Raw genomic sequence first — 144179 nt, forward strand, 5'->3', positions numbered from 1 at the left:
AACTGGCTGACAGTGCCTGCAACACTCCATATAACACACCAGTATACACCAGTAGTCGGCACACTGTTTGGGATACAATGCAGAACCTCGCCCCGGGGGTATATATCAATCTAATGCATGAAGAAATATGTCATCCAATGCAATGAATGTCATGTACATTTACAGTATTACCGGTAAACCACCCTAGTCTTTGATGCCATACCCCTACCTAACATATGTGCATGGTTGTTAATATAGCTGGCATACTGCTGTTACAGAGAATACATGTTGCTAGGTACACACACATACCCTGTAACACACATGTCATTGTGGGCATGGTACAGCCATCATTAAACACACATCAGACATACATACAACACACAGATGCATGCCCACACAGATGAGCATTACCTGTGTACCTTATAGTACTGTGTGCCCCTACTTACATATACCTATGCCTGTGGTATGTAATCTGTGCAGACTGCAGGAAACACTCAAGACAGTGTTACCAGGGACTGTGAACATACACCATACTGTACCGTTTAGGCATAAAGCTTCAGGTAGTACAACAGTTCATATGTGAGCTGGAATCACCAGCAGTACCACTTACTGAGCATACATGTATTGCTTCAGCCTACATTGGGACACCACAGTCGTACACAAGGAACTACATCTCAACATATGCCATTCTACTATGTCTGCATCCCAATAACTGACACATCTTTCTCCGGCCTCACACCTAGGACACAAACTACCATGACAGACACAACCTCACACTAAGCTATAATACCTTTACAAACCTTGCACACAGTCATTGTCACACTCATTCCAACTCACATAGCAGGTATTGCACTGAGTACATGTGTGTGCGCATTGTGTCATAGATAGGCAATATGCTATTGGCCCTAGGGCCTAGAGCAGCCTAGCCATATGCTATGCTGGCCTTTGACACACATGTAATGTGATTTCACTTGCTCCTGCCAACCGGATACCCAGAGGTGACTCCCAGGGCATATTACCTATCTCCAAAACAATCATCAGGGGTATGTATGACATCTGCTAATGAGGAGCCTTGTTTGTTCATGCTGGGTGGTTTAGTCCAGAGTATGGCATATTTGTGGATAGGAACCTGTACCTCCAGCATGTGCTGTTTAGTGAGGTGACAAGGATTAGGACCCTAGGTCATGTAGCCCGGAGGGAATGTGAGGTGTTGTCATGGTGGTTGGCCGACAGCTATGGGTGTGACATACCTCTGTATATCTGGCAGTGGTAACCTCTGGGTGGGCGGTATGCAACACACTCTAGCTGTGGTTTGTGAGTCAGTCTGCATAGGGCATGTGTTTGAGGGCAGTATTACTCTTTGTTAGCTTTGTCTGTGGCCTTTCCACTTGCTGTAGTTGTCATGTGAGGTACATACCACATGGGGCATTGTGATGAGTAGAGGGGAGCACCGACCTATATTTCCCTAGGTGACACACCTTTTTTGATGACACGTACCACATAGACAGATTGCATTACTACTGTGGCACTGTGATTATCAAAGGGGAGCATACTGTCCACCTGTGTCCCGTGTACCCTTCTGACACCATCAGTGTTAGGCAGGCTACCATCTATGTGGCAGCTACTGCGTAAGGTGTTTTGGAATGGGGTATGGCACTGCAGTATCAACACTGGTGTTCAGTCCATGCCTTGGACAACAGGCACCTGTTGCAGTACATATGACCCCGTGTCTCCCTCACTCTCTCTTATATATATATATATATATATATATATATATATATATATATATATATATATATATATATATATATATATATATACACATACATACATATATCTATCCATATCTATCCATATCTATACATATCTATACATATCCATACATACCCATACATATCCATACATATCTATATATACCTTTATATATCTATATATAGCTACATATATCCATATATATCCATACATATCTATATATATATCTATATATATATCCATATATATCTATATTTATCCATATATATCTAAATATATTCATATATATATCTATATATCTATACACACACACACACACACACACACACACACACACACACACATATATATATATATATATATATATATATATATATATATATATATATATACACATGTATATATACACATACATGTAAACATTCATTGCTGTACATATAGCTGCACATATAGGCACATAAACTGCCCACCTTTCATGGTGGGGATGTCAATTATACAACAGTTGTGAGACATACAGTTATGTAGTAGTATTGCACAATGTTGTGCAGAATGCATTCTGCTGTCCTCAGGCCATACAGCTGTGGCAGGCCTCACTGCCTGTAGCTCAGCCCCACAGCGTTTAACACCACATGACATATACCAGAACTGCTTGCTTTCTGCAATGCCACACACTACAACCTAAATACATATGTGCACATAGCAGCTTTCAACAACATACTTATGTCCAGCCTTCACTAACAGTTGCAGTATGTCCCTTGCCCTATGCAAATGTGCATGTACATATAGATATGGACTGCTGCCACATATGGATGATTCACAGTATGTAGAGTACCCTTCAGACACATCTTTCAGATGTCAGCAAATACATATCTGTTACATACCTTACCTTTGTATTCCTCACCTCCGTCTGTTGTAGGTGTTTTTTTATTTTTTATTTTTTTTTTTTGGTTTTGTTTCCTCTGTGTGTTGCTGTTTCTTTTCAGTGTCTGTCTCCTTCTGCCTGTTTGTGTCTGTCTGTCTCTGTCTGTCTCTCTTGCTCGTGCTCTCTCTATCTCTCCCAGTTGTTGCAATGATATTATTGCATGTGTGGACAGCAGATACAGGCTGCTTTTCTAGGTATCTGCACATGTGCATGTGATGGCCTCTGCACCAATTGGTGCCCACCATTTAGTAATTGCATGCAGCCTGCTGTGTGGTAATTGCAGTTCTCACTGTGATTTCAGGACACTGCTATAAAATGATAGGCTATGTAGGCGTAGCCCTTTCAGTTTTGCAAGGTGGGGACCATGCTTGTTTGCTGTGGACACTTGTCTCAGTCAGAAGGTTGGTATATGTCTCATATCTGAAGCTGGGTTGTAGACAGTGAAATGGAGGTTGTACTGAAACCTGACTGTTGCTTCTTCCAGTACACTCTTCTCAGTGTGTAGGTTTACTCACACCTCCTAATGCTAACACTGGATACATGGGAGTATGTACTTTCTTTTCAAATTAGAGAATTAACTGGCATACAACAGTAGTTATTGCAATGTATTCCTATGGCTTTCCTATTTTCCCTTTGCATTCACTCATTGTAATGCATGTTATATATTATCTTTCAGCGCCAAGTTATTGTATATCTGCTGTGGTGTAGTGGTACTTCATGCAGACTGGTGAGTCCAAGGTCCCGGGTTCGAGACTGGCAAGGTTTTTTATTTTGCTGCTGAGCAGTACAATGGCCTTGTCATACAGAGTGACTAAGGCACTTTTAAGCAGTTGTAAGCGGGTTTGCACGGGTTTGCGTGACGCTTAGCAATGCTTAGCTAAGCGCACACAAGCTCACACTCGTGCACCCCCGCTAACTGCTAACTACTGCTTAAAAGTGCTTACTCCCGCTAACCCCCACACTAATTTCTTTTAAAGAAAAGAAAATGGGGAGATAGGAAAGTGGTGAAAAAGGGGGCACAAAGAGGGAAAGACAGTAGGGAAACCAGCTCGGGATGTGCAGGATGGGTGTAGGTAAGGTCCATAGCTGCCCATTTCTTTACCAGCAACAGCTGTGCATATGTTTGAAATTTGGTGTGAAATTTGAAACCTTCCACCCCTGACAGAGGGGTGAGGACAACAAAATATGTTGTACTGCCAATTAGAATTATCAGTTTACATGTCCAGGGGACATGTGTGCGAATTGGGCAGCTATGTATGGGCCGTAATTTTTTTGTGGGAACAGATTGCCCTTTTTTTTATTTTTTTTTTTTCAGGTGAGAGTGAAATGTGTGGTAGAGGAAGTAGGTATATTTGGGGAGGTAGGTTGGGGAGGTAAACAGACAAGACAAACAAAATGCATACAGTGGCGGAGTTTGACACATGGGGTGGGTGAACACAATTGACGGGGAAGGATGTTTGGAAATCGCAAGCCCATGAGCCCACAGATGGTAACAGTGGAACTGAGATCCCCACCCATGGGCAGTCACCACTGCACCTTCACAGCCCCGAGGGAGACTGTGCTGAGGGCTGTGTAGGATGGGCAGGCTCACCCGAGAGACGCACCCCTCTTGCCTCGAGCTGGCGTAGGGGATCAGCGACTGAATGCTGGATCTCTCTACGCACCACAGGGTGACAGGTGGCCCTCCTCCGCCCATGCTTGCACGGGGGGGACGATCCCCATCCTCTGCAGCGCTTCCACCCGAAGGTGGTACAGGATCAACGGAGGAGGGGAGCCCGGGCTGGGCGCCAGAGCCGCTGGTGCCAGGTGCACTCGCCAACTGAGGAGGGACAGGTGGGTACGCTGGGACCGGCCTTCCCATATGTTCTGTGATTAGGTGTGTTTAATTACAACATAAACAACAACATTCCAGATTAGTTGTAACAGCATGCAGTAATATTTCCAATAACCCAACACACCAAGGTTCCAAAAGTTCATAGGTTCATAGGTTCGTACTAGGCTATCTGCCCTAAGGCATTTATAAGCCTAGCCAGAGGGTATGTGGCTTACACCACCCCTTAGGATGAGAATACTATGCCCTTTTAGGGTTTAGTTTACTATGCCTTTGTCTAGTAGTGACACAGAGATGACCCCCGGGGTTAACCTACGATCTCCCATCCACTCGTCAAGATTTCTCTTGAATAGAGTCAGTGAGGGGCTCTGCCTAACATGGACTGGGATTGTGTTCCAGAGTATGTAGGGAGACTCTGGGTTATGAATCTGTCCCTCCAGCACGTCCTATTTATTTCTGTGTTGAGGTTTAAGTCACTTGTTCTCGTGGCTCTGATGGATTTGGATTTTCTGAGGTGGAGCATGTCCATTAATTCAGGATTGGACATGGCCTTGTACGCCAGGCACAGATCACCTCTGAGTAGGCAGTATGTGACTGAATAGAGCTGGAGTTTTTTCAGTCGGGCAGCATATGACATATGTTTAAGACCCTTTATCCTCTTGCTGAGGAACTTTTGGGGTCTTTCCAACTGCTGCAGGTGTCGGGTGAGATACATCCCAAATGGGGCATTGTACTCAATCATTGGCCTGATAAGAGAAGAGTACAGGGGCACAATGACCTCTCTTGATCTAGATGTAAAACCCTTCATGATAAGGTGGGCAATATAGAAGGTCTTCCTAACCACTTTGGCAATGTGAGTGTCAAATGAGAGGTTACTGTCAACCTGGGTCCCTAGGTCCCTGATTACCTCTTCCGTACTTAATGGATTACCGCCTATGTGGTAATTTGTCGGTACCTTGTTTTTCCCAAAGGGTATGACTATACATTTTTGGCTCAGCTTAAGGCCATGGCTCTGGCACCAATTAGCCATTTCTATGAGGCCACCCTGAAGGATGTTTGTGCCCGCTGGAGTATCAACTATGCAGCCCAGTTTGCACTCATGTGCGAAGGCTGTCAGCCACAATCCACCTATGTTTGCCTGTACTTCGAAAATAAATGCCGAACAAGAGGGGTCCCAGGACTGAGCCCTGTGGGACACCGCTTGTGACTGGCTTAGAGTCTGACATAGCTCCAGCAACTCTGACCCTGTGGGTTCTGTCCTTGAGCCAGTTTGCAACCCATCTTGTGACATATGGGTTTACATTTAAGCTGGTGAGTTTGTCTATGATGCCCGAGTGGAGTATTGTGTCAAAGGCTTTTGCAAGGTCAAGGTAGGCTGTGTGAACTGCCTTACCCTCATCAATGGCCTTTGTGACTGTTTCAAAAAAGTTGACCAAGTTCAAAAGGCAGGATCTGCCCTTGACAAAGCCAAATTGAGTAGGATCCAATGTCTGTAGGTCCACAATGTCTTTGTTTATGAGTTCCATAATGATCCTCTCCATAGCTTTGCAGACCAGGCTCGTCAAGCTTATGGGGCGGTAATTTCCAGGGTCCGTAGAGGCACCGCCTTTTTGAAGTGGGACCACTGTTGCCATATGCCACTCTTTGGGTACGTATCCTGTAGTAAGGCTAAGATTAAACAGCAGCCTTATGTGTGGGTTTAGTTCCTCTTGGAGTTCATGTAGCACACAGCCCGGGACACCATCCGGTCCCATTGATGCTGTGTTTTTAGCTTTAGAGAGGGCAGCTCTCACCTGGGCATCTGAGATGTTAGGGAGGCTACAGTCTGCTGGGATAGTTATTTCTCCTTTGGGGAGGGGAAGAAAATTTGCACTGAACCTGTCTGCCAGAATGTTGGCAATGTCAGTGGGTTCAGTGTATTTTGTGTCATTTTGGACTAACTCTGAGCATATCTGGGAGTTTCCACCCAGGTTTCTAACATAGCTAAAGAAGGCCTTGTGATTGTCTTTTGTGTCTTTTGCAATTTTTCTCTCAAAGTTGGCCTTGGATGATTTTATGAGTGATCGTAGTTTTTTGCTAGTACTGATCAGAGACACCTTCCCTTTTAGGGATTTTGTTCTATCATGTAGTAGCTTCCTCCTCCTGTTGTAAAGTTTGTTTATGGCTGGGGTCCACCAGACTGGGTGCCTGCCTTTGGGGGAATGGGTCTTGGTTTTATTTGGGATTGCATGATCCATGCATTCTTGAAGGTGCCCATAGAAGGCATTTGCAAAGGATTCAGCAGTGTGGGTTGTGGTTTCCACTGGCCCAGGGGCCTTGAAGGATACCACTTCAGTCTTAAGAAGTGTGAAGTTTGCTTTTGAGAAGTTCTTCACTGTGGTCTTTTGTGCAGGGGTGGGGGATGTGGATTTCCAGTGAGATTAATTTATGGTCTGATCTTACCAAAGAGGGATATACTCGTGTGGAGCATTTTGTCCCCATGTTTGTGATGATCAGGTCTAGTATATTGTCTCCTCTTGTGGGAATGGTGACTAGTTGTTCCATTGCATTTGAGTTTATGAATTCTAGGAACCTTTGGGCTAGGGTGTTGGGGCTTGAGTAATGTTCCCAGTCTATGTTTGGGTAGTTGAAGTCTCCCAAAATGATGGTATTTGGAGAGACATTCATACTCTCCAGTGTCTTCAGGAAGGCTGTGTGGGGTTCCTGAGTTTGAGAGGGTGGTCTGTAGCATGCTACAAACTGTAAGGCAGTTTTGCCTATGGTTAGTTGCACCTGGATAGTTTCCGATGCTTCGTGCATTGCCACTAACCTGGAGATGTGGGTATCTTTGATGAAAATGGATACTCCCCCTCCTTTTGTGGTTCGGTCCAAGTTTTGGGGCCGGAACGCATGATATGAGGTAAAACCTGATAGTGCTGGGGTGTTCTCAGGAGCCTTGAACCAGGTTTCAGTCACTGCACAGACATTGATGTTCTCCATACTGAGGAGGGCTTCGAGGGCGTGCATCTTGAGGTTTAGACTTCTGGTATTGAGCAGCATTACCCTTAGTTTTTTTTCCACTTGTGTTTTCTAGGGAGGTAGGTTTGTCATTTGAGCCTTGCCTAAAAAAGGCACTATGGGGGTGGCAAGAGCCTTGGCCAATATCTGGAAGCCCAGGGGTGACAGTTGCAAGCCATCCCTTGCGAAGCAGCGTGGCTTGTCAAGCATGTCATCCCAAGCAGACAGACATTGGATCCCCTTAGAATGACACCAGTAATTAAGCCAATTGTTAAAACTTTGGTTGAACAGCAAGCATAACATATGCATATATTGAACGACAGTGGATATTCCAACAGCATACAGGGATGTTTGGTAGCAACAGGCCACCATGAACATGGTGTTTGAACAGGGCACATGCATCAACATCAATGCAAATATTTATAAAACAATAGGACATATGTCCCAACAAATATTTAAGATTACACATACCCATTGAGGTGTGGAATTGCATGGTTTATGCACATATGGTAGGGTGTAGAAAAAACCTCGGTTAACATCTTATAATGACCTTTTAGTCTACACTACATTCCCAGTGACTGCAAGTGTATATCCCTACCTGTATTATTACACTTGCCACCATACATTAGGTTGTGTCATGGGTTTGGCTAGTTCAATATATGCCTGACCTATATCTGACATACTAACTGTCCAGGATGCAGATGTTACTGCTACATATTTCTTGTTTGCATTTATATTTCTTTATCTACATATCTGGGATGTTTTCACATGACATTTTCACTTCGATTTTTACAGAACCCTGCATTTCTTGACACACACTCACATTTCTGGTGAATAATTACATGCTACATGTGTGCCAGGTTTACTTATTCATGCCAGCCAGTAACTGACTATTGTGGACTGTATATATGTTTCACAGCTACTAGCACTTCCATCACCCACGTTATATGGGACTGCATAACTCTGGGTTGCCAGCACATTTTCAAACAGTACTGTTTGTATAATGCAAGGGTACAACAACATTTCAGACTCTGTGAAACAGACACACTCTGGGTTTTAGACCTTTATTAATGACATTGCACACTTTTCCACAGGCTCACTCCTTTATTTGTTTTAACGGTGTTTATAGCAGACATGTTCAAGACATATTATACCTTTATTAATAGGTTAGAACAATCTTTTTTCAGGCTCACTCACTTATGTTATATGACAGTGCCTGCAGAGATATTATTCCAGACATACGTTACCTTTCTTAATGGGTTACTACACTCTTTTTCTGCCTCTCTGACATTTTTATCTGACAGTGCATGCAGAGGACTTATTCAGGCAATTCTATGGCTGTTTTATTGGACTACAACACATTCTTTCATGCTCTCTCCCATATTTTATATAACAATACATGCAGAATAATCACTAACCTGCCTGGTGGCGCAGCCTTAGCAGCCTATCAGCATAGGCTTGCTGATTCATAGCAGGGTCACCTGCAACTGTAAAGTAAATGAAGGGATATTGAGACATACCTATCCGTTATACATACTCCATTATCAATTCTTACATACTGCATTCCATGGCTACATACTCAGTTGTGGGGCATTCTGCATCCCACGTGCCTCCTGTATCCACTGGTTCAGGCAGTCCTGCTTTTGTCTCTTTAGGTCTGCATGGTGGTGATGGACCTGCTCACCAGTCCAAGGAATGCCTGTGGCACTGGTGAGGTCACGAGCTAACCAATTCCAAGCCTCTGCCTTGTACTCCGTCCCTTGGAACTGGCCCTGCAGGAGTCTTGTCTCGTGACGGTGGACAAGGAGCCAAACCATGTATTTGGACTCCTCGATGCCCCAACGTTGCACTCAGAAGAGTGAACCCTCTCCTGCACCTGCCATTCTGACTGCAAATGTGAGCTACAATCAGTTATGGTGAGTATTCCCGCCTATGGGGCTTAAATATGCTGCATTTCCAGCACTTTTTTGTGATTGGCCATTTTGTAAAATTCTCGGCTGACTGCACACCTGCTTAGTAATGGTTAAACTACCATTCGTAAGTTTATGAATGTTAATAGTGGCTTAGTAGTTCTGTACTTTGATTATGAGGCAAAGGGTCCTGGGTTCGAACCTTGTCATTCTGTTATTTTAATACTGTCTAGACAGGCTAGAGGGTGTGGCTGCATTTAAGCAACTTAGCTTTACGTTGCTCCCCGGTGCCCTACGGTGCCCTGGTTGGCGTGGCGCTCACGTCCGCGCAAACACATTGTGCTGGGTAAAGCGCTTTTAAACTTTGGGCAACTCTATTGCGCTGGGTAAAGCGCTATTACACTATGGACAACTCTGTTTAGCTGGTTGAAGCGCTATTAAACTATGGGCAACTCTGTTTAGCTGGGTAAAATGCTATTAAACTATGGGCACCTGTGTTTAGCTGTGTAAAGCGTTGCTTAACAGCAGGCTATTATATATCTGGGTCCTTTAAAAATATATATTTTGTTCACTGATACATTGGCCATGTCACTGCTTTTAATAAAATTTTAATCATATATGTCTGGTATTATTTCAAATACTGATTTAAAACATAAATAAGAAGGGGAGTGGTGGGACTCGAACCGTGAATGCTTTCTCTTTGTTCATACGCTGTACCATTACGCAATTGCAATTTGGTGTGATTTGCATAAACATTCTTTCTTATGCTCTTCCATGTCAAAATTGCTAACTCTAGCTAAGCAATGGGTACACCCGCGCACACACACACAAATACGGGCAGCTATATCGTGGATTAAAAAAAATATATATAATTATTTACTTTATATAAGTGTGATGGGGTTTTACAGTGTCAGGGAGTGTGGTGTTGGGTGCAAGTACATTTGAGCGAACTCGCTCTTGTGTGTTGACATTATGCTTTTTAAAACCTTGCAGGGGCGTGCACATTTAGACTGCTCGGCAGTCGGACATGCCCCCTGCTTTCCTACTCAGTCCGTGTAAGAGTTACAGTTGAGTCAGTGTGCCCTCATGAATATTCATGGCATGCTGACGGCAAACCGTTCAACTGCAGCCTCCGAGTAAGACGTATTAAGTCTTACACGGAGGATTAGTGAATCCGGGGGACTGTGTTTACTGTGACTTATAAAATTTGGTTTAATACCTAGATCCTAAAGAATACTACCACTATACAAATAGTTTGTGCTGAAGAGTTTGCCATTTATACTTCTGTCATAACCCCTATGGTTCCAGAGATATGAGCATTTGTTTAAAATGCGAGGACATAATTTTATTCTGTCGAAAGGTTTAAGCTCCGCCCATTGGAAGTTGCAGTGCAAACTTCCTGAGCTCCATTGGAGTGAATGAACATATGATTCAACATATTATGATTATTTACTTTCAGATGGGAAATTAGCTGGACATTTCTTAGAATTTTGGAACTCCTGCAACAGAACAACAGTGCTTATGATTCTAATTTGTTTCAAGCTGGTTTTCATAATAAGGGCTTGAGAATGAATAGTCTATCAATTACATTTCACACAAAACCCTTGCATGTGATTGCAAGCCACATCCACACTACACATCAATCCCTCAAACCCCTCCAAACCACAAACAAAAAACAACAAAAAACATCTCAAAGTATCCCCAACCACTAAAAACCCATTGCATTCAAAGAAATAACATTTAATGATTCAGCAAGCAGTATTTGTATGAGATGTTTAATATAAGGCAGACTATAAAGGAGGCATAGCATGCAGTCAACTCTCAGTTACCGGCACTCTCAAGCAACCACCAAAAAAATTGAAGAAATTCAGTACAATTTTCATGTGTTGCCACCCCCGCAGAAACATACCTTATATTTTTAGCTTTTTAGACTTTTAAAAAGGAAGATAGGAATAAATTCCCTGTCTCCCCAACCTGAGAACAAGTCAAACCAAACAAATAGTATAGGGTACAGTATTAGTCAGGCCTATTTTTAATAGTACCTCTCAAGCAACCAGAAACTACAGTTATCAGGCATCTACCAATCCCCATCTGTGCTGGTTAACTGAGAGTTTACTGTATAAACTTACATTAAAAGAATGACAGTTATGTGTGATCCATGCTTAACTTGTAAACGTGTGAATGTTACTCTAATTATCTGATATCATTCCAATAACTTTTATATATGTAAAAAGCTACATATGCACACTACCGGACCATTTTAAAAACCTGAAATATTTAGCATGCCTCTTTAGTGTCATTTATTGTATCTTGTATTACGTTTAATAGTACTTTACTCAACAATGCCAAGATATCAGTGTGCCACCTGACATAAGTTTCATCATAATAATGATTAACTTTAAATAAATGAATAGTTTAACCTTTTAAACTCTAAAGGTAAATAAGTGGCTTTAATTTCATATATACTAAAAGAATCAAATTCTAACATTTTAAAAAGGGAACTAGTAACCCTTTGAAGAAGGGAAAGAAAGAAAGAAATGATTTGCCTTGTAAAAAGTAATATTCAACACTGTTCATAAGTATTCTAGCACTCCTTTAAATTAATAAGAACTCATTACCATGAAATACATTGATTTTCATTTTTCCTTCAGTTTTTTATTGTTTTGGCCTTTTATTAACCAACCATCTTTTACTGCATTTCTGTTCCAAGAAGTTGGTAGAGTCCTGTCCATTTCTTCTGTTTTTTTTTTTCTAGGATTTTATTTTTCCTCATGAAGTCCATTGCATCTTCCAACATGTTGAAAATATTCTTTCCTTCTGGAAGGTGAATCCTTAGTTTTGCTGGGAACACGATTTGTGCTTTAATATTGTTTGTTCTTTAAGCCTTTAACAAGTGGCACACATGCTTTTCCCTTTTACAATACTAATGTTGAACAGTCATTGTCAAATCTTACAGTTTTTTTTTATTTATTTTAACTGGATAATTAGTCCATGCAGCTTTTGAGACCAAATCCTTATCTTGACTTGAGAAATAACTCGCAATCACTGACCTTGGTGAAGTTTTTTGTTTTGTTTTTTTTTTGTTTGTTTTATTTTTAAGATGTGTTAGAAAATGATGTATGTGCCCTTTTGATGCTAAAGAAAAAATCTTCAGACAGGTTCAAAGTTTTAGGCAGCTGGGTATTAAGGAACTGAATCATACTGTCTCCCTCTTCATTTTTAGGAGTCCCATAAATCCTGATGTTATTCCTTCTAGATCTGTTCTCTAAGTCTTCTATTTTTGCCTGGAATAAGTTGTTTTGTTTCAGAAGAAATTCAGTTTTATTTTCATTTTCAAGTAATCTTCCATCAAAATCAGACATTGTCTCTTTAATACTTGAGGTTTGTGATGATTGTTATTTAAGAGATTCACTGAGCACTTCTTGTTTTTTTACATTCCTCTAAAATTCTCCATTTTGCTTTATAATTTATCTATCTTTATAGATAATTCACTGATGTTACTTAGTATAACCTGTATGTCTTTTTTCATAGTACTCTCTTGTACAATGGGGTTAGAGTGGCTCATTCTAAAACAGTTTTTTATAGTTTTCTTGAAAGGAGAAAGCAATTAAAAGAGTTTTGAACTTGTTATTTTTGTGGTAAATCTTTCAGAAGATGTTCAACTATAAATCCATCAAGTTTTGAAACATTCTATTTGAGTTTTTTAGTAAAAATCCTGTTAGAGATGTTAAAATGAAGCAGAGCTAAAACACAGTGCTGTTAACTGCTCACCGTCTTGGCCACATCCATCTATTTATATTTTTATTGATTTCATCCATCACCCCTTTTCCCATTTTGCACATGGGGTCAGGGTGTCACTTCCACAGTAACAGTCATCTTGAACCAAGGTTTACACCGTCAGGTGGCTAGTCCTGCCACAGTACTTCACTCACACTACTTACTCTCATTTATGGCCAATTTAGAGTGTCCATTTCACCTACTGCATGTCTTTGGAATGTGGAAGGAAACAGCAGCACCCAGAGAAAACTCCCACCCCCAACCAAGAATCAAACCGGAAAACCTTTTGCTGTGAGGTGGCAACGCTAACCGCTGCACCACCGTGGTCACCTTGATTATTTCTACTTATACCCTTCCTCCTCCTCTTTTTTCTGTACCTGCTCTAGTGACTTCCTACCTTATTAATGTCAAAATATATATACTAAACCTATGTATATTTTTATTGTGCTTGCATCTCCAGCTATTATATGTTAATATGTCTTTAACCTATGTAAAACTTCAATAGTATATAATAAAAGTCTTTACTATTTGTCTCTGTACTATCTGCAAATTAAAAAAATGTTTAATTTTTAATGTTTCTCATTGTAAATATGTATTTTATGTGGAGAATTTCTGTCTGGACCTCTGCAGAATATAGGACCTGTGCCTAGTCTGAATTTCCTGGTAAAACAAAAAACAAAAAAATCAAGGAAAAGATCAACTGGAATGTAAAAATAACTTATTTAATTTATTTAATGAGCTCTTTCATCCACTTAAAAAAGTCAGGTGAACTTTATCAAATCAATATTGACTTTCCCAGTAAGCAAAAGACAATAAATAAATAATGAATCAAATGCAAATTTTATTATGAAAGACTGACGTTAGAAAAGTGTACCAACACCTTTGCCCAGATTCCAAGAGTTGCTATTAATGTAAGTTTGTCATGATCCCTAAAGATGGCCTATATATATATATATATATATATATATATATATATATATATATATATATATATATATATATAGATATATATATATATATATGGGGCCATATTCCAAATGACCTGCTGTCAGTGTAAGTGGCCACTTACACTGCAATCAAGTCATTTGGATTCTGGTCCCTTGTGTTACATACCTCTTACAAATATAGTAGCCTTGATGCTCCACAAGGCTGAACAAAAATGAATTGTAACATTGATACATGATTGTCATATTCCTGTTTGTGTCATATACATTATAGTAGCAAAATTTGACATTTTACAGCTTAAGAAGACACATTATATTAAATGTTCCTACATCCATAAAACTCCCATTAATGCAATACAGATGTGCCACAATTGCTACTCTGATTAGAACACATTATCACAGAACTTTGGAGGAGCATTGCTGCAAGGCAGTAAGGAATATAAAAAAGTAAATATTCTTCTGAAATTTATGGAAATTTACAGCAATTAGTAGGGTGTTAGGTGCAGGGTGGTCTAACTGTTACACAAACTGTATTAATTGTGTCCAGAATAGGGAAAGGATGCTAGATGAGTCAGAAGGAACAGAGAACTGAAGTACTGCCGGACAACATCCGGCTGAAGATTACGCTGCACAAGAAAATCATTGGAATCTTTATTTATGCAGAAAGAATGGCTGAATACATTAGGATGGTAAAAAAAAAGTTATTAGATTATATATGTGGGGGTACAATGGCACCACTGCCACAGCTGTGACTGTGAGTTGAAAGTATACTACTTTCATCAACTGTGAAGTCAAGATAGCTGGCACTAATGGAGTTTGAATCCCACAAATGCAAACTAAGGAGGAAGTAATAGCAAGAAAGTGACACAGATCTGTTTCAACAATTAATTCACAAAATGCAACCTGGCCCCAAGAGAATAAAGGCAATATGCGGTACTGTTCTAGGTGTGGGCTTCCAACCTAGATAGCAAGACTGGACTGCATAAAGATGACTTAAACTTACATGCAGGGTGTAAAGGGACAGAGAGAGAGATATATGTCATACACCTATTGAGTAAAGATTACACCCTAGTAGCCTCAATTTTATAACTCCCTCTTCAGTCCTGTTTTAATCTAGCAGAGATAAGATGCAATCTGTTAAAGCTGGACAGAGAAGGAGACAAAATATTTCCTGCACCTGTTAAAAGTCAGAGGGTGCTGCTGCTGGTGGCACATTGAAAATAATTGTCATCTAGATGGAGCTAGGGTCTCACCTATCTTCATAGGTGGGTATCCCTAACTCTGAGGAGCATACAGGCACAGGTATGATGACCTGTAGAGGTGGGGGGACAGCTGGCCTAGTGGGTTGCAGAGGTAAAGCAAAGATGTCAGAGTTTTACACCAAGTACAGGTATGTCCTGCTGAATGTCCTTCCGCTTAATGGCTGACTGCATTTATGTCTGTACTATGTTAAGCAGATGTAAATGCGATCAGCTGTTAGATTGACATTAAGTGAACACCCTATACAAAGTATAGGGTGTTTGCTTAACATCTGTGCTGATTAATGTTCTATTGGATAGCACCTATCTTGGGATGTTAAGCTGTGCATACCTGTATTCCTTTTGTTCTGCATTAAATGAAAAAGTAGAATACACATTTGGCAGGAAAGATTTTTTGTGGGTGCAAAAAAGAGAGAATGCCCAAATGAGTAAATGCTCATTTTGTGTGAATCATATATGGTTGAATTTAGTTTGTATAGTGTAGGTATGTGGGAGTGTGCAGGAAAATTTATGTTTTAATGACAAAGTTGTGGTTGTGAAGATATGCAAGACTGTGTTTCATCACCTGATGTGAATATATAAGGGTTTGCAGGTTAGGGTTAGTGTAAGAGATAGGTAAGGAATTGATTAAGGAAATTGATTCACCCCGGGATTCATGAAGCTTGCGCCAGGCAAAGGTGTAGCATAGGCATTCTAATGCCAAATATGGCCGCCGAGCGATTTGGGTATGAGGCGATTCCACGTGCACTACCAGCATACTCCAGAGCTGAGCAGCTCTCAGTGCATGTATGCTAATCACCCCATGTGCAGTAGTGCAGCATGCAAATGAAGGTACATAGCGATTCATGAAGTGGTGCAGGCGTAGCGTAAGCATACAGAAATGTAAACCAAAAAAAGGTTTACATGTTTTCAAACAGAACATCGGAGCCATGAAAGCGGACCAAACTTACATATTACAAAGTTAACATATGCCAATGGCTAAATATAAAGCCATTGGCATAAAAAAACATGCATAACACATAAAAAATAAAATTTAATGTCATGGCCACACTAACGCAAAGTACAGCCACAGTGCATGGGTGTGCAAATGGGAACACAAGGAGAAAAAAAAAAAATATATATATATATATATGTCATAATACTGCAATGTAACACAAATCATGATGGTATGCATGTTACACCACAACGAAGGCACAAGGGTTGCTAAGGGTTTGTGACAGTATTCGGCGCAGTAACTAGGAATTAGTAGTCGATGCCATGCAAATGAGGCAAGTAATACTGAATCGCAAACGCCTTGCTGGTGTAAGGCTGTACCACACGATGTAGCAGTATAACACTAATGAGTGGCCTGGAGATATACATGACATCAGGAGAGGGGTGTGCCACCGTAGCTGTAAGCACATTGGAGCATTGCTAATCCAGGTTACCCATTGCTAAGCAAAGCTGCAGGATAGGGGTGTGGATGTAGCCATAGCTTTACTTAGCTGGGAGCACACAAGGTGACCAAAAGCACATGTGTACGTGGATGACAACGCACTTGAAACCCGGTAAACAGCTGCATGTGGCATGTACCACAGCTGAAACAGGAAGACTTCGGGAAGACAATAAGGAAATGCCACAGCAGGGTAATTGGAGTACAACTGAGTAAATAACACCTATTAACTCACAGTGGGCCATTGAAGGTAGCTAACAGGGCTGCTAGCAGCAACCTGCAGAACAGGAAAGGGGAGGTGCCGGATTGCAAAGAAAAGAGCAGAACAAAGCAAACCTGCAGTAGATTGGCTACAGAACACATTTCGCAACATAATCCTGGGTTGAGAAAGTACAAAACAAGAAAGCAGGCTGCTGGATGCATGCCTGATAATGGGAGGGGAATCGGTTTGAAAAATGAAGGCAAGGGCAAGAGGTGATCCACGGCAGCCAAATGTAATTCAACACCAAAGGCCCCACAACAGCAGTACCTGTGGTAAAACCCATAAGTATGATACTCTGCAGATCAAATTGTACATACAGACCCTATGACATCATCAGCTTGCAAAGCACAATAGTATAAAGTGTGACGGCACCTCACACACACTTGTGTATTCCCAAACACTGCACCATCGGTGTAAACAGACGGGGAACTTTTAAAATGTACATGTTGGGAGCTGACATAGCTTTGATTCATCAGCATGTGTTGGAGACTGAAGGTGGTGTGGAGGATGATGCTGACAACCACCTCAAGCACCGTAGCAGGAGAAGAGTGTTCAGACCAAGGGTAACTTACCAGAGGCTAGATGATCTGGAGATAGTAGAGTGCTACAGGATGGACAGGAACATCATACAGCAAATCATTGATCTGTGCCAGCCATGCCTCAGAGCCAGAAACAACAGAGGGGAACCCATCCCAGTGGACATGAAGGTATGTGTAAGCTTGAGAATACTAGCCACAGGTACATTTCAAAGGCCAACTGGAGATATCATGGGTATCTCACAGGCATCAGCATCCAGGTACTCCACCAGTTCCTGGATACCATGTTACCACATGCCAATGAGCATATATACTTCCCCTGAACGCAGGAGGAGTTGGCCAGCAATATGCGCCTCTTCCACCGTGTGGCAGACTACCCGGAGGTACTTGGTGCAATAGACTGCACGCATATACACATCGTCACCACCTGGTGAGCATGGTAGGTGCTACATAAACCACAAGGGATACCACTCCATCAACTGCCAGGTCGTGTGCAATGCCCAGGGCATTATCATGGATGTGTGTGCTGGCAGCCTTGGAAGCTACCACAACTCCCACATCTGGCATGCCTCACAGCTGTACCAGGTATTTGTCAGGGGGGACATCCCATATGGCCACCTTGTGGGGGATGCTGGCTATGCACTGGAGCCGTGGATGATGACTCCCGTCAGAAATGCACACACACCCATGCATGAACGCCATAGTGAGGCACACGCACAAACCAGAATCATCATAGAGAGTGTGTTTGGGATGCTGAAATCACAGTTCTGTTGCTTGGACATATCTGGTAGAGCCTTGCAGTACTCTCCAGGCACGTGTGCCCACATCTTCATAGTATGTGCCATGCTACATAATATGATCCTGCGGAAACAGCTGCAGCAGGGACATAATGGTGAAGGCCCTCACAGCCCACTGCAATTGCCAAGGGCACCACAGGCACAGAGGGATTCAGACCACAAACACACTGTGCCAGCCCCAGTAGGCAGATGGAGGCATGCCCAGTATGCCCATGCCTTGGCAAAGAGGGAACATATAGCACATGCACTGACAGTGTAGACTCCTATGGACAGACACACTTCTCCAACTGCACACACAGTAAACATGGATGGCACACACATGCACAACCATCTGTAAATTGTCATGTATAGGTGGTCTGTTGTGTGCATCCTACATAGACAGCCCTCAACTATTGCACACACAACTGCTATTGGCACAAGGTAAGTCAATACCTGAACAGTAAATTAAGCTAACAGCATGCATTTATACTGTATGTATAGGGTCCTAGGTACATCGGTAGGTACATGCCTAGCTGTCAGAGGCCATTCATAAGCCTAGCCAAAATGTGTCTGCTGTCGCCACCCCATTCATTAACTAACTGTCCCTCTGTGGAGCAGAGCCAATCGCGGGATCCCTGGGGTGTAACCACTGTTCCCCACCACTCTGCAAAGATTCTCTGGTGTGTTAATGAGGGTCTCCATATAATGTAATCAGGGATGTAATTCCAAAGTATGGGGAGTACCCATGATAGGTATCTGTCACCCCAGCATTCTCCAGTTATGGCTGTGGCAAGGTGTAGCTCATTACAGTGTGTGGCTCACTGTGACATGGATTCCCATAGCTGGAGCATATCCATTAAGCCTCACTTGGACATACCATTAACAGGTATCATCCATATGTACACCAACTGAGTTATACATTTGTTTGCAGTATGGAGTAACAGCTGTAGTACACTCTACATACTAAACACCATAACACTTGAACATATCCCAGATGCCTCAGTGGTAAAGCCACTGCCTGTGTCATTCATGGTCCCAGTTCCATGACCTGCAAGGGCTGTTACGTAATTCTGATGTCCCAAATAATGGATGTTGGATGCAGGTCATTAAAGCACATTTAAGCACATGTTAGTGGGTTTTTGCGCCGATAAGTGCCGGTAAGTGGCGTTTAAACATGACTACATGGATATGCGCAACACAGGTCTAACCTTTGCTGAATATCGGGCAGATCACAGGCAAAGCTGCCCAGAACCACTGAAATGTGCATTATTTACCCTTGTACTAATAGTGCCTGCTCTGAGAGGTAAAACGACCACTGCCAGGAGTAGAACACGTAACCGTGTACACAATCTTCACAATAACCTACCACTAAGCTACCTGAGATGTACCAACGGCTTAAAACACAAAAGGGCGGACTTCGGGAAATAGTATACACCGCCATTTACCCAATGAAAGGTGTATTCTCTCTCTCTCTCTCTATATATATATATATATATATATATATATATATATATATATATATATAATACAGAGAGAGAAAGGGTGATTGAGAGATATATGTCATTATATATGGATATACATATATATGCAAATATATAGATAGGTTAACAACATCTACACAACCATGGAGGTACATATAAATAGGATACTACCAAATACCGAATGCTTTACATACCGACGCACGTAATCATGAGGCTTAAAGACCGAAAGACCACAGTACCGAAACACCAGAACTGCGAGTACTATTATCACAATGTTAAGGGACATTTAGGTGATGCTTCAGGTGCTGCAGTTCAGGTAGGTACTGTGTGTAAGTGTGTTTCTGATTGCTGTAGTGTGTTTAAGTGTGTGTTGTGAGTGTGGTGTGTGTTTCCGAGGGACTGTAATGTGTGTGTGTGTGTGTGTGTGTGTGTGTGTGTGTGTGTGTGTGTGTGTGTGTGTGTGTGTGTGTGTGTGTGTGTGTGAGTTTGCTTCATGTGTCTGTTTGTGCTATCTCGGAGGTAGATTATTAAAGAAGGTGTGGTGTGGGGTGCACAGCTACCCACATGGGGGGTGTATGGGGGCATGGCCACCTGGCCATACATAGTGTAGGATGGTTTATTTGGATGTGATGGGTAGCAGTGTGTCCGTGTGTGCATGTGTGTGCTCTGTGTTTGTGTTAGTTCCGGGAGTTTGACTGTTGCGAGTTTGAGTGTTTGGTATTGTGGGGTTTGGGAGTCTGGGAATGGTAATGTGGTCGTTGGAAGTGTGTGCGTTCCTGAATCCATGGGTATGCCATATACAGCGGTTGAAGTCTTCATGGACCATAGCAATCACACATTCTGCCATGACCGAACATTATGAACAAAGGATATAGAGAGTATATATGTCTATACACTATTACAAATATGTGCTATGAGCATGAGCCGAAGACAGGGTTACAACCTGTCCTACCTTGCGAGTGGCAGTCCCTCTATGTGTGGTAGTGTCCTGACCAAAATGAGTACAAATACTAATATCCTACAATCTCGAGACATTTGGCATGTTCCATATTTAATGTAATTGTTGCATAAAATAGTCATCTGTATCTAAAATACCTACATGTAACAAGAAGCAGGATAAGCAAGTAAACTGCTACAAGAATAAGCTTTTATATAGGCATATATGTAAAGTTCTATACTTTGTACTGACCCTGGGTATGTGTCGGCCTCTAAAATCCAATGTGTGTCCTGCCAATGTCCCACTATGGCCATTTAAAAGGTGGCAACCCAAACCAAAGAGGTTCAGTCACCAACACAACTCCAATGAGTGCAAATATCTGTGACAGAAATACACAAGACAGCTTTCATGTAGCAACATTTCATTACATACCGATGTATTTCCAAAGGGATTGAAGGACCAACATCACCTGCATGCTATACAGGAACCAATTAACATTGGCTTAATGAAACAGCTTGCAATTACCATAGTATTAGTCCACTAAAGGATAGGTCTTCAAATAGGGAAGGAGCTCTCACACACATATCGAATATGTATAAATGCAGTTCCTACACACCTGCATCTGCTATGTACACCCACCTACATCTCCCCCACACCCAAAACAATTGCAATATATACTGTAATAACATCACAAACATCCACTCACTCTGACATCTGCAGAAGCCTTAACATACCTTGTCAGAGACACACTATAATGGTCCTATGTGAAATCGTTGCTGTTGTACAAGGGAACAGACACCGATGTTACAGGGTTTGGTTGCAAGAATCCCATATCAGATGGCTGTGTGTATACCAGGAAGTGTTACCAATTACTGATTAACAGCACAGTATGATACACATGTACAGTATACCAAAGATGTCAGGTGAGCACAGTTTAAAACACCTAACATTCTATGCATAGCCACACAGCCTTGAGCTGCCCAAACATCCTTGCCAGACCTAAACATTTGCAGATGTATCAGGTACAAACCCTGCAAAAGTAGCAATGTTCAGAAATATAACAGCTAGACTCACATGTAGAACTACATCCTCTAGCTGTTACACACAATCCACGGGGGCCATGAAGTTAATATATCTCTGTGTGTCTCCATATAGCTGTTGCAATTCATCACAAACAACACATCCAGGCTGTCTTCCTCGAAGACTAATTGGAAGACTTCCTCCTTGGCTAATGGAGTAGCTGCACAGCTGATGTGCATGTAATCATCTACTCCGGAACACCAATTGGTGGCAGGCTACCACATGTTACTGATATCTAAGTATAAAAGGATGGCTTGTCATACATTCAAACTGTCTGTACATACCAGAAAAACATTACAACAAGGATTGCAACACAAAACGATTAGGATTTATATTACCGTCAACGACAACTTGGGTTGCTAATAAGGTATGTAGAACACTCAGTATGTCATGTATGTAGTACCTGTTCTGTAATAATTAAAGTGTACGCAATGCATATAGTGAGCAAAGGTATTATGTAGTGGTGTATTGTTGAGTATAGTAACGCTCGTAGAGATTGTCTGTACTGCTGTAGGCCACAAGGTAAACACCTCATACACCACAAGGGATACTATATAAGGACTTTGAACACAACACTTCCACTCCAGCTGCTGTCAGCGGCAGGGTTGGTCCAACAAGTACGTGCCATAACAGGGAATAGTATATGTTGATATACTGTAACAGTAGGCATATGTATGGGCGTATAACTGAGAATAACATGTCTAAGGTGGTCCTGCTGTGCAATTATGATTTGCATTGTGGGATGTTGGGGCAAAAATGTGTAATGTACAGTATTGTAGGTAGATATGTCTAACATTTTACATAGCATTACTGTTATGTTATGCAAACATCAGGTATTTCTGTTGGCATGTACAATACACAATAACAGGATACATATGACTTGTAGTCACCAGACAGTGTATCAGCATGATAGCTAATTGAAATGGAAGAGCTAGTCATTTATCCATGCGCAAAGGACATGTAATAGCTTCATAGGTTCATAGTTAGGTACTATGCTGTCTGGCCAAGGCTATTCATAAGCCTAGCTACAGTGTTTTGACTTGCGGCATCTCCCTAGGTTAGTTTCTTGTGCTTGTGAACAGCAGAGTCATTAGTTTCCTGTGCCTCTGTATAGCAGAGCCACTGCAGTGATCCCTGGTATACATGTCTGTCTCCCATCCACCCATCGAGGTATCTCTTGAAGAGTGCTAGTGAGGGTCCCTGTCTGATGTACATAGGAATCATGTTCCAAAGCATGGGGAGTGTCTGGGTCAGGAATGTATCCCTCCAGCACGTCCTAGTCATCATTGAATTTAGGTACATATCCCAGAGCATGTGGCTCTCAGGGGCTTTTGCTTATGTGGAGCATATCCATCAATACTGTTTTAGACATTGGCCTTGTATGTTCAGCAGAGATCACCTCTGAGTATGCGGTATGCAGACGAGTACAGTTGGGGTTTCTGTAGTTGGGCTGCATACGTCATCCTTTGGAGGTCAGTATTCCTCTTGGTGTGGTAATGTTGTGGTATTTCAAGCCATTGCTGTTGTCTCATAAGGTACATCCCAAATGGGGTGTTGTACCCTTTAATGTGCTTCATAAGTCATGAGTAGAGAGGTACAATGGCTGCCTTTGTTCTGGCTACAAACCCATTAGAGCCTGGGGGGGGGGGCACGTAGAAGGATATCCACACCACCTTGCCAATATGGTTATCAAAGGAGTGAATGCTATCTACATGGGTTCTAAGATCCCTTATTATGTCTTATGTATGTAGAGGACTACCACCTATGTGATAGCCCACGGGTGATTGGTGTAATCCAAAGGGGATGTCTATGCACCTTGTGGCATGCAGCTTGACGCCATGTTATTGACACCAGGTATCCATCCCAGTGACACCTTTATGGAGGGTGTCTGTATCAGCTGGGGAATCAATCATGGCCCCTAGTTTGCAGTCATCTGCAAACCTTTTCAGGGTAAGTCCTCCTGTGCTAGCCTGTACCTCAGAGAAGCATATACCGAACATGAGGGGCCCAATGACCAAGCCCTGGGGAACGCCAATTGTAACTGATTTACAGTAGGACCTAGGGTATGCTACCCTCACTGTGTGGGTTCTGTCCATGAGCCACTTTGCATAACATCTCATGACGTAGGGGTTAATATGCAGGTGAATGTGTATGTTCATAATACCAGAATGGGGAACGGTGTTGAAAGCCTTTGAGAGGTCAAGGTAGGCTGTGTGGACCTCCATACCCTCATCTACTGCCTTGGTAACTGTCTCAATGGTCTCCACCAGGTTTAGGAGGCATGGTCTGGCCCTAACAAATCCAAACTGGATGGGATTAAAGGTTTGGAGGCCACCAATGTCTCTGTGAATGAGATCCATGATGATGTGCTCCATAGCCTTGCAGAACAGCCTTACTGCTGTATGTAAGAGCAGATGTGGGTATCACCATCGAGAGTAGTGACATACCTCTAGAATGCTTTGTGGTAGTCCTTGGAATTAGTTGCAGTTATGTTTATGTAGCTAGCTTTGGAGGATGTGATAAAGGATCTCAGATTCTTACTGAGGCTGACCAGGGAGCTCCCCCACTCATGGGATTGCACTCTACTTTGCAACAGTCTCCTCCTTCTGTTGTACATTATGTCCATGGCAGTGGACCACCAGAGTGTTCTGGTGGGTACCGTCATGGTTCTGTTTGGGATAGCATGATCCATGCAGTCGTGTAAGTGCTAATTAAGTGCAGTTGTGCATGATTCAGTGGTTGTAACTGCATTGTCCACCTGCACGGTTGTCATGACATTTACTACTGCTGTCTTAAGAAGCCTGAAGTTGGCTTTGTAGAAATATTGTACTGTGTTTTCCGTAAAGGTGCTGGGATGTGGATAACAAGGGTGATAAGCGTACGTTCGGATCTGTCCAACAAGGAGATAACCCCAGGTGTGGAACACCAGTCACACATGTTGGTAATGACCAGGTCTAGGATATTGTTGCCCCTGGTGGTGGTGTGGATAGGTTGATCCAGGCAATTGGAGGTTATGAATCCCAGAAAGCGTTGGCCTAATGTGTCGGTACATGAGTAGGTATCCCAGTTAATGGTGGGGTAGTGTCAGTTGCACATCAGTAGTGTGTCTGTTTGAATCCTACTTTCCAGTACACCAAGAAGAGAGGACCGTTAACCGTGGGGTATGGTGGGGGATCTGTAGCAAGCTACAATTTGTATAGCAGTTATGGCCAGAGTTAGTTGCACTTGGATAACCTCTGATGCATTGTGCTAAGCAGCTAGCCTGGAGATGTGGATATCCTTAGGAAATATGGACACACCTCCGCTGTGGGTGTTCCGGTCCTGGTTACATGACTGAAAGGTGTGGTATGAGTAATAGCCTGGTAGTGCAGGGGTGCCCTCAGGAGCCTAGAAGCAGGTCCCAGTCACTGCACATCGAAGTGGTCCATTACAAGGAGTGACTCGGGTGAGTGCATTTGAGATGAAGACGTCAAGCATTGAGTAGCATTACCCTCAGGTTTTGCTTGCCTGTTCCTGTTATGGTGGTGAATATGTTATTTGAACTGTGCCTAAAACAGGCACTATAGGAGCAGCAAGAGCCTTAACCATTATCCGGAATCCCAGGGCCGACAGGTGCAGGCCATCTGTGCCAAAGCATCGTGTTCTGCCGACCATGTCATTCAAAGCAGACAGATACTGGATACCCTTGGAATGACACCAGAAGTATAGCCAATTGTTGAAGTAAATAATTTTGTCCTTGTACTGCATTATCAGTCTGGATGATGGCAGAATGCTACTCAGGTCTAGGGCGATACCTGCCTGGACTACAAGATCGGAGAGCTATTCCATGTCTCTTTACATGTAGTCCAGGAAGGTACATCTCAGGGCATTCACACTAACATGGACAATGACACAGTCATATTGTACCTGTTGAGGAGTGAACTGAGTGCATAGGTTATGTTGCGGATCCTGTTACCTGACAGGCAGCTGATAGTAACTATCTCCTTGTGTAGCCTGGTGAGTGGGACATCAGTGTGACCGCCTATAGAGTCACCTATGACTAGTGTGTTGGGTACATTATTTCGCCCTATTGGCTGTGGTTGATGGGCACACTGTGTCTGTGGGCTATAAGTAATTGGTGTTGTATTGGGGGATGGGGGCTGCCTGCATTTCTGCTTTGGAGTTCTCTGTTGCCTAGACAGAGTAGTATTGAGAGGCTCCTCAAATGTTGTTGTCTTACTATGTGTGGCCTGTGGTGGGTGGAGATCTAATGAGACTATGTGATGAGTGTGGTGTGGTGTAAATGTTTAACTTCCCCACATTATTGTCAGGTTCAGTCTGGGTTGAAGAGAGCTTTACCTCCAGCATGGCTAGATATGTGCATCTCCCACAGGTTGTAGTGTTGTATGTTAGGAGGAGAGTATTGACTCTGTACATGAGACAATTTCTATATTGCCTCATGATGCCCATATTCATCATATAGACAGGCGAGAACACTGGGAATTGACACTTGGACATGCCTGAATATATAACTATTTCCCACTAGATAAGTGAGGAAAGTGTGTACAAGAGCTGTTTTACTCTAAGCAAGTGGGAAATGTAAGTACAAACAGTATTTACCTGTAGGTAATGAGGAGGATTGAGTGCTATAGTAATTAGTAGCTCATGTAGTGCTTACATGTTCTGAACAAGTGCTGAGCATGAATAAGCAATACAGATAGGGTGTTGGATAACATAAACACACTGCCCCCCCAACAGGTACACAATCATATATCCATGTACACTACAGAGCCCCTGCAACCATAACTATGATGGTTCAAGGTGCACTCAGGCTGCATGGGACCTGCCCACATCCCTGGTTGTATCATACACATATGGCAAAACAGTTTGCTCTACACATACACATCATGTAAAACATAGCTTCATGTCAGTTTGTGAAAACACTGAATGGTGCACACCAACAGTTATCACAACCCACAAAGTGGAGACACCACTCATAACGGGAGGCACTGCACTACTACCCTGCTGAGTCTGGTCTGAAAGGCCATGAACCTTAATCAACGTATATGTTGTTAGCAGTAAATATGTAGATGACAGTGGGGATGATTTCACACTGTGTATCATACCTGTGACAGGTCATAGGACATCATCACCCGTACTGTGTTCCACCTACACACAGTATACTAGATGTACATTCATATGTCACAGGAGTGTTCTGCCAGTGAACTGTTGACAGAACCAACACTACAGAAGGTGTCTGATTTATATGTGCATATCACACCAGTGCCAGCTACAGTAAAACAGGGTTAATTCATTGTACTCCTCCTCATTGAAGCACATACCACACAGACAAATGGAAGGCATCTGCCTATGTAAGTATGTGAATGGCTATGACCTAGGAGCAATAGCTGACTCAGTGTTGTGGACAACATACAGAAGGGGTTTTGTAGGTGAGGTGTGTAACATATGTGCACAATCTGATAGCTGCCTATTGCATTGTCACCACTAGGTTAATAACCCTGTACCCATGAACTACCACCTAGGCCATGGTCAACATAATGGACACTGTGTGTAAGGGATGCTGCTGTGCAGTTTACCTCCCTGAGCTAGTGACATCACCAAGCCTATTAGGTAGTCATAAGTGGCAACCCTAGTCATGACAGGGTGCCATCCATGAATATAGAGATCATTGTTCACCCATACTCATCACTCATGTGACCTATATCGGATCACATATCACCTTGAAGGGGTATTGCCCATGTTTGGATGGCTGACACCAGCCTTCACAATCCTCATCTTCACTATGTAGCATGATGCCTACCCTGCATAAAGCTATGTCCAACACTGTGATGTTGGACATGCTACACGTACATATCCTGATCTCAAATACATACGTCATGGACATCCACCTTCCTAGTACAAGGATCGCCACATGCTGGACAGATCCTTGTGCCATACACGTTACATACTCCTGCCATACTATGCAACCCTGTCCAACAAAGCTGCACATTTCACCTCTGTCAGACATGGTGTGATGACCGCATGGTAGATGTATCATTAATCATGTGGATCAGTTATGTGGCACTGCTTCACCTGGCACCGGAAACACAGTTGTCGGCTACAGCTAGGTAACATTACATCCTAGGCTCATACATGGCCCAGGGCATACAGTCTACTAGATGATCTTGGCCGTACATACTATAGTTGATAACCATCCCAGCAAATACCATCAGGTTAGCCAGTGTCCCATGTGTATCACATGTGCAACACAGGCGATACGTGGCAGGATGTCGAACTGCTGTACAGTGCCATGTAGATGTATATGGCAAAACACATGCATGTAAAGCCTTCCATGTGCATGTCTGCAATGTCACAGGTCATGTCCGTTAATTCAGTGTATGTGTTTATATGTGACATATACACAGCATCAAGGTCAACAGCATTAATGTGGACACATCCAGGCATGTGCTGATAGGTAAGAACACCAGTACAGGCAAACAGACATGCCCACATCAAGACAGCATCCACATGGAGTATGAGCAATGTAATCAGGTGACACACATATATGGTGATAATATCCAATCCCCATTGGGTGTCACATGTGTGTGACACAAACATGTCAATCATGTCAGTATCATGAAGATTTGCAAAGACAACTATTTATATGTAATAAATGTGATACACGTGTATGTGCAGCTGTATCTCTGTGCATCTCTGAGATACTGTGACCTGTCTCCATCATTATGTCTTCCAGGTATGCCGCGAGCAAGGCTACCATCCTATACACACTTGGAGGATGAGGCCCTTATACCTTACCTCCAAGACAACTATGGTGTCCTGTTTAGCCATGTGCTACAGGATGCACAGCAGTGGGATGACCTGTGGCAGGAACTTTGCAAGAGGGTTAATGATGTGGGTGGCCATATCCGCACATACCAGCAGGTGTGCAGACACTGCATGGACCTAATCAGATGGGCAAAACAGCGTGTGAATGCAATCACCAGGGAACAAGGTGCAACAGGTAGTGGGCCACCAACCCAGCCCCCACTCACACGTACCGAGGAGCTACTGGCCAACCTGGGGACACTGGCAGAACAGCATCCACAAGCCTTAGCTGACATAGTGGAGGTGGATGTCTCTCAACCACCAAGCCTGGAGTTGCCTGGTAAGTCACTACTGCACATATAACTATTATATCCCATATAGTTGCATGTGTCACTGTACAATATGTAATGTAACATAATATGCAAGGCATGTATACACACATGCCACATACTATAATATGCTACTCTGTGTATGCACACATGTGCATACTCCATAGTATATCCTATTGTACTGGCGAATGTGTTAACATGCACATTGCACCCTGTAGCTGTCATACAGGCATGGATAATGATCATACTGCTGTGTCACCCCTATATAGGTACCTCTGGCATTCCACTAAGACAGCAGGCAGTTGCAGGTGAGACAGTTATAAGTATCAGGCATGTCAATACACAGATCTCTTTGCCACATGGCCATTTAACACATGTACACATAATGTATGGTCCAGTCACAATATACAGGTCGCATCTGCAGTCCATCACAATGGCTACCCATGTGCAATACTTACAAACTATGTAAAACACCGACATGAAACCTCAGAAACTGTCATTGCTAGGTGTGTGGACAGCTGTGTATACAACGATGGAGGTGTTGTTCAATGTAGGAACATGTGCTACACATCAGAACTACATATGTGGGGTACATAAACAGTACTACACAGTGAGCTGGAGTATGGGCAGCCCACAGGATTCACCATTGTGGATTATGCCCCTGCTATGAGTGCACACATTGTGATGTGCCATCTGACATGTCCATGACATGTAGTGGGCCGGCTGCAACATTGTCTCACTATCCCATAAAACATACCCCACATACCAAACATACAACCCTTTATCTGCATAACCCTGTGGACAGTGGAGTATATGACATCTATGGATGTATGTCATATGGGACAACACAGACATGTGAGATAGACAGCCATCACAACCATTTGGCCAACATATGTTCACACATGGCCATGGAGGATGGCCAGAGACATGTAGCAACACACAGTAGATGTGATGTGTTTGTGTGTTTGTGTGTATATCCTGTTGTACATTGGCTACACATGGTCCAACTATAGCCTTTGTTGAATGGTTATATTGCAGATGTGGAACACTGGACATCCTACAGGCCTGTGCACAGCTTGTGGAGGCGTAACATCATTCAACCACATAAGATGTGTTGAATATCATGACTGTGTCACAGCATGACAGTAGTCACCTGTACAGCATCCACATACATACACAGACAACCAAATCAGGCCACAGATACAGTACATTTCCCTTGCTGCTGTTGGACATCATTGTCAGCCGTGCACCTCGTGTGTGTGGTACACAAATGTCATGTGGGACATGGTGTATTGACAAGTCTGTCTTGTGTGGTCATGGTTACCAGGCAGCTAAAATATGTTTGCAGATGTGCAGGGGTGTCATCCATATGGCCTTCAGTAACCTGTGTCACACATTCCACACCATGGTTTAGTGTGTATACACCTCAGCAACGTGGGTCACAATCCACAGTATATATGTATTGTGTATGCACACAGTCATGGCTATGCACTTTGTCGGTAATTCACACTGTATAGCAATAGAGACGCCTCATGATTCAATGCAATGGCACTGTGTCTGTACTTCACACTGTATAGCAATATAGATGCCTCATAATACCCTGCAATGGTCATGCACATCTGCTAAATGTGCATTGTATCTGTAGGGTGGACAGACAACACTGCAATTTGATACCATTACCCCACTTTACATGTGACAGGACACCATTGTGTTAAACATGTATGCATGTCAATGCACACGTCAGCAGATTACATATCATACTACATGTTAATGTCAAGGTCATATGCCACACATCAGCCATGTGTACTGTTAACCTGTGCTGGTCCACATGGTGTAACACAGGGATGCATGTTTACTACCATGATTGTGTGAAATGCATGGCTTCTGCTATGACACATGCATGCTGTTGTGTGCAACCCAGGGATGTATGATAACTACCACTATTATTGTCTGAGCTGCATGCCATCTGCTGTATCACATGCATGTTGCATGCCTTCTGTCAAATCACATGCATGGTGTGTGTTTGTGTGTGTCTGTGTGTGTCTGTGTTTGTCTGTATTGTAATGTAGAGTCTTTGTCTGCCCTCACAGGTGATGTAGGTGCTTTACCCTCCTGCGGTCCATCTGATGTTAGTGTCCCCACAGACTCTAGCAGTGATGATGAACATATGCTTGAGGCACAGGCAGAGTTGTCAGGGGCTGAATCTGTGCCATTGGTTGCCATTCCACCTATATCCTCCTCATCCCCGCACACAGATCTCATGCCAACACATACCCCATCACCAGTGGCCATAAAGGAAGGACAGTTGGCATGTGGTAGCTTGAAACAGGAAAGTGTGGTGGCTATGAAAGGTGTGTATTCACACCATGGTGTCAGGCAAATGACTGGAGATGGACCACACAGGCATGTGGCCAGTGCTGCTCTTAGGAGCTGACATGCCCCTGCAGGACAGAGCACAGCAGCTGGTGTCACCAGATGCATGTTTCAGGCTGTAATGGTGGCACAGGCACGTGCTGAATGGCAGAACAGAGAAGGGCAGAGGCTTCAGAGGCCTGCTATCCATTCTTTAAACAACAACATCCAGGCAATGGCAAATGCTCAACAGCAGATTGCTGAGGTTTTGGACAGACGATTGGGTAACATGGTTGGAATCCTTGACCATGGAATGACAATCCGCGAGCATGAACTGTCTGTGCTGGAACATCTGGTAGGAGTGAGGCGTAGGGCACGTGGACATAAGCCAGCTATGTCACCTGGTGCAGGTCTACGTGAACAAGCTACCTCACATGCCCGCTCCCATAGTGGTGGTAGCAGCAGCAGTGCAGCTGGTGCTGCACTGTCCATACCAAGACACAGCTGGCAATGTGCACATGGCCCTGGATGGTCCCAACGGGGACACAGTTCCAGTGGACATGTGTCATCAGACAGTACCCAATCTGCACCTCTGTCTAGTAGTGCCTGTGCAACCCCTGGCAGGCACAGGTCACATGGCCGGACACTGTGAGCTGTAAAACCTGGACTGTACAGTCTGGAGCTGTCAATAATACCCCTGTGTAGGCCAGACACATGGCAGAACTGTGTGCACACATACACGCACACACCAGAAACATCTGTAGGGCACCGCAACACACACATGCATAACAACCACACATGGCCAATTAGATCACAGGCCCTGACCCACACACATGATGTCATCCACTGGTGCAGCCTAGGCCCTGGCAAACATTATCACCCTGTGCATATGATGATGCCTGTTCCACATCCCTGTCATCCACACCATTGGTGCAGGAACATACTCATATGCTCTGATGCACAGGGTGAACAGAATAGGGAGATAAGTATAGATTACAATTGTTGTGTACTGTTGACACGCAGCAGACATACCATGTAGTACAGGTTTAGAATGCATTGTTTTCTGTTCACAGTATGTGTCTTGGTAACAACAGTAACAGCATGTTGATCATGATATCCTGCTTCCCTCCTTCAGGTCTAATTGCATGTGCCGTTGAGTGTCACTGTTTGCAGTTAGTTTCCCATGTGTAAATGTGGACTACTCACAGGTATGTATGGCAATACCAGCATGTTATTCGTAGCTTCAACCTCACTGTTAGAAAGGCTGAAATTCCAAAGATGTCTACACATCTACTGATCCAGGAGCATGGGAGCTGTGTACTAAGCTACAGTGGCTAGAGACGTGACATCCATACCGGATGACTTCACAGGTACAGTTACATGGGGCTGGGAGTTTACATAGCAGTCTAGCTGATGACAAGGGTAGAGGCCAGTTGATAGCTTGAGGCCTCACTGTGTAGCAGTAATACACATTCACATTACAGGATGAGAACACACAACTACACACACACACACACACACACACACACACACACACACACACACACACACACACACAGGTATTCGCACACATATATTCAGACACACTGTAACACGCCCACACTCATGGGTTCAACGACACTGTAACACACACACACCTGATAGTGTTGAGGTGAGGACCCCTGCCTATGTGGTAATCACCATTACAGTACTGTGCACCCACATGATGCGACACAGAGAATACACATGTGCAGGTAGTCATTAATGCCTAAGATCAACGGCATCAACAGGGTAGTAGATTGCATCACCTGGAGGAACTAGGGGTCCTATCTGTTCACTATGGTAACATACATCCTCACTCCATGGAACAGACAGCCATACATACATACACACACACACTGTGGAGTCCACAATTGAATGCACCTATGTCATGCACATACAGATAGCTCACATGTGTGTGATACACACCCCACTCTTCCTATGTCTTGCTTTCTACAATGCAGTATGTACAGATCTCTACAACAGTGTACATGAGAGTGAGTAACAACTGGGATGTATTCCCTACCATACGTGGCATATATGGACACACAAGCAACAACACATGGCAGTACTGTGAATCAAACACCTGCTATCTTATGATACGTATGACAGACATGCAGCAGTATTGCCCACATTACAATGTGTACCAACACTACCTTTGACAATTGTGCTGATATATGCACACAGGAGGTCTTAGGTGTTACAGGTGTCAAGTAATTTACAGTCAGTGACACCCTGACCGCTGTGTAGGTTGTATGTGTTCCCCTTCAATTAACAGAAACATAGCTTAGTGTTTGCACATGTTATTGTAGGACTGCTTGTGACACACCTGTGAGCTGTCCTCAGCAAACATGTCCACACATCCGTCCATACCTGATGTACATCTTACCGTACTGTCAGTATACCACCATATACAGTTGGCAATCATGGGGCTGCATTGCAACTGCATGTTGTAGTAAGACACACATCACCTGCAAACATCAGCTACTGCACATGCATGGTAGCTGAATGCACACCACTACATGTACATGTGTGTAGGTCCTACATTCCTGTCATTTAGCCATGTTTGTAGGCATTGCAATTGGTGGACATGTGTGATGACATACATGACACATGGACTGTTGTATGATATGATAGTTGTCATGAGTAACCAGTACAGAGGGAATGTTAACTCAGTCAACATTGATATCACACCTTTATGTACTGTTAGCATTCAACAGCCATGGACCTACCTTCCATGTGCATGTGTGTAATTGCTGTAGCCACTTGTCTGCATGAAGGACAGCAACAGTTATTCTATATACTTATGTGTTTTGTGTGTGTGTGTGTGTGTGTGTGTGTGTGTGTGTGTGTGTGTGTGTGTGGCATGTACATATCCATGGCAGGTACATGTATGTCATATCCAAACATGAGGGTGTTTACTGGTGTAAAGCAAGAGTCATCTGTTACTGCTGTATATGACCCAGGGCCCCTGTTATGTGTACAGCCGACCTAGTTATGAACAGTGGTATCATTGCATTGCATAACACATGATGCAACTGTGTCAGTACATGGGTAGTCTGCACAGTTGATGTAGAGCTAGGTACAGTTCACTGGTCATGGGGTCACATGGTGTTGTACTATTATATGTTCTACCACATATATGGATGTGTGTTGCTGGTCCAAGGACATGGTGATGTCTGAGGGCTACATCCTAGAATATGGCTTTTGACACTGTGATCTGCACCTGACACATCTGTGATGCCTTTTGAGGGTGTACTGGTCAGTACATGTGAGTGGCCTTCATGTACGTGGGGACACCACCACCTGGAGGGGTCTGTACCTGTGTTATGGCCCACATGTCTGTATCCGAGGTATACAGTGGTAGTGCTATTGTGCACAACTGAGCCTTCAGCCAGGTGTTCCTCACTGCACAGATGTCAGTATTCCCCATTGCTGGATCTACATTGGGCAGCTGTGATTACAAACAGTACACATCTAGCACTGTTTAGCATACATATACAATGTAGTTGTCCTCTAGGTGTCAGGGTGTTAACCTGGTCTCAGGACATTTGACTATGAATGGCACTATATGGGCGAAGTAGCCACTCCTGGCAGGACATCACCACGGGTGGTAGTAGTGTGCCAGGTTTAGATTGGTACATCTAAGGTGACGGACAGCAGCAGACATTGTGTAGAAGACCGGTGTCAGATATATGTAGTGCAGCTTTCCTGCTAACAATGACAACTATCAACACCGGAGTCCATTACAATGTGTTTTTCACATCTAACTGTAATAGCATGGCCACTGTGCCCTTCTGTGTTTAGAATCAGTGCATACAAAACAGCCCTGTGCTACTAAGTGTGTGAGCATGCCCAGTATAACGTTGTGTAGATGGACACATAGTGCATTCCAAATGGCCGTGTGCTACTAAGTGTGTGAGCATGCCCAGTGACACCTTGTGTCGATTGTGTGCCTCTATGTGTATGGGCATGGCCATTGTAACCCTGTATAGCGATAGTAGTCGTCCATTCAACAGATGGCCATACCCTACATTGAACACACAGGTTCACAGGTATGTACCTCGCAACTGCCAGCATCCATGCCGATGTCCACATTCCTAGAAGGTCATATTAACAGTCTTGAAAGGTGTAGTGTCTGTGGCATGGCTCGTATCTATGTATTATTGTAATAGTGGTCCGTAGATAGGCAGTTGTCCTGATCCCACCACTGGCGCATGTTTGTCTCCATCTGCCTGGGTACAGAAATATGCTTTTAGACTGCTCACACTCCATACAATCCCTATCACCATCTTTGCCAATGCTGATGATGTCACCCACCTAGAAGTACACCTCTGGGAGTCCTGTGTCCCAGTAATCTCGGTAGCGCATTCTGTAACTGCGTAATGCTGTAGTGTGATAAGGTAGTTAGGTTGGTGTTCTAATCCCAGCCATGCCAACTGTGTGTGTGTCTCCGTCTGTCTGGGGACAGAATAATGCTTTTAGACTGCTCACACTCCATACAATCCCTATCACCGACTTTGCCATTGCTGATGATGTCACCCACCTAGAAGTACACCTCTGGAAGTGTCGTGTCCCAGTAATCTCAGTAGCACGTTCTGTAACTGCATAATGCTGTAGTGCAATAGAATAGACAAGTAGGTGTTCTATTCCAAGGCATGACAGGTGTGTGTGTTTGGCAGTCATATCCTATATGTTGGTGTCTGTGAGTGGCTAGCTAATGGATGTGTTGAGGAGCGGGTTTTGTTGTTTTCTTATATAATGGCCATAAATGTCACAATCAGCCAAGAGACTGGGTTGGCAAGACATACACATACATTCGGCAACAGGTCTGGTGAGTAATGTCAGCAGCCCTAATCTTACTCTTAATACAGTCTGAACCCGTGCGATGCACAGAAACACACTTGCCTTGATATTAACACCAGTACATAATGCAGGAGGTGCATGTGCTTTCCTTTTCATTCTTGTCTAATGCTTTGGTGTCACGTGGTCCACTGTTGAGATATATATTCTATATCTACGTATGTGTGTGTGTATATGTATATGTGTGTGTGTGTGTGTGTGTGTGTGTGTGTGTGTGTGTGTGTGTGTGTGTGTGTGTGTGTGTGTGTGTGTGTATATATATATATATATATATATATATATATTTATATATATATATATATATATATATATATATATATATATATATATATATATATATATATATATATATATGTGTGTGTGTGTGTGGACATTAGCACATATAAATCTCCATGATGGAATGCATGTCCTATACTGTTGACTGCCTGTGCTGGATGATCTCTACGTGATAACCTCAGATGTATGTATATCTGCCATGGCTTAGCGGTAAAGCACATCGTCTGTGGTTTGCAGGGCCCCGGTTTTGCGCCATGCAGGGGCCGGTTGTTTTGTTGCTGGGAAGAACAAGGGACATTGAATATGCTGATAGTAAGGTGCTTTTAACCAGTTGTGTGTGGGTCTGCTCGACAGTAAGCAGTGGTTATTTTTGGAGAGGCTCAATATGGGTCATGTAACTATGCATTAGAAGACAATACTATGCAAACAAGGTGGAAAATAGTAAATCCCATTTATCCCCAGGGTGTGATGCAGGTCCCAAGAGTGTATGTGTATAGATAGCCGGGTGTAGGACTGGAATATAGGTGAAAGCATGGGGGGGGACATTGAATACGGTGATAGTAAGGTGCTTTTAACCAGTTGTGTGTGGGTCTGCGCGACAGTAAGCAGTGGTTATTTTTGGGGAGGCTCAATATGGGTCATGTAACTATGCATTAGAAGACAATACTATGCAAGTAAGGTGGAAAATAGTAAATCCCGTTTATCCCCAGGGTGTGATGCAGGTCCCAAGAGTGTATGTGTATAGATAGCCGGGTGTAGGACTGGAATATAGATGAAAGCATGGGGGGGTGTCAGGCATACTGTACGTAGATTGGAGCCCTGTGTCTCGGGATTGCTCCTGGCTTAACACACCTAAGCTAGGGGTGTGTCTATACCTGCCTAGTGCAATTGGGAGGGACAACAGTAGTAGGAGAGTAGTCAAGGTGAACAAGCTGGGAAAACAGGTGATAGTTATCACAATCAGCAGATTACAGGCCCAGCCCGGCCCAGAACACTACGATAAAGTGAAAAAGCACCATCACCTCAGGTTTTTCCACACTCTACACCACCGGTGTATACATGCGGGGAAATTTTACAAAACAATCCAACAAAATGAGAAGGGCTGCAGCAGGCAACATAGACCAACATGTGCAGGAGGCTGAGGGTGGTGGCATCTGACACAGCTGTACCACAGCTTTGCCAATATGGACATTCCCTACGGTCACCTAGTGGGAGATGCTGGCTACCCACTGGAGCCGTGGCTGATGACACCCATCAGAAATGCACACACACCTGAACAAGAATGCCATAATGAGGCGCACGCACAGACCAGACAGCGTGTGTTTAGGATGCTCAGGTCATGGTTCCAGTGTCTGGACACATCCAGTGGAGCCTTGCAGTACTCAGCAGCTACATGTACCTAAATTGTTATGGTATGTGCCATGCTACACAATATGATCCTGCGGAAACAGCTGCAGCAGGAACAGCATGGGAAAGGGCCACACAGCTCCCCACAATCAACCTACCAATTGGCAGTTGTATTAGAATGTGTTGTTACCTGTAGCTATAGTATGGATGTGAGCATGCAAGGGAATTTGGTGGCCGAATGTTAAGGCAGCAGACAGTAGATGTCCATAATGGCACCATGACATCTGCAGCACATACTGGGGTCACCATAGTAGCCAGTAGTACACAGGGTGTCATAACCCACTGCGGGTAATGGGCTGAGCATCATGTGTGTCCATACAGCCCACACAAGTCTCAACCAGCTGGACAGGTGTAGACCAACACAGACAAATGCTGTACTATGGCCTCTGAATATGCCCAATGGATGATCCCCCCACAGACCCACACAGACAGACTACAGCAGGCCAGGCAGTTGGATGTAGGTTGTGAAGACTAGGACGTCTGAAACTAATATGTTGGTAATTAAAGCTAAGATCTGGAGTACACTGGTATGCCTCTAGCGAGCACAATAAGTAGGTCTACACACTGAAATGGAGTACTTGACATACCAGTACAGTAGTAGCAAAAGTGTACAAGTGTCAGGTGTGCCCCCCTCTAACGTACACATATAACAAATGTCAGGTGCACCCCCCCCCGGTGCTGTGTAGGAATGTGGATACAGTCGGATGTCCCCCCACGCTGTGCAGAAATGTAGCAACATTCAATGCCACATGACCAATGGATACCCTGCAGACACAGCATGCCACCTGTAAGCGTACAACGCAGAGGTCGGCATCACAGTACTGACTACCTGGACATGTAACACATACAGTTGGCCATACTGGGCATGCTCAAACACATGAAGATATGACGGCACTGTCAGTCGACAACTTGCGGAATGGTCATACTGGGCATACTCACACATGTAAACACAAGACGGCCAGGTCTGCAAACACCAGTGGTCCGGACATATCTGCCAATACATTGCTATACTGTTGGATGACTGTGCTGTATGGTATGTGTGTGGTACTGTCTATTGTCTGTATATTTGCCATGGTGTATTGGCAATTCACATTAGCTGTGTGCGCAGGGTGTTGCTACCAACACTTGCAAAGTATGGTTATTTGTTTGTGGCGAGAACAGGCCATTGGATATGGAGTGAGTAAGGCACATTGAAGCAGTTGGGAGCGGTTGTGCGTGGGTTTGCGCAGTGTTAAGCACTGCTGACCTCTAGTTACAGCTTCTTACACTTGGTTAGACTCCACATTTCTTTACCAGTGCAATACTCACATACTGGTAGCCAAACACGCTTACACCCGCTCGGTCCCTCACTTGCACATGCACCGACATTGGTGCTTGCATGTGTCACTCACGCTGGGTGGGCGCGATCCCTTGTGATGCCTATTACATCGGACTACATGACTACTATCTGATATGACTGACCATTAGGCGATGGCATGGCGTTCGACTGTACAGAATTGGCAGCCTGTCCAGTGAGTTAATCATATTATATGCGTGTTCCTCATACAATCTGTTCCCATCTGGCTGATACATGAGAGCTGATACTCTGCAATGCAGACAGATAAATGTGTTTTGAGACCCACATCCATCTGCCGGGTCATGCTACCGCATACCTATTGTAGGTTTGCTGCCTTTTAAATTGGCCAAGGTGAGACTTTAGGATTAACACCTGTCCCATTTTGCATGGGACAGTCCCTCCTTAGGCGTATGTGTCATGCGAAAATAATCAAGACATAGCAAATGTCCTGATTACAGGACAATATTATATTCTACGTTTCTCTAATAGTTGCATGTAACAGTTATTGTATATAGGACACTTCTATATGTTATGTGAAGTAGCATAAGCAACTGGACTGCTACTAGACTAAGTTTTTATTTGTGCTAACACATATAGTTCTGTACTATGCACGGCTGTAGGTATGTTCTGACCTGGTTACTTCTGACATTTCTATGAAGCAGGTCCCACTTTGGCCATTTGGAAAGGTGGCAGCCCTATAGGACCTATATGTAGAGATGCCAGATTTGGCAAGGCAACACATACCCATAGCCAGCAAAAAATAGACTGCTTCACCGGTTTGCATAATTAAAGGTTATTCTTGTAGCATTATAGTTGCTAATACTGTTTCCTATAACATCTAGATGTTTCAGATACAACATAATCATTTTATGCAACCACTACAGACAATATATGGATTCCTTGCCCTAAATCACAGGCCATGTGCCATAATAACATTTATTTTGCAGGACACAACTGCCCAAAGGGGAGTGTCCCTCACAAAGGTGAACAGGTGGTAAGCCCAACCTATTATGCTATCATCTACCTAAGGTAGTCGGCGGAATATGGGCTTTCCATCACTAACAGACCTCACATACGAATGGGGGAGAATGCACACTGAATCAGGGACACTGCATAACACCCTCAGGGACACATTTAGATGATTGGTACCATTAACCTGACACACTGACAGTCCCAGAGCATATGTATTTATACACATTTGTTGAGGTACATGCTGTGTATGACTCATACATGTTGTCATTAGTCATTACATGTATTCTGCCACCTGTCCACCTAATATCACTAGTTCTGGAAGGGTTTAGTTGAGAATGTTAGATTCTAATTCGTAATCACGGATGTCCATGGTAATCGGGTACAGTTCACTGATATAGTCCCTATGTGTTCCCCCAATGGTTTACGGACTATCCAGTAGATGTGCTCTTAAGGTTTGGGAGGTATGGGCATCTGCTATACCCACATAGGAATAATTTCATTTCACTTAATTTTATATTATAATGTTTAGTTTTCCTTTAATATTGCTTAGTAACACAAAAGTAAGTGGGGGGTTTTGCCCCCACAACCCCCATTGTGGGGGGCTGTGCCCCCCACACCCCCCTAACTATATATTCTAACTCCAGGGTCGCACTGCAGTGGGGAAGGGGGCATATCCCATTTTCTTGCCAATAATACTTGTCGGTCAAATGAAGTGTCGGTCAAATGAAATTTCAGTCATTTGGTCTCGGGCAAATGGGTGTCGGGCAAATTTAAGTTAGGGCAAATGAAGTAGACCCATATATATATATATATATAAATATATATATATATATATATATATATATATATATATAAATATACAAAGTAAATTAGGTGGAAGGACTAGGCAAGAATGTACACACAAGTTTTATTGCAATTATACACCTGCGTTAGTATCATAGTACTATCTGCCCAAAACTTTGATACTTTATGTGTGTATAATAGATGAATCCTGGCATTTTCCTATTTTGTATTTATCTAATGATTTCTTTTGGAAAGTGGGCAAACATTTCACACAAAGATAACCCTCTGTTTGCACTTGAGTCATTGGGTCCTTGTACATAGCATGTACAGTCGTGATAGCCCCCTTTATGCTCATTATCCAGTCATCTGGGGCATTGCTATGCTATGTTTTATCATATATGCTGTGACCTTTTCCTTATTGCTGTTCTTGGGCTCCTGTTCTTCTCTCATCATAGACTGTGTCTGGGGCAGTACAGCTTCTGGGGGGCGGTGCTAGCATCCCTATGAAGGGTATCTAGCTATCTTTATCTTTCTGTCTTTGCCTTGCAACTTGATATTGTTTCTTTGGTGATGCCACCTACTGAGTCACTTTCCAGGAGATAGTAGAGTGTCCTGTTGTTTACTATTTAGGCTCTTTGTTAGCCAACCAGTATTCCTTCCTAGCCTGGTCTAGCCTTTATATCTCCCACTTTTTTCTAAACTCCTTTTGATGACTTCCTAAAATTCTGGACTTCTGTAATGCACGGCCAGCTTTCCCTGTTCTGTAGTCCTCGCACATGCTGTTTTGAGACACTGGCATTCTTATAATTCTGGTCTCTGTTGACCATAGAGCCTGAATGGCCTCTCCTTCTTTATTCCTGTTGCCCCCAACCAACCACCCACCCATGTGGATCCTCATATCCTGTTCTGTCTGTCCAATATACAGGTCAGTTGCCTTGCTATGTCCTGGTCCCTGCAACTGCTGTCTAAATGCACCCTTTTCCTTACCAAAACTGAGATGAATTTGGTCAGGCTGGAGTCTGTCACTGGCTTTCTGAAGCCTCTACCTGTCACGAGTGAATCTCAGTCTTGGATTATAGCCTCTCCTGCCTCTGTACTATCTATCCTGTCGGTGAACCTATGGCAAGTTGAGCTGCCTGGCAGGCACACACTCTGGCCCGATAGCCATAAGTCCCTGGTTTTATCACCAGCAAATAGCCATCACAACCAAATCACCTAGAGCCATATTTTGGCTAGCCCTGCCATGGCTATCTTGAGGATACTGCATAGCACAATAGATATCCAAACCAGCTGGTCATCATGTAGGGCACCATGTAGAGTTTGTGCTACTGCCCACAGCTCCATTCATTGGTGAGTTTAAGATGAAAATGCTCACTGTGTTTTACAGAGGTAGGAGGAACCCCACAGAGACAAAGGGAGAACATGCAAACTCCAAACAGGTATTGGACAGAGGTCAAGATCAAACTTTACACCTTGTGCATGGGAGGCAAAACCTTAGCTATTATGCAACTAATCTCTGTAAAAAGTGTTAAAAACTGTCATAGGATAGATAAATAGGGTCCATAACTACGAGCCATATAAAAGGTTTGTGAAGAAGATTCAGACAATGGACTGCTCATTTCTTTCACCCTGTAATCCTTGGTGTTATCCTCTCAGTCTGCATGTGCATACTGTATGATTCTGAGCAAGTCATTCAATCAGACAATTCTACTGGATTACTTCTAAACAGAGGCATGTATGTCTGTTGGTTTGTGTGGTAAAGCTGAACCTGAAGAAATAAAATACAATAAGTAGGTAGACAGTAGTGTTAAAGAAACATATTAAGAAAATACAATCAGAATGACACTATATTTAAATTAGTAAAAGAGTGCAGCATTGTTATTGCTATCCTAGCTGGACACACATCAGTTTGCCTATTTCAGTGCTAGCAGTCCAGGTGTCTGCAGTTCAGGTGGAGAAGTAGCAACAGAAAAGGAAGGACTGAGATGCAGAACAGCTCCCCTCCATTGCAAGGTGTGTGTGTGTGTGTGTGTGTGTGTGTGTGTGTGTGTGTGTGTGTGTGTGTGTGTGTGTGTGTGTGTGTGTGTGTGTGTGTGTGTGTGTGTGTGTATGTGAGCTAAGTTAATCGCTCTCTGCTGGAAATTGAGGGTATTACATCATGCAAGCACTGGGAACAGAGTATCTACAGGTGGGCATGTGCATAAAGTGCAATGTGTGTTTCCCCTCACTCATTTACTTTGTGCATCCAAACAGGAAAATAGAAATCTAAGGTAAGACAGCCATTTGTATTTGCAGTATAAGCTGATTGCCCTATTTGACTCCTGACCCTCTTCAGAGAAATAAGAAGCACTTAAGAGGACTATTCCTTAGCAGTAGATACCTTCTGGTAAGCAGACTGGAATCAGATAGAAGAAAACATGGAACAAAAGTATGTATGAGTGAAGCATTAATAGGGAGCAGAAAGAACAGCTCTGCTTTTAGCCCAACAAAAAATAAAAAGATGAACCTTTCATCTCTTATTAAAACAGCATTATAAATCAGACATATCCTGTCCTGAGGCAAACAAGATACAGGGTTGATTGTGCAGTTTTGAAATGCATTAAGTGTATCCTGGTGATAAGTCGTTAACTAACACTTTAATATTTCTTTCATATGCTAAACAAGTAAATTAACTTTGCTATTGATTGTATCATGCCAGAAACCTGCAGTCTAGTTTATTGTACTGCAGCTGCTAGATAAACCAAAATCAAAAGCAAACAGAGCAATAGAGCATGCAGCTATAACAAAGCACTTACTGCTGCATGCTACTGCTCCAAATATATATAGATATGTATGTATACACACGCATGCACGCATGCACCCACACACACACACACACACACACACACACACACACACACACACACACACACAAACACACACATATATATTGTTAAAATAATAAGTAAAAATAGCTAGCAGAGCTCTCCTTTAATGACATGTGTTCATTCGTTTGGTTCAATTGATGCCACGTATTTCTTTAGGATAGTGTTAGCTTTGCACCTGGTCTGTGAAGCAGTTTGCCCTGAGCTTGGAAGCCCACACTTACTGAATGCTAGAAAAATTGCCAGGAATTCAGTTCTTCAGAGTATCATTACCATCTGTGTTACAAGTCATTTTACTATCCAAACAACATCAATCATTTCATTGGGATTAATTGACATAATTTAGCAAACAGATGACAGTCTTCTCTTAGCAATGTTAAATGAATATTAATGAACATAAATTTTCAAACAGCAGTATATTATTACTATAGCCAGTCACAGAAACTTCAGCATTTGTTCCCAAGACACAACTGTCCTTAAGTAATTTCACTGAATCTTTATGAACCGGATTCATTAATGCCATTTTGAGTGAATATAGAACACAAGCATAACTCCCACCTTCTTCTTCCTAATATTGTTTTTTCTACTGATTTTCTTGCACTCCTTAAATATCGATGAGGATACATAAAAGCTACCACAATGTGTAGACTGCATCTATACCTAGTCTAATCTTTCTGAGTGAAAAGACAGCACAAAAATGTGGTAGGGATGTCCTTGAACATAGATTATGTACTCTTAGGGCAGACTTGGCGTACACTTATTTATTGATTTATTGATTTTATGTTTGTTTACTGGATAGTGCGACTGGGTGGGTATCCCATTTTCAGCGAAGACCCAGGGGAGAAAGCCCACTAGTTACGGAGAATACATAATGTAAGAAACTACAAACATAAGATGAGACAACCAAAAATAACCCCACAGAAAAAAATACATAACATAAGAAAATACAAACTTAAGTTGAGACAATCAAAAACAGTCCCATAAGTTAACAGAAGAATACTTATGTAATATAAGCAAAATACAAACATACAGTGAGATGATCAACTTTAGCTCCTTTGGTTAATAATAATCACAAATTTGTTAAAAAAAAATCATAATATTAGGGAAACAACACCACAGTTGTGTAAAAAGAACATTATACTATTTAGAGAAACACAGTTAGACATATGTTGTAGTGGTTAAAAAATAGGAGTAAGAGATTTAAGTATAACTTAGTAAATTCAAGATCTGTTATTACAATTTCTCGGGAAGGATTAAATAGAGTTAGTGTTCAGTTGGGATTTAGACAAGAGCAGACCCAAGAGTTAGATAGGTGGGACTTAAGAAGTGTTTTAAATTTTGGGGGGTTAGCAGTGGTTAGTATAGGTTGGGGGGATCAGATTCCACTTAGTGTAGCTGTTCTTGAATCTGGCCAATCTTTTTTTTTTTTATCGGCAGTATTTTAATGTGGATATTTCAATAGGAATGGATGTTACTCAGAATATTTAAAGTCAAATTATAAACCACACATACACATGGAACAGTAGTGCACCAGATAGCATTGTTGCCTCACAGGTAGAAGTTCTCTAGTTCTATTCTCATCTGGGGCGCCTTATGTGTGGAGTCTGCATGTCCACCCTGTGGTCTTGTGGGTTTCCTCCCACATTCTAAAGACATGCAGTCGGTGGATCAGACACTCTAAATTGGCTATAGGTGTGTGTGTGTGGTGTGGAAGTACAACAGTGGCATGGTTAGCCACCTGGTGGTGTGATCCTTGGCTCTAGATGATTGTCACTGTTGAAGTGACACTCCAACCCCATGTGCAGAAAGGGGGTATGGATGTACACATTCATATGAGAAAGCCCTCTGCTTTGTCAAAGAAGTGAAAGGAAAATAGCAGGTCTCATTTGGGATTCAGAGTACTCATAGTAATGCTTTTTGATAGAAGTCTTTAAAACTCTTTGCCACCAGTTTAGTACCCTGCTAAAAGTAAAACTAGGAGTGGTGGAAGTTACTTTTTTCTATCTTATCTTCTTGAATGTAACCACTAATCTGCATTACTTAAAAGGACTATTCCTTAGCAGTGCCTATTACTATTCCTTTTGGTAACCAAACTGGAGTCAGATTTCAGGAAAAAATGGGCCAAAAATATGTGTGAAGCACTAGTGTGGACCAGAAATAAGTATTATCATATAGCCCTGCTCAACAAAAATTAAAAGCTGAACAGCTCACCTCTTATTAAAACAACATTGTAAATCTGACATAGACTGTCCTCAAGCAAACAAGACACACCCCCTGGATTTACTAATCTTCCGTGCAGGACTATGCCCTGCACGGAAGCAACCATTTAGGAGCAGGACAGCAACGTGCCATGCATATTAATGAGGCATGCTGCCTGAGCTCCTAATCTTAAATGGAGCGTGTAAGAGTGCAGGGAGCGTGTCTGAGAGCAGAGCTCTCAGAATATATATGCCCCAACAATGCAGAACAGCAGAAAGGGGTAAGAAATGAGCGAGACTGCTCATAGGTGTCCGCATATCCCCACCAACAGTCCCCCTTGTGTACAACAGAAACAGTATATATAAATAAAATGAAGTAACCCTTTTACTTTTATTTAAAAATCAGATTAAAGCTAACCGTAGGTGCACGGATGTGCCCATCACTTAGCTACGGTTAATGCAGCTTAAATGGCTCAAGAGGATAACAAGGAAGATATATACAAATAAAGCAGCATAGAAATAGTGTAGTGGGCAGAGCATTCGCCTTACGAGCAGGCACTCCCGGTTCGAGTTCCACTGCAGCACATTCCATTTTCCACGGCAAAGCACGTTATGAGTAATATTTATGTTGCATAACCCACTAAATAACATATATTTATGAACTGGAGTACTGCAGTAAATGCACATGTGAGGTGTCAGTGTCATAATGAATAAGGCACCAGTAAGCATATTTAAGCACAAATAAGCAGTAGTATATATAGTAAGAATATTTAAGCACTAGTAAGTGGGCTTAAGCCCGTTTGCGTGGCGGTAAACAATGCCTACACTAGCTAAGCAATTCTGAAGCTGTCTGTAAGCAGATGTAATGGGAGGTTAGCAGTGCTTACCGTCACACAAACCCACTTACAACTGCTCAAAAGTGCCTTAATCACTCTGTATCCAACGGCCCTTGTTCTGCCCATCAACAAAATAAACAGCCATGCAGATCTCAAACCCAGGACCCTATACACCATAGTCACAGTAGTTAACCACCAAGCCATTAGAGAAATACCAAAGAATGAGGTAGCAGCAAACAAGTTCTCACCATAGTATAACCAAACTGAACCTGTGAAAGGAATCAGTATACAGTCATATGTTCCAAACAGGAAATACAACTGATTGACACACAGCTATGAGAACAAAGCTGGCACACAAGCAACTCCCCAATACCTTATGTGACTAACAAGTCACATATGTCCCATTTACACCCCAACTTGCCAAGCTGTGGTCGGAGTGTGTACAGTAACAGAGTGAGATGTATGTGCATAATAGTAATATGGGATCTGGTACTGTGTGTGGGAATATTCACGTAGTGCTAATAAACATTCCTCCCACAGGTCTGTCAGATACCAACACTGTGGCCAGAAATACAAGAATGATATGCAGTTGCTCTGAATAATGAGGTATTACCAATCACTGTCACCCACACTGTCCTACAACATATAATAGTCTAGGAAATCTGTATATGAGTGTTGTAAAACAAGATCAGAATGCAAAAGCAACAGGGGATTAATAAGACAGAAAGCAGATTGGAGATATACAGCAATATCTATATAGCAGACACAACTGTGATGGACAGTGTTTAAGTTGTAGCAGACACAGACATGGTCTGAATCCTGGGAGTGGAATTAGACTGCATACAGATTCATACCCCACAACTGTACAGATGAGGCCAGAATGTCCAGTATGTGTGCCCATGTCTGCTGCCTGTCCCCCTGTCACCCTGGTAAGTATGTGAGATGATCCCAGATGTTTAGCCAGCAAACAGGGAATACAAGTGACTGTCAAACATCATGAGAACACACCTGTCATTGTAGCAACCCCCAAACTGTTAATAGAATACTATTTCAAGTATGTTCTATATACACTCCCATGTTGTCAAGTTGTGATCAGAGTGTGTACAGCAACAGAATGAGATGTATGTGCATAATACTAATGTGTAATCTGGAACTTTGTGTGGCAACAGTCAGGTAGTGCTAACAAACTTTGCCCCCACAGGTACAATGGATACTAACACTGTGCTGAGAAACACAGACCATTATAACCTGTACCGGTACTATTCACTCTGGTATTGTAGAGAAATGCAAGTGTTGCAATTTCTCTGAATAATAAAGTATCACTGGTCACTATCACCCACACTGTGCTACATAATATGACTGTGTAGGAAAGCATGTATATGTGTGTGTCAGGTCACTAAAGGTGGAAGAGGGAAATATTCTAGATATGTCCCGGCACACCAGCATGTGGTCAACACTTGGCCAGAGTCTGTGCAGAAAGAGTTGGATAGCTATGTGCAAAACAACAACCCGGAATCCAGCAGTATGTGTAGAAACAGTTAGTGTTAACAAACATTCCCTCCACCCGTATACCACTTAAGAGGTGTATGCTGCAGGTAAATCTGGTTCATGTGTAATGATGATGACAGTCATATCACTGAACAAACTAAGGCTATAGAGTAGTGTAGTAAGACTTGTAAGGTACAGAAACCAGCACTGACTAGGAAAGTAATGTGGACTACAGGAATATACTAGTTGTTAATTGAAATCTTTCTCTCCCCCCCACCATATCTCCAACAATAATCAACTTGCCCACCCCAACTGGTATGTAATGACTCTGATAATGTCCAATTGTTTGATAAACATTTTCATGGTTCACATGCATGTGCTATATTGAATTATTCCAACATTGGTGGCATGGTGCCATCAATGTACCTGCATGCTGTTCTTATTACCACTGCAGTCCCATATATGCATGTGTTCTGTTTGCTATGCAACTGTTCCGTATCTGGTGTCTGGATTAATGGGAATATCTATGCATGCTGTTATACCTAACCCTGGAATGTGTTGATGATTACTAACCCACAAATGATGAAATCTAAACATTATAGTACGCTTGGAAAGGCTGGTCCTAGCGGATCCACCTGTCCCACCTCAGCTGGCAGTAGCACCGGGCACCAGCATGTCTGGGGCCCAACCCGGGACCTCCCTGTCCATTGGTCCTGCACCACCTTCAGGTGGAACCGCCTCAGAGGATGGGGCTTGTCTCCCCTCAGGAGTGGGTGCAGACAGGCATCTGTTACCCATCGCCAGGTCGGGGCTGTGGTGCATAAAGTGATCAACAAGCACTTTGGTGATGTCCTACACCAGCTCGAGGGCAGCCTGTCATGATTAGAGAGTTAGCCTGGCTCTGCGACTCAGCCCCCAGCACAGCCACCTTCGGGGCTGTGAAGGTGCAATGGTGACTGCCCATGGGTGGGGTCCTCAGTCACACTGTTACCACTAGGGGGCTTGTGGGCTTCCAATATTCCAATACCCCTCCCCATCAAGGTGTTTACCCCCCCACATGTATGCATCTTGTTTGTTTTGTCTGTTAACCTACCCAACCTACCTCTCCAAATGTAGCTACTACCCCTCCCCAACATCCCACTCTCACCTGAAAAAAAAAAGGGCAATCTGTTCCCACAAAAAAATCTCGCCTCATACATAGCTGTCCATTTCGCACGTGTCCACTGGACACATGTAATTCTCTCTAATTGGCATCATAATTTATTACTGTTGTCCTCACACCTCTCCCAAGAGTTTGAGTGTCCAATTCTACTCCAAATTCAGTATATATGCACAGCTGTTGCTGTAGAAGAAAGGGGCAACTATGGACCTTCCCTCCACCCTTCCTGCGCATCCCTGGCTATTTTCCCTACTGTCTTTCCCTCTTTGTGCCCCCTTTTTTCACCACTTTCCTATCAACCTTTTTTCTTTTCTTTTAAAGAAATTAGTGCGGGGTAAGCGGCAGTAAGCACTTTTAAGCAGCAGTAAGCGGGTTTAAGCCTGTTTGCACAGGGGTAAGCAATGCCTACACAGTGTAAGCAGTTTAGAAGCTAACTGAGTATAAGACACTGTAACCAGAAGTTAGCAGTGCATACCTCCGTGTAAACCCACGCAAACACGCTTACAACTGCTTTAAAGTGCCTTAATCACTCTGTATCCAATGGCCCGTGTTCTGCCCAGCAGCAAAATAAACAGCATCTGCAAGGCTCGAACCCAGGACCCTACACACCATAGAGAAAGTGATTTACCACTAAGGCATGCCAGATATAAATAACTCTGATGTTTTAAGAAACATATCATCCAGCCCAGACATGCAACAGTACAGAGAATGTATTCCAACATTTAGATGTATGTGTGTGTGTAAATATATTAACATCTAAACAGATATAACATATCTAAATATATGCAAATATATATATATATATATATATATATTTAGAAATATATACATATATATAAATATATATGAACATGTATACATGCAAATGCCTACATCGACACATATATATCTCTACAACTATAATGTCCACATATACACAGCAAGTTACATATATGTACACAGATATATATCTATGTAGTTATATACGGACATAATTATATATATATGTAAGCAGATATATATATATATATATATATCTATATATATATAGATATATATATATATATATATATATATATATATATATATATATATATATATATATATCTATGTAGGTATAGATGGCCATACATCTGTAGATAGCAATGGTAGATTAACTAAAACATGTATGTCCACATGCACCGTTAATGGGGTTGAGAGGCCCCAAACAATATACATCTTGTACGAATAGGTATTCCCCCACAGCCAAACATGTCTGCCCTGCAATACACTACCAAGTGTTGCAGATCCCATAACCAGGACCTGACACGACATGGGCACAAGTTGTTAACAGTACTACATCCCACCAGCATGATGTCAGGCTGTATTAGTAACATATCATGCAGTACAGTCTGGCTCCCATAGGAAATGTAAAATGTGGGAGCTATCAACATCCCCAGGATACATATACACAGACACGTATATGCAGATACAGATATACACATATATCTATCTATCTATATATATATATATATATATATATATATATATATATATATATATATATATATGCATATATATGTATATAGATATACATATGACTGCACATACACATGCAGAGATATGTACAGTAAGATACATATGTAGAAGGTGCACACAATATGGAACAGCCACTATGCCTACAGTTAACACCGTCACAACTGGACACTGTATGGGCCACCCATACAAATGACAATCGTTGCCTGCAACATATACTCACAGAGAGGTCATAGGAAAAACACCACACACAGGTTTGCAGAAGTTGAAAACCTTTATTTGTGTACTATTACAGTTATGCCATGTCATATAGCTGTTCAGACACTGACATCCATATAAACAGAGTAATGCAACTATGAAACAGTTATACTAATACAGTAGTCTGGAAAGGTTCACAACTGTTGCTTTCCAGGCCAAACCCTTCAAATTGTGTAATAGTAAATACAGACTGGGCCACAGGATAGCAATCAATCAACAGTATGTAATGCAGGTGTATAGTTCAGCAGCCTCTATCTGCACTCTGTACATAATCACTTGGGGTAAATAGGATGTAACTGTTACATAACAAGGTATAACTGACACCATCACTAGCACACTGACAAACATAACAGTCTGTATGGCAGGAGGTAGTAGGCCTGCATTAACCCAATTTATGTAAGTAATATAAATATAGGTGAATTGTATGGTACTGTACATCCAGATACCTTAAGGCATCTCATCCCTGATACCCCCACATTTTGTAACAGCCTAGGTTATTTTTGGTGCATTCCCCCCAGACGCAATAATACAGGGCCATATACCACTGTTACATACACTGGCCTCTGAAGTGCATAAGGGCACACATGTATTGTGTAGGTGAAGCCCACACATATATGCCCCCAGCCCCACCATATGTGTGGGGGATACAACAGCAGTGGACTGATGGCAGCAATGGCAGTGTGATATACTCACAGCACTACAGAACAACCCCTGACAGCATGTCATATGTGCAAAGCTTAGTATGTAGTTGGAGGACAGAGGCTGGAACACAGGCCCATATGTGGAAAACTGTTGCCATACACTAAGCAAGTTGCTGGTGTTACAGGATAGTCTGCAATATACCCTTAGTTAGGGAATTAAGGTTAGAAACATAAATGGATGTAGCCATGTACTGATAGCACTCAACACACACACTGCCAGTGAAATATCTGACACAGGACCTGTGTGGTGGACAGGCAAAACATGATAGGCACACCTCTGGCCACCAAGAGGATAGGCCCACAGTTGAGGGCTATGCAGACAGACTGCATTCCAAGGTAAACTAGTATGTACACACACACACCCTGCAACACCAGTACTATACAAAGCATAACACAACTCTACTCACACTCTGTCTATAGTTCTGGGACTTTCTACAAATATGTAGCTGGCCTGAGTGTGCCGGTTCTCCTGTAAGAGGTATTGCTACCTGCTGTCTGTAACACTGATGCCCACACACAGGAAGGATGTCCATCACACAGGAAAGGTAAAGGGACTTAACCCACATGATGTAGGGATTTGTAGTAGGTGGTTGCCATGACAGTAGTAATTGGAAGTACTACACAGTAAGCTGCGAGAGAGGGAGAGAGAGAGAGAGAGAGAGAGAGAAAAAAAAGAAAAAAAAGACAAAGCTCTTCAAACTGAAAGCTGAAGTCACAGGCATTTAGCCAGCTGCCATTCAACAAGACATAATTCCCACAACAGGTATGTGAAGTATATATACAGGTAATAGAATGTAGTACCTAGTCCATCATAATGGGATAGATGATGTGGAATGAGTTATATGTGCCATCAGGTGTTGTTGTGATGATGTTCAACTGAACATCTGCTATGGACAATAGTGTCTGTCCCTGTGGGTAGTGGGCCATAGCCATTAACTGTGCAGGTCAGCATTGACAGTCAAATGTAAGCCATCATAGTGTGTGTTGTGTAATGGGAAGTATGTATATTATGTGGCCAATAGCTGGTGGTGGAAGTAATGCCATTATGATGGATATGTGGGAGCCACGGCCCACCACTGGCAGGAAACTCAGGTGATGGTGTAGGTGTGTAATAGGGTTACCTGTAATCGGGTCCTACATATACCCCCCTAATGTCAGGCCGTGTCCATACGTGGCACCTGTCTGTGTTGTAGAAAGGCAGAACAGTGTAGCTGTGCAGGAAGGTGTTGTGAGATTGTGGAGCTGATGTCTGAATGTACCCCATATATAGGTATGCATATGTGACATATGTCACATATATAATATATAAAGATATATATGTATATCAGCATATATGTCCAGAAATATACATATACCCATATGTAGACATATATATGTGCACATATATACAACATCACATATATCTACACATATATAAATATATACCTATATGCACGTCTACATATATACAAACACACACACAAACATATATGTATGTAAAGACATGTCCCCTATATTACTACCACAGTGATGTGTGCTATGTGCGAGGCAGCAGCACACATAGCAATACACACAGATATCTAAAGATGGCAGTATGTGCACCATGGACAGGTATGTCACATGTTAGTCCCTTGTTGGCACCACATTGCCCCTGTCTGTGAAGTATGCAATGGGAATATGGGGATGTATGGCAGGTACACATGTGGAGGTGGTCAGGACTGGTAGACATAGAGGACAGTCTACAGGGGTGGTATGTGACACGTGGTAGGTAAACACCATGGATGGTGTGTGTGTGGTCTGTGATGTGGATGCCCCATGGGCCCCAATATGGGCACAATGGGAACAAGCCTCCCACCCATTGCTACTCACAACAGCAGTCCATGTCCTGAAGGTGCCTGGTCTGGAGGCTGAGCAGGAGGAGCATGTTGGCCCTGTGAATGTGTACTGGGTGCCTCAGTCTGATGTAGCACATCCCTCATGTGTCTGTAAAGCCCGGTATGGAACAAACCCTAGATGTGAGCTCAAGGGACTGGAACATGTCTCTGTGTGTGCCCTGAGGGGGAGACAACATCCCCTGGGTGGTTTCTCCTGATGATATTGCTGTAACAGTACATGACGAGGCCCCAGGTTGAGACACATATGTGATATGGCCAGGTATCATGGGCAGATGGGTGTGGAGAGGTGGATCTGCTGGCCAATAGAACATATACATGTTATTGTGTCACTGTTATAGAACATATGTTGGTAGTAATAGTCTACACAATCCCAGTACATGTCCAGCAGCATGCATAGATATCCCCAATAACACAGGCGGTCAGATGTGCAGCAATCTCAGAGCAGCCATACCACTGGCATATATGTAACCATAGTGGCCCTGACAATGGCATGCAGGTGAATAGTCTGTAACAGGCCAGCAATTATAGTGTCCACACAGGGAACATGCCTACAATCACATAGCAGAAGGTGTGGTACAATACAATATCTGTCCAACCAGTAATTAAGCTGTAGCCATACCTAATGAGTTGTGTGTACAGTCTGTTGAAGCTGATATGGTGGGGGCATGACAGAGATGTGCATTACAAACTGTGGTAACCTTGCCATATGAGTTTCTCAGACCTGTTTCCATCTTTATGTCTTTCAGCCAAGATGGCACATGCACAGTTGCCCACCTATTCCAATGCTGAGAATGAAGTGTTGATAGCACACATGATCCAGCACTATCCACTGCTGTTTGCCAGGCATGCACATGAGCAGCAGGTGCGGACTGCCCTGTGGAATGACCTAGTCCACAGAGTCAATGATGTTGGACTGCACAACAACAGTTATGAGCAGGTCCGGCATCATTGTACTGACCTGCTTTGCAATGCCCGTCGACATGCTGCTGCAGTCCAGGGGGATCACCTCACCACGGGGGGGTATGCCATCCATCCCCCCTGACATGTGTGGAGGAGCTCCTGGCCAGCCACGTGGCACTTGCCTGTTTGGACAGCCAACAACCACTGGACTCCTTTGTGGAGGTGGTGTCACCCACACACTGGCCGAGGAGTGTGCAGGTAAGGACACAGGGTACATCATTAGACCACTGTTGTGTAAACATCCACATTGGTACAGATAGATCATGCATATCTGACATGTCGTAGATATATTGTGTTGCTGCATTGTAGTGATAAACAGATGTCCAGATGTGGTAGTATTGTGTGAATGCCCCATTGATGTATGGTAATACTGGACCCAGCCTGTAGCACTGCCACAGGTGTGGCCACTGACATTGTATCTCTCACCCTCTTATGTAGGTCCTCCAGGATAACAACAAGGCAGCAGCCTGTAGCTGGTGAGTATGTTTTATTTAGATGCTTGCCAACACCCTGGGCATGTAAAGGTGATGGTATATTCCATGCACACATCTAACACACCTACCCTGAATGCATGCTGTACATGTGCATGTATTGTTGCTGTGAAATGCACAGTCTCACAAGGGTGACCATGATGGGGTGCTGGAAGGGTATGTCGACACCTGCATGATAACTAACATCCTGTCATTACGGAATGTGACCACAGGGAGTAACATACTGGTGGTAGACATGGCCTACAGTAGTGACATGTTCTGAACAACACCAATATACAGTGCGATACCAGTGAATATACCTTTAGGACAATGGCAACTGCTGCAGGGATACAGTATGGCATAAGGCATTACAGTAATCCACATTATCAGCTGGGTCTAGGCTGCAACATGTGGTGTTCAGTGTATGGGACACTGCAAAGTGACACACATGTAGGGCTTACTTGTCATGCATCTGCATAAAAGCTGAAGGAGGGGGGTCTCAGCATGACACACCAGTGCACGGCAGCAGGGATCCTAAGGATGGTAGGAATGGCTCTATCTGCACATAGTCAGGTTCAGGACCTGTGGCAGCCGTAACCCTACCCACATAGCAATAGTGATGGCAGTGTGTGAACACCATGGGATGTGCACATGAGTAGACCTTGCAATCATTAAGAATAGGGGGACATGTGTAGGGCAGACTGAACATACACTGGCAAATGCAGATGGCCCATGCTGGTATACCTCTGCCAGGAGGAGTGACTGTTGTAGTACACACAACAAGAGGTGTGATAAACCGTCATGATAAGGGTGTGCACACATATGCCCACATGGTGTGTATGCATTGTGGTCAGCAGCCGCACACCTAACACAGTCTGTAGACACTGCATGTGAAAGTACAGGACATATGTCACATACCGGGCTCGTGTACTGCTAAGATATGCGGTGATGTGGTCCCACGGCAGATCAAGGATGTGTGTGTAAAATCAATAAAGGTTTGTACAGCCCTCCATAGCCACGGTATGCTCTGATGGCTGTCAGTGTAAGAGTATTGCAGTGGTCATACATGATGTGTTGATGTTGACAGCTGTAAATTTATTTATTTTTATTTTACATTTGTTGACCGGGATAGTCCGACTGGATACATGTCCATTTTCAGCGGAGGCCCGGGGAGAAAAGCTCCAACAGAGTCTCAATGACAGATAGTTACATAATAGAGTTTAAGATGAACAAGAAAATGAAAAAAAAAAAAAAGCAATTTACATACTATCATAAACTACCATGCTCTAGCAAACACAGAATACTACAGTTCATTGTACAGTACTTTAAAAACATGCTAGCAAAGTCATTAGGACAAATTATAGCTTAGAATTTGGCTAAGATACAATGTTCTTTTTGAGGTTAGATATCCCCTCTCTAGGTTGTTCTTTTTGGGATTGGATTATACTAAGAACTAGTATGGGCTTGGTTTAACGTCAAGGAGCTAGTCTGGGTTTGTGCAAGGACAAAGCCAATGTGACTTATAATGGAGTTTAAGACTCTTTTTGAATTGAACTAGTGAAGTTATAAGCATGAGGTTGTTGGGGAGGGAGTTCCATATTTTTCCAATGGTATTGGCAAACAGAGTGTCACCACCTAGGTTGTAAGATTTAATTGTTTGGACAAGGAGTCTATTTGCTGAATGAAGGCAACTTAGATTGGTGTAAGGAATTATTATATTTTTCAGAGCAGGGGTGTTCTCAGGTTGTTTAAGGATTTTAAATGCTTTTATGAGTTGGTACAGCTGGAAAAGATTTGGAAGTTCTATCCAGCCAAGTTTTTTCAGGTTAATGCAATGGTGTGTTCTGTAGGGCAAGCCAGTTACAAATCTGGCAATATGATTATAACAAGATGAGAGTTTGTTTAGGTCAGATTTGTTAAGGTTAGTAAGCACAGGAGAGGCATATAGTAGGGTAGAGAGAAGGTGTGAGCGGGCAGTAGCCGCTCTGGCAGTTGGGGTTAGGAAGGTTTTTATCCTGTATAAGGACCCAAGTTTCTTGTTTACTGATTTAATGGTTTGGTTGATATGCATATCAAATCTAAGTTTATTGTCAATGTTTACTCCTAGTAGCTTTGTGTAGGAGTCTGGGGAGATGATGGTCCTATTGTTGGATTGTATAGTCAAATGTGTGGTAGGTGGTTTATTCGTTGGGTAGAAGAGAAGTAGTTTGGTTTTATTTGGGTTTAAGATCAGGTGATGGTCAGCAAACCAGTTTTCGACTGTAGTAAAACTGCACTGGGTTGTAGATAGTAGGTTTTCTAGAGAGGCATTGGAACATATTAGAGTTGAGTCATCTGCATACTGAATACAGGTGGCTTCAGGGATAACTGTATGGAGGTCATTTATAAAACCTGAAAAGAGAAGAGGTCCTAATATGGAGCCTTGATGAACTCCTATGGTATTTGGTAACAGGCAAGAGAGCTTGTTCTGCCACAGTACTGCTTGTTGTCTGCCAGTGAGGTAGGCTTGAAACCAGTCAAGAGCTGCATTTTCTAGATGCAGGGTTTTCAGAGTGTGGAGAAGTAGCTGGTGGTTTACCATGTCGAAGGCTTTCGACAGGTCCAGAAAGAGAGCTGAGGATATTTTTTTGTTATTCCGGTTATGGTTAATTTTTTGGTAAAAGAAAGGAGGGCAGTGGTCGTACTGTGATGGGGTCTAAATCCATGTTGAGAGTCGGTTAGTAGTTTGTTCTGGGTGAGATAGGACAATAGTTGGTTGTGCACACACCTTTCCATAATTTTGGCAAGTGGTGATAGTATGGCTATTGGTCTGTAGTTTGACAAGTTCTGTGGAAGAGCCGCCTTTATAGAGTGGTATAACGTAGGATATTTTCCATATTGAGGGAATTGTGGCCTCGGTTATGGTTCTGTTAATTAGGATCGAGATAGGATATGCTATGACATCTGCAGCTATTTGCAGATATTCGGCTGGGAGAAGATCAGCAGAAAGGGTGGTTGGCTTTAGCTTTTTCAATAGGGATCTGATAAAGGATGTGGACACAGGTTGGAGGTTAAAAGAGAGTAGCGAGTTGGGTGTAGCATTTTTTGATGTGGAGGAGGGAGGAGATAGTTGGTTAGCTAAGGACTGAATGGTCTCGGTGAAGAAAGTATTAAAGGTATTTGCTACTTATTCTTGGCCCTTATCGCATAATGTTCCTGGGGTAGGAGTGGAGGATTTGCCTGGTTGGAGAAGTTTGTTTAAGCCTGCCCAGAACTTTTGAGGGTTATTTTGGTGTTTATGTTGCAGATGGTAAAAGTAGTTTTTCTTGTCAAGTGTGATGGCTTGTTTAGTCTTGTTTCTTAGTTGTTGGAATTTAATGCAATCTAGGGGTAACTTGGTAGTATGCCATTTGTCCCATGCTTTATCTCTAATTGTTATTTTAGATTTGGACTCTGTTGTTAGCCAGGGTGCTAGTTGTGTTGTAATTCTGAGTGATCGTTTTGGAGCATGAGAGTCAAGTATGGTAAGGAATGTGTTATTAAAGAATGACACTGCCTCATCTAGGGGAAGGTACTTTAGCTTTGACCAGTTACAGGATTTGAGTTCCATGTGAAATTTTGTTGGCTCAAAGTTTTTCTTGGTTCTGACGGACCTATAGATAGGCAAACTAGCGCTGATGGTAAATCAGGCATCATGCAGTCACCAATGACAACTGTCCACATATCATCCCAGGTAAGTGTTGCTGAAAAACATAGGGGCTGTGAGAAGTAAAGCTGTCATAACTGATACAGTACTACACATTCTACAATGGGTTGTACACCTGTGAGTTGTTGTGCACAGTATATGGCAGGGTGCAGAACAGGTGCACAGCAATGCTGCATACATGGGTGCAGTGGTATCCAGGGGAAGGGGCATCACCTGGTGACACAGCACATGTATCTCACACATGTATACTGTTGCTAGCATGGAGTGACTATAGCTGAACTGCATGCTGTTCTGTACCTTATGTTCTGTATGTTGGCTTTTGGGTAATAGGAGAACAGTGTGTACTATCATTCTGCAACCTCACGTGTGTGTGTGTGTGTGTGTGTGTGTGTGTGTGTGTGTGTGTGTGTGTGTGTGTGCATCCTGGTGGTTAGTTAGTTTGCCTGCAAGGTCCCTCTAGATGCATGTAGGATGTGTGTGTGTGCATGTGTGTGTTTGTGTGTATGGCAATGTATGCACATGTGTGATTGTGGGGTGTTCATACGGCTGTACCTCCCTTTCGGACCATGCAGTACATGGACATGGACTGCCACATTACACACCAAGACTGCCTGTCATGTGTGTAATCACAGGACAGCAAATAGTATAATATGGTCTGTAGCATGGAACAGGCATCCAGAGGGAAGGTAGACTCCAGGTACACACTTAATATCACAGTCAGCAGAGAGGTCACCTACAACCCACATATGCATCTCTACAGATGCATTGGGGAAGTACTAGTGAACACCAGGGAATGTATCCAAATATCACAGCTGTCACATGATGGGCTGACGGAGCAGCATATCTGGCATGTACTGAACATTACATACACATGACACACCAGTAGGAGATATTATGGATACAACATAGTAGCCCACACATATTGGAGCCATGCACATCATTTCCGGGCATACAGAGGTTGCATACAGAATGACAGCAGCGAGGCCATGTAAATCCACTACACACAGGTCAGGCAGGTAAAGTAGCAACAGGCCTTGTGTTGTGGCCACTTGTGTGAGCATTTAGAGGACTGTGATGTTAATGAGTGGTATTAATGTGTGTATGTGAACAAGTGTGATGCAGGATGAGGTAACACATGGACATATACATGGGACTGTCTGTAAAGCCATAGACAGGTAGGTATTACAGAGGTGTATGTGTGTGTGTGTGTGAGTGTGTGTGTGTGTGTGTGTGTGTGTGTGTGTGTGTGTGTGTGTGTGTGTGTGTGTGTGTGTGTGTGTGTGTGTGTGTGTGTGTGTGTGTGTGTGTGTGTGTATACTGTTAGACAATGCTGTACAGGTTTTAAAGTGCATTTATTGTTTTCCTCCACAGGTGGCGAAGTGGGTCATGGTCCCTCCTGCATGCAGTCTGATGTAGGTGTTCATACAGACACCGATGATGAGGATGATAATAATGTTGAGGCACAAGTGGGGTTATCAGGGCCCAACACTGTGCCAGCATTTGACATCCCCCTTTTAGCCACCCCCACACACAGTTTCAGTGCTTATACGCACCCCACCATCAGTGGCCATAGCGGAGGGACAGCTGGCATTCAGTGGCAGTGCACAGGAAAGAGTGGTAACCATGCCTACTATGTCTGGTCACCGCAGACATAGCCAGGTGTCCAGCAGGCCACCACATAGGCAGATGTCCCAGGGTGCTCATGCAAGGGCCACTGGACATCATGCCCCTGGCAGAGGCGACATAGTTGCTACAGGAGAAGCATGTTTCAGGTTGTCATGGTGGTGCAGGCACGTATAGAACGTTACCACAGATAGGATCTGAGGCTTCAGACGGCTGCTCTCACATCTTCAAATGACAACACCCGTGAACTGGCTGGTGTCATCTGTGGATTAACTGAGTTCATGGATAGACGGTCTGGTGAGATGATGGCCCTCATCAATCATGGTCTGTCCATGCTTGAACATGTGGTGGGAGTGCGGCGATGTCTGCGTGGATGTAGGCCAGCAATGCCAACAGCTGGTAGTCAATTAGGGTTGCCAACTTTTCATGTCAAAAATTCTGGACGTGTACTTGAAAGCAAAATGTGCGTAACTGGTAGCCCTGTCCCTTCCCATGCAGCCATTCCAGTGCCCCATTACTTGGCTATTTCTCCATTTCTTCCCAGTTGCCATAAACACTGTTCAAAACTCTCAGTGAACATACTATTTTCAGCTATACTTCGACAATTAATACAGATATTTGGATTTCATTTAAAACTTGTATTATAGCAATAACCCATGCCTGGGTGTGGGTAATGCTGGATTTACCCACAGTTGGTGTGGTTTGGTCACAAGGGCAAAGCTCGAGTGGCCAAACAAAGACAACCGTGGGTAAATCCAGCATTACCCACACCCAGAAGTGGGTTATTGCTATTATACAATGACATTATTTAAGAAAAAAAATAATTACTTTTCTTAAATAATGGCATTGTATAATGCCTCCTTGCTGCCCTTCCGCAGCTGTCTGGTATTCTGTGGCAGTTTTGATGTACTGCGCATGCGTATGCTTATGCAGTACATCAGAGCTATGGGTGGAAGCAACGGAGAAAGCAAGATCTCCGTTGCTTCTTACAAAGTGTCTCACTATGTTAAAGGAGTTTAACATAGCGAGACTGCTTTAAAAAAAGCAACGGAGAAAGCAAGATCTCCATTACTTTTTTTAAAGCTGTCTCACTATGTTAAACTCCTTTAACATAGTGAGACAGTGTGTAAAAAGCAACGGAGATCTTGCGTTCTCCGTTGCTGTAAAAAAAGACTTATACTAATGGAAAAAGTCCAGGTGACCGGACCTTTTTCCATTAGTATAAGTCTGATTTACAACAGGCATGCTGACCAATCAGTGTGCACGTTTTGGAATATTAATGGGGCGTCGTTGTATAATTCAAATTTGATAGCACAAACACTGATAGACATTTGCTAAATAAAGCAATACAGTCTGAAAATGAAAACAGACTTAGCATTAAAACGTTTCTGCCTTTGAAACTCATATTCATTGAAACAGCATTGAAATCCCACATTCAAAGAAAAGGCATCTAGCCAGTAATGGGTGCTAACCCTATAATGCTGCCTTTCCTCAGCCTTAACCCTGCACCTTACCTTCATTAAATCCATCCCATAACACTGCCACTACACAAGACACACTTGGACACACAGACAATACTATATCTTATCCCCTAACCTAACCTTGATATTAACCCTAAAATACATAAACTTACACACAAAGATATAACACCTATCCTTTACTCATCCCCGATCCTAACCCTGCCTCACATACAAATGCAGAAACACTCTCACCCTTCCAGCCTCAGTTACTTATCTCAACATTACACAATATCAACATTTCCACTGTGTGGCTATCCATAACCCTGACATTTAACCTAACCCCATGTGTTTGTTGAAGAAACAGCATTCAACAAAAATGTGGGGGACCTACATATATATATATATATATATATATATATATATATATATATATATATATATATATATATATATATATATATATATGCAATATCATGTGTATGTGGTACTCTAAGGTTTATAAAATGAGATACATGACTGCGTATATTGATCATATGGTCTTCTGACAGTTTGGCAGCCATCATCTTTATAGACAGAGGGGTGTACTTAAATTGTCTGTCAGTATTTGATTAGTACAACAGCATACTCACGCTTGTCACTCTTGTACTTTTGGATACATTATATTTGTACAGCACCAGTTACTAATATTTCTCAGACATCTGTGACTACATCTGTCACCAGAAATGAATTTACCCACAAAAAGAAACATTTAAAATACTTCTTTGATAACATTAAATGATTAAGTTCCTACCGATAATACTGAAATGCATAATCAAGTGCAACAAAAATATTCTACTTAATCATTTTGTGAAAACATGAGTAAAACAGCATCATAAATAAAAAGAATATCATAATTTACTAGCCTTTTGTTTCAAGATGCATTTAATATTCATGTAGTCATTCAGACCTAGTATCTTTATTGCGTACAACTTTAGCTGCCAACATAGCTACTTAATATCCAATAACAGTACTTTGAAATATTACTGTATAGCTATGAATTCCACATTCTGATTCCTCTATATATGCAAACAAATTGTGGAACAAATAGGTAAAACAGCAACATTTCATTAGTACCTGAACTATATTTGAAAAATGTCCATTCGGCATCCATTGCACAGTTCAAATGTCTTCAAGAATTCAAATTCCACACACGAGGAAGACAAAGACAAACAATCAGTCACACAAATGTAGAAGACTGTTTTCGTCTTCAATGTCTGTGTGTGACTGGACGCAAAAGGTGTTCTTAAAGAAAAACACCCTTAAAAAAATATTTTTTTAAATTAAAAGAAAATTAATCTCCTGGTACTTTTTCTGGACAATATGCTATCCTTTCCATTTTCGGGACAGTGTCCCTTAATTCTGGACAGTCCAGAAAAATTCTGGACAGTTGGCAACCCTAAGTCAATGTGGATGTCCCAGGACATCAAAGGGTTTCTGTAGTGTTAGTAGCAGCCCCGGCAGTGCAGGGGTGTGCTGTCCACACCACACCACAGCAGGTCACATGCACATGGTCCTGGCCAGTCCCAGGAGGGACCTGGTACCAGCGGACAAATGTCATCAGTAGGTGAGAGTAGCACATCGAGGCCTGTACCTGGACATGCCCATAGAATCTCTGGCAGACACAGCCCATGTGTCCCTGGCCGGAGGCAATGAACTGCGCATCTTGCCAAGTATGGTCTGCAGCTGTCAATAAAAACCTGTGTAGGGCAGCCACATGGCAGAACTGTGTTCATGCATACCCACACACTATGCAAACACACCTAGGGCAACCCCATACCTACCCACACCACATCACCTCGGCCAGCTCCCCAGAGTACACCCCCCACCCACACACATGGTGTCAAATGTATGGCCCACCCTCGGCGTCTGGCAAACCAACACCACACCCTATGCATATGATGATATCTGTGCCCCATCCCTGTCATCCATAACATTGATGCAGGGACAGACTGATAGGATTCTGACGCACATGGTGACTGTACAACAGTGTACCACAGTACTGCAGTGTAACATGTTGTAGGGAGTAGAGTGTGAGGCATATTTGGCAGGTAGTGTAGCCTTCCAGCAATGATGCATTATAGCTGTTAGCAACACTGGTTGATTGCAGTCCCTATAATGTTATCCATTTGTGTTGTAGGTGTACATGTGTCAGCACGAGGATGGTCTGCAGTCATATTCCACAACAGGGTATATCACTGTGCTGACACCATGGCTGTGACATATCTGGGGTACAGTTGAACACATTTCACAGGTTACTAAAGCGGTTATTGCCTGTGCCACATAGAGAGGTGGCCCGCTGAGACATGTATACCCTGCAACCTGATGTAGACCCATCCACATACACGCACACTGTTACTTGCCAACACTGGGACTAGACCCCTACCTAGCTATGTCATGATAATGATGTGTGTGGCTTACATTGCACACACCACACAGTGTTTAGGGTGAGGTGTGTCCCAAGTTACATGGTACATGCAGAACATCCCCCGACATGTACAGTATGCTAATGGGGGATGTAATGGGTGTATTTGGATGATACGTAGTGTGATATACCATCATATACACATTTACAGACACATAATAGCCAGACACACATCTGAGATACCAGGGCCTGTCGCTGCTTACTAACGTGTCTCCAATGTGTTACAGGTAGGCTGCACGCATCACATGCATAACTAGCTTGGATTGTGGTAACAGTTACCTCTATGATTGATGGTGACAGTGGTAACCATAAAATGTACATGGGACATATACCTGGTGTACCTTGATGTAATAGTGTACACAGCACCCACATCCCCCACTGGATATTGTACTCCCTGAAACTCATGATGACACTCTGCCATACCCACCATCACACATTGGCCGCAACTGCGATACAACCCATAGTATACCCCAACACTGGTACTACAGGGATATGCATCTCATGCACATGCCACATGCATAGTAGGGCATCAATCAAGCATAGGTTGCCTGTACATATCCCAGCTGGATGCCTGCCATCTGCACATCTGTACAGGAACTGACAGTTATCAGCTTGGCAGGTAGCTATGCAGTAGCATGAGTACGTTGACAGACCAGTAAGGGATATATACTGTGACACAGCTCACTCACCAGGGATACAACAGGGTGGCCTTGGTGTCCAGCCATGCTTGCAGGTGTACCTGTTGTCAGTACTACATTAAGCACTCTGCTCTTGCCTGGGTTAGCACTGTCAACAGTAGTACTGCCATGATACACTACATGCCAGTGTGACAGCACATACCCTGAGCTACTACACTTGTGTGTAACACATTCACATGGAAAACAGTGCTGTACAGGCCCCATATATGTCTGTGTCCCACACATGACACTCACACCCTTGCTACTGTAATGACAGCACATATGTGCATGTATTGTACATGGCATTACATACACATTGCAGGTTATCAGACTGGGTTGTGTGTCCTGGTTAGCAAGTATCAACATTGCTGCAATATAACAGCTAAGCTGATTTGCACACTGGTAAGTGCTGCCTACACTGTGTAAGTTCTTGTACATTAACCCATAGCTTAGCACCGCTTAGCTTCACACAAACCCATGCAAACCCACTTAAAGCTGCTAAAAACTGCATTAACCACTCTGTATCCGACAGCCCATGTCCTGCCCAGCAACAAAATGAACAGCCCTTGCAGGTCTTGAACCGAGGACTCTATACACTGAAGTCACAGCACTTAATCACTACACCATGACCATTGTGACGACTGCTGCTGCTTTACCAATATAACTGTCCGTACACATATTGAGTACTATTTAACATTTGCCTGTAGTTCCTAACTTGTGTAGTCTTTGTTATTAATATGACTGTTGCATCATATATGCTGTTTTATCATAATGTGCACATAGCAGATACATACAGTGAGATACATGTGAGAGGGTATACGCAACCATGACGTTTACTCATGACAGGTATATGGTTGTATACATATAATAAGTCTATATATGTCTACATGTACATACACATGTATACTCATACATATGTCTGTATACACATCTGTATAGTGCTACATATATATGGCCATGTGTACCTCTCTTTGTGTATATAAATATAGATATATATATATATATATATATATATATATATATATATATATATATATATAGATATATATATATATATATATATATATATACATACATATATATATATATATATATATATATATATATATACATATGTGTATATATATGTATGCACATCCTATGTGTACAGATATGCCTAGTTATGATGGTATATATATGTAGATATCTATAACTATACGTGCATAAATATCTATTCTGATATACCTACTACTGTCAATATTTCTGTAGATATCCATACGTATATGTGCATATGTATCACTATCTGTATATGTGTAGGCATATATTGCTCTGTATATGTATATATCTGGGTGTGTATATGTATATCTATGTACAGGTACATACCCATCTATATATGTCGATATGTATATGTGTAATTATATATATAGATAGCTAGATAATTATATGTACATATATTTTCCCCATATGTCCTGAACATGGAGTGTATCCCCACCTCAGCCCCTATAGTCCCAACTTTGTAGTGCAAGGGGATGTCAGGTATGTATAGCAGGTATATTAGTAGACTATTGCTACTGTAATAGGGATTGTCTTCACAGACATGGTGCATGTGGGAGGTCACATCTGCTTTTCACATGTGTGCCATTGGCTACTGACAGACATCCTAAGGACATCATAGTACAGTACTGCTGCTAGCAAATAATGCTCATGTGGACTACAGCAGAGATATTGGCCAATATATGTGGACATTCTGACACACTCTGTACAGTCCAGAGGTATTGACAGAACCCCTTAGTGGAAAACATGTGGACCAAGCCTGACAATATGGATGTTGACAGCCATGTAGACGGGTATAACACATAACAACTGGTATACATTTGCTCCCATAGGTTATGCATTCACACACCCCTGTCTGTCCTGACACATAATAACTGCTGGTACAGGGGTGCCATGGCCACATACTACCCACTAGATATTGACATACATCTGTACAGCATCCTACTGCTCTGTCTGACATACATGACTGTTAAGGGAGGCCTGGTAGCAGTACATCTGGCAAGCATCTGGACATGACATAGGTTCATAGGTTCATAGGTTGATACTAGGCTATCTGCCCTAGGGCATTTAAAAGCCTAGCCAGAGTGTGTTTGGCTTTCGCCACCCTTTTAGATTAGTTGACTGTGCCTCTGTATAGTAGGTCACAGAAGGTAGCCCTTTTAAGGTTAGTTTACTGTACCTCTGTCAAGCAGGGATACAGAAGAGATCCCAGGGGTAAACTTACGATCTCCCATCCACTCATCAAGATTTCTCTTGAAGCGGGTTAGTGAGGGGCTCTGCCTAACATGGATTGGGATTTTGTTCCAGTATGAGGGGAGCCTCTGATATATGAATCTGTCCCTCCAGCATGTCCTATTTATTTCTGTGCTGTGGTTCAAGTCCCTGGAGCGTGTAGCTCTAAGGGATTTGGATTTCCTGAGGTGAAGCATGTCCATTAATTCTGGGTTGGACATGGCTTTATACATCAGACACAGATCACCTCTGAGTAGGCGGTATGCAACTGAGTAGAGCTGGAGTTTCTTTAGCCGAACTTCATAGGGCATCTATTTGAGTCCCTTGATCCTCTTGGTGAGAAACTTTTGGAGTCTTTCCAGTTGCTGAAGGTGTCGGGTAAGGTACATCCCAAACGGGGCATTGTACTCAATTATGGGCCTGATAAGTGATGAGTAGAGGGGCACAATGACCTCTCTTGATCTAGATGTGAACCCTTTCATGATAAGGTGGGCTAAATAGAAGGTCTTTCTAACCACTTTGGCAACGGGATTGTCAAAGAAGAGATTGCTATCTACTTGGGTCCCCAAGTCCCTAATTACTTCTTCCGTACTTAATGGATTACCACCTATGTGGTAATTTGTGGGCACTTTGTTTTTCCCAAAGGGGATGACTATGCACTTTTTGGCATTTAGCTTTAGGCCATGGCTCTGGCACCAGTTATCCATCTCTGTGAGACCCTTTTGGAGGATTCTTGTGTCAGCCGGAGAGTCGATTACAGCACCCAGTTTGCAGTCATCTGCGAACATGGTCAGCCATAGTCCACCCATGTTAGCCTGCACCTCGGAGAAATATATACTGAACAAGACAGGTCCCAGGACTGAGCCTTGTGGGAGACCACTTGTAACTGGTTTAGAGTCTGACATGGCACATGCTATTCTGACCATGTGGGTTCTATCCCTGAGCCAGTTTGCAACCCATCTTGTGACATAGGGGTTGATATTTAAGCTGGTGAGCTTATTTATAATGCCCGAGTGGGGTATTGTGTCGAAGGCTTTTGCAAGGTCCAGGTAGGCTGTGTGGACTACCTTCCCTTCATCTATGGCTTTGGTAACTGTTTCAAAGAAGTCGACCAGGTTCAAGAGGCAAGATCTGCCCTTAACGAAGCTGAATTGGGTAGGATCCAGTATCTGGAGGTTCCCAATGTCTTTGTTTGTGATTTCCATGATGATACGCCCCATAGCTTTGCAGATCAGGCTAGTCAGGCTTATAGGGTGATAGTTTCTGGGGTCTTTTGTGGCACCACCTTTGTGGAGTGGGACCACTGTTGCTGTACGCCATTCCTTGGGTACATATCCTGTAGTAAGACTGAGATTGAACAGTGACTTTATATGAGGGTTTAGTTCTTCTTGGAGCTCGTGTAAGATGCAGCCCGGGACACCGTCTGGTCCCATTGATGCTGTGTTTTTTGCTATGGAGAGGGCAGCTCTCACCTGTGCATCTGTGATCTCAGGAAGGCTACACTCTGTTGGGATAGACATTTGCTCTTTTGGGGGGGAAGGAGGAGAGAAGTTTGGAATGAACCTTTCTGCCAGGATGTTGGCATTGTCTGTGGGTTCAGTGTATTTTTTGTCATTTTGCACTAACTCAGAGCATATCTGGGAGTTGCCTCCCAGGTTTCTGACATAACTAAAGAAGGCCTTGTGATTATTTTTAGTGTCTTGTGCAATTTTTCTTTCGAAGCTGGCCTTAGATGATTTTATGAGGGATCGTAGTTTCTTGCTAGTACCGATCAGTGACGCCTTCCCTTTTTGGGATTTTGCTCTGTCATGTAGTAGCTTTCTCCTTCTGTTGTATAGCTTATTTATGGCCGGGGTCCACCAGACAGGTCTCCTGGCTTTGGAGGAATGAGTCTTGGTTTTATTTGGGGTAGCATGCTCCATGCATTTCTGTAGGTGTCCATAGAAAGCTTTTGTGAAGGATTCTGCATTTTGGGCCATATTTTCCACTGACCTGGGGGCTTTGAAGGATTCCACCTCAGTTTTGAGAAGTGTGAAGTTTGCTTTTGAGAAGTTCTTCACCGTGGTTTCCTTGGCTAGGGGTGGGGATGGAATATGGATGTCCAGTGAGATTTGTTTTTGGTCTGATCTTACCAATGAGGGGTATACCTCTGGTGTGGAACATAGAGACCCAAAAAAGGAACTGTGGCAAGCAAACAGCACATGAACAGGAAGTAAGAACAAATCTTTTAATATAATAAAGCACTTTTCATTTGATACAATGTACAAACTTCTTCAGACAAACAAAATCCCTTGCTCTAGTGCTATAAATACTGAATCAATTAATGACTCAATTTAGCAATAAAATCAATGATGCACATTTAAACAGGAAAGACCGCTTTAAAACTCCTTCAGTGCAATATATATATATATATATATATATATATATATATATATATATATATATATATATATATATATGCAGTATCATGTGTATGTGGTACTCTAAGGTTTATAAAATGAGATACATGACTGCGTATATTGATCATATGGTCTTCTGACATGATCCCACTGATTACTGGTTTGGCAGCCATCATCTTTATAGAGAGAGGAGTGTACTTAAATTGTCTGTCAGTATTTGATTAGTACAACAGCATCCTCACGCTTGTCACTCTTGTACGTTTGGATGCATTACATTTGTACAGCACCAGTTACTAATATTTCTCAGAAGTCTGTGACTACATCTGTCACCAGAAATGAATTTACCCACAAAAATAAACATTTAAAATACTTCTTTGATAACATTAAATTATTAAGTTCCTACCAATAATACTGAAATGCATAATCAAGTGCAACAAAAATATTCTACTTAATCATTTTGTGAAAACATGAGTAAAACAGCATCATAACTAAAAACAATATCATAATTTACTAGCCTTTTGTTTCAAGATGCATTTAATATTCATGGAGTCATTCAGACCTAGTATATTTATTGCGTACAACTTTAGCTGCCAACATAGCTACTTAATATCCAATAACAGTACTTTGAAATATTACTGTATAGCTAGGAATTCCACATTCTGATTCCTCTATATATGCAAACAAACTGTGGAACAAATAGGTAAAACTGCAACATTTCATTAGTACCTGAACTATATATGAAAAATGTCCATTCGGCATCCATTGCACAGTTCAAATGTCTTCAAGAATTCAAATTCCACACGCGAGGAAGACAAAGACAAACAATCAGTCACACAAATGTAGAAGACTGTTTTCGTCTTCTATGTCTGTGTGCGACCGGACGCAAAAGGTGTTCTTAAAGAAAAGCACCCTTAAAAAAATATTTTTTTAAATTAAAAGAAAATTAATCTCCTGGTACTTTTTCTGGAAAATATGCTATCCTTTCCATTTTCGGGACACTGTCCCTTAATTCTGGACAGTCCAGAAAAATTCTGGACAGTTGGTAACCCTAAGTCAATGTGGATGTGCCAGGACATCAAAGGGTTTCTGTAGTGTCAGTAGCAGCCCCGGCAGTGCAGGGGTGTGCTATCCACACCACACCACAGCAGGTCACATGCACATGGTCCTGGCCAGTCCCAGGAGGGACCTGGTACCAGCGGACAAATGTCATCAGTAGGTGAGAGTAGCACATCGAGGCCTGCACCTGGACATGCCCGCAAAATCTCTGGAAGACACAGTCCATGTGTCCCTGGCCGGAGGCAATGAACTACACATCTTACCAAGTATGGTCTGCAGCTGTCCATAAAAACCTGTGTAGGGCAGCCACATGGCAGAACTGTGTGCATGCATACCCACACACTATGCAAACACACCTAGGGCAACCCCATACCTACACACACCACATCACCTCGGCCAACTCCCCAGAGTACACCCCCCACCCACACACATGGTGTCAAATGTATGGCCCACCCTTGGCGTCTTGCAAACCAACACCACACCCTGTGCATATGATGATATCTGTGCCCCATCCCTGTCATCCATAACATTGATGCAGGGACAGACTGATAGGATTCTGATGCACATGGTGACTGTACAACAGTGTACCACAGTACTGCAGTGTAACATGTTGTAGGGAGTAGAGTGTGAGGCATATTTGGCAGATAGTGTAGCCTTCCAGCAATGATGCATTATAGCTGTTAGTAACACTGGTTTATTGCAGTCCCTATAATGTTATCCATTTGTGTTGTAGGTGTACATGTGTCAGCACGAGGATGGTCTGCAGTCATATTCCACAACAGGGTATATCACTGTGCTGACACCATGGCTGTGACATATCTGGGGTACAGTTGAACACATTTCACAGGTTACTAAAGCGGTTATTGCCTGTGCCACATAGAGAGGTGGCCCGCTGTGACATGTATACCCTGCAACCTGATGTAGACCCATCCACATACACACACACTGTTACTTGCCAACACTGGGACTAGACCCCTACCTAGCTATGTCATGATAATGATGTGTGTGGCTTACATTGCACACACCACACAGTGTTTAGGGTGAGGTGTGTCCCAAGTTACATGGTACATGCAGAACATCCCCGGACATGTACAGTATGCTAATGGGGGATGTAATGGGTGTATTTGGATGATACGTAGGGTGACATACCATCATATACACATTTACAGACACATAACAGCCAGACACACATCTGAGATACCAGGGCCTGTCACTGCTTACTAACATGTCTCCAATGTGTTACAGGTAGGCTGCACACATCACATGCATAACTAGCTTGGATTGTGGTAACAGTTACCTCTATGATTGATGGTGACAGTGGTAACCATAACATGATACATGGGATATATACCTGGTGTACCTTGGTGTAATAGTGTACACAGCACCCACATCCCCCACTGGATATTGTCCTCCCTGAAACTCATGATGACACTCTGCCATACCCACCATCACACATTGGCCGCAACTGCGATACAACCCATAGCATACCCCAACATTGGTACTACAGGGATATGCATCTCATGCACATGCCACATGCATAGTAGGGCATCAATCAAGCATAGGTTGCCTGTACATATCCCAGCTGGATGCCTGCCATCTGCACATCTGTACAGGAACTGACAGTTATCAGCTTGGCAGGTAGCTATGCAGTAGCATGAGTGCGTTGACAGACCAGTAAAGGGTATATACTGTGACACAGCTCACTCACCAGGGATACAACAGGGTGGCCTTGGTGTCCAGCCATGCTTGTAGGTGTACCTGTTGTCAGTACTACATTAAGCACTCTACTCTTGCCTGGGTTAGCACTGTCAACAGTAGTACTGCCATGATACACTACATGCCAGTGTGACAGCACATACCCTGAGCTACTACACCTGTATGTAACACATTCACATGGATAACAGTGCTGTACAGGCCTCATATATGTCTGTGTCCCATACATGACACTCACACCCTTGCTACTGTAATGACAGCACATATGTGCATGTATTGTACATGGCATTACATACACATTGCAGGTTATCAGACTGGGTTGTGTGTCCTGGTTAGCAAGTATCAACATTGCTGCAATATAACAGCTAAGCTGATTTGCACACTGGTAAGTGCTGCCTACACTGTGTAAGTTCTTGTACATTAACCCATAGCCTAGCACTGCTTAGCTTCACACAAACCCATGCAAACCCACTTAAAGCTGCTAAAAACTGCATTAACCACTCTGTATCCAACAGCCCTTGTCCTGCCCAGCAACAAAATGAACAGCCCTTGCAGATCTTGAACCGAGGACTCTTTACACTGAAGTCACAGCACTTAATCACTACACCATGACCATTGTGACGACTGCTGCTGCTTTACCAATATAACTGTCCGTACACATATTGAGTACTATTTAACATTTGCCTGTAGTTCCTAACTTGTGTAGTCCTTGTTATTAATATGACTGTTGCATCATATATGTTGTTTTATCATAATGTGCACATAGCAGATACATACAGAAAGATACATGTGAGAGGGTATACACAACCATGACGTTTACTCATGACAGGTATATGGTTGTATACATATAATAAGTCTATATATGTCTACATGTACATACACATGTATACTCATACATATGTCTGTATACACATCTGTATAGTGCTACATATATATGGCCATGTGTACCTCTCTTTGTGTATATATATATATATATATATATATATATATATATATATATATATATATATATATATATATATATATATATATATATATATATATATATATATATACATATGTGTATATATAGGTATACGTATATGTATATATAGATATATGTGTATATAGCTATATATGTATGCACATCCTATGTGTACAGATATGCCTAGTTATGATGATATATATGTAGATATCTATAACTATACGTGCATAAATATCTATTCTGATATACCTACTACTGTCAATATTTCTGTAGATATCCATACGTATATGTGCATATGTATCACTATCTGTATATGTGTAGACATATATTGCTCTGTATATGTATATATCTGGGTGTGTATATGTATATCTATGTACAGGTACATACCCATCTATATAATTATATGTACATATATTTTCACCATATGTCCTGAACATGGAGTGTATCCCCATCTCAGCCCCTATAGTCCCAACTTTGTAGTGCAAGGGGATGTCAGGTATGTATAGCAGGTATATTAGTAGACTATTGCTACTGTAATAGGGATTGTCTTCACAGACATGGTGCATGTGGGAGTTCACATCTGCTTTTCACATGTGTGTCATTGGCTACTGACAGACATCCTAAGGACATCATAGTACAGTACTGCTGCTAGCAAATAATGCTCATGTGGACTACAGCAGAGATATTGGCCAATATATGTGGACATTCTGACACACTCTGTACAGTCCAGAGGTATTGACAGAACCCCTTAGTGGAAAACATGTGGACCAAGCCTGACAATATGGATGTTAACAGCCATGTAGATGGGTATAACACATAACAACTGGTATACATTTGCTCCCATAGGTTATGCATTCACACACCCCTGTCTGTCCTGACACATAATAACTGCTGGTACAGGGATGCCGTGGCCACATATTACCCACTAGATATTGACATACATCTGTACAGCATCCTACTGCTCTGTCTGACATACATGACTGTTAAGGGAGGCCTGGCAGCAGTACATCTGGCAAGTATCTGGACATGACATAGGTTCATAGGTTCATAGGTTGATACTAGGCTATCTGCCCTAGGGCATTTAAAAGCCTAGCCAGAGTGTGTTTGGATTTCGCCACCCTTTTAGATTAGTTGACTGTGCCTCTGTATAGTAGGTCACAGAAGGTAGCCCTTTTAAGGTTAGTTTACTGTACCTCTGTCAAGCAGGGATACAGAAGAGATCCCAGGGGTAAACTTACGATCTCCCATCCACTCGTCAAGATTTCTCTTGAAGAGGGTTAGTGAGGGGCTCTTCCTAACATGAATTGGGATTTTGTTCCAGAATGAGGGGAGCCTCTGATATATGAATTGGTCCCTCCAGCATGTCCTATTTATTTCTGTGCTGAGGTTCAAGTCCCTGGAGCATGTAGCTCTAAGGGATTTGGATTTCCTGAGGTGAAGCATGTCCATTAATTCTGGGTTGGACATGGCTTTATACGTCAGACACAGATCGCCTCTGAGTAGGCGGTATGCAACTGAGTAGAGCTGGAGTTTCTTTAGCCGAACTGCATAGGGCATCTATTTGAGCCCCTTGATCCTCTTGGTGGGAAACATTTGGGGTCTTTCCAGTTGCTGAAGGTGTCGGGTAAGGTACATCCAAAATGGGGCATTGTACTCAATTATGGGCCTGATAAGTGATGAGTAGAGGGGCACAATGACCTCTCTTGATCTAGATGTGAACCCTTTCATGATAAGGTGGGCTAAATAGAAGGTCTTTCTAACCACTTTGGCAACGGGATTGTCAAAGGAGAGATTGCTATCTACTTGGGTCCCCAAGTCCCTAATTACTTCTTCCTTACTTAAGGGGATGACTATGCACTTTTTGGGATTTAGCTTTAGGCCATGGCTCTGGCACCAGTTATCCATCTCTGTGAGACCCTTTTGGAGGATGCTTGTGTCAGCCAGATAGTCGATTACAGCACCCAGTTTGCAGTCATCTGCGAACTTGGTCAGCCATAGTCCACCCATGTTAGCCTGTACCTCAGAGAAATATATACTGAACAAGACAGGTCCCAGGACTGAGCCTTGTGGGACACCACTTGTAACTGGTTTAGAGTCTGACATGGCACCTGCTATTCTGACCATGTGGGTTCTATTCCTGAGCCAGTTTGCAACCCATCTTGTGACATAGGGGTTGATATTTAAGCTGGTGAGCTTATTTATAATGCCCGAGTGGGGTATTGTGTCGAAGGCTTTTGCGAGGTCCAGGTAGGCTGTGTGGACTACCTTCCCTTCATCTATGGCTTTGGTAACTGTTTCAAAGAAGTCGACCAGGTTCAAGAGGCAAGATCTGCCCTTAACGAAGCCGAATTGGGTAGGATCCAGTATCTGGAGGTTCCCAATGTCTTTGTTTATGATTTCCATGATGATACGCCCCATAGCTTTGCAGATCAGGCTAGTCAGGCTTATAGGGTGATAGTTTCTGGGGTCTGTTGTGGCACCACCTTTGTGGAGTGGGACCACTGTTGCTGTATGCCATTCCTTGGGTACATATCCTGTAGTAAGGCTGAGATTGAACAGTGACTTTATATGAGGGTTTAGTTCTTCTTGGAGCTCGTGTAAGATGCAGCCCGGGACACCGTCTAGTCCCATTAATGCTGTGTTTTTTGCTTTGGAGAGGGCAGCTCTCACCTGTGCATCTGTGATCTCAGGAAGGCTACACTCTGTTGGGATAGACATTTGCTCTTTTGGGGGGGAAGGAGGAGAGAAGTTTGCAATGAACCTTTCTGCCAGGATGTTGGCAATGTCTGTGGGTTCAGTGTATTTTTTGTCATTTTGCACTAACTCAGAGCATATCTGGGAGTTGCCTCCCAGGTTTCTGACATAACTAAAGAAGGCCTTGTGATTATTTTTAGTGTCTTGTGCAATTTTTCTTTCGAAGCTGGCCTTAGATGATTTTATGAGGGATCGTAGTTTCTTGCTAGTACCGATCAGTGACGCCTTCCCTTTTTGGGATTTTGCTCTGTCATGTAGTAGCTTTCTCCTTCTGTTGTATAGCTTATTTATGGCTGGGGTCCACCAGACAGGTCTCCTGGCTTTGGAGGAGTGAGTCTTGGTTTTATTTGGGGTAGCATGCTCCATGCATTTCTGTAGGTGTCCATAGAATGCTTTTGTGAAGGCTTCTGCATTTTGGGCCATATTTTCCACTGACGCAGGGGCTTTGAAGGATTCCACCTCAGTTTTGAGAAGTGTGAAGTTTGCTTTTGAGAAGTTCTTCACCGTGGTTTCCTTGGCTAGGGGTGGGGATGGAATATGGATGTCCAGTGAGATTTGTTTATGGTCTGATCTTACCAATGAGGGGTATACCTCTGGTGTGGAACATAGAGACCCAAAAAAGGAACTGTGGTAAGCAAACGGCACATGAACAGGAAGTAAGAACAAATCCTTTAATATAATAAAACACTTTTCGTTTGATACAATGTACAAACTTCTTCAGACAAACAAAATCCCTTGCTCTAGTGCTATAAATACTGAATCAATTAATGACTCAATTTAGCAATAAAATCAATGATGCACATTTAAACAGGAAAGACCGTTATTTTACATTAAGAAGGTTTGTGGTCTGCACTCTTGTGGGAGAAGAGGCTGGACTCTGCCCTTCTGAGCTGGGAATTTCTGGTTAAAGGTTTATAGTGCCTGAATATTTGAACTGTATCTTACTGAAATTGGTACACTTTGTTTGCTGTAGCATAGACTAGATCCAGGCCTGCTGAATCTAGCTTTGTTTATATGCTTGTTGTTTGTTTGCTTGTTATTTCCCTGGAATGCTAATTCCACCTAATACGCGGCTTCTCATTGCTTCTGTGGATCACTAGTGATATCTGCATTGCTTACTGTACTTATTTCCTTGTTTCACTTGAAAGAAAGTTACTGTTTGTCGTTTTGCATTTAAGTTACCTGTAACACATTGCACTTAAGTTACCTGGCACTTGCTCACTAAAGCAATTATATAAGTCAGCACTAAAAATTAAAAGCACTACACCCTCACTCCCCACTGGCCCTGGTTTTCAATTATTAAGGAATTCCCAATATTATTCTAGCATGTCCAAAGGTCAGTTGTCAATCTCCTCTCCAGTCCAGCTGGTGAATCTGGGAATCTTGAGGCAATGTTACAACTGCCTCATGTACACAGACAACCCTCTCCTCCTCCCAACAAATTCCAACACATGTGAGAGATGCAACCATATAGCCAAACTGGAGGCTAAGCTCTCTCAACTCAGTACTGGCATAACCAGTCAGGAGGAGAATGAAACCACACTCACTACAATTCAAGTCTCACATAGACCTACCACGACAGCAAACCAAACACATAATCACACAAAAACATACTCGGAGGCTCTAAATAAAGATCTGCCGAAGCAGCAGAGACCTCCAAAGCAGACACCCAAGCAGCCACTACCCCAAAACAAAACACGTGCAACACATATCTCACAAAGCCAGTGTGCCAAACAGTCACAGCCCTTAAGACTAAACAACACACCTGATACACTTGTAATAGGTGACTCTATCATCAGGCACACTGACGTCCCGCTCACCAGGCTGAACAAGGAGAGGGTCATGGTGAGCAGCCTGTCGGGCGCTAGGATCTGCCACATAACACAAGCACTCAGGTCACTCCAAGGCAAGTACAAATATGACTCAGTCATTGTCCATGCTGGTGTGAATGACCTGAGATGTACCTCCCTGGACTACATGAAAAGAGACATAAAGGAGCTCTCTGAGCATGTAGCCCAGGCCGGTATGACCCTGACCTTGAGTAGCATCTTACCCTCACCAAGAATGATGCCACAATATGAAGACAAGATGATCAATTTCAACAATTGGCTTAAGTACTGGTGTCATTCAAAGGGGATCCAATGCCTGTCAGCTTGGGATGATATGCTCGACAAGCCACGATGCTTCATTAGGGACGGCTTGCACCTGTCACCCCTGGGCTTTCGGATATTGGCAAAGGCTCTTGCTACCCCATAGTGCCTTTTTTAGGCAAGGCTCAAAAGACAAACCCACCTCCATAGGTATCACAAGGGATAAGAAACTAAGAGCAATGCTACTCAATGCCAGAAGTCTAAACCTCAAGATGCACTCGAAACTCTCCTTAGCATGGAGAACATCGATATCTGTGCAGTAACAGAAACCTGGTTCAGGGCTCCTGAGAGCACCCCAGCACTACCAGGTTATACCTCATACCATGCTTTTCGCCCCAAAACTTGGACCGAACCACAAAAGGAGGGGGAGTATCGATATTCATCAAAGATACCCACACCTCCAGGTTGGTGGCAAAGCACGAAGCATCAGAGACTATCCATGTGCAACTAACAGTGGGTAAAACAGCCTTCCAGTTTATAGCCTGATACAGACCACCCTCCCAAACCCAGGAACCCCACTCGGCCTTCCTGAGAACACTGGAAAATATGAAGGTCTCTCCAAACACCATTATATTGGGCGACTTCAACTACCCAAACATAGACTGGGAGCATTACTCTAGCTCCAACACCCTAGCCCAAAGGTTCCTAGAATTTATAAACTCAAATGCTATGGAACAACTTGTTACCACTCCCACAAGAGGGGAAAACATACTGGACCTGATCATCACCAACATGGGGACTCTATGCTCCAGACCAGAAGTGTATCCCTCACTGGTAAGATCAGACCATAAACTAATCTCACTGGATATTCACATCCCGACCCCACCCCTGCCCAGAAAACCAAAGTGAAAAACTTCTCTAAAGCAAATTTCACACTCCTCAAAACTGAGGTGGAATCCTTCAAAGCCCCCGGGCCTGTGGAAAATACGGCCCAGACCGCAGAATCCTGTATAAACGCATTCTATGAACACCTTCGGGAATGCATGGGTCATCCGGTCCCAAATAAAACCAAGAACCAATCCTCCAAAGGCAGACGTCCTGTCTGGTGGACCGCAGCCATAAACAAACTATACAATAGAAGGAGGAAGCTACTAAATGATAGAGCAAAATCCCAAAAAGGGAAGGCATCACTGATCAGTATTAGCAAAAAACTACGGGCACACATAAAATTGTCTAAGGCCAGCTTTGAGAGAAAAATTGCACAGGACACTAAGGATAATCACAAGGCTTTCTTTAGTTATGTTAGGAACCTGGGTGGTAATTCCCAGATATGCTCAGATTTAGTGCAAAATGACAAAAAATACACCGAACCCACAGACATTGCCAACATCCTAGCTGACAGGTTCAGCAAACTCCCCTCCCCACCAAAGGGCAAATATCTATCCCAGCAGAGTGCTGCCCCCCTGACATCTCAGATGCTCAGGTAAGAGCCGCCCTCTCCAAAGCAAAAAACACAGCATCAATGGGACCAGATGGTGTCCCGGGCTGCGTCCTACATGAACTCCAAGAAGAGCTAAACCCAAACATAAAACTAGTGTTTAATCTCAGCCTTACTACAGGATATGTGCCCAAAGAGTGGCGTACAGCAACAGTGGTTCCTCTCCATAAAGGTGGTGCCTCAACGGATCCTGGAAACTATCACCCATTAGCCTGACTAGCTTGGTCTGCAAAGCTATGGAAAGGATCATCATGGACCTCATAAATAAAGATATTGGGGACCTACAAACACTGGATCCTACCCAGTTCGGCTTTGTTAAGGGCAGATCCTGCCTCTTAAACCTGGTTGATTTCTTTGAAACAGTCACCAAGGCCATTGACGAGGGAAGGTGGTCCACACAGCCTACCTGGACCTCGCAAAAGCCTTCGATACAATACTCCACTCAGGCATTATAGATAAGCTCACCAGCTTAAATATAAACCCCTATGTCACTAGATGGATTGCAAACTGGCTCAAGGATAGAACCCACATGGTTAGAATTGCTGGAGCCATGTCAGACTCCAAACCAGTTACAAGTGGTGTCCCACAAGGCTCAGTCCTGGGACCTCTCTTGTTTGGTATATATTTCTCAGAGGTACAGGCCAACATGGAAGGACTGTGGCTGACCAAGTTCATAGATGACTGCAAACTGGGCGCCATAATCAACTCTCCAGCCGACACAAGCATCCTCCAAAAGGGCCTCATAGAAACAGACAACTGGTGCCAGAGCCATGGCCTCAAGCTAAATGCCAAAAGTGTATAGTCATCCCCTTTGGAAAAAACAAAGTGCCCACAAATTACCACATAGGTGGTAATCCATTAAGTACAGAAGAAGTAATTAGGGACCTGGGGACCCAAGTTGATAGCAATCTCTCATTTGACAACCACGTGGCCAAAGTGGTTAGAAAAACATTTTATATAGCCCACCTAATCATGAAGGGATTCACATCTAGATCAGGAGGTCATCGTGCCTCTTTACTCATCCCTCATCAGGCCCATAATTGAGTACAATGCCCTTTTGGGATGTACCTTACCAGACACCTGCAGCTACTGGAAAGACCCCAAAAGTACCTCACCAAGAGGATCAAAGGGCTCAAACAGATGCCATATGCTGCCGGTTAAAGAAACTCCAGCTCTACTCAGTGGCATACCGCCTGTTCAGAGGCGATCTGTGCCTGACGTATAAAGCCATGTCCAACCCGGAATTAATGGACATGCTGCACCTCAGAAAATCCAAATCCCATCGAGCTACGTGCTCAAGAGACTTGAATCTCAGCACTGAAATAAATAGGACATGCTGGAGGGACAGATTCATAACCCAGAGGCTCCCTTCACTCTGGAATAAAATCCCAGTCCAGGTTAGGCAGAGTCCCTCATTGACTCTCTTCAAGAGGAATCTTGATGAGTGGATGGGAGATCATAGGTTTACCCCGGGTATCACTTCTGTGTCACTGTTAGACAGAGGCACAGTATACTAACCTCGAAAAAGGGCATAGCAAAATAAATTTAAAATGGGTGGCGAAAGCCAAACACATTCTGGCTTGGCTTATAAATGCCCTAGGGCAGATAGCCTAGTATGAACCTATGAACCTATGAACCTAAAACACCTTCAATGCAAAATAGATCCAGACTCCAAAGCCAGTTATAATAGCAAACATTAAGTCGGCTCACATAGCAAAACCTACTGAATAAAAATGAACAGTAAAAACAGTATTGAAAAACTTATTAAACAAAAAATTAAACTATGAACTAAAAGCAAAGTGGAAGAAAGTAAAAAATGATCATCTTGATAAACTCTTTAGTTTCAGAATGCTGCTGATAGAGCAACATTCATTCAGTCCGGGCAAATTATAGGCATTTAATCTAGTCTGCCAGACTAACTCTAATTCTTCCAACTTTAAGGGTGCTGGACCACCCCTAACATCCTGACAAACTTGATCAATCACCAAGAATTTGAAACTGTGATCGGGATAAGATAAAATATGCTTAGCTAAAGCGTTTTCAAGTTTATTTTTTCTTATAGCATAAATATGTTCATAGAGGCGATCACGGAGTCGTCTCTCCATTTTTCCAATATAGAAAGCCAAACAAGCCTGACACTGTGCTAGATAGACTATCATCTTAGAATTGCAGTTCACTCTACATTTTAAAGTGTACTGTTGATCATGCACCTTAAATCTATTAGATTCTATAATGTATTGACAGTAGTTACAGGATTGACATTTGTACATGCCAACAGTTCTAAAACTTCCAGGTTGACGTTGTTCGAAGAAAGCTTTGAGATTTTTAGCTTTCTTATACACAACTATTGGTTGATTTCCGACCCTATTGAAAACACTGGGATCACTTCTAAACAGTGCCCAGCTTTTACATATAATGCAAAAGCAAGCATTACTATTGATGTTGTAAGTTGTAATAAAAGTGGGTCCTTGTGCCCTAGACTCGGGGGGCTTGTTAGAGTCATTTGCTGACTGAGAAACAATATTCCTTTCATGTTGAAGCTGTATATGTACACTATCTACAATTGGTTTATAAAAACGTCTTAAACGTTTACTCGAAACCTCCTCTATGATGTCATTGACCATTGATTCTGGATAGCCTCGATGTAAGAACATACTCCTTAAAAGAGTGCATTCAGCATGGAAGTCTGTGTCGAGGGTAATAATGCGGGCTGCCCTGTAGAATCCTTAGGTGAAAGTGATGAAGGTGGTAGCGGTCCATTACTAACACATAGATGGTGCTCTAATTTATCCAACCTCTCCAAAAGTGAGTCCATTTGTAACATTAGAGCATCCAAAACGTTATTATTCACTGACTCAGTGTCCTTGGTTAGTAAAGTGTTACAAACGTTAACAGCGTTTTTGAAAACTTCAAGGAGTGTTACCAAATGAAGTGCCGCTGGAGCTAGCCTCTGTTCCAGACGCCATATAAACAAACTCAAACTCGAACCAAGGCAAAAACAAACTACGTAAAACACAAAAAAGGAACTGTGGCAAACAAACGGCACACGGCATCTTTTTGTTTTTAACAACTTTGACCTCAAGGAAAGAATAATCTTTTACACCCGTTACCTTGATGACATTTTTATCTTGGATGGTGACAGAGTGACCAGTGATATGGTGGTTAACCACTTTAATAGTTCTACTCAGTTTTTGAAGTTTGCATCTACATTTAGTACTGAGGCCATTGCATATCTTGATGTTTTGTTAACTAAAGATTATTCTATCCAAAAATTTACTTCTAAAATCCATAGGAAGAATACGTATTCCAACTCCTTTTTGCACTATTCTAGTTGCCATCCATATTACCAGAAGCAGGCTGTAGTAAAGGGTCAGTTGGTTAGGGCAGCCCGCATTATTACCCTCGACAAAGACTTCCATGCTGAATGCACTCTTTTAAGGAGTATGTTCTTACATCGAGGCTATCCAGAATCAATGGTCAATGACATCATAGAGGAGGTTTCGAGTAAACGTTTAAGACGTTTTTATAAACCAATTCTAGACAGTGTACATATACAGCTTCAACACGAAGGGAATATTGTTTCTCAGTCAGCAAATGACTCTAACAAGCCCCCCCCCGAGTCTAGGGCACAAGGACCCACTTTTATTACAACTTACAACATCAATAGTAATGCTTGCTTTCACATTATATGTAAAAACTGGGCACTGTTTAGAAGTGATCCCAGTGTTTTCAATAGGGTCAGAGATCAACCAATAGCTGTGTATAAGAATGCTAAAAATCTCAAAGCTTTCTTCAAACAACATCAACCTGGAAGTTTTAGAACTGTTGGCATGTACAAATGTCAATCCTGTAACTACTGTCAATACATTATAGAATCTAATAGATTTAAGGTGCATGATCAACAGTACACTTTAAAATGCAGAATGAACTGCAATTCTAGGATGATAGTCTATCTAGCACAGTGTCAGGCTTGTTTGGCTTTCTATATTGGAAAAACGGAGAGACGACTCCGTGATCGCCTCTATGAACATATTTATGCTATAAGAAAAAATAAACTTGAAAACGCTTTAGCTAAGCATATTTTATCTTATCCCGATCACAGTTTCAAATTCTTGGTGATTGATCAGGTTTGTCAGGATGTTAGGGGTGGTCCAGCACCCTTAAAGTTGGAAGAATTAGAGTTAGTCTGGCAGATTAGATTAAATGCCTATAATTTGCCCGGACTGAATGAATGCTGCACTATCAGCAGCATTCTGAAACTAAAGAGTTTATCAAGATGATAGTTTTTTTACTTTCTTCCACTTTGTTTTAGTTCATAGTTTAATTTTTTGTTTAATAAGTTTTTCAATACTGTTTTTACTGTTCATTTTTATTCAGTAGGTTTTGTTATGTGAGCCGACTTAATGTTTGCTATTATAACTGGCTTTGGAGTCAGGATCTATTTTGCATTGAAGGTGTTTTAAAGCGGTCATTCCTGTTTAAATGTGCATCATTGATTTTATTGCTTAATTGAGTCATTAATTGATTCAGTATTTATAGCACTAGAGCAAGGGATTTTGTTTGTCTGAAGAAGTTTGTACATTGTATCAAACGAAAAGCGCTTTATTATATTAAAGGATTTGTTCTTACTTCCTGTTCATGTGCTGTTTGCTTGCCACAGTTCCTTTTTTGGGTTTTACGTAGTTTGTTTTTGCCTTGGTTCGAGTTTGGAACATAGAGACCCCATGTTGGTGATGACCAGATCCAATATTTTTCCCCTCTTGTGGGAGTGGTGACCGGTTGTTCCATAGCATTTGAGTTTATAAATTCTAGGAACTGTTGGGCGAGGGTGTTTGGGCTTGAGTAATTTTCCCAATCGATGTTTGGGCAGTTGAAGTCACCCAATATAATAGTGTTTGGAGAGACCTTCCTATTCTCCAGTGTTCTCAGGAAAGCCGAGTGAGGTTCCTGTGTTTGGGAGGGTGGTCTGTAGCAGGCTACAAACTGAAAGGCAGTTTTTCCCACTGTTAGGTGCACATGGATGGTCTCTGATGCTTCGTGCAGTACCACTAACCTGGAGGTGTGGGTATCTTTGACAAATATGGATACCCCCCCTCCTTTTGTGGTTCAGTGTGAGTTTTGGGGCCAGAAAGCATGGTATGAATTAGGACCTGTTAGTGCTGGGGTGCTCTCGGGAGCCTTGAACCAGGTTTCTGTTACTGCACAGATATCAATATTCTCCATATTGAGGAGAGTCTCAAGTGCATGCATCCTGAGGTTTAGACTTCTGGCATTGAGCAGCATTACCCTTAATTTTTTTTTCTTTGTGTTGCCTATGGGGGTGGGTTTGTCTTTTGAGCCTTGCCTAAAAAAAAGGCACTATGGGGGAGGCAAGAGCCTTTGCCAGTATTCGAAAACCCAGGGGTGACAGGTGCAAGCCGTCCCTAGCGAAGCAACGTGGCTTGTCGAGCATGTCATCCCAGACTGACAGACACTGGATCCCCTTTGAATGACACCAATACTTTAGCCAATTGTTAAAATTGATCATTTTGTCTTTATACTGTGGCATCATTCTTGGTGAGGGTAAGATGCTACTCAAGGTCAGGGTCATACCAGCCTGGGCTACATGATCAAAGAGCTCCTGTACATCTTTTTTCATGTAGTCCAGGGAGGTATGTCTCAGGTCATTCACACCAGCATGGACAATGACAGAGTCATATTTGTACTTGCTTTGGAGTGACCTGAGTGCTTGTGTTATGTGGCAGATTTTGGCACCCCGACAGGCAGCTTACAGTAACCTTCTCCTTGTTCAGCCTGGTGAGTGGGACGTCAGTTTGTCTGACAATAGAGTTACCTATTACAAGTGTATTAGGTGTGTTGTTTAGCCTTAAGGGCTGTGACTGTGTGGCACACTGACTTTGTGAGCTATGTGCTATGTGGATATTGTTTTGTGGTAGGTGTTGCTTGGATGTCTGCTTTGGAGGTCTCTGTTGCTTAGGCAGATTTTTATTTACAGCCTCCGAGTATGTTTTTGTGTGTTTATGTGTTTGGTTTGCTGATGCGATAGGTCTTTGTGAGACTGGATTTGTGTTGTGTGTGGTTACCTTCTCCTCCTGTCAGGCTGTGCCAGGACTGGGTTGAGAGTGCTTAGCCTCCAGTTTGGCTATATAGTTGCATCTCTCACATATATTTGAGCTTGTTGGGAGGAGGAGAGGGTGGTCTGTATACATAAGGCAGTTGTAACATTGCCTCAAGATTCCCAGATTTACCAGCTGGACTGGAGAGTAAACTCAAAACTGACCTTTGGACATGCCTGAATAATATAGGGAACTACTTATTGACTGATCAGAAAGAACCAATAGTGAGCAAGTGCTTAGAAGGAGTATAAGAGGATGTAGTGCTGTAGTTTGTGTTTACCTTTGAGATTACTTATACGAGCAAGTGCAGGGCTTTAGAATGAAAATAGAGTGCTTAATTAGAGATTTAGAGCAGTTCTAAGGGAAAAAGTGAAGAGCAGACTTTGTGGAGCCGGGAATAGTTTAAACCTGTTTAAGCGGCGCTGCCCGACGCTGCTCTGTGCGCAAGACAGCGCAAAAAGAGAGTTGCAGGGTTTTAAGAGAGAGAGATCAAGGAGTTTAGAATTGATCAAAAATGGCCAATAAAACTACAGCCTCTAGGCAGTAACCACTCCTAGAGAGCCAGGCAGGCTGCTCAGTGTTAACCACTGCTACTGGTGAACACAGAGACTTCCCTTTAGCCCAGGCAAGCACTGGCCTCCAAGAAACTTACAAACAGTTCAGAACACCAAATCTGTAACTGAACATCTCACTGGGTAAGTACACTAAGCTGCTAGGCATGTAACACAGCACCGTGCAGGCTACAGGAAGACTGGCTCAACACTGGCCTACATCTCCTATGGGGGAATGCACATGTACCTGCATATATAGCAGGCTCTACAGGCATGTCAGCACAGGATAAGATACACCTGTGTGAAAGTGCATAACCACAACCAATGTGAACACAGCCACATATGGTAAGCTAACATAATATTACAGTATATGGATTATCTGTTCAACACCATCCTCATATGTGCCTCTCACACACTAACCCTACATATACTGGGCCACTACACAGTATGGTCTGATGCCTGTCTGTGGTATGGGACGTGTGTATATGGCCCTACAAATATGTAAGCCAATACGGTAACATACAGTGGAGCAGCATGTAACATCAGATAGGACGGGACCTAGAACAATGACATCTACCACAGTCTATACACAGGCCAAAGTACATATTAACAATACACACACTGTCGACATTCACCATAAGTACACAGACCTCAGTACTGTACAAACAACTACAGAATGTCCAGGTTATGTCATCAAATATAAGCCCTACTGTACATAACATGTGTAGCAGTCTGATCTCTCACTGGCTTGTTATCAGATATGATGACACTAATTATGGTGTACAGCACATATGCACCTCTTAATGCATGACATATGTACAAAGGTTGACAGAGTTGTGGCTGGAAGCACATACACAGGGCCAATATTGACATGTTGCTGTGATAACCTCATACATTTACTGTTGTAACAGGGTTTGTTGCAACATATGTCCTAGGAGGGATACGAAGTCAGTAACTGTCATGACTTTCATCCTCTACTGACTGCAATCCTCACACTATCTTCCGCAGTTCACAGATAGATACTCGGTGGGTAACACATGAAACCAAAGGCACCACACACTGCCCAGTCTGCAGATGACCCTACAGATGGGGATTCCTCATAAACATAGAACTGACATGGCAGGTATTAAAACATGTAGGACAGCCATATCCATACACACACTGTTAAACCAACATTACTCCAAATGTAGTATAGTAGCACTTACAGTCTGTAGTCAGGTCAAGCACCTCCCCCTCCTCTGTGTTGCCCTGTTTCCACAGTGTATGTTGTTAGAGGTAAATCCCCAATCCATCTGAGATGCTGTTTGCCAAACAACAGATCGAGTTCCTGCTCACAGTGAATGAAAAGGCCCAACACCAACATGATGTTCGTAGATATTGGAGTGTGTTTCCATGCAAATGGCTATGGGAATGTTACCACAGCTGTTCCACATGCAATCAGCTGGGGAAAGCTGCAATTCATGCAGAGGCCATCAGCTGATCATGAGCATCACTTAAAATACACATGCTGCTGCCTAGGCAAAGCAGGTGTAGGTCTCCACATCCACCAGAGATGGAGAGAGAGAGGCAGACAGAGGCAAGGACAAGTCAGGGAGGGGTGGGAGAGTAAAACTTAAGCATGTTTGTGTCACACACCTACTAGCACAGGGTATCAAACCCCTGACAACTATGTTGTGCTATCACATTTCTATGCAGTTATTGGATGCACCACATAGGTTACATGTTGTGGAGCCCTCAGAAAGTATATGTGATGGTGAGTGACTGCAACAGGGATATGGTAGCTATATGGTAGGTGTAGTACATGTGCCTGTCTGCATGAACAGGTGCCAGCATCAACACAGCCACATTCTCGCAGTGACACACACATATTGGCACACTTGGCAGGGCCAGGAATACAACCCATCACTAGTGAGATTGCCACAACACATTACTGTGCAAGTATCGCATGCACCACAGGGGTCATACAGTGGTTATATGGGCAAAGGGTATGGGGAGGTGTCTGACATCAAACATCATGCTTCAGTATGCCAGTGGGGGTTGTAGTGACTGTAAATGTGAACATATGCATCATACAATGCACACACACACACACACACACACACACACACACACACACACACACACAGTGCCAGTACTGACATGCATGGGTGCATTGATTCACGGGTGTGTAGTGGTCAACTGTGCCAGACAGCTATACAAGGCTAGGTGATGTGTACACCTTGGCATCAGGCCACATAACAATGGTCTGCATTGTGGTTCAGGGGTGTAGTTTCTGGATTTGCCCACACAGGTGGGTATTGTATTCACCATCCAGTCACCTGGGTGACTGTTGTGTGTGGCCAATGCTGTGCATTGCTTGCCATGTATTTGTTCCTTAGTCCATGACATGGATGGTGTCTGTGATGTGCACACCTCCCACATGCATGTAGTGACATGTGGAACTGTACCTGGGGTGTCTGGCTCATGTTGTGTACACAGATTATCATAAGATGTGCCAGTCCTGGCCTCGTGTGGCAGGAACTGGTAATTGACAGCAGGTTTACCCTGCACCTACATTGATAGCATGCTAATGGCATTCCCTGGTGTAAGTGACATCTGTCCATACAGGGCATGTTTTGGCATCTGTCCATACAGGGCATGTTTTCAGGCATGGTATGTCCTTTGTGGGTCACATTTGATGGCACCACAGGTGTTGCAGGTGTCCAGTGGGGGACATGGGGAAGGTGCACTGTCTGCATGTACGTGCCTATTGGACCAATGGACAGGGTGTCATATCCTCTGTAGGCCACTGCAATCACTCCATAGTTACTATCAGTGGGCAATATGCAGTGTACTACCAACAGAGCGGCTGTTTCCCAGGCAAGTGTGCGTGTGTATGAGACATGGGTTGAGAGTGTTCTGTGGCTAATACTAGGGTTGCTAACTTTGTTTGCCTGGCCTTCATGTTACATGTATGGGTATGCATCTGCACCCCAGCCTTTCAGCTATTTCACATCTGTTATCCCTATACGGGCCACCAGCTGGGATTATAACTCCTACCTAACTAGTTTATTGCACTACAGCAGTACACAGTTATAGTACTGGAGTACTCCTTCCCCAAAGATGTATTTCACATTGGATAACATCAGCAGGATTGCCAAAGCAGGGCATTTGAATTGTAGTCTGTGTGGCTAGGCTAAAATGCACTGCTCCCTACACAAACATTGAAACACACACAAAACATCCACAACTGACATGTGTGGGTATAGATCCCCTACCAGAGGTCTATATCACACTACAGCATGAAGCTGTTATAGGATGCACCATGGGGATTACTGGAAAATGCCTTCCCCAAAGGTGTATTTCACATTGGATGACATCAGCAGGATTGCCAAAGTAGGTCATTCAAATTGTGCTGAGTGTGGCTAGGCTAAAATACTTTGCTCCCTACAAAGACATTGAAACACACAAAAAACTTCCACAACTGACATGTGTGTGTGTATAGAACCCCTAACAGAGGTCTATATCACACTACAGCATGAAGCTGTTACAGGATGCACCATGAGGATTACTGGACAGCTCCTTCCCCAAAGGTGTATTTCACATTGGATGACATCAGCAGGATTGCCAAAGTAAGGCAGTTGAATTGTACTGAGTGTGGCTAGGCTAAAATGCATTGCTCCCTACACAGACATTGAAACACACACAACTGACATGTGGGGGTATAGAACCCCTAACAGAGGTCTATGTCACACTACAGCATGAAGCTGTTATATGATGCACCACAGAGATTACTGGAGAACTCCTTCCCCAAAGGTGTATTTCACATTGGATGACATCAGCAGGATTGCCAAAGTAGGACATTCAAATTGTACTGAGTGTGGCTAGGCTAAAATGCACTGCTTCCTACACAGACATTGAAACACACACAAAACATCCACAACTGACATGTGTGGGTATAGAACCCCTAACAGAGGTTTATATCACACTACAGCTTGAAGCTGTTATAGGATGCACCACTGGGATTGGGATTACTTGAGAACTCCTTCCCCAAAGGTGTATTTCACAGTGAATGGCATCAGCATGACTGCCAAAGTAGGGCATTTGAAATGTACTGAGTATGACTAGCCAAAATGCATTGCTCCCTACAAAGACATTAAAACATCCACAACTGACATGTGTGGGTATAGAACCCCTAACAGAGGTCTATATCACACTACAGCACGAAGCTGTTATATGATGCACCACAAGGATTACTGGAGAACTCCTTCCCCAAAGGTGTATTTCACATTGGATGACATCAGCAGGATTGCCAAAGTAGGGCATTTGAAATGTACTGAGTGTGACTAGCCAAAAATGCATTGCTCCCTACACAGACATTGAAACACACACAAAACATCCACAACTGACATGCGTGGGTATAGAACCCCTAACAGAGGTCTATATCACACTACAGCATGAAGCTGTTATAGGATGCACCACTGGGATTGGGGATTACTTGAGAACTCCTTCCCCAAAGGTGTATTTCACAGTGAATGGCATCAGCACGACTGCTAAAGTAGGGCATTTGAAATGTACTGAGTGTGACTAGCCAAAAATGCATTGCTCCCTACAAAGACATTAAAACACAAACAAAACATCCACAACTGACATGGGTGGGTATAGAACCCCTAACAGTGGTCTATATCACACTACAGCATGAAGCTGTTACAGGATGCACCATGAGGATTACTGGGGAACTCTTCCCCAATGGTGTATTTCACACTGGATGACATCATCAGGATTGCCAAAGTAGGGCATTTGAATTGTACTGAGTGTGGCTAGGCTAAAATGCATTGCTCCCTACACATACATTGAAACACACATAACCAACATGTGGGGGTATAGAACCCCTAACAGTGGTCTATATCACACTACAGCATGAAGCTGTTATATGATGCACCACAGGGATTACTGGAGAGCTCCTTCCCCAAAGGTGTATTTCACATTGGATGACGTCAGCAGGATAGCCAAAGTAGGGCATTCAAATTGTACTGAGTGTGGCTAGGCTAAAATGCACTGCTCCCTACACAGACATTGAAACACACACAAAACATCCACAACTGACATGTGTGGGTATAGAACCCCTAAAAGAGGTCTATATCACACTACAGCATGAATCTGTTATAGGATGCACCACGGGGATTGGGGATTACTTGAGAACTCCTTCCCCAAAGGTGTATTTCACAGTGAATGACATCAGCAGGACTGCCAAAGTAGGGCATTTGAAATGTACTGAGTGTGACTAGCCAAAAATGCATTGCTCCCTACACAGACATTGAAACACATACATAACATCCAGAACTGCCATGGGTGGGAATAGAATCCTACCAGTGTCCTATATCACACGACAGCAGTATGCAGTTATGGCATGCGCTATGGAGATTACTGGGCTACATTCTTCCCAGAGGTGTATTTCTAGGTGGATGACATCAGCAGCCTTACCAAAGTAGAGCATTCAAATTGTATGTAGTGTGGCTACACTAAAAATCATTGCTCTCTACACAGAGTCAGTCAGACACATACTCTTGCGATGTCTGGGATTAGAACTCCTACCTAACTAATTTATCATACTATAGCAGTACACAGTTATAGAATGCGCTAAGGAGATTACTAGGCTGCAACCTTCCCAGAGGTGTATTTCTAGGTGGATGACATCAGCAGCCTTGCCAAAGTAGAACATTCGAATTGTATGGAGTCTGACTACCCTAAAAAGCATTGCTCTCTACACAGACAGACACACACACAAACACACTTGCCAAGTCTGGAATTAGAATTCCTACCTAACTAACTTATCACACTACAGCAGTACGCAGTTATGGCACATGCTATGGAGATTACTAGGATATGACCTTCCCAGAGATGTATTTCTAGGTGGATGACAGCAGCAGCCTTACCAAAGTAAAGCATTTCAATTGTAGGGAGTGTGACTACCCTAAAAAGCATAGCTCTTTACACAGACACACTCACACACAGTTGCCATGTCTGGGATTTGAACTCCTACCTAACGAGTTTATCACACTACAGCAATACACACTAATGGGATGCACCACGGATATTACTGGGCTACAACTCTCCCAAAGGTGTATTTCACAGTGGATGACCTCAGCAGGCTTGTCATAGTAGGGCTATGGGGAGGGCAATGTGTGTGCATGGGCCATAACCCATTCATCTAGAGGTTGACATGCCACATTTGGGGACACACAGGGTCATATTTCACAGGTATGTGTATACAGCTGCTAGATGACTACTTCCTTGTACAGTCATTTGGCACAGCTAGCATGTGCACCACATAGTCTGTAATGCTGACAGATACTGGTGGCTAGTATCTACAGTGAGTGACATCTGAACCTCATGTGGTTGGGGCCCTTTGGCTGTGTGCTGGGTGGGACAGGCCTGGATGGTTCCCGGTCACAGTCACCCTCTTCCACACATCTATGTACGTCTACCTTTGGCTTACTATAGTGTGTTGTCCTTACATATATGTCTGTATTCCTATCCACTGTGTGTACAAGGCATAAGTGGTGCATACTGACGAATGTCTGCACTAACAACTGCGACTGCTAGATATGTCTGGTCCACTGGTGTTTGCAGACATGGCCTTCATTTGTTTAAGTGTATGAGCATGTCCAGTATGCCCATCTGTATTTAATGTGTGGATCGAGTCCAAGTAGTTTGTACTGCAGTGCTGACCTTTGTGTTGTACACCTACAGGTAGCATGCTGTTTCTGCAGGGTATTTGTCGAGCATTTGGCATTAACTGTTACTACATTTCTGCATAGGATGGGGGGCTCACCTGACTATTTCTACATTTCTACACAGGACTGGGGCGGGGGGGCAAACCTGACTGTTACATTTCTACATAGGATAGGGGCACACCTGACTATTTCTACATTTCTACACAGGATTGGGGGGGCACACCTTACTGTTATTACATTACTGCGTAGGATGGGGGGCACACCTAACAATTTCTATGTTTCTACACAGGCTTGGGGGCACACCTGACTGTTATTACATTACAACGTAGGATGGGTGGGGGGCACACCTGTCTATTTCTACATTTCTACACAGGATTGGGGGGGGCACACCTGACTGTTATTACATTACTACATAGGACAGGGGGCACACCTGTCTATTTCTACATTTCTACACAGGCTTGGGGGCACACCTGACTCTTATTACAATGTAGGGTGGGGGGCACACCTGTCTATTTGTACATTTCTACACAGGATTGGAGGGGGCACACCTGACTGTTATTACATTACTACATAGGGTGGGGGGCACACCTGTCTATTTCTACATTTCTACACAGGATTGAGGGGGAACACCTGACTGTTATTACATTACTATGTAGGATGGGGGGCACACCTGACTCTTGTACACATTTGCTATGACTGTACTGGTATGTCAGGTACTCCATTTCATTCTGTATTCTTACCTATCATGCTGACTAGAAGCATACCAGTGTACTACAGATCTTAGCTTTGGTTGCCCTACATATTAGTGTCTGACTTCCTACCCTTCAGAACTAACATCCTCCTGCCTGACCTGCTGTAATCTGTCTGTGTAGGCCTGAGGGAGAGGTTAACCATAGCCATCATTCAGGGGTCATAGCACAGGCTCTGTTTGGGTTTGTCTACACCTGTCCTGCTGGCTGAGACTGTTGTTGTGTATGTGAACCACCCTGACTGGCATGCATGAGTCATATGGACACACATGTCACCCAGCACATTTCCTGCAGTGGGTTTTGTCACCCTGTGTAGTACTGGTTACTATGGTGACTTCAGTATGTGTTACAAATGTCATGGTGCCACTATGGGTGTCTACTTTCTGCTGCCATAATATTCATCCACCCAATTCCCTTGCATGCTCACATTCATACAATAGATATAGGTAACGACATGTTCTACTCCATTTGGCAATTTCTAGGTTGATTGACTTACCTTGAGGGTGTGCCAGAATTGCGGAATGGTGCTGGAGGACTGCCTATGTTGGATGCACATAGTACACTCCCTATACATGGTTGAGCACAGGTAGTGTCATGTTTGGCATCCCTTTTACTGTATGTGTGAGTCAGAGAGAGGTGTCATTCCCTGGGTCCCTACTGTGTCAGTGTATATGCTATGCATTTTCTCTTTGCCATAGCCTCAGCATACTTGGCACACCTCCATCTGCCTACTGGTGCAGGCTCAGATTGTTCCTCCTCTGAATCACTCTGTGCCTGTGCAGGCCTTGGCATTGGTGGGGGGGCTGTTATGGCCCTGCCCCATGCTGTTCCTGCTGCAGCTGTTTCCACAGGATCATATTGTGTAGCATGGCACATACCATAACAATTTAGGTACCTGTAGCTGGTGAGTACTGCAAGGCTCCACCGGATGTGTCCAGACACTGGAACTGTGATCTGAGCATCCCAAACACACGCTGTCTGGTCTGTGTGTGTGCCTCATTATGGCATTCTTGTTCAGGTGTGTGTGCATTTCTGATGGGTGTCAGTCATGGCTCCCGTTTGTAACCAGCATCCCCCACTAGGTGACCGTAGGGTATGTCCCCACTGGCAAATCTCTGGTACAGCTGTATCAGATGAAATATGTGGGAATCATGATAGCTTCCAGGGCAGCCAGCACACATTCATTATAATGTCCTGGGCATCTCAATACCCATCTCAATACCGGAAGATTGCCAAATTCCAGTAATAACGGCCACACAGGTACAAAACGCACTCTCTAAAGCCAAGAATACAGCATCCATGGGACCAGATGACATCCTGGGCTGTGTACTACATGAACTACAATATGAACTGGCACCTCACCTAAGTGTCATGTTTAATCATAGCCTCACCTCAGGTTTCGTGCCCACTGAGTGGCGCAGAGCTACAGTTATCCCAATCCACAAGGGGGGATCCACCTTTGATCCCGGAAACTACCGTCCCATCAGTCTGACAAGCCTTATCTGCAAGGCCATGGAGTGTATTATCATGGAACTTATAAACAAAGACATTGGCAACCTTCAAACACTGGACCCCACCCAGTTTGGGTTTGTGAAGGGCCGATCTTGTCTCCTGAACCTGATTGACTTCTTTGAATCAGTCTCCAGAGCCATGGACAAGGGTAAGGTGGTCCACACAGCCTATCTAGACCTTGCCAAGGCCTTTGACACCACCCCCACTCTGGAATCATAGATAAACTTACTAAGTTGGGCATTAATCCCTATGTCACCCAATGGGTTGCTAAATGGCTTACTGATAGAACCCACACTGTAAAAGTAGCCAACTCCAAATCCAGCTCCAGACAAGTGACAAGTGGAGTACCTCAGGGTTCAGTCCTGGAGCCGCTCTTGTTTGGCATCTACTTCTCTGAAGTACAGGTCAACACTAAGGGACTCTGGCTAACAAAGTTTGCAGATGACTGCAAACTGGGAGCCATTATTGAATCCCAAATGATGTGGATACTCTACAAAAGGGCCTTACAGAAACAGATGCTTGGTGCCAGAACCATGGGCTCAAGCTCAATGCCAAGAAAAGTATTGTTATCCCCTTTGGGAAAAAACATGTATCCATGAATTACCATATAGGTGGCAGTACACTAAACACAGAAAGTGTGATAAGAGACTTAGGGACACAGGTGGACAGTGGTCTCACCTTTGATAACCACATCGCCACAACAGTCAGGAAATCCTTCTATGTGGCACACCTCATCACGAAGGGCTTTTCATCCAGAAAAAAGGAGGTCATTGTCCCACTGTACTCATCCCTCATTAGACCCATTATAGAATACAACGCCCCATTTGGTATGTACCTCTCAAGACATCTGCAACAACTGGAAAGGCCTCAGAAATACCTCACTAAAAGAATCATAGGCCTAAAGCAGATGCCCTATGCTGACCACCTTAAAAAACTCCAGCTATACTCTGTCACATATCGTCTACTCAGAGGCGATCTCTGCTTAACATACAATGCCATGTCAAACCCAGAGCTGTTGGACATGCTACACTTAAAGAAATCCCAATCCCTCAGAGCTACACGCTCCAGGGATCTAAACCTTGTCATCACAATAAACAAAACATGCTGGAGGGATAGGTTCCTGACCCAGAGACTCCCCAGACTCTGGAATAGATTGCCCATACATGTCAAGCAGAGTGCCTCTTTGGACCTCTTCAAGAGGAACCTTGACAATTGGATGGGAGAAAGGAAATTCACCCCAGGGATCATGTCAGTCGCCCTGCTAGACAGGGGTCCAGGAAAGTAAATAATGTGGGAAGAAATAGCCAGGGAATTGTTATGGCTAGGCTTGTATAGGCCCTAGGGCTGATAGCCTAGTACCAACCTATGAACCTATGAACCTATGGTGCTTTGATGCATATGTGCATGCAGTCTATAGCAGCCACAACGTCAGGGTATTCTGCTATTTGGTGGAAGAGAAGCATATTGCTGGCTAACACCTCATGGTTGTTGGGGAAATATACGTGCTCACTGGCATGTGCTGACATGGCATCCAGGAACTGGTGGAAAACTCTGGATGCTGATGCCTGTGAGAGCCCCATGATATCCCAGTTGAGCATTGGGAGGTTTCTGTGGCTAGTATACCTAGGCCTACAATACCTTGGTATCCACTAGGATGGGTTCCCCTCGGTCAGTTTGGTGTGTCAGGTGTGGCTGGCACAGCTCAACAATTTGCTTTAGGAGGTCTCTGTCCAACCTATAGCGCTCCTCTATCTCCAGCTCATGTAGCTCCTGATAGATTACCCTGGGTCTGTACACTCTTCTCTGTCTCCTCACTGTGAGTTGATTGGCAGCATTCACATCCTCACCACCCACAGCCTCTTGAACATGCTGTTCTATGTTGCCTGCTGCAGCCCCTCTCATTTTGTAGGTTTGTTTGTTAAAAGTTCCCCACTTGTATACACCGGTGGTGTAGAGTGGGAGAAAAAACAGAGGGGAAGGTTTTTGCATAGTTTATAGTAGTGTTCTGGGCTGGTCTGGTCTGCTGCCTGTGTAATTGGCTGATTCTGATACATTTCACCTGCCAGCTATGCTGGTTCTCCTTGATTACCTTCCTACTGCTGTTTTCCCTTCCCATTGCCTTCCTGTTTAAGCAAGGGGGTGCACCGCACAAACAGAGTACTCAAATGTGCACACTGCTGCTATTTCCTGGTTTAACTTTTTTTTCTTCCTTTAAATGCAGGGGCGCGGCATGCACACCCGCTTAGGCAATGTAAAGAGTGCTAGGCAGATTCAGACACACGCCCTAGCTTAGCTGTGCTAAGCTAGGAGCAAACCCGAGCCACAGGGCTCCAATCTGCATACAGTATGCCTGACACACCCGCCCATGATGTCAGCTAACTCCTAGGCTTGTACCAAGCTATTTCTACTCTTACCCTGTTGGGACCTGACTAGCATGCTGCGGAAAACTGGGATTCACTATCATTCCCCTCATTTGGATAGAATTGCCTGCTAATGCATAGTTACATGCCTCACACTGAGCCTCCCCCTTAGCAACCACTACTCACTGGCCATGTTGTCTTCTGCCTGCTATTGACTTGCATGGCAGAATTGTGATTTTAGTTAGAATGCTTGATTTAGGTTTATTTTGTTATTTTCCCACCTATCCTGTTTGCGTGCCGCTGCCCTACGCTTAAACAGCCAAGATCGGCTAAAAAAAATAAAAGTTGATTTTTTTTATTTTTTAGCATGTTTGCAATGCCAATGGCCTTATACTTGGCCATTGGCATGCTTACTACCTGATATACAGCCTTTATTTGGAGTTGTCACAGCACCGTTTTGGAGTTTGCAGAAATGTACTCAATTACTAACCAAGTACATTTCCTGCAGATTGCACTAGTCCTGCATGGCCGGTTGCAAGCTTCCTGGATGGCAAAATCACCTCATTTGCATGGATTTCTCCTGCAAATGGGGTGATTTGCATACAGGGGATTCGTCCATGCAGGACTAGTGCAGGAGCGTTCGTGCACGCTCCTGCAGGCTGTTCCTGGATTGCACGGCAGACATATTGCCTGCTAGAGCTCCTGCACGGATCTTGCACACCATGCAAGGCATAGAGAATCCACTGGACTGTGTTGAATGTGCAGTTTCAGACTACATTAAGTGTATCCCAGTGATAAATGCATAACTAATACTTTCATATTTCTGCCGTATGCTAAACAAACAAATTAATATTGCTATTGATTGTATCATGCCAGAAATCTTCAGTATCGTTTATTATATTGCAGATGATAAATAAACTAAAATCAGAAGCCAATAGAGCATGCAGCTATAAAAAAGCAGTTACTAAGGATGTCTGCTGTGGTTCCCCATTGTCTTATAACAGCCTTCCAAAACAAATAGCTCCTTTTCAATCCTTACATATATCATTTGCCTTTTAAAGCAACCTCTACACGACAAGGAAATACATACAGCAATGATTTTAGTTTAGCACAAAGGATTTACCCTAGGAAAGACTACTGGTTTGCTAACAAGGAAGCTAAGAAAGAAGTTGCAATAGCAAAGTATAGGGCATCAGAGGCACTGTACCAAATTCTTTATATCAGTTTGCAAGACAAAGACAGAAAGATAAAGATGTTAGTCAGACACCCTTCATAAGGAATGCCAGCAACAACCTGCTCACCAGCCCAGAGGACATCAAAGGCAGATGGAAGGAGTATTTCCAGCAGCTTCTGAATGCAGAAAACCCCACAGAAGCTGTACTGCCCCAGAAGCAGCCTACAATGAGAGAAGAACAGGAGTCCATCCTAGAAGAAGTAAGAACAGCACTAAGGAAGATAAAGTCAGGGAAAGTAGCAGGCTCAGATGAGGTCACAGCAGATATGATAAAGATGATGAGTGATATAGGGGAGAAATGGCTCCTGAGGGTACTAATAGCAGTGTGGAGAGAGAGGCATATCCCAGATGACTGGAGAATAAGCATACTCGTGCCAGTGTACAGGAACAAAGGGGGCATCCACAACTGTGAGCAGTACAGAGGCATCAAATTCCTATCACATTGCATGAAAGTTCTAGAGAGGGTGATTGATAAATGGATATGCAGAGTAGTAGGATGTAAGATGGGAGATGAGCAGTTTGGATTCAAATCAGGATGCAGCACAATTGACCCGATGTTTGCACTGAGACAGATACTTGAGAAGAGGCTAGAGATGAGGAGAGAGTCCAACTAGGCATTCTTAGACTTGGAGAAAGTATATGACTAGGTCCCAAGAAAGCTGATCTGGGCAGTACTGCAGTGGTTTAAAGTCTCAGAAACATTGATAGAATTAGTACAGGCTATGTACAAGGACTCAGTGACTCAAGTGCAAACAGTTTTCGGCCTCAGGGAGGGGGTCCCAGTGGATGTGGATGTACATCAGGGTTCAGCTCTGAGCACACTGCTGTTCATATTGGTGATGGACTACATTAGCAAACTGGTTGGAGGGGACGGATCAACAAAGCTGCTGTATGCAGACAATGTGGCAGTACAGGCAGACTCTGAGTTAGAACTTCTGCAAAGGATAGGCAAATGGAATGCAAATCTGAAGGCACATGGGATGAAAATAAGCACAGATAAGACTGTGGTAATGGCAGCAAATTGGGGAAATCAGAAGAAGCTGAGAATAGAGGTAGAAGGGATGATAGTGGAACTGGGAGGAGTGGTTGAGAAGAGTAGCCTGAATGAAGCTGTCAAAGCTAGAATCAGAGGGGCTGCCGCCAATTGGCATAGAGTCTCAGGTGTAGTCTATGACAGAAGAATGCCAAAAAACCTGAAAAGTAAGTTGTACAAGACAGTGGTGTGACCAGTACTAGTGCATGGTACAGAAACCTAGGCAGTAAAGGCAGAACAGATGAAGATGCTAGAGGTGATAGAAATGAAGTCCCTGATAAAGGTGATAGGATGCACACTGTGGGACAGATGAAGAAACGAAGACATAATAGAAGAAGCCAAAGTAGCTCCAATTTCAGAAAAGATCAAAGAGAACAGATTACAGTGGTTTGGGCACATGTGTAAAAAAGCAGAAGACAATCTGGTGAGGAAGATTTTGGACAGACAGGAAGAAGGTAAGAGGAACCGAGGACGTCCAGCAAAGAGGTGGACGGATTGTGTGAAAGAAGATCTGCGACAGTCAGGCATGAGTGTTGAAGAAGGCAGGAGTGTGGCACTGAATTGAGAGAGTTGGCGACAGTTAACACGATAAACCTACTCTATGTAGAAAAGAAATGGGAAAAAAATGGGGGTGATGATGATGACAGAGGATTTACCCTGAAATCAAAATGTAAATAAAAAAGAAATACTATGAACTAATAATTAATTTTATCTTGTAGTTCACAGTTTAAATCTTTTGGTCTTCATTTGTACATGGTATGACTCTAAACAAGTCATTAACCAGATAAAGTTGTTGGGTCTTCCATAAAAAGAACCATTTGAGCCTAGTGGGCAGGGGCGGCTTGTGCTCTAGGACTGCAGGACTGCAGTCCCCCCAGCTGTGGAAAAGGAAAAACAAAACAAATCAGTGAGTCTCGGAATGTTTCTTAACTTTCATGCATGCACACTTGGCAATCCTGGAACTCAGAGGGGATCCAGACTGCAGTCCAGAGCAGGAAGAAAGCATCTTGGTACTCTGATGCCCAGAATTCTATACAGTGATGACCACATAGAATGGAAGAGATCTGGACTGCAACATCTGCAGGCTGGAGCCTGCTCTCTCATGGGGAAGGAGGACATGCTTATGCAAGACTTGGGAGAAGAATGACCTCTAGCTGTTGCAGCTATTTACTGGATTTGAAGCTGCTGCTACTAATGGGGGATGGACTGTTTACCAGACTTGCTACTGGGGGAAGGATGTGTTATTGAAGCTGCTCCAAATGAACAGCATGGGACACCAGGTACTATTGAAGCAAGCAGACAAAGTGTGTGTGTGTGTGTGTGTGTGTGTGTGTGTGTGTGTGTGTGTGTGTGTGTGTGTGTGTGTGTGTGTGTGTGTAATGCCCCAGTTGATATATACTGATGGCTAGAGAGAACTCAAATGGTGGTGGTGCAGGCTTGAACCCTGTAACTTGGGTGCAGGTAGCAAGAGCCTGAATTCCCTACACACCACCATCTGTGAAAACATTGCAGATTTTTGCCTCATATTTTTGTTCTGTTCTGTTCCTCATAAAATCTGTGGATTTTTAATTCAGTACATAGCTGATGGTGTAGTGGTAGCATTGTTGTCTCACAGCTAGAGGTTCTCTGGTTTGATTTCTGGCTGAGGTGCCTTCTATGTGGAGTCTGCATGTCCTCCCTGTGTTTGTGTGGGTTTTCTCTGATGTCCTCACATATTACAAAGGCATGTGTCTGGAGTGTTTCTCCCTGGGCCTCTGCTGAAAATTGGCTTTTGTTCTGAGTCAGACTTTCTTGGTTAACAAATGTTAAATAAAAGTGAGAGACATTTGAATTTCAGACTTCATATTCTTCAGAAAGTACATGGTAACACAAAACCTTTTATTCTAGCAATTTTCCAAGTTTATAAGATGAATATTTGAAATTTGTCTCTATTTTCGGGACTGTATTCCACCATTATTGGCTTCGTCCAGGTTTTTTGTGCTAAGGTTGAGAGCTATGGTGTGAACTGAATTCACTGACTATGTTTGGGGCTGTATTCCCCCATTACTGGCTTTGTCCAGGTGTTTTGTGATAAGAGGTTGACAGCTATGGTGAGAACGAAATTCACTAAATGGTAGCCATAAGTTTCAGTCTTCCTCTCTTTCATAAAACAGATGATATGGCATGGTGGTATGTTGCTCTGACTGTTTTGCACAGGGTCCTGGGTTCAAGACTTGGCAGTGAAATGTATGGTAGTAATACAGCATTTTATTCTAGCAACTTTTCATGATGATAAAAGCAATGATTAAAAATATGTCCCTGGTTTTGGCCTTTTGTCCCCCCAATAAATGTTGGCTTTTTCCAGATTTCTTGTGCTGCAAAGTTGATAGATACAGCTGAGTGTCTAGTAGAGAGCTGCAGGGGAAGAGAAGTTTAATGCTGCTTACGCTAAGTCTGCTTGCAATGTTAATAGCACAACAGGTGGTATACTTGCTTTTGATGTAGAAGGCTATGGGTTCTACTCCCACAATATACTGATAATGTGTTGTAAAGGGGGTGGATGCTGCAGTCCTTTTTGGTGAAGATACCTAGTAACTATGAAGCTGTTATCAGTTTGCCATCTATTCCCTATTGCAATATTACTAGCTTATCATTTTTTAATGTAACATAGGCAATTTATTCCTCAAGGGCAACAGGCACTTTATTCGTAGATGAAACACTGTAATATAAAGTTGTTTGCTAGCAGCAGCCTCTTCATTAGTTTCACATCTCTTTAATGTGGAATTATTTAGATGACATTTACTTCTTCAGAGATTGTGCATATTTACTGATACTGGTGGATTGTTGAAGTTTGAGTAGACTTTTATGATGGAAATGTTCTAAATTGGGCAGTTTTGTCATTATTAATGCATGTATTTTGTTTCATTGTTTACTGGTAAAATGTTCAAAACAATACATTTAAAACACCCTCTAACAACTGTACTGTATTATACAAGGAATATTATTTAATACAATCAGGAAGATGTATCAAAGAACACATGTATGTTTCTTGTGCAAGGGACCTATGATTTGAAAACAGCCCAAAGTTAATCCTTATCTGCCACTGGCAAAATGTATTTTCTTTGAATGTGGGTTTCAATGCTGTTTCAATGAATGTGAATTTCAAGGGCAGAGAAGTTTTAATGCTAAGTCTATTTTCATTGAGAAACTGCATTGCTTTGTTTAGCAGGTCTATTAGTATTTGTGCTGTAAAATGCAAAATAATACATTCAAATTAAATCCAAATCATCACAGAAGTAAAGCAGTATGCACATTACAGTGTTTATGGTAAATGGGGTGAAATAACCAAGTAATGAGACATTGGAATGGCTGTAGGGGGAGGCTCCATTCGACCATGATCTTGTGGGGGAGGCAGCAAACTCAAAGACAGCCTCGGCTGAACTATACCTCTCAACTGTCTAGATTTTTTGCAGAATTAATAAATTTTTGCTTCTTATTTTTGGTTTGTTCCTCATAAAAGTTGTGCTTTTCTGTCAAATCATTTAGGAATGAAGTCACTAAATAATTAGACTTCATAACATTCAGAAAAATCCATGCTAAAGCAAGACCTGTTATTCTATCAACTAAGTTTATACAAGATAATTTTTTAGTACTGTTTGTATGTTCCCCCACTATATTTGGCCTTGTCCAGATTTTCTGCATTAAGAGGTTGAGAGGTATGTGCAAATAAATCACTTTATAGAATTTGAAATATCCAAACCTCTCATCTGTCCCCAATTTTGACTCAAAATATTGCTCTCCCTCTAATAATCTCTCCGCAAAATAGCAATTTTGGAAGAAAACGTGGAGGATTTACAATTATAAATAACTGTAACTGATCAGAGTTATAGATTACTTTTATTTCATAAATGCATGTAGATTATCTTATTTTGTCAGCTGTTCAGGTTAACAGTACCGATATTAAAAAGTGTCCCTTTGACAGGTTCCCAGCTGTTTTGTGTGTCAATTTAATATTTTTGCATCACATTTTTGGTCCATTTTTCATACAATTGTGGTTTTCTGGCAAATTAGTGGCAAATCATTAAAGATTGAAGTTAGAAAATAATGACAGACATTTGAGTTTCAGATTTCATACCCTTCAGAAAATTCATACTAATGCAAGACCTACTACTATTCTACTATCTTTCTAAGTTTATAAGAGCAATATTTAAAAATTGTCCTTATTTTTTGGACTCTGTCCCACTTCCATGTATGGCTTTGTCTAGATTTCTTGCTCTGAGGTTGAGAGGTATGACACATGTGTCAGAGCCATCACCATCAGCCAGACACATTTCCACATTGTGACATACTTGTTGCACCCCACTTCCCCATGTAGTGACTCTGGATGTGTCCAAGCAAGGCAAGGAGCAGTTATGCAGTGTAAGTGTGCAGAGTATTCCCCCATCCAAGGTAGGCACAAGTACTACAGTGGCTTTTCATTTGTCCTTGATTTTGCAAAATGTTCTGGTTTTCTGTCATATTTTTATACTGTTGATTTATGCTTCTTATTATTCAGAAAATGCATGCTGTCACAGTGCCCTGTTGCTCTGTGTTTAAGTAGCAATGCTTTAATGACCATCAGGTAAGCTTGTCTGAGTTTGTAAGATGCAAGTAAGCTTTAATAAGCATACTGTTAAAGAATTACCAACATTGAGAAAGCCTTTTTCTTGTTGCCATGCAGTCAGTATTTACATAACTAGATAACGTATAAGCCTTAGGTATTAAAATGCATATGACAGTATTTGTAATAAAGGACAGGATTACAGTATTTTCAGAAGCTCATTACATTTGTTGGAGACTTGCAGTCATGTTTGCAGGCTTTACCCGTAAACTAAACAGAATGCCAATCTATCACATGTGGTCCATAACCTGTGCAGTAATCCTTTAAGCAATTTATCTTGAGCTTGTTTCTTGTTTGCTGTTCATTTTTTTTACTTTGATCATGTTTTTCCCATTAAACAAGTAGGTAGTTGTTGTCAGGCAGTAGGTCTTTTTTGGATAAGAAACATTTTTACAAGTGGGGGTATCACAGATATTGTTACTTTCAGCATGTTACTTGGTACTTTTATAAAGCTGAATATAAATTATAATTAGAACTGCAGTGCAAGGAGAAGTGGTTTGAGTTAAGTGCTGCTTGTTTTTTTTTAATACGTGATTTTGACTGACATTCCAGTAATGTATTTAAAAAGTAATTTCTTTTTTCATGCCTCACAACCTTTTTGTTTCCATCTAGATATTAAATAAGCTGTCATGTAGCCAATGCATTGAAATATTTCTATATTTCATTTTGTCTTGATTGGACTCTCATAATGACGGTTTGACACCCAGGGCAGAGTATTTAAAGTTCCAGTTGTGGTTTTGATCATAGCTCTGCCCCTTTCTAGTTGGCCACACCCCTTCCCATTGGTCCCACCCATTCAGTTATTTCCTGCAGCCTCTCTTTGATTTGAAGTCACCAGCTGCCACTGCTAGCGGGCTTACCTGAATAACAAATGAACAAAGCTTAAGGACTTCTAAGAAGAAAGTTCCCTCTCAGAGATCAAAAATACTCACTTAGAAGTAGTCAAGATGATATCACTAAACTTTTCAAACCAAGATTCTAGAATGGACTTGGTGAAAAAGTCTTTTCAAGAATAGGTCCAGTTCTTTGGAACCACCTTCCTAATGAAGTAATACTTCATAATGTTCTAGGAGCTTTTGAAAAATCTCTACAATAATTCCTTTATAATGAATCTGAATGTCCTTGCTTCTGAGATATTGCCTAAAGGAATTCTTTATTAAATATTAACCTTACTGAACAGCACACATTTGAAATCTCCTTATGTAAATGCGTTCATTTATATATGATGTTGTTTGTATATTGTAATTACTATTTTTAACCTTTTATAATTTCTGTGCATTCTCACTGAATAACTGAACTGGCTGCATGTATTTTTGCATTTGATTCCATCAAAGACATGTATGTTTTTGTATAATCTGTTTCTGCTTATGACTACTCCAGTGATCTATATACAAATTGTGAATGAAAAGGGTCAACTGATCAGCTCACTTACCTGACAAACAGACTAAAATAAAATAAAAATGAAATAAAAATAAATCAAAGCCAGATTTCATCGTATATCTAAAAGGTAGACTTGCCTGTCACTGTAGTGTGGTTTAAGGGGATAGATTCTTATTGCTTCCGAGGTGTTTTCTTCCTATACAATCATATCTGATTCTCTTTTAAAATGTTCTGTTACTTTGAATGCTTTTGTTTATTCCGTTAGTTGCTGTCTGTATTATACAGTGTTTGAGGTATTTATTGCCCTATGAAATTTCATATTATCTTTATAAAACCGTTTACCATTTAAGCACCTAAGTATATAAGCTCCTGTCTGGTTTATGCCTTTAAATGGGCCTTGTAGCAAGTTATCAAAAGCATAAATAAATAAATGGAGACAATAAACTATAGTTCATATATTTCTACATATGCTAAATAGGAGTGCTGTTGTTACTAGTGAGATAGGTATGCAAATGTATGCACCAACAGCACTTGCATTTTGGGAGATGTATAGCTTTAATTAGCTGAAACTGCAAGTACTGAGTATTTAGGCACTCTCATTACAGTTACTCTGGCACTGTAGTGGATGCACTAAGGGATCCTCTTTAACGTAATTATTTAATACTGCTAATGTCTAATCTTTCTATTGTCCTTTTTTGTCAAAATATTCACTTGATGTGTAATTAGCATTTAAAGAAACAAAGGTTGTTATAAAGACACCCAGGGATATAGGTAGCTGTTTAACTGTGTACATATCCACAATTCTTTTTAGTACTTCCAAAATATATCCTTTATTATTACAAATATTTTTCCCAGTAATGAAAACTGCAGGTGTTGTTTATTTAGCATCTCTGGTTGCTACAAATCAGCTGTATACATTGTTTGTAACCTTGAAAGAGATTACTTGAGTAATGGGACAGCAGATGGGGCAGACTGATATGTTTTAAATTAGGGTTAGCAGCTGGAGAGAATATGTGTAATGTGAAACGTTCTAGCTCTGGCTACACCCCTTGTCACATCTTCTAAAGATGCATCACGCCTTTTGCAGATGTCTGTAAAACAATTATGATGTAGCTCACTGGTTCTTCCTAATTCCCGTGTAGCATGGATGTCCATTAGCAATAATGCAGTATTTATTCAGCTTGTTTGTGCCCCAGTATGAACAGAAACAAGGGAAAAAATTTCACTGAAAGAAACTGTATCCTTTTTTCAGTATACATAGACATGCAGGCACACACATGCATGTATACACGTAAATGCGAATATGTGCGCACGCGCGCGCACGCACACACACACGCACACACACGCACACACACACACACACACACACGCGTACACACGCATATCTAGGTATTCGTTTAACTATCTTGCTTTAAAATCAAAACCATAAAGTTTTATAAGGAAAGGAGTACAATCATATTAAACATTCTTTCATTCTTTCCCCCCTTTTATATGCAGCTTTCCCAATGATTTTATGACCCAAGAGCATCCATGTGGCACCACATTTCCTCATCCTGCCATAATTACACACTGTTCCTCTGTCTGCATCTTGTAATGGTACATGATGAGATGGAACTTTGTGAAGGCATTTCTTTGTTTTATGTGACAATACACTCTGGCATTTTATTCAGGTTCTTTCCTATAGCTACCTTTGAACCCTTGAAAGACTGATTACTTTGCAGCTGCAGGTAACTAAGCAACTGTGTAGTATATTTCTTCTGACCATTCCTATCACATCATATTAATTTTAATTTGATCTGCATCTCTCAGACTTCCTGCTGCTTACCTCATGGCCTGCTAACATAATGTTTTACAGAAGTTTAATATCACTTGTATGATTGGTATTTCATTTACTTTTAGTTTTTGTGAATTTGTAAAATGAATTGATTGTTAATCAAAGAAAGAAAAAAGGAAATAGTAGGGCCATAAAAATCTGCTGTGCGCCTTCAAGGCCTTTCATTCTCCGTATTCCTTCCCTCTAATGAAACTGGTAAAGCTGCAAAGTTGGCCACATGGGTTGCACACCAGAGGGAAAGTAGGAAAAAATAATTGCTTTTGACATTTTGAAATCTAGCTGCCATGTTGTGACCTTTCACCTTTTCTTCTATCTTTAAAGCACATGTACTATAAGACCTGGAAATAGAATCAATTTCTAAATTTCTAAAGGGAATGCAAATAATGGCATGTATACTTTTTGTAGAAACAGGGCGAGAGATATGTTAAAGGTTAGTTTTAAAAATAAATAAAGGCTCCCATAGCATACCATAGAATGTGGTTAGTCTCATGCATTTGAAATATTTATCGATATTTCTGAAAAAAATAAATAAAATTAAATGCATCATTTATTTTTATGCTTGCACTTTTTAATGAAATGTTTCCCTTCTGTCTTCAGAATCAGACTTCATGATGAAAAGCCATCTGAATTACAACTGTAAGAAGGCTCTTACACGATTGAAATGTATATTAAAAAAACATATATGCTTGCATGGGGTCCAAAGGCAAGAAGTCCACACAGATGTGACAACAGTATGTTACAATGTGCATTTGATTAAATATTGCAAGGTATAGTCATACAATCAAGTACTTGGGAGCAGAGTTGCTTCTTTTTCTGGAAAAAAATATCTTAAGATTTGCCAGAATATGGCCTTTCTAGATGTAAACAGCTGAAATAAAACTAAAGATGGCAAATGGCATTTTTGTCTACTAGCAAGTCATCAGAGCTCCACAAGATAACACTTTTTTCCACACAAGGATAATAAATCACAAAATTGTGGAAATGTTAATTAAGCAATAATCCACAACTATGTATAGGTGAGGATCCCTACCAGATGACTGTGTTTTCAGAAACTTGAAATTCATATGGTCAGGGCCATATGAGCAAGTTTCCGAATACTCGAACATCAAAAAAAAAAAAAAAAAAAAAACCTTTTTTACAGTTTGCAGGGTGGGAGCAACCCTCACCCCTGCAAATTATATTTACCAACTCCAAGATCGTACTACAGTGAGTAAAAGGGTAAATATCCTGATCTGCACTATGCCATAATCTCCATTCAAAATCTTTGGGTTTTCAAAACTTGATTATATGGTCCCAACCTTATGAATTTCGAGTTTCTGAAAACTCGATCAACTGATAGGGATCCAGGGGTTTTGTAATATTCATTCATGTCAGTAAGTCGTAATAATGAGGGCAAAGTCCAAGTGCTCAAACAAAGCTAGATCTGCAGATGGCTGCAAGCCTTGTAGCATTCTCAAATTTAAGTAAACATCTCAGGTTGATAGCATTTTCACATTTATTCAGGAACTATTCTAAGGCTAACCTCCTGCTGTTAAGTGAGAACCTAGTAAAATTTCAAGTCACCATAAATCCTGAGAACACTTCTGCATGTGGAGAACTGTTCACAGAAACCTTGTACAAGCATTTTAATAGCTGGATAGAGGCAGCTGTACCCACCTAAAAGAAGTACAGAACTAACTAAAAAAACAAGCCACCCTGGTGGAATCACAAAATCAATCTGCTGTATAACAGGAGGAAGAAAATCATGGCAAAAATTAGGCGGTGCAGTACCCAGCAGGATAAAAGCACTCTCATCAAACTAAACAAACAACTCAGAGGACAAATAAAGTCTACCAAAGCCAAATTTGGGGCAAGTTTGGCCTCCCAGGCCAAAGACAATCACAAAGCATTATTTAGCTATGTCCGCAACCTCAAATGCAATGCACAATCATGCGCAGCTCTCATTATAATGGAGCCACCTATACTGAGCCAGAAGATATAGCAAATCTCCTGGCTGAGAAATTCAGCTCCAACTTTACCCCTCTCTCCCCCTAAACCTTCCCTCAGGAAATATCATCAAATATAACTCTCCCTACTATCATAGGGAACAGATCCTTAATGCTTTCTCTAAGACAAAGAAACTCCATGAATGGGCCCAGACAATATCCCAGGATGCCTTTTAAATGCCTTCTAAATAGCATGAGACATGACCTATCAGTGCCTCTGGAATTACTATTTAACTGTAGCCTCCAAACAGGCTTCATGCCTCTTGAATTCAGAAAGGCAACAATCATCCCTCTGCACAAAGGTGGGCCATCTACAGACCCTGGTACACTACAGACCCATAAGCCTCACTAGTCTTATATGTAAAGCCATGGAAAGAATTATCATGGAGATGATCAACAGAGATATAGTTAACCTGCAGAGACTGGACCCAACTCAGTTTGGTTTTGTCAAGGAAAGATCATGCCTACTCAACCTGGTGGACTTCTTTGAGAAGGTCACCAAAGCAATGGATGAGGGCAAAGTAATTCACACTGCCTAGCTTGACCTGGCCAAGGCATTTGACACAATACCCCACTCAGGTATTATTGACAAACTCAAGAGGTTAGGTACAAACCAATATGTCACCTGGTGGATAGCCAACTGACTCACAGACAGGACCCAGGAAGTTACAATTGGGGAGTTCACCTCTACAAAGAGGCCAGTCACAAGTGGAGTCCCTCAAGGGTCAGTCCTTGGACCACTCGTTTTTGACATTTACTTCTCAGACATCAAGGCCAATGTCAGTGGTCTCTGGCTAACTAAATTTACAGATGATTGCAAATTAGGAGCTGTCATTGAATCTCACACTGACACAAATGTTCTTCAGGAGATGCTGTCACAGACAAACAACTGGTGTCAGCACCATGGACTAAAACTAAATGCCAAGGAATAATATCGCCTAGGAAGTCATCCATCCGTGGTAGCTATCATATTGACAACACACTCCTTAAAGTTCACCCAGTAGTCATAGAGTTAGGGACACATGTAGATAATAATCTAGCCTTTAATCATCACATGTCTACAGTGGTGAGGAAATCATTCTATGTTGTGCAACTTATAAATAAATGTATAGCATCTAAGTCCAAGGAAGTCAGTGTTCCACTGTATTCAGCATTCATCAGACCTATCATTGAGTACAATGCCCCCTTTGGTATGTACCTAACCTGGCATATCTAACAACTGGAACATCCACAGAACTTCTTCACTAAAAGAATACAGGGCATAAGTAAAATGTCCTATGCAGACCGCCTCAAGGCCCTATCCATGTATTCTGTCTCCTACAGACTTTTGAGGGGAGATCTATGCCTGGCATACAGGGCATTGTCAGACCCCACTCTGATGGACCTCCTGCATATCCATAAAACAAACAGCACCAGAATTACCCGTTTGAAAGAGTTAAACCTTGCCTGTGATATAAATAGGACCTGCTGGAGAGATAGGTATGCAACTCAGAGAAGTTTATGGAACAGATTCCCCATACATGTGAAGCAGAGTTCCTCCCTAATCCAATTCAAGTACAACTTTTACAATTGGTTGGGAAACCAGAAATTCATCCCTGGTTTGGCACCTATGTCTCTAATGGACAGAGGTAACCTATAAATGGTTCATCTCCCAGGCCCATGCTTACACTTATCAAGGGTATCAGAACTTGTCAGAGATTTGGGATGCATGGCTAGGCTTAAAAAGGCCCTTGTGGTCATTAGCCTAGTAAATACCTATGAACCTATGAAACTATACATTTCTAGGACAGTTAGTCATTTGTCCCATAGTTTGGCATCAAATGTCACAGTTCAGGATGTACCTGCTTAAGGCATGAAAAATGTCACTAAACCAAGAAAACGTCACACATATCTGTTATTTATAAAATTCTCAGAAATAATTTTAGCAAAACAGATGTTTCTTTTTGGAATTATTCAAGTGAAGTTAATAGACAAGTATTTTCAGAAAAAGATAAATAAACTTTTGTTTACGGTCGGTGAAGGAATTCACATCTTCCCTGTTCGGGCATATATACACATGGAAATTTTTACATAGATGTTTTCTCACTCCACACAGACTAGCAATAATGTATAAGAAAGATGAAATTAAATTCTGGAGATGTGGACACCCTGATAATGACTGTATATATATGGTTGTTAATTGCAAAATAATTTCCCCATTTTGGTTAGACTTTAAATATGTTTGTAAATTGTCTAATCTGCTAGAGAAATATTAAGTGTTCTCTATGTATATTGCTTTTTAGCTGTTATGGACATTATATATAGTTTGTTTTTCTTGTTACCATACTGTTAAGTTATTGTGTTATAAAACAAATAAAAACATTTTTGGAAAAAAATGCCAGTAAAGATTGAGTAATATTATTCAAGACTCTGTGTCTATTGAACTAAATTCATATTATGTATCTAAGAAGGCAAGAATTAATATTATTTATATTCAAGATTCAAAAAGCTGTTTTCATTTTATATATATATATATATATATATATATATATATATCTATATATATATATATATATATATATATATATATATATATTTTTTTTTTTTTTTTTGCTTATCGTCTTCCCTTTTTCATGGCTGTAGGCAAAGACCTCCAAGGCAGAAACGCACTCAACCACCACAACACAGAACAAACCACAAGACACATATCTCACCTACACAGTGTGCCCCTCAACCTAAGCCCCTAAGGCAAAACAGCTTGCCCAATACACTAATCATAGGTGACTCAATAGTGAGGCACACTGATGTCCCACTCACTAGGTTGAATAAGGAGAAGGTAACAGTCAGCTGTCTATCAGGTGCCAGAATCCGACACATAACACACGCACTCAGGTCATTCCACAAGTATAAGTATGACTCTGTCACTGTCCATGTGGGTATGAATGACCTGAGATGCAACTTCCTGGACTAGATGAAAAAAGACATGGAGGAGCTCTCGGATTACTTGGCCTAGGCAGGTATAACCCTAGCCCTGAGCAGCATCCTATCATTGCCCAGAATGATACCACAGTACAAGCAGAAAATGATTGACTTCAACAACTGGCTAAGTTTCTTAGGTCATTCTAAGGGGATCCAGTATCCGTCTGCTTGGGATGACATGACTGACAGACCTCTATGCTTTGCCAGAGATGGCCTGCATCTGTTAATCCTGGGTTTCCAGATACTGTCTAAGGCTCTTGCCACCCCTATAGGGTCTTTTTTAGGTGATGTTCCAAATACCAAATTACCACCATAACAGCTATAAATAAATGCAATCTGAGGGTCATGCTGCTCAATGCTAGAAGTCTAAATCTCAAGATGCACTTGCTCAAAGCACTCCTCAAAATGGAGAACATCGACATTTGTGCTGTTAAGGAGACCTGCTTTAAAGCAGGAGAAAGCATCCCTGCACTGCCAGGCTATAACTCATTCCACACCTTTCAGCCCCAGAACATGGACCAAAGCTCCAAAGGCAGTAGTGTATCCATATCCATAAAGGATATGCACACCTCCATACTAGTAGCCCAGTATAATGCATCTGAGATACTTCAGGTACAACTAACATTGGATAAGATGGTAATTCAGGTCGTAGCCTGCTATAGGTCCCCAACCATGTCCCAGGACTCTCGCTCCATGTTCTTAAGCACCCTGGAAGCTATTAGGGTCCAACCCAACACACTCATACTAGGTGACTTCAACTACCCCTCCATCAACCTGGAAAACTACTCATGCACCAATACACTGGCCCAACTTTTCCTAGAATTCATCAATTCCAATACCTTGGACCAGCTCATTCTTACCCCCACTAGAGGAAGCAACATCCTTGCTACTAACATGGACAACTGTTGCTCTGCACCAATAGTCAATTCCTCCCTGATTAGATCAGACCACAAACTAATCACAATGAAAATCCACATCTTACCCACACCCCCCGCAAAGGTAACCACCATGAAAAACTTCTCCAAAGCTGACTTTGGGCTCCTAAAAACAGAGGTGGCTAACTTCATGGCACCTATGTCAATGGAAAATAGATGCATGATTGCTGAATCATACACCAGTGCACTGTACAAACACGTACATAAATGCATGGAACTAGCCATACCCAACAGAACCAAGACGCTCTCCTCCAAAAAGAGGAAGCCAATCTGGTGGTCCCCTACCATTAATAAACACTACAATAGAAGGGAGAAACTGTTTCAGAAAAAGGTGAAGTCCCAAGACTGGAAAAACTCTCTTATTAGCCTCAACAAAAAGTTGAGATCTCTGATCAAAATCTCTAAAGCCAGCGATGAAGGCAGAACTGCAGCAGACACTAAAAACAACCACAAAGCCTTCTATAGTTATATCAAGAATCTCCATGGCAATCCCCAGATTTGCTCTGTTACTGCACAATGGTATCTCCTATCCTGAGTCAACAGAAATTGCCAACATACTGGCTAACAGATTTAGTGCCAACTTTACCCCTCTCTCCCCCTTAAAGGATCAATCACAATACCGGAGGAATGCCAGGCACCCAGCATTATTGCAGCACAGGTTAAAGCTGCATTGTCCAAGGCCAAGAATCAGCTTCTATGAGAGCTAACAATATCCCTGGATGTGTTCTACATGAACTACAAAGTGAACTGGCACCACATCTGTGTGCCCTGTTCAATCACAGCCTCACCTCAGGCTTTGTCCTTACTGAATGGTGCACTGCTACAGTCATCCCATTCCATAAAGGGGGAGTGACTACAGACCCTGGGAATTATCACCCCATTAGCCTAATGAGTCTGATATGTAGGGCTATGGAGCACATCATCATGGACCTAATTATCAAGGATATAGGGAATCTCCAAACTCTAGAGCCCACTCAATTTGGTTTTGTGAAAGGTAGATCATGACTGCTCAACCTGGTTGACTTATTTGAGCTAGTAACCAGAGTTGTGGATGAGGGCAAGGCAGTTCATACAGCCTACCTCGATCTGGCCAAGGCCTTTGATAACATTCCCTACTCAGGAATTATTGATAAACTCACCAAACTAGGCAGCAACCCCTAGGTGGGTTGCAAATTGGCTCATAGATTGAACCCACACTGTGAAAGTAGCAGACTCCAAGTCAGACTGCCGACCAGTCACGAATTGAGTCCCACAGGGACAGGTCCTGAGTACTCTCCTGTTTGGCATCTACTTCTCAGAAGTCCAGACCAACATGGAGGGACTCTGGTTGACCAAGTTCACAGATGACTGCAAGCTGGGAGCTATTATTAACTCCCCAAGTGATGTAGACATCCTACAGAAAGGCTTCACTGAGACCAATGACTGGTGTCAAAACCATAGCCTTAAGCTTAATGACAAAAAATGCATCGTCATCCCCTTTGGGAAAAAGTTCCCACTAATTACCACATCAATGGAAGCCCACTGAACACTGAAGGCATTATAAGAGATCTGGGGACACAGGTTGACAGCAACATCTCCTTCGACCACCACATTGGCACTGTGGTCAGAAAGTCCTTCTATGTGGCACATCTCATTACCAAGGGTTTTTTATCCAGGTAGAAAGAGGTCATCATCTCTCTCTACTCTTCCCTCATTAGGCCACTCATCGAGTATAATGCCCCCATTTGGCATGTACCTCACTACTCACATGCAACAGCTGAAAAGGCCACAAAAGTACCCCACTCCCACTGGGAACCAAACTGTGAGACCAAACATTGTTTGTACTTGAGTCTTTGAGTCCTTGAACACAACTTGCACTAATTATACCAGCATTTCTGGGACTTCGAAGCACCATAATTTTCTTGAGAATATGCTTTCTCCAAGTCTAGGAATGCACAGTCGGACTCCTTCCTCATCTCTAACTTCTTTTCAGCTATCTGTCGCAATGCAAACATTGGGTCAATTGTGCTGCATCCTAATCTGAATCCAAACTGCTCATCTCCCATGTTACTTCCTAATAATCTACATATCCATTTATCAATCACCCTCTCCAGAACTTTCATGCAACGTGACAGGAGTCTGATTCTTCTGTACTGCCCAGAGTTGTGGATGTCCCCTTTGTTCTTGTACACTGGCATGAGTATGCTTATTCCTCAATCATCTTGGATATGCCTTTCTCTCCACACTGCTATGAGCACCCTCAGGAGCCTTTTCTCCCCTATCTCACCCAGCATCTTTGTCATATCTGCTGTGACCTCATTTGAGCCAGCTGTTTTCCCTGACTTCATTTTACTTAGTACTGTTCTTACTTCTTCTATGATGGGCTTCATTTCTTCTCCTCTTATCATAGGCTGGGGCTGGGACAGTACAACTTCTGTGAGGTTTTATTCATTCATTTCCATCTGCCTTTGATGCCCTGTGGTCATTCCCTATGAAGGGTGTCTGACTATCTTCTTTATCTTTCTGTCCTATCTTTCTGTCTTTTTTTTTGTGTCTTGCAACCTGATATAGTTTCTTTATGCCATCTACTGAGTCACTTTCCAGAAGCTGTTAGAGTGCCTCCTACACCCTTTTTTTGCTATTGAACTCCCTTCTTAACATCTTTGTTAGCCAACCAGTATTCCTTCCTAGCCTGGTCCATCTTTTTTATCTTCCACTTTTTCCTGTTCTCCTTCCTTCTTTTGATGACTTCCTGGACTTCTGCATTCCACCAGCAGTTACCTTATGTACCTTATTTCCAAACCTGACTCAGACACATATCTGTTCTGTAGTCCTCACACATGCTTTCTTGAGGCACTGCCATTCTTCTTCAACTCCACCTATTTCCTCTTCTTGAGGTGCTAGAGCCCTGGGTAATTCCTTGGACTGTTGTACTTCTCTCCAGTCAACTTTCAGGACTTCAGCCTGGTCTCTGTTGACCTTAAAGTTTTCTCTGGCCATTGATTGCCACTAATTGCAGCCTGGTTTATGCTTTGGACTGACTGTTTCATTGGGAATGACTTTATAATCACTCATTCTATCCCAGTACCCTTGTCTTACTAGGAGGAAGTCTATTTGAGTTGCATGTTGGCCACTGTTGTATGTGATCGTGTGACTGCTGATCTTTCTGAGAACATGTGTTAGCTGCTGTCAAGTGTTTGGCAGGCAGTACAGTCCAGACTTTTGCATCTGAAGAATGTCATTTGTTTGCATTTTTTTGCCAGAGTTGCCTCATTTAGATTACATTTACATTGCTGGTTCTATGCAGTAGAACATGCAGGTGGCCGCCTGGAGGTGTTTCCATCTTTATTTTTCATTTGGTATGATTTCACTATACCTAGGTATGATGGGTTCTACTCTTTAGTCTCTTCCATGAGTACAACTACTTGTGGTTTGGATCTCTAGGCTGGATTTATCCAGTCTAGGCCCATACCTTTACCAGACTGTCATTGCCTCTCTACAGTAAGTTTTTGTCATTAAAGATGATATTGATTACTCATCATCATCATCATCAGACCCTTTTTTCTCATTTTCTACATGGTGTCAGGGTATCATGTTAACAGTCACCATCTCTCTCAGTTCAGTGCCACACTCCTCCCTTCTTCAACACTCATGCCTAACTGTTGCAGATCTTCTTTCACACAATCCATTCACCTCTTTGCTGGATGTCCTCATTTTCTCTTATCTTATTCCTATCTGTTCCAAATCTTCTTCAGCAGATTGTCTTCTGCTTCTCTGCCCATGTGTCTGAACCACCACAATCTGTTCTCTTTGATCATTTCTGCAATTGAAGCTACTTTGACTTCTGCTCTTATCTCCTCATTTCTTCATCTGTCCCACAGTGTGCATCCTATCACCTTTATCAGGGACTTTATTTCCATCACCTCTAGCTTCCTCATCTGCTCTGCCTTTACTTCCCAGGTTTCTGTAACATACAGTAGTACTTGTCACACCACTGCCTTGTACACCTTACTTTTCAGCTTCTTTGGCATTCTTCTGCCACATACTACATCTGAGACTCTATGCCAGTTGGCTGCAGCCCCTCTGATTCTAGCTTTGACCTCTTCATTCAGACTTCCCTTACACTCAACCACCCCTCCCAAATACTGGAAGGTATTTACCTGTTCCACTATCTTCCCTTCTATCTCAGTTCTCAGCTTCCTCTGATTTCCCCAATTTGCTACCATTACAACTGTCTTATCTGTGCTTAGTTTCATCCCATGTACCTTCAGTTTTGAATTCCATTCTCCTATCTTTTGCTGAAGTTCTAGCTCAGAGTCTGCCTGTCATGCCACATCACCTGCATACAGTAACTTTGTTGATCTGTCCCCTCTGACCTGTTTGCTAACGTAGTCCATCACCAATATGAACAACAGTGGGCTCAGAGCCGAACCCTCATGTACATCCACTCCCACTGGGAACCCTTGTGTGAGGCCGAACACTGTTCGTACTTGACTCACTGGATCCTTGTATATAGCCTGCACTAATTCTACCAATGTTTCTGGGACTTTGAACCACCACAGTATTGCCCAGATCAGCTTTTTCGGGACCTTGTCATGTGATTTCTCCAAGTCTAGGAATGTCTAGTTCAACTCTTTCCTCATCTCTATCTTCTTCACAACAATCTGTCTCACTGCCAACATAGGGTCGGTTGTGCTGCATCCTGATTTGAATCTGAATTGCTGATCTCCCATCTTACACTCTACTACTCTGCGTATCGATTTAGCAGTCAACCTCTCCAGAACTTTCATGCACTGTGATAGGAGTTTGATGCCTCTGTACTGTCCACAGTTGCGGATGTCCCCTTTGTTTTTGCACACAAGTATGCTTATTCTCCAGTCATCTGAGATATGCCTGTCTCTCCACACTGCTATGAGTACCCTCAGGAGCCATTTTTCCTCTCTCTTGCCCAGCATCTTTATCATATATGCTGTGACCTCATCTGAGACTGCTGCTTTCTCTGACTTCATTTTCCTTGGTGTTATTCTTACTTCTCTACAGTGGGCTCCTCTTCTTCTCTCACTGTAGGCTGTTTCTGGGGCAGTACAGCTTCTGTGGGGTTTTCTTCTTTCAGAAGCTGCTAGAAATACTCCTTCCGTCTGCCTTTGATGTCCTGTGGACTGGTAAGCAAGTTGTTGCTGCCATTCCTTATGAAGGGTGTCTGACTATCTTCTTCATCATTCTGTCTTTGCCTTGCAACCTGTTATAGTTTCTTTGTGCCACCTACTGAGTCACTTTCCAGAAGCTGGTAGAGTGTTTGTGATGCCCTATTCTTTGCCATTGCAACTCCTTTCTTAGCTTCTTTGTTAGCCAAACAGAATTCCTTCCTAGCCTGGTCAGTATTTTCTATTTCCCATTTTTTCCTGCACTCCTTCTTTCTTTTGATCACTTCCTGGACTTCTGCCTCCCACCACCAGTTTTCCTTATGTACCTTATTTCCACACCTGGCTTGGCCACATATCTGTTCTGTAGTCCTAACACATGCTGTTTTGAGGTGCTGCCATTTTCTTCAACTCCACCTATTTCCTCCTCTTCATGGGGTGCTAGAGCCCTGAGATATTCCTTGAACTGGTGTACTTTCTCTCCAGTCAACTTCCAGGTCTTCAGCCTGGTCTCTGTTGACCTTAGAGCCTTCTCTGACCACTGCTTGCAGCTAACTGTGTCACCCAGTAGTTTATGCTGTGGCCTGACTGTTTCACTGGGGATGACTTTACAATCATGGATTTTACCTCTGTGCCTTTTCCTTACTAGGAGGAAGTCTACCTGAGTTGCATGTTGGCTACCCTTGTATGTGATTTTGTGAATGTCTCTCTTTCTGAACCATGTGTTGGCTACTATCAAGCCATTTGCCAGACAAAAGTCCTGTTGCACCACCCATGTGGACCCAAACAGTCCTTGTATCCTGTTCTGTTTGTCCTGGCATGTGCATTCAAGTCATCCCTTATCAATACCAATTCATGTTGTTCTGCTTTATCTAAAAAGTCCTGAAGCTGCTGTATGAATGCATTCTCTTCCTCACTATCTCAACCCTGCTGTGGGGCATAGGATGAGATTATGAATATTGCCCTATCATTACACTGGAATCTGATTGCCATTAGTCTGTCATTAATTTGATCCTGAATAAAGTGGGTTCACATTCTGACAATCTGGGTAACTATAGAACTATTTCAGTCCTCCACTTTTTGGGTCAAGTATTGGAGAAGATAGTTGGATTGCAGTTGTAGTTGTACTCCTACTTATGAGAAAATAGTTTTGTATGATCCATTTCAGACTGGCTTTCATTTTAGGCATAGTACAGAAACAATTCTTACTAGGGCTGCTAAAGATCCCTTTATGGTGAGAAATCATATTATTCTTTGATCTTGGTCTTTGTAGATCTGTCATCTGCTTTCAATACATGGTAACAAGGGATCCTTTTTAATCAATTGCATGCCTACTGTGGCATTTCAGGTGTGGTCCTAAATTAGTACACCTCCTACATTTTCAGGCATTAATACCGGTTGGTAACTAGAATTAATTCCTCCTCCTCTTCCCTGTTACAAATGGTGTTCCACAAGGATCCATGTTGGGCCCCCAATGTTAACTGTATATATACTTCTTCGTGGATATATTGTAGAAATAAGGAGGTACACTCCATCATTCCTATGTTGATGACATGCAGTGTTATCTCTGTTCCTCCAGGAATTTATTTTTGATGTTAATAAGATAGCCAGTGGCTTGAAATGCATCATCAACTGAGTGAATGTCAACTACTTGAATGGCAATATTTGAATATGGAGAATATACTATTAATATATATAATTAGAGTGTGGGTTGCAGGGGGCTTGCCCCCCTGCAAAAAAAAAAAATAAGCTTTAATTTGTGTTTTTTTTTTTTTATTTTTGAGTTTGAAGTATTGCATCAGCATTAGACTTTTTGACATTTTCCCAGTCAACATTTAGTGTATTCGCTCTTTTCCACTCTGTATATATTTATATATATATATTATTTGCTAACTTTAAAATGCAAATAGTGTTAATGGGACTTCAGCTAGAACACCAGATAGAACATTTCTCAATGAATATGTAATAGAATCTTAATCATTCATTCAGGCATTTGATAACCATAAGTGTCATGTTTATCTGTAGCCAACATTATCTAGCATTATTAACTGTAGGGCCAAATAAGCAGTGCATTAAAGTCTTCTGTTTTTAGACCAACAAATACTGCTGTCTTAGGACTATGAATATTTTAATCCTTTACAATGTTTTCTGCATATCTTATACCTTTATGTTCTCAGTACAGTTTGTTTCCATATGCCCATTATCCAACCATTAATATAGCATGCAGTCACAAACACCACAGCCATCTCAGAGAGGACCACAAGGAAAGGGTCAATCTAATTAATATCAAAAGAAGAAATCACATTTCAAGTCTCCACTTAAGTTCACTAATCACGGTTCAAAATCTTAATCATTGTCTTTTTGCAGAGATATGTTTGTTTATTATTATCCAGTAGTAAAACTGCCTCACTTCCATAGATATTCTAACAGGCCAAACATCTGATGGCAGCACAGAAGTAAGAGCATTTCCATTTGCTTTTAATGTCCTTATTTCTTATTAGCATAATACGTATCAGGTGCCTTGTTTAATGCTTGATGTCATCAATAGTATCCCAAAGCACATCAATAAACCCATTTTCCTCTTTCACTTGAGTTATATATCTGATAGATAAACTTCCCAGGAAAATGGGGTGTAACATAATTGAAGTCATATCTCTCAACTTCTTAGCTGAAGAATTAGGGGGTCAAAACCAAAAATAATAGGGAAAGGCCCAACATCAGCTTCAAGTTTTTTTATCTTAATATTACAGTAATACCTTTAAAAGGTTAATAGAACAGCATGTTTTGCATCATCATACATTTTCTGAATAATAGAAAGTATGATCCTCTGATGTCTGGACTTATACTCACAAGAAGCTTAATAACTTATATGAAAATCAAAAACTTTAATAGGGGTAGAGCATGAATGAGAGCAAAATCAAGGATAGTTGAGTAGTACAACTGGAGTGTAAAAATTGCTGTGTATTGATTTTTGAGCAAATATTCAATTTTTTTAGAATTTCTTGCATATCTATTGAGTACACAGAGCTTAGCATGTGTCTTTTAATCAATCTTAACTTGCAAAATTCACTTGTATCTAAAACTGGCATCCAACAGAGGCTGATAAAAGTAGTTTTCTGTTTAACCAGCAGGCATTCTGTGGCAAGTTTTAAATATTCAGATCTATTATTTCCTTAGTATAAACAGTAGAACGTGATCCCCGTCCCTCCATTGACTGGTTCTGCAGTCTTTAAGGTGATTCTTATCCCTCAAGAAATGCCTTAGTTTCACCTTAGCTTCCTGTGGCTGAAGGTATGTTTTGACTATAATCAATGTTAAATTTTTAAGTAGGTTCAATCAATTCCCCAAATGGCATAAACGTATCACTGGAGAAATACACTTCTCCTCTTCTTCATCACTTCAAAGCCGAAGTATTGGAAGTGCATACATTCTTACTGGTGAGGATCTTGCCAACGCACTGCAGATGTTTTAATAATTATTTTCCCAGAGAAAAATTACAAGCCATAGCAATACAGGTCTCAGCCACTACACAGAAGTACTGACTAGGGTCTAAACATTCCATTTTAAGATACAGACCTTGGCAAGAATAGTCCACTTTGTCAGCAGGGACAGGACAAAATTTACAAAACAGTTAACCTCATCCTTCACCAGAAAACCATATCTTGTCTTTTTTTTTTCTGGCATGACTTTCAATAACTACCAGTTTTAATTCAAGGGATTATAATTTTGCTTCAGTTATTGCTATTTGGAGGTTCACTTCTAATATCTAATTTTGTAGACTTAAGATACAATCAACAAGGTCAATTAAGATTTCAGCAGTATATCTATTTCTGTTCTAGTATATCTCAGCTGTATGCCTACAAAATCCAAATTAATCCTCTTATAGGAATGAAGCATTAGCCTCTTGGTGTCAAGAAGTCCCAGGTCACACCAAGCTTCATGTTACCCTTGATTATGTATTAAATAATTAAGAACAAAAGCTAGTAAAAGTGCCTGCAGACAATATTCCATTGTAAATCATCTAGCTCTGTAATTGATTCTACCAGACTGTTGCTTCACCAGGACTTTAAATAGTGTGTGTGTGTGTGTGTTTGTGTGTGTGTGTGTGTGTGTGTGTGTGTGTGTGTGTGTGTGTGTGTGTGTGTGTGTGTGTGTGTGTGTGTGTGTGTGTGTGTGTGTGTGTGTGTGTGTGTGTCTGGATCTACTTTGCATGACTGAAAGGCCAAATACTTGAACGTTATTTTTTGCGAGATAAAAATAACAAAAACTAAAATCCCAAACCGCGTAATTTTCCCCAGGGCAAGTAAACACTTTCCCAAAACTTCACAAAAATGCACCATACTATCTGAAACCCACCTAGGAGGGGGGCTATGCCCACCACACTCCCCCAACTATATATTCCAACTCCAGGACTGCACTGCAGTGGAGAAAAGGGCATATTTCCCCACAATGGGCAAGTGTTTATTTGCACTGGTAAAAACTGTGCTGTTCAGGATTTCAGTTTTTATTTTTCGTCTCGTGAAAATAACATTCAAGTATATGGGCTTTTGGCCAAGCAAAGTAGACTCACGTGTGTGTGTGTGTGTGTGTGTGTGTATGTGTGTGTGTGTATATATATATATATATATATATATATATATATATATATATATATATATATATGCACACATACATGTACTGCTTTGTTACTTTACATATTTTACTGTTTCCATTTTTGTTTTTTTTTTCCACTTTTTTCTCACTACAGTTAACCATTAGCTGACCCTGTGCATCTTCTCATTTTATAGGAATACCTACCTTTCTCTTAACCCACTGGACTTCTCCAATAAGATTTATAGCCAGCAAAAAGGAATGAGTCATCCCAAGAGAGTGTCATATTGCTGCTGCTGCGAAGATTTGTACTTTTTTCCATCTTTTATGCATGCCCAACAACTTTCCTGATGTGATGTCATGCAATGGACAAGCAGTGCTGGGCTGCCCTTCACATCTGCAAAGAGCAGACATCAGCAGGATGTCTAGCCAACTCTCAACAGCACTTTGTAGTTGCTCCCCCAGTCTCCACCAGGGAAACTGATCCATTTTGTGTGCTCCAGACACACACCCCTTCCCGCCATCCCCCAGATACCCAAGTTGTTAACTGAATATAAATCATCTCAGCTATACTCACGGCTTTACCCTGTATGCCGTGGAGCTGGCTAGGCTACTTCCATGTTTGTGGAAAATGTGATTGATATTTTATGTAGACCTTATCACACCAGACCTTCATGAAAATGTTTTATGCCTAGTTGGAGCATCTCAGCCAACAAACACATAATATATAAATAAGTAAACCAGCTATTTCACATCTGAGCAAATCAGAGGCTACACAAATCCTGCAGCATTCCTATTATTACCCATTTGAGAAAATCTAAGAGAAAAGTCTTTATATCAGCATGCACAAAGGGTAGTACAACTAAAATATCCACACTGTGAAATATAGGAAGGCCAGAGTTAAAACATTTAAAGTCTGATATTTGATAATAATGTTCTATGTGATCTACTAGTTTTATAAACTAGAAATGCACCAGTAGATGAAGAATCCGCATGTACTCTATAATTACTACTATAGAGGGAAAACTACCAGAAGTTTTCGTAGGCGTATATACAAACATTTGTATGCTATAAGGAATTGTGATGAAAACAATGCTATTTATAAGCACGTGAAAAATTCCTGTCAGGGCAGTAGTTTTGCTTTTGGCATTTTAGAAAAAAGTCAATAAAGAAGTTAGAGGAAGTCATTGGGAAAACAGAGTGGAAGAGTGTGAACTAAGATGGCAGTTAAGGCTAAATGACACGATGGTGCCAGGTATTAATGACCACATTTCCATAATGCCAATATTAAGGAAAAAAGCTGTGTATTGATAAACATATAATATTTCTCTAAGATGGAGACTCTTTTATTGTTAAGGTGATCACGTGATTGTCTTAATGTATTATATAAATGCATGTGAAGTGTATTTTGAATGGTTCTGAAGAAGTCTGATCATGAAAGTGCTTGACCATTCTTTTTTATTAAAAGTGTCTTTTGGGTTTTAAGCCTTGTGCTTTCTGCGGTCCTTATTGGATACATCACCTCGTTGATTTTATTTAGTTTTTTTGGGAGTTTTTTTTTATTACCTACACTTTGCATGCTGTTTTTGTTTTATATAAGCCAGCTCAGCCATATTTGCAACTTTACCCTGTATGCCATGGAGCTGGCTAGGCTACTTCCATGTTTGGGGCAAATGTGATTGATATTTTATGTAGACCTTATCACACCAGGCCTTCATGAAAATGCTTTATGCCTAGTTGGAGCATCTCAGCCAACAAACACATATATAAATAAGTAAACCAGCTATTTCACATCTGAGCAAATCAGAGGCTCCACAAATCCTGCAGCAATCCTGTTATTACCCATTTGAGAAAATCTTAGAGAAAAGTCTTTATATCAGCATGCACATAGGGTAGTACAACTAAAATATCCACACTGTGAAATATAGAAAGGCCAGAGTTAAAACATTTAAATGTTTGATATTTGATAATAATGTTCTATGTGATCTACTAGTTTTATATACTAGAAATGCACCAGTAGATGAAGAATCTACATATACTCTTAAATGCATCTTTGGCAAGAAGAAACTTGTCTTACACCTATATATGATTTGGTTGTTACCATTCCTTTACATGTACTCCAACCTGTTTTTGTAGTAACAATTAAACAATGTCAGACATAAGGATTTACCCAAAAAATCTGAAAAGTAGGCAGTATTCCTTAAAAAAAACTAATCAGACAGGAATATGCATGGAGCTTACATCTGATCTACCCTAGAGTCCTTGAATTCATGTTACACCTCTGATACACCCATCAGAAAGTAATGCTTTAGGCGGTCACATCAAGAAACACAAATGTATCGTTCATATCTACAGTAGAATATGCTGAGATTTGTACATTAATAATGATGTTTTGAAATATAGCATATTTTATACATATTTTACATATCACAAAACAGCAGTATGCTACCCAGTATTGTCACACATCACCAGAAAGCTCATAAACAGTAAGCATTTCATGCAGTGCGACACTACAATGTCTATTTTTCATGTTTACGGAAATATAATTCTGTAGCCGCGGTGGTGCAGTGGTAGAGTTGTCGCCTCACAGCAAGAGGTTCTCCCATTCAATTCTCGGACGGAGCACCTTCTGTGTGGAGTCTGCATGTCCTCCCAGTGGTCGAGTGGTATGCGAAAGACGTGTGAATGGGCATGCCTTTGTTGAAGGTTGGGCATCGGGCTGGCACCTCAACACCGTAAAAATCTACTGCCAATCATTAGCAGACCGTAGTTCCGCTGTGGTGACCCCTAACCGGTAAAAGCCTTTAGAAGAACAAACAGAAATATAATTCTTTGTTTGACAATAATACTACAGTTTTCGACAAAAAATGTCATTCTCTTTCATATATTTTCAATATAAATTCAGTATTATCTGGTACACTTTTACTAATAACACCAGTACATAGCCCATTGTCTAACAAACAGATTTTGCATTTACCTTTTTCGTTACTCATACCATTTATGAGATACTATAAATCATATGAGGTGTGCTGATAACAGAAAATTTAGGAGAAAACTTTTCAGAAAGCAAGGGGTTTCCTAGCTTAAAAGACTCCAAGCTTCCTGCTGCTCAGGATTGAATAAGTTATGCCATTTTCCTGTTGTATAGCTGTAGTTGGAATTATTATTTGTGGTAATTAGTTCATCAAATCTATCAGCTTTAATTTCATTTAGGTGTGGGTAAGTAGGTTATGGAAGAGGTGAAGCTGGATAGTCCACTGTAGTATTGCAACGGACAAGCGCTTTCGCTAGATATAGCTTCCTCAGGTCACTTTACATTGGATTAATTTCATTTAGTTTAATAAAAAACTTTAGGAACTTTATATAGACAGATTGTTTTAAATTGAAGATTTTGAATGAAATCTGAACATTTAGATGCTGCTTCAATCAGAAAATGTATCATGGCTTGCCTGGCTTCATGTTACAGAGGTAGAGCACCTCAACTGTGACCCAAGTGACCGGGTTTCAACTACCAGCATCCACAGTGGTGGACCCAGGCAGTGAAAGGGAGGAGCAAAGGGGCATGGTTTCCTAATCTGTCCTGGAGGGTGAGGGAAGATGTACTCACTCTGAGGAACATTAAATGGTGCAATCTCCCTATGAAATTCTGGAGTGATCACTGCTTGTGATTTGGAAGGAGAACAATGGCTGCTTGGAGGGAACCCTTCTTATGGAAGTGACGGGATCTCCTCTGTTGTCAATCTTTTATATGATTCCCAGCATTTTGTCATGCTTGAAAGGAGAATTACAACATAACAACAGTAATACCCTCAAACTACCCCTAAAGGCTAACTCAGTGAAGTCCCCTGCCAGTTTATTTTTAGCCCTGTGGTGGGCAATGAATAGGCATTAATGACTGCAAGACACTGGGGATAAATAAAGAAAAAAGGAAATAAAATGTCTAACGGCTACATTAGAATAAAAAGGGGCTGATCTCTCATTCTTATATATTTTGGCTAATTAGTACAGATATGATGGTAGATATTTCCTGCCTGATAACTAATAATAAAGTTTTTCCAAAAAGCAAATTGTTGCAAAGCAAATCATCTGGTAAATTAGAATATTTCCTGGTAACTCTATGGAGTTTGTGGTTACTTCCTTAATAGTGTCACTTACTACAATGAGCACTGCACTGTTACAGAATCTGTATCTATAACACCTGCCATGCTCCTTGATTGCTCATTTTAATAGCAGTTTCATTTTTCATCAGTTAAATTAATGTCATTCTTTCTGGGCAAAAAAAAATAATGCTAACTTTAAGAAGTGTTCCTTACACACTTCTAAAGTAAATGACTGTGATATAACATAGGGATACAAAGTCAGGATTTCATGGAATAAAAACACTTCTTACTCTCCCCTTTTTTAATATATGGAGTTTGAAGTTGATGTTTCTGTCAAGTATCACAAAATCTAACAATATTTCCTAATAATAACAAATAGATGGTGCAGACAAGCAATAAAACATTCAAACAAAATCTCAAAAAGTTACTAAAATAAGATGGAACAAATCTGGAGCACCAAGGCATAGCATATTTAAAATTGTTAAACCTAAAAGACAGATCCCCGGATTCACTAATCTTCCGTGCAGGACTAGTCTTGTCCTGCATGGAAGTGGCCATTTAGGAGGAGGACAGCAGCGTGCCAAGCATATTAATGAAGGTGCATTGCCTGACCTCCTAATCCTGCATGGAGCGTGGACGAGTGTAGGAGCCGTGTCTGAGAGCAGAGCTCTCATAATAAACATGCCCCTGCAAAGTAGAACAGCAGGAACTGTAAATAAATGAGCAAGACCGATCATAGGTGTCCGCATATCCCCACCAACAGTCCCCCATGTGTACAACAGCAACAGGACATAAAAATAAAAAGAAGTAACCCCTGTATTTATTTCTAAAACTCTGAGTACAGCTAACCATAGGTGTGTGGGTGTGCCCATCGCTTGGCTACGGTTAAAGCAGCTTAAAAGGCTGAATAGGATAACAAGGAAGATATATGCAAATGAAACAGCACAGCAATAGTGTAGTGGTCAAAGCATCCGCCTAACTAGCAGGCATTCTCGGTTTGGGTCCCACTGCAGCACATACCATTTTCCATGTGAAATCTGTATATAAACATATATTTACATTTTATTGCTGTATAACCTACTAAATAACATTTAAATGTGAACTGGAGTACTGCATTAAATGCACATGTGAAGAGTCAGTACCGTAATGAATAAGTCAGCAGTAAGCAGGCATAAGCACAGATAAGCAGTAGTAAGCATATGTAAGCACTAGTGAGCATGTGCAAGTGCGTGTGGGCAGGGTGAAGCACCGCCGACACAGATTAAGCAAAGGAGAAGCTAACTACGTGTAAGACACTGTGACCAGAAGTCAGCAGTGCTTACCTCTGTGCAAACCCGCTAACAACTGCTTAAAAGTGCCTTAAGCACACCGTATCCAAAGGCCAGTGTTCTGCCCAGCAACAAAACAAACAGCCTCAGCAAGGCCGGAACCCAGGACCATGAACACCATACATGAAACAATTTACCACTAAGCCATGCCAGATATGCAGAAATTGTATGTTGTCAGAAACATAACCCCAGCCCAGTCATGCAACAGTACAGAGAATGCATACCTACAGATAGATGGGCATGTGTCTGCAAATATTTCACTAACTAAACAGATACAACATATCTATAGATGTACTCACACACACACACACACACACACACACACACACACACACACATATATATATATATATATATATATATATATAAATACAAATATATCAACAGATATACATGCAAATGCTGTCAACTACACACATATATGTCAACATCTATATGTCTACATATACACATCAAGCGACATATGTATGCAGATAAATGTCTCCGTAGGTATATTCCAACATAGTTAGACATATGTAAGCAAATATATATACCCACAGAAGTATATATGGCCAGACATCTGTAGATACCAATGGTAGATGAACAGAAACATATATGTCCACATGCACTGTCAATGGGCCTGAGAGGCTCCAAACAATATAAGTCACGTGCGAATTTGCATACCCCCCCGCCCAGCCAAACACATCCGGCCTGCAATACACTACCAAGCCCATAGTATTGTACATCTGTCATTGAACTAGGGAATTAAATCAGCCCTCTGTTATGCATCACATGTTGACATCACATACCCCTCTCCCCCACCCACTAGGTGAGCCGAGCAGTACAGGTCCATCCAACCCAGGCCATCCCCAACCCAAACATGCATAACCCACAGTTCTGCTTCCCCCCACCCACAGCACACACACAGCCACCACCCCTACCCTGGTAACTGAACCATAGCTACCACACCACCACACATTGCCCCCCGCCTCGGGACCCATCCATTATGATGTCCCGACCCAAGTATCCTAGGTGTGGCATATGCTGGAAACCATGTACATACCCAGGGGTACCTATGTAACCCTGGTTGCAGACAAAGGTTGAATACCCAATGCTTGGGTTGTCCCGCATGGGACGAATGTATTTCTGGTACTAACAATAGATGTCACATGTGACTCTGTGTACACCAACGGATGTAGTGGTAGGTATCACAATGCATACGTGGTACACAAGGTTGGCCGGTATGCACATGAAACAAAGTATCCAGCAATACCAGTCAACATTACCGGATATGTAGCTAAAGATTTACAGGTATATGTGTTAGTATAAGTACCCATAACTAAATAGGTATATACCTCCCCTTCTCTGTAGTACATATGTATACATACATAGATAGATATATAAATAAATACCACATATACATATATAGATATGCACTCCATACATCCACATGTCGTGAGATATATATACAGCAATATATATATATATATATATATATATATATATATATATATATATATATATATATATATATATATATATATATATATATATATATATATATATATATATATATATATATATGTGTGTGTGTGTGTGTGTGTGTGTGTAGATATACACAGATATATATCTATGATAAGATACAGCACTTAGGAATGACAAATGTTCACAGGCCATGCCAATGGAGGTGAGGCACCCAAGCAAGAAACGTGTAGCACGTAGCATGAACCCCCCACCCCCCAGCTGGACAGGGGAAACATACAAACAAACCCACAAACAATGTAAATGATCTACTACTCCCCAGACCACAGGCAGGATACAATGGGGTGGGACACAGTGAACCCAAGAAGTCTAAGCTTGGAACAGAGACAGGCGCGTCCCTTGTGGGATACCCCAAAAATGTCTTGTTATAGGAGGAAGTCCGTGCGATGACCTATCAAGGCAGGGTGTGTACATACCCGGAGTACAAGGGTGGGAAAGCCTGATGACTCATGGGTCACAACAACGTATGAGATGGGTCCCATGAAGTGGAGATTGGGCAGTGTGTAGTGGCGTGTTTAGACCCGACCTGCATCAAGAGTAAGGATGAGTGCTGTGGAGGTGGTGCAGGTGGGGTAACTATGGGTATGTAATTATGGGTCTAGGCGTACAGGTGTTTGCTGGAGTGGGTCTATACGGACTGCCCCAGGGATGTAAGCAATAGTGTTCATTGGGCAGAGCTGCCGCCCAGTGGCCAGTCTCCCACTATGAGTCCCACTGCAGCACAGTCTATTTTACATGGTAGAGAACAGTATAACCAGATGTAGATGTAAATATGTAGAGGTATGTGTGTGTGTATATACCCATAACTACATGGAGATATACCACTCTGTCTCTGTGCTACAAATGTATATATACATAGACAGACATATATATAAATACCCACATATAGATATATACATCTGCAGACACTCATACATCCATATGTCATTAGATATATATGTACAGCAATATATATATATATATATATATATATATATATATATATATATATATATATAGATATATATATATATATATATATATATATATATATATATATATATATATATATATACAGGGTGTGTACATACCTATATACCTATATACCTACATATATAGGTGTGTGTGTTTGTGTAAATATACATATATATATAGCTAGGATATGCTACAGCAGTTAAGAATTACATATGTTCACAGGCCATGCCAATGAGGGTGTGGGGACCAATCAACAAACGTGTAACATGTAGCATCACCCCCCCCCCAGCTAGCCAGGTGAAACATACAAACACACAATAAAAGTAAACACACCACCACTGCTTCCCAGACTACAGGCAAGATACTACCAGTGGGAGAGACCCGCCAAGTCTAATCTTGAAACAAGGACAAGAATGTCCCTTTCAGGACAATCAAAAATGTAATGGTTATTCGGGCTTCCAGCCATTACACGGATAACCTACGGCAGGGCACGCATGTTACCAGACTACAAGGTTGGGAAAGCCTGATGACCCATGGGGCGAGACAACGTATGTGATGGGTCCCGAGAAGTGGAGAGTTGGCAGTGTGTCGTGGTGTGTTTAGACCCAACCTGCTCCGGGAGTAAGGAAGACTACTGAAGAGGAAGTGTGGTCTGGGAACTATGGGTATGACATTATGGGCCTAGCTGTGCAGGTGTTGGCTGGAGCAGTTCCATGTGGACCGCCCCAGGGATGTAAGCAATAATGTGCATTGGGCACAGCCGACGCCTAACAAGCAACCCCGCCCGGTATGAGTCCCACTGCAGCAAAGTCTAGTTTACATGGCAAAGGACGGTATAACCAGATGTGTTGTTGCTAACCCACTAAATGACACCGAAGAACACATGGTCACAACACCCCACTGTAGGCATGTAAGCCGAACTAATTGGCATCACAAGGTATTATTGCTGTCCAGACCTCTCAACTGTCCCCGATCTTTAGGGACGTCCCTGATATAGACTCCAATTGTAGGTCTGTCCCTCTTAATCCCTCTTAAAACTGGTGACTGCTGAAGAAAAGGTGGTGAGTTGCCCTTAATAAATAATGATAGTAATCCAGAGTTATAGATGTTTTACGTCAGAATATCTAAATTACACCACAGTCTCTTAATCTGCAAATGTTTCAAGCTAATAGTACAAATATTTAAAGATTGTCTCTGATTGTCCCTGATTATTTGAGGATTTGTCCCTGAGTCTGTTGAGATTTGTCTCTGATCGGTTGAAAGCTATGTTGCTGTCCTCACCCCCACCCAGGGGTGTGATTGTCCAGACCTACCCCCAAATGCAGGGTATATAAACACAGCTGTCGCTGTAGAAGAAATGGCAACTGTGGACCTTCCCTTCAGCCGTCCTGCACATCCCTGGACATGTCCCCACTATCAGCCCCTCTGTATGGCCCAATAACACCACTTACCTATCGACCCCTGTTGCATTCGTAGTAATGTTCACAATCACAGATAGGTGACACCCTCCACACAACTATATCAACAGAATCTGGAACCTCCAACCCAGGTATATTACCGCAGCTGTCTCAGACTACACATGTAAATAACACATGAAGGGAAAACCCAAGCACACTGGGATCGCCGCCTTGTGAAGTCCACCACCCCCAACACTCCAGACCCCTACACCAACTACTGACACTCACACCTCCTGTCCTGCCTTGCATGCATATCCCAACATCCTGCAAACCTGCACTACCGCTCCCCTACTAATCAGTTGAACAGCCTACTATACAGTTAAAATATCCCCCCCCCTCCACCTACCCACCAATACCTCCACTATTCACATCTACTCTACAATACAGGTATGGCATAACTAAACCTAACCCGAATACCTGAGTGTAGCCTAACCAGAAATGCTAGTTGGAATTCCACTTAACCTTGCACTGACCTTCGTGAACAGTCATACCTGACATGTACACCTGACATAAGCATGTATAATAATGACATGTACATGAAGTAGCATGGGGGTATGTGGCAGCAAGCAGGAGTATGCCTGTGTGGGCGGCGGTAAGCAATGCCCACACTGGTAAAGCAATGTGGAGGCCAATCCAGTGTAAGACACCGTAACCGGAGGTCAGCAAGTCCGAGCCTAGTGCACACCACCGCATACCCACTTACACTTCCCCCGCAGTGCCTTAGGCATGCTGTAGCCCACAGCCCTCATTGTGGACAGTAACAACATAATCAGCACTCCCAGCCCCCCCCCCTGCACACTATAGTCCAAGTGAGTTACCACGAAGGCATGGCAGATATACAATCAGCTGCTGTTATCACAAACATGTCATCCAGCACAGTCAGCCAATAGTATGGGAAATGTATGTAAGTATGCACATTAATACCAGCAAACATGTGCACAGGGCTCAGTCACAGTATTCCGAGCAGTTTATGTGTATCAATGAACAGAGCCTGTCCACGCATACTGTGAGAACAGTAGTCTCGTATAATACTGAAGAGAGGAATGGAAAATGGGCCATGGCGTGGGGGCGTGTTTCATCCACAGAAGCGGGAGATGAGGCTGGTCTGGTGTGTGAGCAAACCACTGCATCTGAAAACCCTGGCAGGATGCTACCAGTGGAAGAAACAGTGTAGGCTAGCAAAGTGTACTTGTGACACAGCAACAGTTCCGTCCCTGCCAAGACGCACCAGACATTATGGGTCACAATAATGTTCCCACCACTATTGGAGGTGGATGAAGGGAAGGCTCAAATGTACATGGACTAAACTGATGAAGAGCTTGCAGAAGGTTGCATTGAGACAGTAATATGGAGGAATACCGAGACGTGCAGAGAGGGAAATGTGTGGACGTGTGGTATGGCAGTGCTAGCAACTGCAGAATGGATGGATGCTGAGTATGTGGAGCTTGGGGGCTGGGGAAAGGGAGCATGGGTATGACATTAATGTAGGAATATGCAACTTATGCAGAGCTGCAATAGTGTTATGGGCAGAGCATCTACCTATCGCGTACACATTCTCGGTTCAGGTCCCACTGCAGCACATTTCATTTCCCGTGTGAAATCGGTATAACATAATCATTTTGCTGTATAACATACTAAATGACATTTGCACTTGAACAGGAGTATGGAACTACACATAGCCCACTCACTATTCACAGGACATGAGACAACACACAGATATGTATACACAGACAACTTGTAATGGTGTATTTTACAATAATGTATGCCATTACCGTCAGCACATAGATCTGCACTTATGTAATCAGTGAGGAATGCAAGGCCCACACAGAAAAGTAGATGCAGACAGTGCAGATATATAACATACTATGTTGTCCAGGACAGGCCCATCAATTCGCACTACTGTGGCCAAAGGATTCACCATCAAGAGAGGTAAAAATAAACAATAACTGATGTTGGTCAGCAGCCACCAGTTACACCCCGTAGTCAAGGCATAGGGGGACAATTATTACCTGTGATAATGTCTATGTATCTGTCACATATATGGACCCTGACCAACAAATGTTGTGGTCGTCCACAATATGACTGGGATGATAGCAGGAATGCCAGCAGTATATTATGATAGGCCAATACCGAACAACCCCTAACCATATCACAGCAGGACAAAGCCAGCCATATATGTGGAGGATGGAGGCAGGAACACAGGGCCATACCCGTAATATTGCAGTTACACACCCTGCACATTGCTGGTGTTACAGGATTCGATGCAGCATACCCTTATGCAGGAATAACACATCAGGAACAGAACTGGAAGTAGCCATGTACTGATAGCATGCAACACAGATTGCCGGGGATATATCTAGGACAAGCCCTGTGTGGTGCACAGGCAATAGCAAACAGACAATCCATTGGCCATCATGTGGATAGGCCCACTGTTGAGAGCTATGCAGACAGACTGCATTACATCCTAAACTACTATGTACACGCAAACACTGCAAGACCAGCAATATACAAAGCACATTACAACACCACTCACTCTGTCTGTAGGTTTGGAAAAACCTAAGAATGTGTATCTGTCCTGTGTCTGCAAGCCCCGCTGTAGTAGGTACCACAACCTACCATCTGTAACACTTCTGCCAACAGACAGGAAGGATGTCCTCCATACTGGAAAGGTGAAGGGACAATGCTCACATGAGTAAGCATTTTATAGTACTGGGTTGCCATGATGATGGTTAACAGAATCACTACACAGCAGGCTGCACGCAGTCAGCAACTGTTGCACACTGATTGGTGCACAGTCCATCACCAGATCATGTGCATCACCTACAAAAGTCATGCTGTAATCCATTCAAACCAACTCATTCACTCTACTGGAGACGGAGAGAGAGAGAGAGAAAAGGGAAAAGAAGAGGAAACCAACCTAAGAAAACAGGACATTGAAAACATACTTATAGGTTCATAGGTTCATAGGTTGATACTAGGCTATCGGCTCTAGGGCCTATACAAGCCTAGCCATAACAATTCCCTGGCTATTTCTTCCCACACTATTTACTTCTCATGGAACTGACACAGTAGGGAACACAGTACTACAGGCCACAACCAGGAAGTTGTCGCATCCGTCCAAAAATTAAAAGATATGTAAAACACAACTGTATGTAATTTAATGTAGGATGTGGTATAGATTAATAGGATGTATGTTGTAGACTGTTTGATATGTGCCATCTGTAGTTGTCCCTGTAATGATGTCCCACTGAACAACTGCTCTGGACAATACTGTCTGTTCCTTTAAGCAGTGGGACATATCCGCCAACTGTGCAGATCAGCAATGAATGACAAAGATGTCAGCCATAATATCTGCGTATATGTTAATGTGGAGAACAGCTGTTGGTGGAGGTACTGTCATCATGATAGACACGTGTGTCAGTGCACAGCACTTGCAGGACAGTCATGTGATTGTGTAATGTAGCATGCACAAATGCCATAGGTGTGTAATAGATGTACCAGCAATCTCACACCATAGTTACCACCCTAATGTTAGGCTGTGCTCACATGTGGCACCAGTCTGTGTTGCAGCAAGGCAGAACAGTGCAGCTGTGAATGAAAGATGGTTACAGAATGCGGACCTGATGTCTGTATGCACTCCACATATCTGCGTGATACAGACTGTGACGTGTATGTGTACAGATACAGACACTCATATAGACAAAGGTATATCAACAACGTACAACATATATATATATATATATATATATATATATATATATATATATATATATATATGTATATATATATATCTCACAAAAAACACCCAAAGACCGTAAATGAGTATAAAAACAAACCAAAAAACCAAATATGGAAGGAGCTGTTGCCACTCAATCGTGGATGTAAAATAGCCTCAATAGTCCCAACAGCTGATGCTGGCAGAAACAGTAAAATATTCTAATGCAAAACAGGCGTGGAATGGATCCTCTGGTAAGCCCGTATCAGATGATGTATCAAAGAGACTCTAGCATCAAGAACAAGTTTATTATGAGCGCTTTCGCGGTGAACCACACGGCTTCTTCAGATATTTTAAAAGATAATAGAATCAAAACACTTTATATAGCATTGCAGATTCAAATACAGCCAATAAAACATTTCTTAAAAAACATGTGGTACTTAGACCAGAGCCATCGCCCCTCCCCATTAGGCTCCAATTAACAAGCAATTGCAAAAGCAATAATCCTCTATTTAAAACTCTTGTAGTTCAAAGGCTCATGGAAACTTGACAATGGAACTAGTTCAAGCATTCAAATCTTAGTGGCCTGAGACTGTGAAAACTGCATCTCTATCAACATGTTACTTACAAACGCAAAATATAGTTCGAATTGAATGAGAAAAAATAGTAAAAAGGATGCATAACACATTTCACCTCACTTTCTGTCCCAAGCACTGGAGTTCAAAACATAACAAAGTCTCCCAGAGTCAGGCATTAATCCCGAGTATCACATATACATAAAAATGCAATCAGTCATGTTCAAAAACAAGAATATAACTCAATACTACCTTAATAAGCTCAACGCAGAAAACATCTGAGGCTCCCTTTCATGCATAGCGTGCCAGAAAACTAAAAAATAGAAACTCGCTGTTATTAATCCCATAAGTAACAGGCAAACCACTGTGTATGGAGGAAGCATTGAATTGTATTAAAGACAGGGACATAGTCCCTTGCTGCCCTGGTCAACTCCGTTTAGAAAATGCTAAAATCAAAACAATCAAAGCTCCGGTCACCGCTACCTGCGGTGAAGTCTACGGGAACACCATGCTGCCTATGCACCCATACGTAAATCACGTCGCAGACGCTATATATACATGCGTCAAAGCGGCGTATTGGACATAACCACAAAATAGCTTGCAAAATGCATACACAAGTATGTACAATATACTAAAGCAATGCACCCTCATGGTAAGATGTAAAAAGATGCATGAAGCATGTAGGCGCACAAAACATATCAAAGTCCATTGATCAGCAAAGTGCATGCAGACGTTCAATACCAGAGCAGCAGGACAAATGCCTGCGCCCAATCAATGTGGACAGCCATAATAGCAGAAAGGACGTAAAATAGTAAACACGTCTCTTGACAACTCACATTAGAGATGTACCAATCTTGCATGTATAGCAATTAACATTGCTTCATAATCTGGTCAACAATCATTGCTTACAATGAACGGTTCGTCTGATGTTTTCAGAACACCGGAGACATGCACAAGTTCTAGAATGTAACTGCTGGCTAGGATAAAACTTATATGCAACTAAATGGATGCAACAAGGTGAGGTCACAATTAATGGCCTCCAAAGTCTGGTAAAAGATAGTAAAATAATGATAAAAATATTAATAAAAAATGTTGAATGAAAACAAAAAATGAACTGAGCATGTGAAAAATATGCACTGGATGAAAATGTGAACAGGGTCTAAAAAATAAATCTAAGAAGTGTATAATGAATGAACAAAGAGGGAACCAACATCCAAAAAAGAAGGAAACAAAGGTGGAATAGAGATGACCTGGGTCTGAAGTCAACGTAACCTTAACCCTTTCAAATGAGGTTTAAGAGATACCATCTCATTCATGCCCCTCCCTTTGTGTGCTCCCAGTCTCAAGATCCAGCGTAGTTCCGCTTCTTCTGTTTTGTTGATGATGTCACCCATCCTAGGGGTTATATGTTCCTGATGTAACACCTGGAACCAAAACTCATGTGAAGGATCTGTGGCCAAAATGTGCTTGGCTAAGGCGCTGCTATCATCGTTTCTGTTCACACAATAATAGTGGTCTCTAATTCGTTCACGTAGGGAACGATTCGATTTACCCACATAGTAACAAAAACATTTCACACAGTGCGCCACATATACGATGTTCCTACTGTTGCAATCTGTGTCTACTCTGGTATCCCAGAGTCTGCCACTGTCCGGATGTTTAAAGAAGTGTGAGGTGTCGATATACTGACACTGTGGACACCTACCACATTTGTTGGTTCTCTCTAGCCCTGTCCTAGCTGGAATTGGACAAAAATCAGTCCCCAACGCTTGACAGAGAGTCTGTTTCAAGTTTGGCATGTTACTGAACACAAATCTGGGACAAGGACCCACGATCCCTTTAGTTTTCTCGTCAGCCATGAGGATATTCCAATTGTTCCTAATGGCTCGTTGAAGGATATTAGTGTTGGCACTATAAGGTATCACAACCGATTCAACGTTGACTCTATCTTTCTTCCTTCTACTTACATGTGCAGCATCTGAGAAATATGGTTGTGCTCGATCTGCACGTTGGGATCCCATGCTGTCATACACCAAATGGACTTCTCTCTCATTGTAGCCCCGTGTGGCTAAACCATGCTTTAGTTGCTCTAATTCTGTTACGAAATCTTGTTCCTTACTTGACAATCTTGATAGCCTCATGGCCTGTCCTTTAATTATATTACCAAAGATGTGGGGACTGTGCATGCTTGTTCTGTGTAAATATGAAGGTTGGTAACATGCCTTTCTGTGTACAGAGGTCAATATAGATCCATTAGATCTGGACACGTTCACATCTAGGTAGTCGATATTTCGAAGTGAATAGTTCATTGTAAATTTAATGAAGGAGCTAGAATTATTGAGTGTGTTATGAAAATCATTCAACAGTTCAATTGGCCCCTCCCAGATAAAAAAGAGGTCATCTACAAACCTTTTGTAATACTTGATGTGTGGATCTCCAATGATGTATCTGGTTTCAAATTCGGCCATCACCAGATTGGCATAGCTGTTGGCACAGCTTGTGCCCATCGTCACACCATTCGTCTGTCTGTAGCAGTTGTTGTTGAAAAAAAAGACATTATTCTCTAACACAAGTTCTATCAAAAAGCATAGAAAATCCGCTGTTGTGATCATACAGTTCCTGCTCACGAGAAAGGAGTGCAAATACTCAATTCCTTGTTGATTGGGTATACACGTGAACAGTGAAACCACATCCATGGTGACAAAGAACGTGGTATCTGTTAGGGCCAAACCATTTGTTGCCACATATAGGCTTCTCAGGAACTGCTCAGTGTCACGTAAAACACACTCATAGCTTACTAAAAACTCCTTCAATTCTTTGTCCAGATATATTGAAATAGGCTCCGTTATCCAGCCTGAACCAGAGACAATGGGTCTGAAGTCTGGGGTTATCAAATTCTTGTGAATTTTGGGAAGTCCACTGATGGTCGGAATAAGAGGACATTCAACCAAAAAATATTGATAGAGATTGTCATCTATCAAACGCATGTCTTTGCATTCCTTGAGAGCATTCATTATACGTGTTTGCATGGCATAGATCTCTTGAAATTGTATTATTTCATATGACTCGACATTGAGTAGTTGGTTCATTTTGGAAATATAATATTCACTATCTAAAACCACTACAGGGCCTCCCTTGTCCGCTTCACGTATTGTAATATTATTGTTGTCCCTCAAACTGATAATAGCATCATATTCATCTGATGTTAAATTACTAGGCGTCCTACTCATAAAATTATTGAACTCAGTGTAAACCTGAGCTTCCACTGCCTTGACTAACACTTCCAAGTTGGCCTGTAGATGTGGAGTATAAAGGCTTCTTTTCTTAAAAGTGCGATGTGTAGAAGATGTTTCAATATTACCATCTGCATTATATATAAGTTTCAGGGCAATTCTGCGTGTAAACAATCTCACAGAAAGCAGTGCTTGACTAATATCCATGCTTCTGGTAGGTATAAAAGAGAGGCCTTTCTCAAGTAGGTTTTTCTCTGAAGAAGACAGAGAATAACTAGAGATATTGTGGACTAACGAATGGGTTGCCAAAGTGTCTGTAACGTGGTCTGTTGTTGTAAATGAGGGGGGTCTTTCTTCTTGGTCACCCGAATGGTGTCTAACTCCAACGAACGTTTCCTCCCCGCTCGTATGGGTAATGGAAAATCCATCATCTGCTGCATGTCTAGCTGTATCTTTCTTCTCACTGCTCCCGATAAGGTGGATGCAGGAGCCAAATCCTGTTTGGTCTTGGTAACAGGTAAAGCAACCATAGCTTCATTCGGTGTAGTATAAACCGAGCCCACTTCTCGAGGTGAAGTTATATTGCCAGGTAGAACGCTATCCAAAATAGGATCTACATTCTCTGGTGGTATGACCTCTGAGGACAGCCTGCCTGTTGACACAGTCTCTACTTGTGTCCTATTCTGGGGCATCATAGATGTATAATGATTATCCCTAGAATTGCGATTGACAGAATTGCCCCTATAGCTCTGTTGTCCTTGAGGTTGGTTGTTGTATCTCACTCTGTTGTTGGTTGAATTCTCAGCTGTTCGATCGGTGGTGTATGTACTTCTTGGCCATACAAACACATGGTTGTTTGCAAAATCAAAAGAGTCACGTGCTAGTTTCTTGCGCTTGTTATTCAGAAGGTTCTTTTCATACCTCAAGATGCGGTCCATGAGTTCATGCATATATATGTCTGTGTCATCCGCCCCATAGTTCTCAATTAGTTTGTTCTGTGACTCCAATATTTTACTCCTCAGATCATTTTCAATGGGATGAAAAAAATCAATGAGTAATTGTATGTATTCTTTACTAGCCCTCAGATTAATCTGCTGCCACTTAGCCAATAGCGCTGGATATGTTTCACCGTAGGTAGGCATGGTTAAAATCCTTAGGCCTCGGGGTATGACACCCGTATTCAAGCAGGCCTCCATGTGGAACCTTTGGGCTGTTAACCTTTTAAACTTATAAAGGTCATTTTCTATATCCTTTTTCAGATTTCTTATCACTTGCTCAGTTCGAGCATCGAACTCAGAGTCAATAACTTCTATGCTACCGTCGGTCACGAACAATGGATTGTTGTTTTGCTCCAAAAAATTCTTCAAACGTGTATGTGCTGTATCCGACATGGCATTAAGCGACCCTTGTTCATTGCAAGCTCCTTCCATGATCCAAAGTGTCAAGTATCTCAAAAAACACCCAAAGACCGTAAATGAGTATAAAAACAAACCAAAAAACCAAATATGGAAGGAGCTGTTGCCACTCAATCGTGGATGTAAAATAGCCTCAATAGTCCCAACAGCTGATGCTGGCAGAAACAGTAAAATATTCTAATGCAAAACAGGTGTGGAATGGATCCTCTGGTAAGCCCGTATCAGATGATGTATCAAAGAGACTCTAGCATCAAGAACAAGTTTATTATGAGCGCCATGTGAACCACACCGCTTCTTCAGATATTTTAAAAGATAATAGAATCAAAACACTTTATATAGCATTGCAGATTCAAATACAGCCAATAAAACATTTCTTAAAAAACATGTGGTACTTAGACCAGAGCCATCGCCCCTCCCCATTAGGCTCCAATTAACAAGCAATTGCAAAAGCAATAATCCTCTATTTAAAACTCTTGTAGTTCAAAGGCTCATGGAAACTTGACAATGGAACTAGTTCAAGCATTCAAATCTTAGTGGCCTGAGACTGTGAAAACTGCATCTCTATCAACATGTTACTTACAAACGCAAAATATAGTTCAAATTGAATGAGAAAAAATAGTAAAAAGGATGCATAACACATTTCACCTCACTTTCTGTCCCAAGCACTGGGGATTAATGTCTGACTCTGGGAGACTTTGTTATGTTTTGAACTCCAGTGCTTGGGACAGAAAGTGAGGTGAAATGTGTTATGCATCCTTTTTACTATTTTTTCTCATTCTTTGAACTACAAGAGTTTTAAATAGAGGATTATTGCTTTTGCAATTGCTTGTTAATTGGAGCCTAATGGGGAGGGGCGATGGCTCTGGTCTAAGTACCACATGTTTTTTAAGAAATGTTTTATTGGCTGTATTTGAATCTGCAATGCTATATAAAGTGTTTTGATTCTATTATCTTTTAAAATATCTGAAGAACCCTTGTGGTTCACCGCGAAAGTGCTCATAATAAACTTGTTCTTGATGCTAGAGTCTCTTTGATACATCATCTGATACGGGCTTACCAGAGGATCCATTCCACACCTGTTTTGCATTAGAATATTTTACTGTTTCTGCCAGCATCAGCTGTTGGGACTATTGAGGCTATTTTACATCCACGATTGAGTGGCAACAGCTCCTTCCATATTTGGTTTTTTGGTTTGTTTTTATACTCATTTACGGTCTTTGGGTGTTTTTTGAGATACTTGACACTTTGGATCATGGAAGGAGCTTGCAATGAACAAGGGTCGCTTAATGCCATGTCGGATACAGCACATACACGTTTGAAGAATTTTTTGGAGCAAAACAACAATCCATTGTTCGTGACCGACGGTAGCATAGAAGTTATTGACTCTGAGTTCGATGCTCGAACTGAGCAAGTGATAAGAAATCTGAAAAAGGATATAGAAAATGACCTTTATAAGTTTAAAAGGTTAACAGCCCAAAGGTTCCACATGGAGGCCTGCTTGAATACGGGTGTCATACCCCGAGGCCTAAGGATCTTAACCATGCCTACCTACGGTGAAACATATCCAGCGCTATTGGCTAAGTGGCAGCAGATTAATCTGAGGGCTAGTAAAGAATACATACAATTACTCATTGATTTTTTTCATCCCATTGAAAATGATCTGAGGAGTAAAATATTGGAGTCACAGAACAAACTAATTGAGAACTATGGGGCGGATGACACAGACATATATATGCATGAACTCATGGACCGCATCTTGAGGTATGAAAAGAACCTTCTGAATAACAAGCGCAAGAAACTAGCACGTGACTCTCTTGATTTTGCAAACAACCATGTGTTTGTATGGCCAAGAAGTACATACACCACCGATCGAACAGCTGAGAATTCAACCAACAACAGAGTGAGATACAACAACCAACCTCAAGGACAACAGAGCTATAGGGGCAATTCTGTCAATCGCAATTCTAGGGATAATCATTATACATCTATGATGCCCCAGAATAGGACACAAGTAGAGACTGTGTCAACAGGCAGGCTGTCCTCAGAGGTCATACCACCAGAGAATGTAGATCCTATTTTGGATAGCGTTCTACCTGGCAATATAACTTCACCTCGAGAAGTGGGCTCGGTTTATACTACACCGAATGAAGCTATGGTTGCTTTACCTGTTACCAAGACCAAACAGGATTTGGCTCCTGCATCCACCT

The sequence above is a fragment of the Protopterus annectens genome, chromosome 10.part0 (genome assembly GCF_019279795.1).
Source record: "Protopterus annectens isolate FY-2018-M chromosome 10.part0, PAN1.0, whole genome shotgun sequence".
Classification (NCBI taxonomy): Eukaryota; Metazoa; Chordata; order Ceratodontiformes; family Protopteridae; genus Protopterus; species Protopterus annectens.